Raw genomic sequence first — 144,179 nt, forward strand, 5'->3', positions numbered from 1 at the left:
TGGCAGTACTCGATAGCCATTTCTAGGCGCAAGTAAATGAAGAAAGGCAGCGCGTTTTTGCTATCAAGTAACGTCATCATCAATTACTTTAGTTTTAATGTAATCTTCGAGAAGTTGCTGATGTTTGATATTAACATGAAAAGGATTCCGCAGACAGGGAAAGAAACTGTTCTTGGGAAACTACTTCTATGATGACCAAAAGGCATGTGTTCCAGGAGCGGTATGATGAAAATGATAGTAACAATGACGGTAATAATCGAATTATCCGGCAACTTCACACTTCACAGTGGATTTTCTCGAACTAAGAAATTTGCTGAATTTGTGAAATTTTCAAAATGGCTAGCCTATGATGCCTAGAAGAGTTTATACATCTTGCTGACATGAGAATAGCATAATCTCCGCGTCAGAAGCTTGCTTCTACTTAACCATTAAATAGACTCGCATTTTTCCACCGTGACTAATTTTGTAAGCTAAGCACATCATCCGTTACAGCACACTCCTGGGGCTGGGAAATGTGGCCACAATGGTCTGGTGGAACGAATTGTCACAGGTGCAACGCGTGGGTTCAGGCATTTACTTTTAAGAGGCACAAACAGATTTGCTTTACCACTGGTAACCTCAAGAGAAACACGTTATAATCCAGAATCCGCATTAAACATCACGTTCCTTCATTACCAACTTGGCAGAGCCGGTTTACGTTGGGAAATGACTTAGCGGAAGTCATTGTAAACAGAAATACAGTCGCCAGTAAGCTTACTTGCATTAGAAAATTTTATTTTATTTGATGAACCGATAGCCATTTAAAGGAACAGGACTCTTATTTTACTGATGCTTGATTGAATTAGAGACGTTGAAAATTTGGTGCTGGACTGTGATTCGAATTCATATCTCCTCTTTAAAGGATATGAATCTCTCGGAACAGTATAGTTCAATCATTTCGTTCCTTTTCCCAAGACTGCAATCTTCTCTAGGTGTCCTCCAAAGGTAAGTATGTGGGTCCGAATACTGATCCAATACAAAAATACTCATAATATCATTTCAAGCCCTATCACGTGCTTACCGGCCTGCCAGTGAAAATTAACGTGCATTTTTAATGTCTGTTTATGTGTTGCCAACAATCGCATTAGGTGCAGTTATTTCTGGTCAAACAATCACACATCTTACTGTTGGTGAGTAAGCAGCTGATACTTAAGCTATATTCCTGGACGCACGGTAGGTGTGCAGTTCGATTGTCGCTTAGGCACGAAAGTTTGTATCCTTATTTTAGATTCAAGCACCTAGCAGCTGGTAGGAAAAACCTATACGCAACATTTGATTTTACTTAGTTAACAATCCGAATATGTGTTGGGTTCGTAACTCCGTCATAGAACTCCGCATCATGCACTTCATTTTTAAATGCATGCACATTTTGTTACTTCAGAACGGAAGTATATCAGACATCTTTCGTGGTTAGTTAACAGGGACGAAGGGTCTTGATAGGAGTCCCGGTTTATTACAAAAATTGTCGTCTTTTATTGTCAAGTTTAGATTTGGTTACTGGAATTGGAAAAAGTTTCGGTAATTCATGACTCTTCATTGCTATTTCTCAATATGATATGATTATATTAGATTACGACTAATTCTTGTTCCACAGATCATGACTACATTTTGTAATGATGTGGAACGTGTTATTTTAATGAAAGATTTCTATACATACCATGATTTAATTTCTTTACAACAATTTTTTACTCTCTCATCCTTTTTTATTTCTCTCTCTCTCTCTCTCTCTCTCTGTCACACACACACACACACACACACAAACACACACTATTTTTTTTATATGTTTAATGTGCTCGACTATCAGCGAGGCACGAAAATTTCTGTGAATGAGCTCTTAGTTTTGAGTACACTTACGAAAGAAATATAAAAACAACTATGAGAGTTATTGATTTATGATGCTTAGTTTGCAGTCAGTTCTGAGTATTATTAGTAACTACGCTCCAGTCCCTAAACCTAATTACAGAAATGCGAATCAGACGCATTACGTATTCCAGGCCTAAGCAGCCGCGAATTGAAGACGCCAGCTATGGTCACTTCCCAGCCCGCTGTAGGATCACATCGGTTCGTCTTCTTCCTGCTGGTACTATAACTGAGATTTGGCAACAAGGCAGGGTATGTTTGGCAACTCTGTGATCGACGAGTTACTTCCTGGTGTGCACGGAAATAAACCTCAAACTTCACTTGATTTTACCTGTCATTTCCACTGAATAATCTGAGTTATTATCGCATGAGGTGCAATAAAAGATCGAAAATTTACGGTTTTCAGCCCAGAAAAGTCTTTGCACTTGGAAATCGCAACTAATCTCGTCCTTTAAGTAGCGGTTTACGAGTTCTAGTAACCATTGGCCTCGACAGTCGAAGCTAAGGCACATACCTCTTCGCCAGCTCTTTGGTAACATGCAGACCTGTGAAAAAGCGTCCGTTATGGTTCGCATCTCCAGCCTCACTAACTGTAACGTTTTTATCCCTTCTGTGGAAGAGCTTCAAGCAGTCAGGTCAAACATCGATAAGGAAATTGCAATAAAATACTTTTGGCTAATAGTGCAATGGTGAAAAACTTACAATGCTGCACAACGGGTAACGCCTCTTTCCGCTGCTGGCAAGCAAATTTTGGGTTTTAGGAATATGTAACTATCTATGAAATGCCACATTTTACTGCCCCTTGAGTATGTTACAGCATACCAATTAAACACAGACCCAATCTAAATGAGTTGTATTTTGCTAATTCGTGTCCATAGAGGCACGCTTGTGTACAGATACTCAGTTATATTAAAACAGACTTTCGTCGTAAGGTTATCGTGGGTAGATTTATTTCATTTCTTATAATACAGTGCACAGTTTTCGTACGGTTTCTTTTAGTGCTGTTAAAACATTAGTTAACATGAGAGAGAAATTAATCATCACGATATATGCGAATTCTCTGATGTTATCTATAACAGTCTGACAATGCACATGCAGTTTATTGATTACATGCATGTAGAAAACGTGTTCTGAGTTTAAGCTGTCAAACAACGTTTGAAGAAGAATAAAATGCCACTACCACACGACAGCTAATGTAGAAAATACTTTTATGACGTATTTTGGCGCGATGCGCTCTCCCCATACATAATACAGAAGTTTCGAGATGCATCTGCTGCCTGGCTGTCTATTAAACCTGAAAAGAACAAAATGTCGCATAAGTTAGCTCCTTTTTGACATGCGACTATTTTGGGTTGAGAAGTGAAGGGAATTATGTTCAAAGTTCCATTAGATTGATAACTTTAGCAGACAGCAGAATTGCGTTTTAAAAAACGTAGCAGTGAATGTACTCGAACTCGCGAAATCTTATATACAGTGCGCGACACTTACCATGAACTCAACAATTCCTCCAGAACTTCTGCATTCCACTGTGCTGTGAGGTAATGCATTGGGTCGGGTCTAGACTTCTGAGAGACAAGGAGTTACAGCTTTTCTTTTGCACTGCACAACGTTTTCAACTAACAGAAAGCGCAATAGAGTAGCTCAAGTGGAAAGGAACACTTCCTATTTAAATTTCTGCATCCTACACTGTTGGCTGTTCTGTGAAGGTGGCACCTACGTGATTTGATTTCGGTGATTACAAAACAGAGTCGAATGTATGCACTGGGTAGCCGAGGCAGGTTGTTCATGGTGATTCGGTCAACCAAGTACATGAATTTACTGAACATACTGCAAATTACTACAGGGAGCCTGTGTGTAAGAATTCTCATCCACTGTGGCGCAACGGCGTTACCATAGAAAAATGAGTCACAGAGAAGAGGATTTGGTGGTCTGTTGGACTAATCATAGGTTCATATACCTACGGTCTGGGTTCGATTCCAACTCCTGTCAATGATTTTATATAGGAAGAGACAGATTCCTTTCTCTTCTGGCTACACCAAGTGAAGAAGATATAATGGCACTGTGGTCTGAAATTCACATTAAAAATGATATTCCTTCTCTACCGAATAGACGTTAGTCTGAACCACAATAAAGTCTGGAGTGGCGACATGTAGAAACTCTATCACCAGTAACCTTTCTTATACTAGTTATTTATTTCTAGTGACGAAACAAACGTTATGTAGGGTCACAGGACACTTATTCCATCTTTTATTTGAGCTTCTGTATGTCGATAAAATTGGTTCTGAACTGGGAATGCAACTCAGATCGCCCTTAACGCGGAATTTGATGCCTTCGTGACAGTACAGCTCGGGTGCAATTGGTTGTTTGTTCAAAACTGCAGATTCCTCAACATCTCCACATGTTGCGCGTGAATGGGGTCGAATCCTGGTCCGGCACTAAAGATTTCATTATGTATTATCAAGCTCTAGCATGAGTACACCTATCTGCTGGTGGATAATAATTTTGATGTTTAATGTATTTTCATTCGTTGTCAACACTAACGATATTTGACGTTTTTGACTCCCAGTGAGACACAGACATATTTGCGAGATCACTGAAAGTTCAAGATGTTATTCCGAGCTGCTGGTGGAGAAAAATTCGGTAGCTGACGTCTCTGTGTGTAGTCAACAACGATATGTGTGCGGCACTATTCCCAGTCAGCACTGAACTATTCGTCCTATTATTTCTAGTTCAAACATTCTCACATGTCGCTGCTGGTGCAACAAACCCATATTTAACGTTCGTTTTCTCTAGAATATAACAGCGATAGGTGCCGGGTTGGAGTCCTGGGAAGGAAAAAATTAATGTATCGTTTCGTCGTTTCAGTTAAAACATCTAGCTACTGCCGAGAAAATCCGATATGTCATAGTTGATTGTGCTTCGATATCAATCCGATTAGGTTCTGGATTCGAATCTCTGTCCAACACAAAGCTATACCTCACTGTATTTCAAGTAAGTTACTTGTGAAGATGCAAATTTTAACATCTCTCGTAGTTCGTTAACAGGGATAGTAGATGCTGGGTAGGAATTCGCGTCCGTTAAAAATGTCTGCGTTATGTAATTTAAAGTTGATATCTGTTAACTGATACTATCTAAAATCGGGGTATATCACTCTCTGTATGCCTAATCAGGAATGACTGTTAGTTTCCGTCAGTCACGAAATCTTTGCTTAGTCAGCATGACCTAGGTTTGAATCCATTTGCAGAACGAGATTGAATCTCTCGGAACAGTATAGTTCAATCATTTCGTTCCTTTTCCAAAGACTGCAATCTTCTCTAGGTCTCCTCCAAAGGTAAGTATGTGGGTTTTGAAGTTCATACATTTGAAGTTCATACATATTCTCAACTAGCTGCTCATGGATAACTTAAATTTTTAATGTCATTTTGTGTTAAATAATAAGTACGGTATGTTACTTCCAAGAGTAGATCATGAATACGACGAACTTACTACGAGAATTACCTATCTGACGTAATAATGAGAGTGGTAAAGTTTCTGGTATGTCATTTTTTGTAATAAATGTGAGCTTACAAGCCTTAAGGACAGTCTTATCTGTGATACGGTGTTCCCTGATATTTGTAGTATCGTGGTATTACTTTACATCTTGAGTTATTGCGATAGAGAGCAGTGTTTTCTAGTGGTGACTTGTTGGAACCATTTTCAATAGTCAAACGACTGTACCAAGGAGCGATTAGAGGACCTGCTAGACAGCTGCGTTATGCGGGTTGCATGCGAATCGGGCGAAATGCAATTCAGGTCGTTCGGATACTTTTGTGCACGACTGTACAAGCAGCACCTTCACGAATTCAGTGCCGTACTGAAACCAATTTATTTTTGATTGTCCAGTTCGTATACGCTCTGCGCTAGGTGAACCGATGAAAAATCTGGCTGAGTCAAAGTTTTGGAGCAAAAAACAGAGTGGTTGTACCAACACTTCTACTAATGTCGGTGTGGCGGTCCTCAACACGCTAGCAGAGAGAAGACCCTATTATCGAACTTAGTAGACTTCAGGTGGTGATTCGTCAACATCCAGCACTGCCCCAATGTCACCGTCCTACAGTAAAACCCTGAGGTCGCCAGCGAGATGCGGAACATCTCGTCCAACACACAGTCGATAGACCAACAACGGAAAACAAAAATATGCTGGCCCTGAAACGAATACATATCAGGGAGTGATAAGTGGGAGCACTGTCACAGTTGAAGGCATTGGAAACTCGTTTGTGCACTTGTTTTCTAAACCTAAATTGGCTCAGGGACAGAACATCGGTCTCTTCCGCCCACCACTCCAATCTACACTTAAATGTATATTCGTATATTTTCTATGTGGACGTTAACAACGTTATCGGTCTACAGGTTTCATCTTTACTTTCACCCTTTTCTTCTTTCTTAATTGTCACTGTTCTTGCTAGTTATATGGATGAATAACGATGCATTGTTCCAACATTGTATTCAGTATGTTATTTAGTTGCTATTTTCCTACTCGTGGGAGGTTCCAATGCATTTCGCATTTAATAATGGTCTATCTGTATCCGTTAGTTTGTAAGGCTGTACAAATTCTTGCGTTGCTTCCTCACTCCTGTGCGGCGTTGGGTCCACTATAGAGAGATAGTTTCTTCAGTATTTTCTATAAAACGTCGCCATGTGTAGAAGCCTCACATTTTTTAGTGTAAAACAAACGTGGTTTACGTTCATAAAAGGTTTTCGGTCATCACACAACTTTGTGGCGTACTTCGAATATCTGTAGTTCGAATTACTTGGGAATGAAAAAAAATTTCCGCTATCGAGATCCGATCCAGATAACTCGAACCTTTGATACTAAAATTATCCTCGCTCGGCTGCGGAGTCCTTGAACATTAGGGACCACGTAAAGTGTATAGGTACATTTAAAACTTTCAAACTCTCTTTTTTCGGAAACGATTGAGAGTTTCTTCTTCCTGTTTACATGTGTCGAAGTCCTAGACGTGCCCTACGCATACTGTCAATATGAATCAAATCGGTTTGGGAAAGATCATACGATTTCCTTGTAAATCAATTGTAAATCATCTCCTGTTGCACACATTGCTGATTAATGGCAACGTTTTCACGAAAATGACCAATGCTTTAGGGCCATTTTGTCATTGTATGAAGCGTTTTGTCATCTCCTGCCGATAACGCTACTTAAATTCCTTCGTAGCGAAAAATTTATGTAACTTGGGCCGAATAAATGGTGAACACGGTTTATCAACATTATTTAACATAATTCTCAGTAATTATCAATACTTGATTCCTCATCTAATGGACATTTCACAGCTTTCGTTCTAAGTATTATGTGCTATTTTTCAATTTCGAGAGTGTACATAGTTACTGTAGTACATTGGGCCCATGTTAATTTTTACTGCAGTTTCCTAATAATTAACACAAGCTCTACTTCGCCATTTTAGTTGCTGTTGAAATGTGCTCTTATAACAGCGTTGACACTTTCGAACACGAGTTGGGGTACCGCTTAAGAAATAAATAAGGACACTTGTTTCCTATTCTATTAAAGATATATATTTCAGATATAAAGCAAAAAAATAAAAAAATTCAAAAATTTCAAACATATTTGACGCATGGATTTTATAAGGGTGGATCAAAATCTTTCCGTTAGAAGTCCGTTAACTCCAGAGTCGGTATGCCAATTAGGGAAAAGTCGTCGAGACCATTGGGGCAATCATCCTACCGACGCACCAGGTTGAAGATACCCGATTGTTGGAACACTGTGTCCTGCCGCGTGTAGAAGTCCGTAAGTGCCTGCTGCACACCCACGACCGACCGGAATCGTCGACCCTTCAAGGCCTTCCTTAAGGGACCGAAAGCGTGATAATCGCATGGGGGAGGAATCAGGACTGTAGGGTGTGTGCTCGAGTCCCTCCAATTTGAGGTGGCGTAACTCCTGTATTGCAATATTTGCGACATGGGGACTTGTGTTATGACGAAGTAGCAGCACCCTTTTTTGCACCATTCCATGACGGTGATTTTCGATAGGCAAGCTGGCCCACACACATTCTTCATCGTCTGATAGATTCTGCCGATGTTTCTGCTTCGACAGCGACGGAAAGAATAACAGCACGTTGGTCCTTTTTAGAGACATCTGCTGATAACATTGCCTTAGTTCACGTTTCTGCCTTCATCGCACGCACGTTGGAAGACACGCATGCCAGACTAATGCCTTGCCTACATGTCGATACTTATATACCCACATTGCATATACGCTGCGGCAACGCCCTCAATCACAAGCTTTTTTTATCATCCCTTACACTTTGTAATTTTTGTCTCTTCTGCTTTCCATACAAATAGGACTTTGCTGTTCTTTCCTGCAGTCACCGTCAGTATAGGACCATTTACTTGTAGTTTGCAAATAATATCCCTTTAAGTACATATTTCCGCAATCGAGCTCATCTTCTGTAAGAGCTCACGTATCAGAAGATTCATACACTGTAACTTTTTTTTAAGTTACTGCTTTATCTGTTGCTCTGGATAAACTTTACTTTAAGCCGATTCTTCATGTTTTACAAATCCCTTAAATATTTACAGTTCAAATCACTTTCCTTCTTTAGTCTCGGTTCATATTGAAGATTCTCTATTTTATTTCCCTTAGATTTGCTCCTTGTCGCTGTGTCAGAAAAGCGCCAGACTTCTCATGATACCCTGCATTGGATTTAGTTGTGCTTACGTTCACTTGTACAGGTAATTTTAGTTTCAAGCCATGAACCAACTACAAAATGAAGTCTGTATATTATGTCTCCTTGGATATCATCCATTGGGATGTCTCGTTCATAACAGAAAATAAATTCTGCGATATTTGCTTTATTCAAAGTTCTTGGGAAGTTAGTATTTTCAAGTTTTCCTTGCGCCAAAAACCTGACGCTGTGAATTACAGTTTCCTTTTATGTAGTGTACATATCAACCAGGGTCGGCTCTAAGGGGGGGGGGAGGAGGCGTCAAACGAGGGTGGTAAGTTTTTGGGGACGGCAAAAACTTAACTATTAATATGATTCCAAACGAGTGAATTAAAAAAGGCAATATGTTTTGTATGAACAAGGGTGAGAGTAAGTTGTAAATACAAACTATTCATAGACGCTAATGTCTTACTGAAAACTGTCTAAGATATTGTAAGACAGGTGTCAAATGGAACACTGCAGTTGGTCACATTGGATGTGTCTTTCAAAATGATAAAGCTTGCTAGTGACAGTGTTGCTAACTCAGTTTACACTAAGCGCTCACACAACACGTGAAATGCACGTACGTCAGGTTGAAAGCCACTACAGAAACGAAGAATATAATAAATAAATAACGACAAATTCATCTTTAACACCTATAGTAGCACCGCTGAGAAAAACACATTGTAATCGATATATATTACAAAAATAAATGTACGCAAGTATTTCGTTGCTGCATAGGTTCGTAGCGTTTTTTCATGAGTTAAATCCACACAACAAACTCACATAACATACTCTCCTTCAATTCTTTACAAAAGTCTGCCAACGCTAGGGTAGCTTTTCGATTCCACGACTGCAAAAATCAAGTGGTTTTGAGACGAAGAACTCTTCGAATCATGTTCGGTGCGCATTATCATCCGGAAAGTAAGCTCTTTGAAGCTTATTCGGTGGAGAGGGGAAGAGGTGAAAATCTGAAGGCGCAGGATCAGATTAAGAAGGTGGGTACTGAGTGACTTCTCAACCCAACTCCGGTATAGCGCGTTTCGTCAGGTTAGGAGAATGTGGGCGACCGTCATCGTGGAGTAGCAACACTTCAGGCAGTCTACCTGGTCGTTGTTCTTTGACTGCATCTGCAAGACGTGTCAGTTGCTGACAGTAAATGTCAGCAAAGATAGCTACACCTCGGGGAAGCAATACGCAGAACTCCACACGGTCGCTGTTCCACCAAATGCCTAACATTATCTTTTGTAGATGAGCAAAGGCCATTTAATGTACGGGGAATTCCTGCTTTGTTTGGGCTCAATAATTCCTTTCTTTTACCTGTGTTAGCACAAAGACGCCGTCTCTCTTCACCAATAACGATACACGATGGGAATGGTCGGTGTTTCTCACGAGTCCATTGATGATGAGCATGCGGAAGTACATATAAGACTACTCACTGACTTTTGCGGTTTTGGATTAGAGCATGCGGTGCCCATACGCTCGAGTTCTGAACCATTGCCATTCCATTCCAATGTTGCATGATTGTGGAATGATCGCAGTTCATCACATTTGCCCGAGTGTACTGACATGCATAATTGTGGATGCGTTTAAGTGATCTGCTTCAAACCCCGAAGTCTTCTTGAACGTGGAAAGTCACTGACGTCAAAAAGGTTCTTCTTAAAAGGAGAAAACAATTAACTTGTCGTGTTCTGTCCAATGGCATAATCCCCATTTACGGCGAAAATGCCACTTGCTGCTTCCACTACTGTCACCCCTCTATCGAACTCAGAGGAACATGTCGGAAATGATTCGATTGTTTCACTTGGCACTGCATTTTCTAGCGTCCATAACTTCTCTCTTTATTTCCATATGACAAAATGACGATATGTAACCTTAAATACCAACATTGAAATACAAATAAAAAATAACAATCGTTAAATAAACCCATAGCAACCGGAGTACTAAATTAAGAAACAAAAATGCCACGAACTTATGCACCAACCTAATACACTGTATATGTATGCATGTCTGTATGTTGTACATCTCCTTATAAACCACTGGACAGTTTTTAACCAACCTTGGTACACGTATCACTTACAATCTGAAAAAAAAAACGCTGTGAGGGTCAGAATCACGTATCTATCAAAGGCGTGAGGGTGGTGGTGAAAAGTAGAGTATTTCATGGCGCATAGACAGCCAGACTACATTCATCCAGTATTTGAGAATGACAGCACTTAGTGACTTGCAACAAACTTTGCACATAATTTAAAACCTTTACAAAACACGTCCTTGCTGACAACCGCACAAAATTATGAAATGAAAAATGTTTATCGTTTACATCATTTTCGCAGTTGAAGCAATAAAACTGCTTCATCAGACATGACTTTGATATTTTACTTCTTTACTACTAATTCTAGTCATAACACATTTTGCAGACAGCATTCACATATACCAATAAGTGTATCTGAAAAATTATATAATTTTGTAACATACAGTGCAGGAGGTACGACGTCATAAACACTGAAAGCACGGAAAACCGCCGAATCACGCAAAACGTTTAAATTTATTTCTTCTTTGTTACTATATTCGCAACACACTACGAACTGAGCGTTTACATTAAACGCTAAATGTATGCGAAAAATATATCGCAGAACGATGTGTAGTTCAGGTGTTACGGCATCAAATTCTGAGTGCGTCAAAAACTGCTGCATCACTCATGACAATTCAATTTACTATTTCTCTACTACTAACCCTATTCGCAATGCATTTCGCAGACAATGTCCACGTATATCAATGGATGTGCCTGCAACATTAACCACACGAAGTTCAGGGGATATGACGTAATTAACAATGAGGTGCGTGAAAACCAAACCACAGGGCGAATTTCGTTACAGATACAGGTGAAATATACACTCCTGGAAATTGAAATAAGAACACCGTGAATTCATTGTCCCAGGAAGGGGAAACTTTATTGACACATTCCTGGGGTCAGATACATCACATGATCACACAGACAGAACCACAGGCACATAGACACAGGCAACAGAGCATGCACAATGTCGGCACTAGTACAGTGTATATCCACCTTTCGCAGCAATGCAGGCTGCTATTCTCCCATGGAGACGATCGTAGAGATGCTGGATGTAGTCCTGTGGAACGGCTTGCCATGCCATTTCCACCTGGCGCCTCAGTTGGACCAGCGTTCGTGCTGGACGTGCAGACCGCGTGAGACGACGCTTCATCCAGTCCCAAACATGCTCAATGGGGGACAGATCCGGAGATCTAGCTGGCCAGGGTAGTTGACTTACACCTTCTAGAGCACATTGGGCGGCACGGGATACATGCGGACGTGCATTGTCCTGTTGGAACAGCAAGTTCCCTTGCCGGTCTAGGAATGGTAGAACGATGGGTTCGATGACGGTTTGGATGTACCGTGCACTATTCAGTGTCCCCTCGACGATCACCAGTGGTGTACGGCCAGTGTAGGAGATCGCTCCCCACACCATGATGCCGGGTGTTGGCCCTGTGTGCCTCGGTCGTATGCAGTCCTGATTGTGGCGCTCACCTGCACGGCGCCAAACACGCATACGACCATCATTGGCACCAAGGCAGAAGCGACTCTCATCGCTGAAGACGACACGTCTCCATTCGTCCCTCCATTCACGCCTGTCGCGACACCACTGGAGGCGGGCTGCACGATGTTGGGGCGTGAGCGGAAGACGGCCTAACGGTGTGCGGGACCGTAGCCCAGCTTCATGGAGACGGTTGCGAATGGTCCTCGCCGATACCCCAGGAGCAACAATGTCCCTAATTTGCTGGGAAGTGGCGGTGCGGTCCCCTACGGCACTGCGTAGGATCCTACGGTCTTGGCGTGCATCCGTGCGTCGCTGCGGTCCGGTCCCAGGTCGACGGGCACGTGCACCTTCCGCCGACCCCTGGCGACAACATCGATGTACTGTGGAGACCTCACGCCCCACGTGTTGAGCAATTCGGCGGTACGTCCACCCGGCCTCCCGCATGCCCACTATACGCCCTCGCTCAAAGTCCGTCAACTGCACATACGGTTCACGTCCACGCTGTCGCGGCATGCTACCAGTGTTAAAGACTGCGATGGAGCTCCGTATGCCACGGCAAACTGGCTGACACTGACGGCGGCGGTGCACAAATGCTGCGCAGCTAGCGCCATTCGACGGCCAACACCGCGGTTCCTGGTGTGTCCGCTGTGCCGTGCGTGTGATCATTGCTTGTACAGCCCTCTCGCAGTGTCCGGAGCAAGTATGGTGGGTCTGACACACCGGTGTCAATGTGTTCTTTTTTCCATTTCCAGGAGTGTATGTAGGACTGTGTGAGTGAAATATGTTGGACATGTGCGAATGTGGACTAAGCCATAGGTAAAAAGCTCCTCCCAAACCCCTGGATCAGCCGGCCACTGTGGTCGAGCGGTTCTACGCGCTTCAGTCCAGAACCACGCGGCTGCTACGGACGCAGGTTCGGATCCTGCCTCGGTCATGGATGGGTGTGATGTCTTTAGGTTAGTTAGGTTTAAGTAGTTCTAGGTTCTAGGGGACTGATGACCTCAGATGTTAAGTCCCATATTGCTTAGAGCCATTTGAAACCCCTGATACATATATTATTTATTATATGGAAGGAAATCCTGCGGAGGTAGAAAGCAGCAACTTATAACTTGGGTGGGGGTGCTTAAGTTGGAGAGAGAATGAGGGAACAGGACATGGACTGATGCAGTGGAGGAAGAAGAAGGACTCAGATAGGAGGAGGAGACATACAGAGAGTAGGGGAGATGGATAGAGAGAGAATAAGCATGAGGAGAAGGCAGGGAGGGGTCAGGAGTAGATGGACAGAGAGAGAGGGAGAAGGAATAGTGGACAAAGAGAGAGGGGAGGAAGGGATTGACATATGGGAGCAGGAACATGGACAGAGGGGAAGGAGCAGATGGTCAGAACAGGGAGGAGCGTATTGATGGAGAAAAGGAAAGGAGGTGATGGAGTGGGTTGGAGGCAATGAACAGAGTGTGGGTGTTGAGATGGGTGAAGGGGGCCTAGAAGATGGACAGAGAAAGGTGGGAGGAGCAGAGGGACAGAGAGAGGGAAAAGAAGAGATAAACATAGAGAAATAGGAGGACATCGACAGAGGAGGAAGGGAAAGATGGACAGAGGGAGGGGCAGGAGAAGATGGACAGAGGGGCAGGAGCAGAATGACAGTGAGTGGGGGAGGTGGAAATGAACAGAGAGGGGGTGGAGGAGATGGAGATAGGGAGAGGAAGCCAGATATGGACTAACAGATGACTGGAATAAATATATACTCCGGGAGTGCCAGATACTCAGCTAGTAAATAAATAAAAAAAGTAAATTATGTACTGCCCATCACAAGCTGCAGTCTTTTGAATCTAGACATTGTAATGAATCGTCATTTACATGTAGAAATATGCATGACATCCTTTCGCAACTACCCCCCCCCCCCCCACCTTTGGATTTTCCGTTAATGTCATTTACCATTTACGTTCCTCTCCTTCTTGCAACCAGTTTATTTAGATTTTCACTTTAATAAATGGACTGCTTGTTCTCGGCCGTCAACCGTGGCCGTGGCATGTCAGAAAGCGCGTACTCTCGACATCCAATCATAGACGCTTTTCCTTTATGTACTACGAACACACTAAATACCCATTGGAGATTTAAACACTTTTTTAACAAATAAAACATTTATATGTAAATCACTCGCTGTTCTATGACCTTCCTCTTTATACAACGGAAGCGCTGACGGTTTCGCCTATAATGCAGCACTGAGATGAGCTGGTTGCTCCATGTGTCGCACTGCAGATGTCTCAGGTACTTCCACTCCGTCTCCTCCGAGATGTTGTGAATTCTCCTCCCGTAAAAATGTTGTTTTATTTTATTTGAACCGGATGATGAAAATACATCGCTGAACCAAAGTTGCAGCCGGCAAGGGTGGCCGAGCGGTTCTAGGCGCTTCGGTCTGGAACCACGCGACCGTTACGGTCGCAGGTTCGAATCCTACCTCGGGCATGGGTGTGTGTGATGTCCTTAAGTTAGTTTTAAGTAGTTCTAAGTTCTAGGGGACTGATGGCCTCAGATGATAAGTCCTATAGTGCTCAGACCCATCTGAAACCCTTTTGAACCAAAGTTGCAAATGCAATTTCTGACATGAAAAAAAAAAATGGTTCAAATGGCTCTGAGCACTATAGGACTTAACATCTGTGGTCATCAGTCCCCTAGAACTTAGAACTACTTAAACCTAACTAACCTAAGGACATCACACACATCCATGCCCGAGGCAGGATTCGAACCTGCGACCGTAGCAGTCGCGCGGTTCCGGACTGCTAGACCACCGCGGCCGGCTTTCTTATATGAAACTGAGGAATGAAACCAGGGAACTGCCATTATGGCAAGAGATTTTATAACAGTGGATAACGTAACCAACACTTAAAATTTTTAAAACATTAACATTTTTATTTATTTTGAGTTCGTTCTTTTTTACCTGAAAGATACACATGTTCCTTAGTTGGATCAGAAATCCGTCCCTACGCTGTTTTTGCATAGGGACGTATTCCTAAGCCACGTATCAACGATGCGTGGCAGATCACTTCGTCTGCATCGCTTCTGTGTTTTACGCATACTGCTTTCTTCCATGGTCACCTGCTGTTGCGTTTCTCTTGGACAGCTTGATTGGTACATGTACAGCAACTGTCGTCATTCTGGTGGTGCTCGTTCCTCTGCACTGAATACTCCCCTCCACTTTCGTTACATTATATTGCATCACATACACATCTGTAGCAAATACGTTGTTTTCTGCTTTCGTGGACTGTGTGGTTTCATCTTCCATCACTTGTAGTTTAATAAGCTTTTTTTTCATTTTGTTTTGGAACTTCACACCAAATTACCCAAGTCTTAACAAAAAAATCTGTTTTGCACCAATTATTACAATTGCTGCTATTAAGATTCAGGCATTGATACTTCATTTAGAAAACATGTTTTACGTTTTGTATATTAAAATGGTTCAAATGGCTCTGAGCACTATGGGACTTAACTTCTGAGGTCATCGGTCCCCTAGGACTTAGAACTACTTAAACGTAACTAACCTAGGGACATCACATACATCCATGCCCGAGGGAGGATTCGAACCTGCGACCGCAGCGGTCGCGCGATTCCAGACTGTAGCGCCTAGAACCGCTGGGCCACTCCGGCAGGCTTTGCGTAATACATTCATAATGTATTGGGGGGGAGGGGGGGGGGAAGAATTCTGATTTACCTCAACAAAGTTGTAGTGTTTGAAACAGCACGGAGGTTTGTCTTTGCACATCGCAAAGCCGTATTTATTGAATGGTAATCCTCTCATGAATGGCTTCCTCTCATGTTAAATCAGTGTCCGGAGGTAAAATAGTCCCCCATTCGGATCTCCGGGGGGGGGGGGGGGACAACTTGAAAGGAGGCAAAATATCAAAACGAGAATTGGTACCTGGAATGTCAGAACTCTGCTACAAGCAGGAAAACTAGAAAACCTTAAAAGAGAGATGGAAAAGAATTATATGGACCTCGTAGGAGTTGCTGAGGTAAGATGGAATGGACATGGAGAGTTGCAGTCAGATGAATATGTATTCTACTACTCAGGAGGAGAAGTAAAAGGAATTAATGGAGTAGGAATGATTATGACAAAGGAATTGGCTAAATGTGTGGAATATGTAGACTATGCAAATGACCGGGTTATTGGTGTAAGGCTGAAAGGAGCACAAAAAGATTTACTGATTGTCCAGGTGTATATGACAACTTCAGAACATGATGATCAAATTGTAGAAGAAACGTACAATGTAACAGAGAGAATAATGGACGAAAATAAAAAATGCTGCAAAATAGTAATGGGAGACTGGAACGCCATTGTGGGAGAAGGGAAAGAGGGAAACATAGTAGGCAGTCATGGTCTTGGAAAGAGAAATGACAGAGGTGAATGGTTAATTGACTTCTGCAGGGAAAGGCAGCTGATAGTGGCAAACACATGGTTCAAGAACCATAAGAGGAGGCTCTACACTTGGAAATCACCAGGGGATAAATGCAGAAACCAAATCGATTTTATACTGGTAGAAGAAAGATACAGGAATGGAATCAAGAAGGTGCACACATTACCAGGTGCAGATATTAATAGTGACCACAACTTACTTATGGCAGAAATAGAAATAAGAATGAAAAAAACTGAAAAAGGCGACAATGGTGAACAAGTGGGATCTAGAGAAGATAAGGTCCAACAAAGAAGAAATTACATAAATGCTGTCTCGGGACTTTCTAAACACATTACGAGACAAAAAAGCACCTGATAATGCCAACGAGTACTGGAATATGCTGAAAGAAGGAATCATTAAAGCAGGACAGCAAAATATAGGATATGTAAAAGGGAAAAGGTCAAAAAAACCATGGGTCACACAAGAAATGATTTCCAAGATGGAGGAGAGAAGAAAATTGAAAAACAAGAACACTGAAGATGCAAGAAAGATATATCGAAGGTTAAATAACGAACTGCGAAGAGAAACAGAGCAGGCTAGGAAAAAATGGCTAAAAGAGGAATGTGATGAAATTGAAGAACTGGACAGGAAGGGAAGATACGACTTACTATACAACAGAGTAAAGACTATGACATGGGAACAAAACAGAGCAGGAAGTGCTACTATGGAAATTTTGAGTAAAGACGAAGAGGTAGTGTACAAAGATCGTGACGATGTCCTCCAGAGATGGGAAGAATATATAAAAGAGCTATATGACACAAATAGCAAACCAGAAACTCTGGAACTTGAATCACACAACAGCGTAAGTGATGAAGAGAAAGGACCGACCATCATAATGGAAGAAGTAAAGTCTGCCATTGCTGCAATGAAAAATGGCAAAGCAGTAGGTACAGATACAATACCGGGAGAAATACTAAAATGCTTGAACCACAATGGAATAAGAGAAGTATTGAGGTTATGTAATAAAATATATGACAGTGGTGAATGGTCTGAGGACTTTTTGACAACAGTAATGATTCCATTACCGAAAAAACAAGGAACCAAGAAATGCAGCGAGCACAGCACAATCAGCCTCATTTCACATGCAGCCAAAGTGATGTTAAGAATAATTAATAAAAGACTTGAAAAAGTAATGGAGGAGAATCTCGGCGAGGAGCAGTTTGGCTTTAGACGGAATACGGGCACCAGAGATGCAATAGGGCTTCTACGAATCTTGGGAGAAAGGTTTATTGAAAAAGGAAGAGACCTATATAATTGTGCTTCATCGATTTAGAAAAGGCATTTGCCAATGTGGTTTGGGACAAGCTGGCGACTATTATGAGGGAAAAGAGAGTGGACTGGAAAACCAGAAGACTTATAAACTCATTATACCTTAATCAAAAAGTTTCAGTTAAAGTGAGAGGAGGAAGTACAAACTGGATCAGACTAGGAAAAGGAGTAAGACAAGGATGCTGTTTATCACCTACTCTTTTCGACCTGTACTTGGAAAATATGATTGACCAATGCTCATTAGATGACAAAGGAGTAGAAATTGGAGGAAGAAGAGTAGGGCGCTTGAGCTTTGCTGATGACATGGTCCTTCTAGCCACAGGGGAAAAAGAATTACAGGATTTGGTGGACACCATTGCAACTAACGGAAAAAATATGGAATGAAAATAAACACAAATAAAACAAAAGTATTGGCAATAGGAGGAAATAAGGAAATAAAAATTGTGCTGAATGGAGAAACACTAGAACAGGTGCAAAATTTTAAGTATCTTGGAAGCAGGATAGACACCGACTGGAAGTGCACCACAGAAATTAAAACAAGGATAGCAATGGCAAAAGAGGAGTTTTATAAGAAAAGGAGAATCTTCTGCAGCGGTCTGGACAGAGAAGTCAGAAAGAGACTCATAAAATGTCTTGTATGGAGTGTTCTTCTATATGGCGCTGAAACATGGACTATGAGGAAAAAAGACAGAGAAAGGCTGGAGGCTTTTGAGATCTGGACATGGCGGAAGATGGAAAGAATAAGTTGGATGGACAGAGTAAAACATGAAGAGGTACTGAGAAGAGTGGGAGAGAAAAGACAGTTACTAGATGCAATAAAGGGAAGAAAAAGAAATTGGATTGGGCATATATTAAGAAAGAATGACGGACTGATAAAAACAGTTTTAGAAGGTTATGTAGAATGGAAAAGGAAGCGAGGAAGGAAGAGATTCCAGATACTGGATGACATGATGGACGGTACAACATACAGCAGCCTTAAGAAGGAAGCAATGGATCGCAGAAAATGGAGAGGCAAAGGACCTGTTAATATAGCAGATAACTGATGATGATGATGATGAATCCTCTTATGGGTAAAAATGAAAGAGAATCCATTTTTACGCTCTTATCCGGTTGTAGAATTTGATTAGCTGTTAGCTAATTAAACCGAAATTCCACTGGTGAGAAATACAAACTGTTGAAGTGTCCCCTTATTTGAAGTACACCCCCTCTTGCCTAAGGAAAGTACAGCACGGCATAATAATTGTAGCTGTACTGAGACAACACGTCATCTTATTTCGGAAGAACAGTTTCGTTCCTAATGCATGTCATTTAGAATGCATACTCGTTGTGTCGCGTCCGATAGTCCTCATGGTTTTCACTTACGGTACTTTTACTGTTTTCAATTCATAAAAGACCCTCGAATAAACGCTGTCCCATAAATCCGAAAGAATATGCCAAAACAGTCTTGTTTGAGGCTTATCTTCCGTTTTTAAGTCCGCTTGTAGCCGTATTAATTTGCATTCAGATTAAGTATAGCTTTCCAATTGCCTTACACGTTATTAGGAAGGCCTTGAGGACGGTATCTACCACGACATTGAAGCATACGATAGTCGTGTTGACTCATTAGCGTCAAACACGCCCTAACGTAAATGTTCACTAATGAGCCTAGGATCTTTATTTTCGTGTTATCACCATAACTAGGACTAAGCAGACACTGTGCCCTCAAGCTCTTTAGATTCAGTGTAACACGAGCGGCGACAGGTACACGAATCCACTGCGCCGAGGCACCTACAGGATGGCTGACGCAGATGTACGAGTATGTTCTCATTTTACTATAAGCGCTGTAGTTATACTGTCTGTCTGTATCTCTCTGTGTTGTCTTCACAACTTCGTCTTTACACACTTCACGGGAATTAAAATGCGTAACCGAATACTTGTATGTTATAACGTCACCTTATTCAATCTCTTCGCGAAAAGTACTGGAATGATTCTACAGCAGTAGAGATGCCACAGTTCTATAAACTTGCGTCTAAGTACACTTGTAAATGTACGAGCATGAGTCGTGTAAGACTTAAGACCCCCTTTATTCCTGGGGCGATTGCACGTATCGACAAGCGGTTTTCGGCGAATCATGGCGGACTATGGGGTACATGCACAATAAACACAACGTTTATATTGACCGAGATGATGAGGCAAGTACATGTTTTTTAAGTGGGACGCTATACCATTTTACTTTTTTTACCATCATTCGAATGCTCTGGAAAAGACGCGTATAGTGATGTAACGCATGTTACTATTGTGATTCAAACTTTGCTTAAAAGAGGGCGGATGAGGATTTACCTACGTAGCGTAGGCCGTGCATGCTGCATAGAGCACGGCAACTCGGCCTGCGGGTCGCGCGAGGCGTGTTTACAGTCTGGAGCCACTTCCGACCGCCTCGACCTTCAATCGTACAATATTTACCAAGGTCTTTTAAGCGAAGTTTGAATCACATATAGCAACATGCGTTACATCACTATACCCGTCTTTTCCAGAGCGTTAGAATGATGGTAAAAAAAGTACAGCGTCCCATTTAAAAAACATGTACTTGTCTCATTATCTGGATCAATATAGGCCGGCCAGTGTGGCCGAGCGATTCTAGGCGCTACAGTCTGGAACCGCGCGACCGCTACGGTCGCAAGTTCGAATCCTGCCTCGGGCATGGATGTGTATGATGTCCTTAGATTAGTTAGGTTTAAGTAGTTCTAAGTTCTAGGGGACAGATGACCACAGATGTTAAGTCCCATAATGCTCAGAGCCATTTGAACCATTTTTTTCGGTCAATATAAACGTTGTGATTATTGTGCATGTACCAAAGTATGTGCCCTATAGTCGGCTATGATTCGCCAAACACCACTTGTCGATACGTGCAATCGCCCCCGGAATAAAGGGGGTGTTACATCTTACTCGACTCACCCTATACATATACACTCCTGGAGATTGAAATAAGAACACCGTGAATTCATTGTCCCAGGAAGGGGAAACTTTATTGACACATTCCTGGGGTCAGATACATCACATGATCACACTGACAGAACCACAGGCACATAGACACAGGCAACAGAGCATGCACAATGTCGGCACTAGTACAGTGTATATCCACCTTTCGCAGCAATGCAGGCTGCTATTCTCCCATGGAGACGATCGTAGAGATGCTGGATGTAGTCCTGTGGAACGGCTTGCCATGCCATTTCCACCTGGCGCCTCAGTTGAACCAGCGTTCGTGCTGGACGTGCAGACCGCGCGAGACGACGCTTCATCCAGTCCCAAACATGCTCAATGGGGGACAGATCCGGAGATCTTGCTGGCCAGGGTAGTTGACTTACACCTTCTAGAGCACATTGGGCGGCACGGGATACATGCGGACGTGCATTGTCCTGTTGGAACAGCAAGTTCCCTTGCCGGTCTAGGAATGGTAGAACGATGGGTTCGATGACGGTTTGGATGTACCGTGCACTATTCAGTGTCCCCTCGACGATCACCAGTGGTGTACGGCCAGTGTAGGAGATCGCTCCCCACACCATGATGCCGGGTGTTGGCCCTGTGTGCCTCGGTCGTATGCAGTCCTGATTGTGGCGCTCACCTGCACGGCGCCAAACACGCATACGACCATCATTGGCACCAAGGCAGAAGCGACTCTCATCGCTGAAGACGACACGTCTCCATTCGTCCCTCCATTCACGCCTGTCGCGACACCACTGGAGGCGGGCTGCACGATGTTGGGGCGTGAGCGGAAGACGGCCTAACGGTGTGCGGGACCGTAGCCCAGCTTCATGGAGACGGTTGCGAATGGTCCTCGCCGATACCCCAGGAGCAACAGTGTCCCTAATTTGCTGGGAAGTGGCGGTGCGGTCCCCTACGGCACTGCGTAAGATCCTACGGTCTTGGCGTGCATCCGTGCGTCGCTGCGGTCCGGTCCCAGGTCGACGGGCACGTGCACCTTCCGCCGACCACTGGCGACAATATCGATGTACTGTGGAGACCTCACGCCCCACGTGTTGAGCAATTCGGCGGTACGTCCACCCGGCCTCCCGCATGCCCACTATACGCCCTCGCTCAAAGTCCGTCAACTGCACATACGGTTCACGTCCACGCTGTCGCGGCATGCTACCAGTGTTAAAGACTGCGATGGAGCTCCGTATGCCACGGCAAACTGGCTGACACTGACGGCGGCGGTGCACAAATGCTGCGCAGCTAGCGCCATTCGACGGCCAACACCGCGGTTCCTGGTGTGTCCGCTGCGCCGTGCGTGTGATCATTGCTTGTACACCCGTCTCGCAGTGTCCGGGGCAAGTATGGTGGGTCTGACACACCGGTGTCAATGTGTTCTTTTTTCCATTTCCAGGAGTGTATATACATACATGTATGTATATATATATATATATATATATATATATATATATATGTGTGTGTGTGTGTGTGTGTGTGTGTGTGTGTGTGTATGTATGTATGTATATATATATGTATGTATACAGGGTCAGTCACCTAACGTTACCGCTGGGTATATTTCGTAAACCACATCAAATACTGACGAATCGATGGTGGCGGAAAAAGCGAAGAGCACGTCGCCGCTCACGTATTGCGTCACGGCACGCCTCGTTCCACCAAGGAACTGGGGGGCGTCGGGGCAATTCGGAGGTGCGTGGTATTGAACGTTCCGCAGCTGTAAGAATAATGTCGGTAATATGTGTGACCTCATCGTCGACGCTGGGAAAGTGACGGTCATCGAATGTCGCGAGAGACGAAAAAAGTGTCCAATCGGCTTGGGCAAACTTCCAGCGTCGCGGTCGCATATATGGCAGTTGAGGCTGCAGTCTAAGGACACATGGAAAGTGGTCACTCGAGTGTGTATCATCAAGGGCGAACCAGTCGAAGCGCCGAGCTAGCGGAACAGTACCGACCGAAAGGTCCAAATGAGAGAAATTTGTCGTGGAGGGAGACAAAAGTGTAGGGACCCCAGTGTTGAGGCAAACTAGATCCGCGTGGTGGAAGACGTCTAGCAATAGTGAGCCACGTGGACAAGGATGTGGAGATCCCCAAAGCGGGTGGTGGGCATTGAAGTCCCCATCCAGCAAATACGAGGGTGGAAGCTGACCAAGAAGATGAAGGAGATCAGCTCGTGCCATTGGTGTGGACGATGGAATGTATACAGTACAAAGAGAAAAGGTATATCCAGAAAGGGAAAGACGGACAGCGACAGCTTGGAAGGAAGTGTTTAAGGGGATTGGGTGATAATGGAGAGTATCATGGAGAAGAATCATGAGTCCTCCATGGTCTGGAGTGCCTTCAACAGAGGGAGATCAAATCGGACGGACCGAAAATGGAGGAGAACAAAGCGGTCATGGGGACGCAGCTTTGTTTCCTGAAGACAGAAGATGACCGGCGAGTAGGATCGTAAGAGGATCGACAATTCATCCCGATTGGCTCGAATGCCGCGGATATTCCAGTGGATAATGGACATAGGGTGAACAGAAAATGGAGGAATGTGACCAAGGTTGCCATCAACTCAACGACTGCTCAGAGCTTGCGACCGACAGCATGGAATAGCATTCAGCCGATGGCAAAAGATCCTGATCCATAAGTTGTTCAGGAGCAGCTCCTGCCACCAGCGATCGGCCGGTTGATCGGCCGCCAGCAGCGCGCCTCGGCGACACAGAAGACGGCCGAGGGCGATTTCCGCCAGTTGGTGCTGTAGATGGGACACGCCTTGGCGGAGAAGGAGATGAACTGGGTTTCTTAGTAGCCTTCTTGGAAATGTGATGTTTAGATGAAGGAGGAACCGATGGTTGTGAAGTTGGGGTATGTAAAAATTCTTCATGAGTATGCTCTTTTTTCGAAGTCTTGGTGTCTGACTTTTGGGCTCGAGATTTAGCAGAACCTGATGAAGGGTGAGCCATAGAGTGGGCGGGCGAAAGTGGTGAGGTTGAATGGGCGATCTTTGCGCTGGCCGATCGGACGACCGTGGCACTAAAGGTGAGTTCGCAAGTCTGCGTGGCCGCCTCTTTTGTTGGCCGAGGAGAAGCAAGGACAGTGCTGTATTTTCCTGTCTGAGGCACGGTGGGCTGTCGACTGGCGAATAATTTTCGAGCAGCAAAGGTCGACACCTTTTCCTTCACTCTGATTTCCTGGATGAGCTTTTCGTCTTTAAAAACAGGGCAATCTTGAGAGGAAGCAGCGTGGTCACCCATACAGTTGATGCAGCGAGGGGATGGAGGTGGACAAGCACCCTCATGGGCATCCTTGCCACACGTAACACATTTGGCCGGATTGGAACAGGACTGGCTGGTGTGATTGAACCGCTGACACCGATAGCAACGGGTATGGTTTGGGACGTAGGGGCGAACGGAAATTATCTCATAGCCTGCTTTGATTTTCGATGGGAGGTGAACTTTGTCAAATGTCAAGAAGACAGTGCGGGTTGGAATGATGTTCGTGTCAACCCTTTTCATAACTCTATGAACAGCCGTTACGCCCTGGTCAGACAGGTAGTGCTGAATTTCTTCGTCAGACAATCCATCGAGGGAGCGTGTATAAACGACTCCACACAAGGAATTTAAAGTGTGGTGTGCTTCAACCCGGACAGGGAAGGTGTGGAGCAGTGAAGTACGTAGCAATTTTTGTGCCTGGAGGGCACTGACTGTTTCTAACAACAAGGTGCCATTCCGCAATCTGGAACAAGACTTTACAGGACCTGCAATTGCGTCGACACCTTTCTGAATAATGAAAGAGTTGACCGTGGAGAAGTCATGACCTTCGTCAGACCGAGAAACAACAAGGAACTGTGGCAACGATGGAAGAACTGTCTGTGGCTGAGACTCAGTGAACTTACGCTTGTGAGCAGACATAGTGGAAGGCGAGGAAACCATTGCGGAAGAATCCCCCATGATTACCGGCGTCTTCGATGGCGCGCTCCTCCCTTGTGGGGGCCCTCTCTGAGGGCACTCCCACCTTAGGTGATTGTTCACACCTTAGGTCACACCTCCCGACAAACGGACAGAGGGACCAATCGGCACTTTCGGAAGGTATCAGCTCGGGTAATCACCCCTCCCTGGGCCTGGCCGTTACCAGGGGGTACGTACGTGTCCTACCTGTCTACCCGGGGCAGGGAATCATGCATTACCCCATCACCAGCTATGCACAAAATGCGTGGGCAGGCCTTCAGACACGCACAGGGAGAAAGAAAGAAAAAGGGAAGAAACAAAGAAAGGGAAAGGAAAGAAGAGAGGTCTCAAACGCCGCAGCAGAGAAAAGGGTAAAAGGAAGAGGTGAGGAAAAGAGAAGGACAAAGGAAGGATGAAGACATACAAGCAGAGAAGGCGAAGAATGCGTTACATTTACGAGCATCCGTCTCTGGACGCAGGCACAAACCATACTCCCAGAGGGGGAGAAAGGGAAGGAAAGAGCCAGAGGGGGGGGGGAGGGGGGTGAAGATGGGGGATAGGGAAGATGCGGAAAGGGAAGGTATGCAGCCCGGAAAGGAAGGAGGGCCACATTAGCTCGGGGTCCCGTGCTCGCTATGCACGTATCCACAAAAGGGTTGTGGACCCCCTTGGGGGGTGCATGTGTGTGTGTGCATGTATGTGTGCGCGTGTGTGTGCGCGTTTGTGTGTGCGCGCGCGTGTGTGTGCGCGTGTGCGTGTGTGCGCGTGTGCGTGTGCATGTGTGCGCATGTGTGTGTGTGTGTGTGTGTGTGTGTGTGTGTGTGTGTGTGCGTGTGCGATATACATTCTATCGACCTCCGTAGCTGACCCTGTCTAGCTGTAACGCGGATGACTTCGGTTCGGTTCCTGGGACTGCCATGGAGTTTTTGGTGGTGGGAGGACTGCAAAGGGCTGCAGTAAGCCTCGTAATGCCAGATTAGAAGCGACTTGAGTCAGAAACAGTGGCTACAGAGTCAAGAAAGGCAGCAACGGCAGGGAGAGCAGTTTGCCAAACCCACACCTCTTCATACTGCATCAAATGACACGATTGGCGTAGGATGACAAGGCGGCTTGTCTGATCCAGTTGACCCTTCAGAGCCAAAATGGGGAGCTTTATATATACATCCCGCCATGTGGAATTTTATATTTGGAATTCGGTGCAGAATAGATATAAATCAGTGTGGTCTAAACCAGCCATTCAGTAACATATGTGCGACCAATGAAACTGAAAAAGTAAACAAAGAACAATGTGCCAGTATGCAAGTATGAAGAAATAAACCATGTGACCCAAGGATAAGTATGACAGCTACTGCTTCTTACATACTCTGTTACTGTGGTAATTAACGAAATGGACGGAAAGCCAGGGGGATTTAAAATTGTTGAGAAGTATAAGCAGCCTAGTTATCACAGGGTTAACTGAAACCTGGAAGTCAAGGAAGGCAGGATTCGGTTACGATTGTGGACGGGTCCTTAATCAGTTACCACTGGTTCCCTTTTGCAATTACACACATTTATTTTAAAACGGTGTTTCCAGACTCAGCAATAAATGAAGATATCATACGTTATTAATGAAAGAATAAACAACTGCGTAATTAATACTGCTTACAGTGGTTACGATTTACCAAATGAGCATAAGATACAGAGACAGCAAATAATGTTTTAAAAACAAGCCAACGTGACCCCATTTAGAATTTTAAGGCAAGTAACCACAGTCATGGCTGAAGGCCTTTAACGCCAAGAACGGCAATTGCAAAAAAGTTTAACAAACACATTGTAAAACAGCAGTGCAATAGCAAAGGTTAATTTAAAAAGACAGGCAAATAATCACCAAACGAGTGAGACAAAATGATGGTAAACTTGGTAGCACAACCATTTAAACCTGCTGTAATGCCAAGAATGGCAATTATATAAAAATTAAAAAATACATACAGTGAAACAGTAAATACGACAGAAAAGGTTAATTCAAAAGGACAAGCAAAAGATCACCAAACAGGTGAGACAAAACGATGGTAAATTTGGTAGCTCAATCATTTAAACCTGCTGTAATGCCAACTACGGAAATTACATAAAATGTTTTAGAAACATACAATAAAACAGCAAATGCAATAATAAAACACAAGGGCCAGTCACAGACGGTGCACCAGGAATCGAGCTCTGAATATGTCCGGCAAAAACACATCTGCGAGCAATGAGATAGGCAGCCAAGAGTTGCATTCACTTCACAAGATGGTAACTCAGACTAGTGGCAGTCTAACGAATGACTAATGATAATCTTGCTGACGCTGCCTGACGTCCAATAAACCAAATACCAAAATGTAAAATTACGCCAAAGCCGGAACCGGCGGTCTGGTCGCAGTCCGCAGAATACTGTGCTTAGAGCGCTCGGAACGAGAAAGGAGTCACTACCACCAGAGTAGAAGAATCGTCAACCAACCTACAATCAAGAAAGCTGTCAAAACTACCCGCCTCACCGGACAGCAGCGGCAAGGCGAGGAAACGTTCACTGCCATTAGATATACTAGCTTCCAGGGCAGGTAACTGGGGCGTTAGCGGACACGAGGCAGGAAAAATACTTCTGACTGAACTTAACAAATAGTAACTAACTGAACGCAATAAATAGTAATTAGAAGTCGACGAAAGCTAATCAGATCCGCCTCCCCAAGCACTCCACTCACTACTCTTCGCCTAAGCAACACTGCAAGCAGCAACACGAACCAAAGTCACTGGAAAATCGCAAGATCTCGCAATGGTGGAGGTTTCTCTACTTGAATCCGAATGCACTCAACTTAAAGCTTGCCGGATCCGGTTTACGACGAGGTCAATCCACCAGTCCATGCGTGCTGCCAGCAGTCGCGGCCTGTTGTTGCACTGCGCGGACCTGGCTCCTCCTGAGTCCCCAACCGAACTGCCCACTAACATGACCCAAAAGAAGCACGACGTCGCCCCAAAGATAGGGCCACCGTTACTACATATCGATAACCGCCGCTGCTGCTACTAGCAGACAGGCAACGCTTGTAAAACGAAGTGGCGCCAGTCAACACGAGAAACAGACAAACAACCGCAATCATGTCAACTAAACGATACGGTCTGGTCTCCAACAGAGGAAAGAGAGCGCAATTATAGTAATGGGACTCAATAGAAACCAATGTAAGAGTTTTCAAGACTGACAGAAATACTTTAGAAGAACTACTGCACTCCAGATAGGAACATAGGCACAGCGTATGCTACTCTTCTAGCTGTATCGCTTGATGGACAAGCAGCGGTTTCTGTCCCACGAAAACGAGAGACTCACCTGTGCAATGAATGCAAAAACTTACGGACTAACTAACTCAGAAAATATACTATATGCTCAATATGTGACCGCTGAAGCAAACACACGCTGTGAATACAAATGCACATGTAGTAAATTGTAGACACCTACCTAGTGCAGCAAATATAGCGCAGTCTGATTCTGATGACGTACGTGTAGGACTGAAGATCTCGTCATTTGGAACAATTTATGTCCGAAACGATATGTTCGCTGATGCTGCACAGCAGTGGGAGACATCTTTTTGTATTGGTTATGGCCCTGAGAGGCGACACGACCTAGGCACATTGTGGTGTATTGATGTCTTGTGTATTGCTCACAGTCCAGGCATCTTCCCGAGACATGACAATGTGATGAGAACAAATTCCCAAGCTCTAGTTTAGTACTGATTTTAATATGTATGTAAATAACAGTAATCGCTGATTGAAGGAACAAATGGTGTTGCTGTATGAGAAATGGAACAGGTGTTATACCGATTTTAATCAAGAGGCGAGGATCAGAATTCCGCTCGAAGCTGGACATGAGGCGAACCAGCACGTGCCATGTGGTTGGTAATGCCGAATGGTTACGGAGTGAGCCGAGTCTGGGTCGGCCCGGGACATAGTGACTTGCACGGGAAAGGTGGTGGAGGAACACAGCGAAGAATTGGGCAAAAACTAAAATGCCATATCCATTCCACTTTGGGGAAGGTGAATTTGTCTGACCAGCGCCTTCTAGCAAAGACAGCATAGTTCAGTCGGTAAATAACTAAGGTTAAGCAGGAAGCATTTTAGCGTGAGACGAAAATATGAATACAGTAAGTAGATTCAGAAGGAGTAGATTGAATTAGTTACATTCAGAGAGAAAAAGTCTCTCGCAGGACAGAGTAGCGTGGAGATCTGCATCAAACCAGTCTTTGGGCTGAAGACCACTACAACAACATATACCATAAAAGCATGTAGCATAACGTACACTATAGCGTAAAATAATAAATTGCTAACACAGCTTAATGAAAAGGAGACACAAACTATGATAAAAACATAAATGTGAAGCTGTGTTAAACCCAACGTACAGGAAAAGTAAATATTAGCACCAAGTACGCTCAGTCAAAATCATCCTCCCATAAAGTGGTTTGCATATCATGTCACCTGTAAAATTAGGAAAAACATAAAGTCAACATAAACAGCAGTAATGATTAAATAATCATGAGATATTGTCAAAAGAGAAACTAAAATTATGTGGAACCTGCCAAAGTAAAAAGCGAAATATCTTAGGAACTACGCGTCTATGACTAACGACATACACTGCAACATACACTAAAAACTCTTCGAAATACGCCGGCCTAACGCCAATCAATAGAGGATTGTAAAGAGTGCAACGCCTAATTGTGACACAAAATTACAATTTCCATATGGTACAATCCTCTCCAATGAGAGAATGAAACAATGATTAGTGTCAGTTAAAATCGACGACACATGTCAACAAAGAGGAGGGGAGGCGAGGAAAGTGGAGAGGAGCGGAAGGGAGAGTAGGTTATGACCCAAGAGAGATTAATACAAAAAGTCCAATGATATTATAACAAAATGATGGTTTGGCAATGCACAGCCAAAAGGAAATAGTAGTGACAAATGAGAAATTAGGAGACGATGTAGACAAAATCAATACTTGCAGCGTCAGTTTGCATAAAGTATAAGAGATGGACGACATTTTACTATTTAGATCCGCTGTAACTCGATCGATTATTCGATGATGATTATATCATTTTATCGCACATTGTTAGTACATTTTATGAAGCTATATTTATAACAATTTTATGTTTTAAGGTTGGATGCACCACGTGATTTACGATGTATACATATTTGATTTCTTTTTTACTATTGTATGTCCTTGAATAAAAACGAGGCTAAAATTAAACAAAAACCAGTGCCTAAATTGTAAATTTGTATGTAACTACTTTATTCCGTGCCTATATGATAACTGTTTGTAGAAGTCGTAATATTTAACCATTTATTTACTGTAGATAGATTGTATATATTGCTATATCTACTTTCAGTCAGTACATTACATAATTCGCGTGGTTTTTTAATATTCCTTCCTGATTTCTTTTATGACTCTTAGGCTCATTAGTGCATGATCGATATATTCATTGTATACTTCCCGTTGCTTACGTTCTTCGACATGCAGCTGTTGTCTGTATAGTTACTAATACCGTCTGTTGACAGTTGTTTTCCTTACCACTATATTTCTCGATGAGTATACTAAATGAGTAATTTAGTACGTAAAAAGAGAAGAAAATCATGGGGGATTCGAATGGGGTTGTAGGGAAAGGAATAGAAGAAAAGGTTACGGGAGAATTTGGGCTTGGTACTAGGAATAAGAGACGAGAAAGGCTAACTGATTACTGCAGTAAACTTCAGCTAGTAACAGGGAATACTCCATTCAAGAATCACAGTAGGAGGAGGCATACTTGGAAAAGGCCGGGAGATACGGGAAGATGTCAGATTAAATCATGGTCAGCAGAGATTCCAAAATCAGATATTGTCTTATAAGGTGTATCCAGGAGCAGATATAGACTCAAATCACAATGTAGTAGTGATGAACACCAGGCTAAAGTTTAAGAGATTATTCAGGAAAATCAATGTCGAAAGAAGTGGAATGCGGAAATGCTAAGGAATGACGATATACTCCTGAAGTTCTCTTAGACTATAGATACTGTGATAAGGAATATCTCAGTAGGCAGTTTAGCTGAAGAGGAACAGACATTTCTAACAAAGGAATTGTCGAAATTTTGGAGAAAAACATAGGTACACAGAAGGTAACTGGTAGGAAGGGGACGGGGGTGGGGGTGGTAGAGAGTCGGCATTAATGAAGGTAGAGGGGATTATACGTTGGGACTAAGGACCCTTTTAATACCTTTAGAACACGAAAGGTTGGATACAGTGATCCTTGAGTGGCAAGCCACTGGACGATAGATTTACAGAAACATTTATTAACATCATTTAAGGAACATACATTGGTACTTAGAGCAGTCAACAGCATTACTTATATCGTGATTACAAGTCATGACTTGTTTTACTCAAATAAAAACAGTTATTATTATTGATGGGCGGCACTAAGCCACTTGGAACGTTCTTAACAAAACTAACAATATTTCTTTAATTACTTCGAGGCATTAACCATACGTAATAGAAAGAAAGTAATAACATACCATATATTGACCTAAAGCCAACGGATACAGCTCCAGGTTAGCAAAGTAGTCACCAGCTATTTTATCTTCAACCTAAGACAAAACCAGCAACTATTAATAGTTATATAAGAGCAAATAAGCCCTCGGTCACAAATATTAAGTCAAAATTGACCATGTTTCGACGCTACTATGAGCGTCGTCTTCAGAATTAGACTAACTGTTCTATGAGTAAAACCCTTGTTCACAGTACGAGCAGCCCTTAGCGGTTCGCCATCTCACTTACAACTATTCATGACGTCGCCTTTCCGGCTTACACCTTTTTTAATATGTGACTTGTAAGTACTGCATCTTTTTCCAGTCAGTACAAACTTTAATTTTATTAATGTATTATACACATAATATGTTTTAGAACAGTTAGTCTAATTCTGAAGACGACGCTCATAGTACGAGGTGCATTCAAGTTCTAAGGCCACCGATTTTTTTTTCTAATTAACTACTCATCCGAAATCGATGAAACTGGCGTTACTTCTCGAGGTAATCGTCCTGCAGACGTACACATTTTTCACAATGCTGACGCCATGATTCCATGGCAGTGGCGAAGGCTTCTTTAGGAGTCTGTTTTGACCACTGGAAAATCGCTGAGGCAATAGCAGCACGGCTGGTGAATGTGCGGCCATGGAGAGTGTCTTTCATTGTTGGAAAAAGCCAAAAGTCACTGGAGCCAGGTCAGGTGAGTAGGGAGCATGAGGAATCACTTCAAAGTTGTTATCACGAAGAAACTGTTGCGTAACGTTAGCTCGATGTGCGGGTGCGTTGTCTTGGTGAAACAGCTCACGCGCAGCCCTTCCCGGACGTTTTTGTTGCAGTGCAGGAAGGAATTTGTTCTTCAAAACATTTTCGTAGGATGCACCTGTTACCGTAGTGCCCTTTGGAACGCAATGGGTAAGGATTACGCCCTCGCTGTCCCAGAACATGGACACCATCATTTTTTCAGCACTGGCGGTTACCCGAAATTTTTTTGGTGGCGGTGAATCTGTGTGCTTCCATTGAGCTGACTGGCGCTTTGTTTCTGGATTGAAAAATGGCATCCACATCTCATCCATTGTCACAACCGACGAAAAGAAAGTCCCATTCATGCTGTCGCTGCGCGTCAACATTGCTTGGCAACATGCCACACAGGCAGCCATGTGGTCGTCCGTCAGCATTTGTGGCATCCACCTGGATGACACTTTTCGCATTTTCAGGCCGTCATGCAGGATTGTGTGCACAGAACCCACAGAAATGCCAACTCTGGAGGTGATCTGTTCAACAGTCATTCGGCGATCCCCCAAAACAATTCTCTCCACTATCTCGATCATGTCGTCAGACCGGCTTGTGCGAGCCCGAGGTTGTTTCGGTTTGTTGTCACACTATGTTCTGCCTTCATTAAGCTGTCGCACCCACGAACGCACTTTCGACACATCCATAACTCCACCACCACATGTCTCCTTCAACTGTCGATGAATTTCAATTGGTTTCACACCACGCAAATTCAGAAAACGAATAATTGCACACTGTTCAAGTAAGGAAAACGTCGCCATTTTAAGTATTTAAAACAGTTCTCATTCTCGCTGCTGGCGGTAAAATTCCATCTGCCGTATGGTGCTGCCATCTCTGGGGCACATTGACAATGAACGCGGCCTCATTTTAAAATAATGCGCATGTTTCTATCTTTTTCCAGTCCGGAGAAGAAAAAGTCGGAGGCCTTAGAACTTGAAACCTCGTAGCGTCGGAACCTGGTCTATTTTGACTTAATATTTGTGACCGAGGGCTTTTTTGTTCTAATATAATTCTGACACAGTCACTGAACCTTAGCAGATATGTTCAAAGTTTTTTTTTATTAGTAGTTAATATGTATGCACTATAATAGTTGCACCACGCCAAACAGTGGCCTCTTTAAAATTCATTATTAAACTGAGCAAAATCTGTGGACTACAAATCATGGGCACTAGCCCCTTAATCAATTCATGAGTAGTTTAAAGACAATTTTTTGATGACGAATAATATTATTACACAAAATTTGCATGAACATGGACGTAATTCTGGGGAATAAATGACCTAAAATTTAAATCTCAAATTTAGCAAGTTTTCCAAAATGACCTGGACCTAACAGTTTTAAAGTCACAAGACACATGACTAGTACTGAATCAAACAAATTACAATATACATTTTTAGATGCGGTCTGTAAATGACAAACTTCGGATACTAGCCACTTTTCCCCAAAGCAGCCCAAATCTATGGCACAATGTGGTTATTCAACGTGCGGTGCTAGCCAGTTCGAAAAACTCGTTAATACGCCAACTTCCCTTAAGCGCTACTACGTAAGTAACAAGTGTAAGGATATTTCAGTTTGAAGTCAACAACCACATTGAGCAACACGACAACTGTCGGTTCCCTTAAAATTTCACACTTAAATTGGTGCTTTGAGTTTTTGTCATTAAACAGAATGATTTTTCAGTTTGAGCTCAACAACTCAATTAACCAACACGAGAACTGTCTGTTCCTTTTAAAATTTAACCACTTGAGTTTGAGCTTTATGTATCTGTTATCCAAATGGGCAACTCACAACTTGACTCTTGGAAATGATGAAACAAGAATACGTGATCATTTACAGGACCTTGACCCGATAGCCATCTTTCCAGCACACGGCGATCAAAATTATGTTACTCATTCCGTTGTCGACGGTTTACCAGCGCATTTTGCTGTCAACATAGAAACCGGTAAGCACAACCAATCAGCTGATAACGTTAAGCAAGCACCACACTCAGGACGTTTCTTTACTTACATATAAACTAAATTACATATAAACGTTCTGCTTCTACAACATAACAGAAAGAAACGTTAACCCACACTTAAGCATCAAAGACAGCATCCACCACAATTCTCAAAGCAAGACCAATCAAAATTTTCCGACATCCAAGTAATGTGGTGAATCGAAGAAGAACACAGTAACACCCGCAATCGAAAACGGGCAGCTCACTGGCCCGCATTCGTCGCTCTGCGGTACATCAAGCCAACTGCCGAATACCGACTGCCAAGGTGCGACCGCGTTGCCGCACGAGATTCCGTCAAACCCCCTCACAGGAACTTCTCCCAGCTCACTGTTCAAGCACACGAGTAGAGGGCTTTTCCTATACTCGGTGCTCGAACGAGTACGACCTCTTCCTTCAGCCTCATCGATTCAATTACACTGCCAACAGTCAGGTCCAATCGATATGCACATTTCAGTAACTGCGAAGAGGCCATGGGTCACAGAACAAATACTTCCCTTGTTCAATTAAGTAGGGAAGTACAAAAAGTTCAGGGAAATTCAGGGATAGAGAAATAACAAGTCACTTAAGAATGAAATAAATAGAAAGTGAAGGGGAGCTAAGGCGAAATGGCTGTAGGAAAAATGCGAAGAAACAGAAAGAGAAATAACTGTCGGAAGGACTGACTCAGCATATAGGAGAGTCAGAAGAATCTTCGGTGAAATTAAGAACAATGATGACAACGTTAAGAGTGGAATGGGAACTACACTGGTAAATGCAGGGGAGAGAGAAGATAGGTGGAAAGAGTACATTAGGGTTAGTTAGGAGGAAAGACTTGTTTGATGATGCGGTAGAAGAAGAGGCACGAGTCAACATAGAAGAGATAGGAGATCCAGTATTACAATCAGAATTAAAAGAGCTTTGGAAGACTTACGACTGAATAAGGAGAAGGGATAAACAACATCTCATCAGAATTTCCGAAATCTTTGGCGGGAGGGGGGATTGCAACAAAACGACTATTCACGTTGGAGTGTAGAATGTGTTAGTGTGGCGATATAACATTTGTCTTTCGGAGAAACATCGTCCACATAATTCTGAAGATTGCAAGAGCCGACAGGTGTGAGAATTATGGGACAATCAGCTTAACAGCTTATGCATCCAAGTTGCTGACTAGGATAATATGCAGAGGAGTGGAAAAGAAGATTGTGGACGTGTTAGATGATTATCAGTTTGACATTAGGAAAGGTAATCGCACCAGAAAGACAATTCTGCCGTTGTGGTTGATAATGGAAGCTAGACTACAGAAAAATCAAGACACATTCATAGGATTTGTGACTTGAAAAAGGCGTTCGACAATGTAGAATGGTGCGAGATGTTCGAAATTCTGAGAAAAATAGGAGTGAACTATAAGGAAAGACGGGTGACATACAGTATATATAAGAACCAAGAGGGAACCATAAGAGCGGGGGTGAAGAACGAAGTACTCTGATTATAGAAGGTGTAAGACAGGGATGTAGTCTTTCGCCCCTATCGAAGAAGCAATTATAGATGCAAAAGAAAGGTTGAAGAATGGAAGTAAAATTCAAAGTGAAATTGTATAAATGGTAATATTGGCTGATGACATTGGTATTCTCTTTGGAAGTGAAGAAGAATTACAGGATCTGCTGAATGGAATGAACAATCTAATGATTACAGGATATGAACTGGGAGTAAATCGAAGAGAGATGAAAGTAATGAGAAGTAGCAGAAATGAAAATAGCGAGAAACAACATCAGGATTAGCGATCAGCAAGTAGATTATGTTAACGGATTCTGCTACCTAGGCAGCGAAATAACCCACGACGGTCGGAGCAGGGAAGACATCATCAAGAGCAGACTAGCACTTGCAAAACGGGCATTCCTTGACAAAAGAAATCTACCAGTACCAACTCAGAAATTTCTGATAACATACGTTTGAAGAGAATTTTCCATTTTAGATGGGTGTTACAGAAGAATGTTGAAAATTAGGTAGACTGATCAGGAAATGAATGAGGACGTTCTCTGGAGAATCGTCTAGGAAAGGAAAATGTGGAAAACACCGACAAGAATCAGGAACATTATGATCAGACATCTGTTAAGACAAACACTGAATAACTTCGATGGACTAGAGGAAGCTATTGAGAGTAAAAACTGTAGAAGAGGACAGAGACTGGAATACTCCCAGAAAACAGTTGAGGACGTATGTTGAAAGTGGTACTCTGAGATGGATAAGAAAAGGAAAAAAAGTTTTCGATGTATGATCAGTGTGGCACCTGACTCCACATATGTGAAAGCGATATTTTCAGTAGCATATATGCCCATTTTGTGTGTTTTGTTCTTGTCACTCATTGTGAGTACTGATGGAAACTGTTGTAAACTATTGCACTTATTTTACCTGAGGCATCTTTTATATTATATTTCTTTGATTTTACCACAGATGTGTCTGATGATGATGATGTATCTGAAGGTTGTGGGGTGAAGCGTGTGCTTGAGGACCTGTTGGAAACATTGTTGGTGGTTAAGAATGGTTTTATTGACTTCAATACATGATGTAGTGGGGCAACACACCTGTCTCATTTGTCCCTGGCCGGCGCTGACGTATGGGCGGTGGCTTCCGCCCTGGCTGCTGAGTCGGCGCCCTGCGTTGCTAATGGTCGGCCTGTGGTAAGAGGACAACTTTTAGTGGCCAGGGTCGTTGACATCATTGCGCGCTACTTTGTTCGCCGTGGTGGGGTCGGCAAAGCCCCTCCCTCTGCTCGCGTCACCGCGTTGATGCGTGAGGATGACTGTGCACGGGACACAGCTTACTGCCCTCTGGCAGCATTCGGATGGCGGCTGCCACTGGCCAAGTCCCACTGGAAAGTCAGCGTCGTGGCAGCAGGCACGGATGGCTATTCAGCTGACCTTACTGCTGGCGGCAGGTGCAGCCCAGTCTCGGCTCATGGCTACTGCTGGTGACGCCCAGTCGTCTTGCTGTCTGGCGTACCTCCGGCGTTGTGGTCGTGCTGCTGGTTTCTGATGCCATGAAGTGATCCCACGCCTTGAAACTAAGACTTATTTACATGCCAGTGTCATGCATTTGTTTCACTAAAACCCGGCACTTAGTCACGCCACCTAATACAGGAGATTTGGCCTCGTGTGGTGACGTCACCCTACTGGCTACACGGTTGCCACAGAGTGGTCGCTTTCTGCTGAGCTCGCCTGTCCTCACCCTGCAACCCACTTGCGTATCTCTTATCGTGACCCACATGCAGCCTCATTGGCGGCTACCGATACTTGGCTGTTACAACATTGCTCCACAGCTGCTCCTACACTACTTTTGCTAAAGACTTATAAATTTTGCTCAAAGGGAGGGCAGAAGCACTACACAGCCACTAGAACCCACCTCCTCCCCTCCCCCCTCGGCCCTCCATAGAGAAGCCCCATTCCCTTTGGTCTTGCCACAGCCCAATTCTCTACTGTAATTACTACCACCCTTACTCTGTAAAACAAATACATAATCAGCTATTATGGACTATTATGCAGCTACTACGTTTATCAGCACCTCCATAAACGTATTTCATCCTTTGCTCGTGCTGCTTAATCTCACATTTCTCAGGGGTTCCTTGCTCTGCTCATAACTCAAATACTACGAACATAATTCCTTGCCGGACCTGTTGCCATATTTATACAAAACCAACTTCTCACTCTCCACTCCACACCTACAAACTAACATGATTTTCTTTCTTTCTTAATAAATTACACTTTACGCATAAACTTAAACAAAACATGTTCTCGCTTCATTAAACTGTTATGCTTGGCGTCTGATCTGGTTTCTTTATTGTTTTGGAACAACTTTCGGAATTTTGTTCTCTTTATTGTTCCCAAAACAACGAAGAGAAAACGGACAGGAAATGGGCAATGTGGGTATTAATAAAGGAGGAAAAGGACAGAGAGGAGAGAAGTATATGGACAGTGGAATGAAAGAGGAGATGGACAGAGAGAGAGGGGGATGCGGAGATTGACAGAGAGATGGGGTGAATAAGAGTTGGTCAGAGGAAAGCGTGGAGGAGGAGATGGGTAAGAAGAGGGTGAGGGGCAGGAGATTGACTAAGAGGGGGGATGGTGAGATTGACAGAGCGCGAAGGAGGAGATGGTCAGAGGGAAGGCAAGCAGATAGAGAAAGAGGAGGGGACAGATAAAGAGGACGGGGGGGGGGGGCGAGCTGGACAGAAAAAGGGTGAAGAAAGAAATGTACTGATTAAAGATTGGAATAAATACGTGTCTGAGCAACACTGCATACTCAGTTAATAAGAAAACACATAGGAAGTGCGGGAAAGCCAGGACGAAATGGTCGCTGGTAAAACGTGAAGAAATGTAGAAAGAGATATTAAAAAAGAAAACCCTAACGTTTTGCCAATAACAAATTTAGAAATGTTATATTTTGCACAACAATAGGAATATTAATATTATTATCACGTTCTACGAAGCACGGGCTGAAAATTCAGTTAAGGTTTGTAAGGGGTTCATTACTATTCGCTAGCGCACTTGAGCAGATGTAATTTTGATGGATAGCTCACGCGCTGCCTGTGATATGGAATATCTATACTACAATAGAATCGCAGATCAGAGCAGTGTTGGCAGTAAGTCGAGTTTAGTAGCTCGCAGAGAGCACTCTTGTTTTGTAGCTCGTACAGAGCACTTGGAGTTTTGGAGTTCGGACAGGACAGTGCAGCGGTTGATTTGTGTTGGGCCAGTCGTGCAGAACGATGTCGGTGCCTGAGCGATGTGGTATAAGGTAAAAAAAAAAAAAAATATAGTTCTTTGTTGCCGCTCCCATATGTTAATTGCCATAACTGATTTAACCACAATTGTCGTGATAAAGTCCCATGTAATTCCTTGCAGAAATGTTTCAAAAACAACTTTTGTTCTGAAGAAAACTTTTGCCAGTTATTTATCTGAGTTTAAAGTTTTTACGAATTTTTCCTGTCCATACTCGTGTTGATTAAGCAAAAGAAAATCAGTTGTTTTCCTACAAATGAAAATCTAGTGGCCAGCATTGCAATGGGGTGTGCCAAAAAATTTTTATTGGGGAAGATACATAGATAGCGTTATCCGGCGACATCATTGTGAGGTAAGAATTTTTAGTTTATTCAGGATGATTTCACAGGGCCGTGACGCAGCGCTGCTGACGTCAAAACATATTAATCTCGATATGCACTCAGTTTTTAATGGAAGATCACATTAAAACTTGAAATTTTATTATTGGAAAGAAATTTTTCTATTGGGAACTTAAACGAGATTTTCTGTTGGGAGGTTACACTGAATGTGAATATTATAGTTAGTTTTCTGTTGGGAGGTTACAGGTTACAAAAACAAATGGTCGAGGTTATCCGAAAGAATGATTCAGCATAAGGATCAACACAGTCTTCAGTGAAACTAAAAGGTGGAAAGGTGTCAACGTCAAGAGTATATTGAGAATTTCATTGATAAACACAGAGGAGAGAACAGACAGATGATATAAAGAGTACATACGAGAGAAGTAGCAGTATAACCGCGTGAGAAAAGAAGAAATTGGAGTCTATATAAAATACATAGCGGATCCAATAGTGGCGTGACAGTTTAACAGAACTCTGGAAGACTTAAGATCAAATAGGGCAGAAGAGATAGATAACATCTTTTCAGTGACCCCGGAGTCCCATGCTCTGCCCTCGCTGGTACCACACCGCTTTTTGTACTCGTCCATCGCGGCGCTCGAGTTAACAGCACCAAGTTTCGACACCTGAAGATGGGCGTATAAGAGACCGAAACCGGTCGTGTTCTAAATAAAAGAACTTACAACTGTAGCGATATTTTCAGCCTGTGGTAAGTAGGTATAACTTGAAACATTATCTGCCACTTTGGCAACTGGAAAACACATGTTCTTTCCTAAGAGCAATGTAGGACGTTGTTATAATTATCCTGTACAAAATACATCCCGTCTAATATGCCAGAAGAACTTCATTCTTTGGAAACTACTGTTATAAAATATTTATTATTCATTTTTACTCGTATGTCAGTAAAGTTAAGGATTCATTAACTTCATTTTTCCGAAAGGGTTATTTCGTTGTACGTTTGTCCCCATGACTGCAGACGTAACCAATTGAAAATATAAAACGTGTTAAATAAAAAACAAGTGTTTTATAGAACGATGTCGTCACGAAAATCTTCGATTTCATTGTGTAAAAATATTCTCGTAGTATAATGTCGTCTTTACTAAATTTACAGGTTCCCACTGGACAATACTTCAACGAAAAGACCAAGTTCGAGGACATAATAGATAAAATCGGAAGTAATGGAAGGTTTCAAATACGTATGAACATCATCTTCAATTTTTTGGCGCTGACTCTCTCTGCGATGTCCACTTTTGCAACACTGATTGCCCTCACAGTTCCGCCACACTGGTGTCACGTCCCTGGAAGAGAAGCCGCAAATATGACCGTGGAAATGTGGAAGAGTCTGACTATACCACGGTAAGTCTCACTTCAATTTGGAAACTTCAACTGAAGAAAACCGCAACAGGTCAGTCAAAACTGTTTATTAATTACGACGACTTTTGTGACGTTCTAGACACACCTTCAGTTGATATTTCAACACAGAATGTCTTTAAATATCCATCAGAGGAATTTGGAAATATATAATAATAAATAAAAAATATTCGTTTAACGACAAGGAAACAGTAGCGGAAAAGTATGGGGTGTAGCCATATGTGGCTCGGAGAGGTGGATAGTAAGGAAGTCAGGGCGGAAAAGACATCAGGTTTCTGAGGCGTGGCGTTGAAGTACGGTACAAAAGATATCATGTGCAGCGAGGATGAGCAAAGGAGAAGTCTTCAACAAAGCAAAGGAGAAGTCTTCAGTAACTCAGAGAAGAGGACTATCAAAGAGGCAAGGGACCGATGGGTTAAACAAAATGATTCAAATGGCTCTGAGCACTATGCGACTTAACTTCTGAAGTCATCAGTCGCCTAGAACTTAGAACTAATCAAACCTAACTAACCTAAGGACATCACACACATCCATGCCCGAGGCAGGATTCGAACCTGCGACCGTAGCGGTCGCTCGGTTCCAGACTGTAGCGCCTAGAACCGCAAGGCCACTCCAGCCGGCGATGGGTTAAACACCTACACATGTATAGACCCTTCATTGTGATATTAGTAGAATAAAAAAATGCCATAAACAATGCACGAAGAAAACTAATTAAGGACATTGGACAAAAAAAACAAGATCTGTAATTGGCACTGTACTATGGCCTGAAGACGCTTCTGGAAGATAGTAAAAAAGGGCAAACATAATTTTTACCTAACAATCAACCGCGTGAAAAAGAAAGAAGACGATCATATTAATATCAAAAAGTTACATAGGAAGTTTAAACACAACTATACAGTATTTAAAATCTTGTGAAATTTTTTGTAGCATTCGTTTATATGATACACTGAAGCGCATGAAGTTGTTAGTAATACCCAGATACAAGTAAGACAGCTCTTCAGGCCAGAAATAAGGATACGAACGCAAAATCGCGCAACGATGGTTTACCCAGAAGAGTATTGTGACTCCCAGTCGTCACTAACTTGAAGCTGAACCTGTGGTGCAAATAGTCTCACAATCCGTGAACAACACAAGGACGGACCCTGAAGCAAATGGCCAACTCTGATCTAAATATACCTCCTACCTGCTGAGGACTCAACTTTACGGAATTAATTGCTTCCAGTTGCTGACCTGCTATATGGTAGCTAAATGATAGGGCACAGTGTAAAACGGGGCAAGATATTCGAAATTCTGACAAAAATAGGGGTAATACATAGGGAAAGACGGGGAAACATACAATGTGTACAAGAAACAAGAGGTAAAAGTAAGAGTGAAGGATCAAGAACTAAGCGCACCTATTAAAAATCGTTTAAGACAGGATGTAGTCTTTCGCCTGTACTGTTTAACTTTCCTACTAATTGAGGTCTTTAAAAACGGTAAAGGAAACAGAGAGGCAGTTCTGACGTTGCGCTTCATAATGGAAGCGAGACTGAAGAAAAATGGAGACACGTTCATAGTATTTGTCGACCGGGAAAAACGTGTTCGACATCTACATCTACATCCATACTCCGCAAGCCACCTGACGGTGTGTGGCGGAGGGTACATTGAGTACCTCTATCGGTTCTCCCTTCTATTCCAGTCTCGTATTGTTCGTGGAAAGAAGGATTGTCGGTATGCCTCTGTGTGGGCTCTAATCTCTCTGATTTTATCCTCATGGTCTCTTCACGAGATATACGCAGGAGGGAGCAATATACTGTTTGACCCCTCGGTGAAGGTATGTTCTCGAAACTTCAACAAAAGCCCGTACCGAGCTACTGAGCGTCTCTCCTGCCAGAGTCTTCCACTGGAGTTTATCTATCATCTCCGTAACGCTTTCAAGATTACTAAATGATCCTGTAACGAAGCGCGCTGCTCTCCGTTGGATCTTCTCTATCTCTTCTATCAACCCTATCTGGTACGGATCCCACACTGCTGAGCAGTATTCAAGCAGTGGGCGAACAAGCGTACTGTAACCTACTTCCTTTGTTTTCGGATTGCATTTCCTCAGGATTCTTCCAATGAATCTCAGTCTGGCATCTGCTTTACCGACAATCAACTTTATATGATCATTCCATTAAATCACTCCTAATGCGTACTCCCAGATAATTTATGGAATTTCCAGTTGCTGATCTGCTATATGGTAGCTAAATGATAAGGGACAGTGTAAAACGGGGCAAGATATTCCTGACGTTGCGGTTCAAATGGAAGCGAGACTGAAGAAAAATGGAGACACGTTCATAGGATTTGTCGACATAAAAAGCAACAAGAACTAGCAAAAAGGGCATACCTGATGAAAGAAGTCTTGTATTATCAAACACAGTCGTTTATTTGAGGAAGAAATTTCTGATAATATACGTCTGGAGTACAGCAGTGTATGGTAGTGAAACAAGGACAGTGGAAAAACCGGAACAGAAGAGAATCGAAGAATTTGAGATGTGGTGCTACAGACGAATGTTGAAAATTAGGTGGACGGATAAGGTAAGGAATGAGGAGGTTCTGCGCAGAATCGGAGAGGAAAGGAATATCTGGAAAACACAGATAAGGAGAAGGGGCAGGATGATAGGACATCTGTTAAGGCTCGAGGGAAAGCCTTCCGTGTTACTAGAGGGAGTTAAAGAGGATAAAAATAGTAGAGGAAGACAGTGCTTGGAGTATAGCCAGAAACAATTCCGGACCTAGATTGCAAGTGCTACTCTGAGATGAAGAGGATGGCACAGGAGAGGAATTCGTGGCGGGCCTTATCAGACCAGTCAGAATATCAATGATTCAAAAAAGAGGTCTAGAATAATTCTATAAATTGCCTGTCCCATCAAATTTCGTTCCCTCTGAGAGAGATAACTGCGTACCTACTCTCAAATGTGAAATCTGCTTACTGTAGTCTACAGATGAATGAAGCAGACGGCAATGCAATTGATTGCTTTGTGATAATTTCATTTAGAACTGCTAAACTTTCATCTTAGGTGGCTTATATTTTCTAGAGTTGTAGTTCTGCTTTCGATTTTCCTTTCGCAGTCGACGAGGTTGCTATGAAAATTGATTGCCACATACAATGAGGATCCAAAAGATTATGATCATAGACAGCCGCGAGTTTGAGCATCACCACGTAGTGTTTCGGGTGCATGGCGTCGTAAGAAATGTACGTATGTGGGAGAGGAAATTGCCCTGCAAGTCGAGGACACTGTCTCTAGGGATGAGACATCTGGGCAAAATCAGCCACTGGTGCACTGTCTGGAAGGCGAAAATCGATCCTAAAACCAAGCTCAAGCTTCCCAACCACCTACTGGTTACAGGTGACACGAAATTGAGTTAATGTGACACAGTCAAATTACTTGGATTTACCCAAAGCAAGAGACTGACTAGTGGATCGCGCATAACGAGTATGATCGACGAGAGTTATGGCCTAATTAATGGTAGCTCTCTGTGGCAGACTATTAGGCAACATAAAATTGACAGTTTGGTGCACCAGCTCACTTCCACCACCTTGTGTGTTTGAGAAGCGTGGCCGATGGCAGCCGACAAACACATGGGGCCTGAATCTTCAAAACAATCTTTTTGGCGGAATAACGGGCGACCCCCTCCAAACTATACTCTCAACTTTCAGACTAAGGAACATTTTGGGCAGTCATCCATCAACCAAATCATCCAGAGAAGATCAATAATATTTTATACAAAACGACCTTTTTACACGACATTCTCACTTATTCATTAGAACAAGAACACTGAAATTCGCTTCATAAAAAAGAAATTTACGTCTCGTACGACACTTTATCGACTGACACACGTATACGGACTACGTAAAACTCACTTTCCTAATCGTATACAGCGGAATCTGAAATCAGACGAGCACATTGTTCTGTGAAGGTTCTGTTTGGGGAACTGTTATAGAGTCGATGCAGGCCGCAAATAGGGAAATCCACTGACAGAAGCAACTCTGACAGAGGACAGATTCGGAAACGGCGAAGCTAACCGACCGTTCACGTGATACATTCATTAGCATCTGTGGACAGTGGTTGAAGAACTGTGAAATTTCAGGTAGTCGCAAGGTGTTGGGCGTCAACGCCTCATCACTGAATGTGGCAACAAACTGTGAGATTTTGAAAGACTGTAAGGCTACGGCAGCTGTGTTTCAGAGCACACCGTTGATCGACATTACTAAACATAGGGCTTCTCACCAGTCAACACTCAAGTGTTCCGCGTTGAACCACCCCTTTTTCCGGGTACACTGCTTTTTGTGTCCTCATTCCTTTGTCCGTCGTGGGTTATTTCCAAGGTGGTAGAATTCCTTGACTTAGTCCAGTTCGTGATAAACAATCTTGATGTTCAGTTTCTCGCTATCTTCATTTCTGCTGCTTTTCATTACTTTTGTCTTTCTTCAGTTTACTCTCAATCCATTAAACTGCTCGTGCTATTCAACATATCCCGTAAATGTTGTTCATATTCGCTAAGGATAGCAACGTCATCAATGAACATATAACTGATATCCCTCCACCCTGGATTTTGATCTCATTCTTGAACCTTTTTTAAAAATTTCTTTCTCAGTTTGAACAGTAGGGGGCAAAGATTACATGCCTGTCTTACACCCTTTCTTATCCGATTACTCTGTTCTTTAGCTTCTAGTCATATTATTTCTCTGGGTACGTACTCTATGTTACCTGCCTTTTCCAATAGCTTACTTCTATTTTTCTTAGTATCTGTAACATCTTGCTCCATTTTACAATCTCGAACTTCTTCTGTGTCAACAAATCCTATGAATGTTTCTTAACTTTAATTTTTTCGGTCTCGCTCCATCATCGAGCGCAACGGCAGGACGGCCTCTCTGGTGCCTCTACGTCAGATCATTCCAAACTGATGGACGTCCAACAGATGCTTGATTTTCTTTTCCGTTCTTCTGTACGTATATTCTCATTAGCAGCTAGGATGCTTGAGATGTTAAGCTGATTGTGCGATAGTTCTCGCACGTATCAGGTCTTGCTGTCTTCTGAATTGTGTGAATGATGTTTTTCGTAAGTCTGATGGAATGTCGCGAAACTCGTAGATTCTACACACCACCTTGAAAAGTCATTTGGCTGCCGCTTTCCATAAGTATGGATTTACCTAAATTTTATTGCGAACCACATACATCCTATCTTGCTTGATGTCTATCCAGACTGCCACGGTTTCTCTCATGTCAAAAGGCCCGAATCGAGCTGCAGTGGTTTGAGGATCATGATGTATTTGCTGCCAAATGCGCCTGGTCTGAACCCGAAGGAACCTATCTGGGACGCCATGCGACACCATCTCCGGACCCATAAACCACCGGCCAGCAATTAACGTGAACTGCGTTGACTTATACGTAGACATATGGTATCGTACACCTTTGCAACATACTAAGGATCCACGGCACGCAGAATAGCTGCAGTATCACGTTCGACAGGTGGACCGGCCGCGGTGGCCGAGCGGTTCTAGCGCTTCAGTCCGGAACCGTGTGACTGCTACGATCGCAGGTTTGAATCCTGCCTCGGGCATGGATGTGTGTGATGTCCTTAGGTTAGTTAGGTTTAAGTAGTTCCAAGTTCTAGGGGACTGATGACCTCAGATGTTAAGTCCCATAGTCCTCACAGCCATTTTTTCCACAGGTGAAATAACACGCTATTATGCAGTTAATGGTAATGTCTTGGATCATCAGAGTATATTAAAATGTTGAAGAGTAAGTGACGAAGGGTCTTTTGTTGTATTGGCTGTACATTAACAGTACAACTGTCATTCTGCTTGGATGCATATTTTTTATGTAATTAAACACACTCTGCCCGTAGACATCCTACTAAGAGGTGTTTTTGTATGTTGGTGACAAAATAACGTACGCAATGTGCAAATGGTGTTTTACTCGGTGTAAAATACGAGATTCTCCGTAACAAGGTCAGAAATAGTTGCAAGGAAGGAACGTATTAAAACAGCCTATACCACAAAAGGACAAACACAGCGTCTTCCTATGGAGACATATGTTTAATGTTTACATTCTATATTGCTCATAATGTAGTGCAGTTCTCTATCTATAAAAGTAGACTTGTACGATAATTAGAAATTGAGATACTAATAGACTTAATGAAGTCTAACAAACCCTAAGTGAGACAAACAAGCCAGAAGCAATTTTGGAGTTTCCTATTGAAACATTGCGCTTTATTTTTCATAATTAAAATGTTCTGAACGTTTTCCTCCTGGATTTTCAATGTATCAAAAGAAAAAGTCATTCACAAATACATACTCAAATAGTGAACTACAATAATATTAAGTCTTTGTAAAGTTAAAAGAAAGTGCGGTATGGTACGTGCATAATTTCGACGTGGTGTTTTGGTTTCTTGTTGGTTACACTATGGATAATTTTAAATAAAAAGTTATCCACAATGACTAGCGGTGCAGGAAGACCTCAGAAACGTGTTATATGGTTTAGAGATAAATGTTTTAATGATATAGTTTTATTTATTACTAAGCGAAATTCGATGGCCATAATGAGTGAGAGATAATTATGAACAATCTTGGTTTTATCTCGAAAATGCGTACCCATACTCATATTTAGCAGCTGCAGTGTGTCAGTTAGTTTGTTCCATGATTTGTCTGCCTTAGTATTGTCAATGTATTATGGAGAAACAGTGTATAAAATGGGCCTGGTTTATTTAAAACTCCAGCAATGATAGTTTATGAAAATTTATAAAGGATTGTCTTGAGAACTATTTCCTTACATAACAACAATAAACAACTTGTGCATATCGCTTAAGTTTGAAAACATGGGTACCAGAGGTTTCGGTAAAAAAAAAAAAAAGGAATATGATAAATAGGAACTTTGGGCCTGTTTGGTTGTGAACAGTTTTATTCATACTAGTCCAATTAATATCAGAAGAGTTCTGCATTCGTTTGTGTATTTTTAATTTTAAGATTGTTGGAAGAAGCACAATGATGTTGAATTGATTTTTGATGTTGGTTTTTCTTCTTTTCTGATTTACTGCCAAACTACTACAGAATGGGGGTTTAATTGTTCTCTTTTCCATCGGTACGAAGGCGCTCTTCTAGGGTGCGAAACAGTGAAAATGTAAAAATAACAAATAAAGGATCTGTATAATTTTCGAAAAGCCTGAGACAATTAAAATCGAACATTAACAACTGATTTGGCAGGAGCGATTTTTGGATAAAGTGAAGCTGACATCTAGTCACCAACAAATTACGCAATACATTGTGCACCAAGCTTCATCCACACATCTCATTTACGAACAAAATATGAAAGGCGTTGAAATACGTCAACGTACAGGTAACAGTAGGTGGCCGAAACTATATTTATTTTCCCTATTTTTCTATGTTTCTTCTGTATTTTCCGTGTTTTGTCAGAATTCAAAAGCAAATGACAGTGGAAAAATTTTATACGTCTACTACATAGTATTCCACATAATTAGTTAAGTCAATGGAAGTCGAAAATATGCACAGTGACTCAAGTGTAACCCTTTACGTAATGGTTGATATCTTTGTACACAAACCACACGTGGTGAAGTGACGCACAAAGAATTTTTTGCCTGTTGATTAAAATTATTTGTGTTTTTAGAGACGAAAGAGGATACAGCAAGTGCCTTATGAAGACGCCTGGAAATGAAAATGTGACAATGTCTTGTACCCACGAATGGGAATACGACGACACCTGGTTTAGCTCCACTGCCGCTTCACAGGCGAACTGGGTGTGCGACAAGAGGATGTACCCCAACAAGCTCTATTCTATCAGCCGATTTGCGTCGATACCGTTTGGAGTTTTGCTGTTCTACTGTGGTGACAGGTTAGTAACCGACTAATTCCGAATTTCTTATTTTTCTTTGCACTTTCTGAGTAACTTCATTATTATTTAGCATGTTTTATTCCGAATCCAAGCAGACGGAGTGGATCCTTAGACAAGTGCAATTCATTTGCAATGAAGTCTGCCGCTATCATTGGGGAAATGGCATTTCAAACTGGGAATATTTGGGAGGATGTTGTCAGTTCTGAGATTAGTCTGATACCCAGAGGTGCCTTCCAAAATTTTTTTGCTTGGAATCAATGGAACGGTGTTAGTTTGCACCACGGAGACAGCACTATACTTGGTAACCTTATGAAGAGGCACACTACTAGTCCATATATTTCAGCCAGGTACCAGGGAAGTGGTTTTAGCACAGGGCTCAGAAATAGGGAGTACTCTGGAGGTGATTTCCAGCAGTTCCTGAATTTGCCTTATAATGAAGGAATAATGCTCGAAAACCATCGTTAACACTTGTCTATTGGAACTGTTTCCAATTTATTGCTGTAACAAAAGTATTCCATTTAAATAAGACTGATATCTGGATACAATCGATTTTGTGTTTTTGAAAGTTGATAACTTAACATTTATTAATCCTCAAATCCAGCTCGATTTTCGGGGGATGTTGATGGCACCATTCAGTCTATTTAAAATTAGACAGTACGCTTACTTGGCGTGTTACTATCATTTGGACAACCGGTAGTGGGTCTTCTATCCATCGTCACAATTGGCTCTAATATGGCGTAACGTATATTTATTTGACATTCCCGTCATTTGGGATTGAGGTAACGTACATAGACGCACATTACCCTCTTTTTAATCACGTATCCACCTCAAGAAGTTTTTATAAGCTACAAAACCAATTGTGGTCCCATAAAGTATCTTACATACAGCTATTTGCGGTTTTTATTCCACTGGATTTATTTATCTGCTCCTGCCTTTACACCGACCACCCACTGAAATAATTTTTTCTTCCTTAGCAAAAGGAGACTAAAAACGGTGCTGCGAAAAAAAGTGAGTGGATTGGATTCTTGCTGGGTAAACCAAGGCTTCTCTTTTGTAACAACTGCTAGTTCATTACTGACAAAGTGGTGATCAATTTTCACAAGCATGTCGAATGGGATCTTCAATACCCCTCCCGAATATACGTCAACAATACTCTGATGAAGTGGATTAAACTAATTTAAGGTATCAACGACACAGGCTAGTCGCAGTAGCGGGTCGGCGATGTCAATCCCCTATTGATGAATACAACTCCAGAGCTCTAATAACATTCTCGCCTTCAGTCAAGGAGCTTCGTACTATTACATAATGGAGATAGCGTACGGGTTTCGAAACTCATCACTTCAACGTCACGTAGCAAAATTTACCACGTTGAAGTCAGTGATATGTGTACTTATTATAGCAACTAATAAAGAAAATTTCTCTTTGTGAAGCGGAATTATTAACTTAAAGATGTACTACTAGAGAAAAATCGAATGAATTGGATCCCTGCAATGAGCCATAAATTAGAAATGTATGTCGAGGATAGTAATGTTCTACCTCATATGTGGTGTAAACCATCACCTTTTCTTCTCACAAGCCCCAGAATAGATTTAAAGAGAACTAATTTTAATGTGAATCTCTCCGTAAACGATTTTTAGGATTTTTTGGTAGTATTTAAGTTGAAAGCCTCAGTTTTAAATCAGTGAATATCAAGGACTTGAAAAAGATAGATTCCCTTGACTGTCCAGCAGTTTCTCGTGTTCATGCTGCCTGGATAGTTTACCAGATGCGTCTACAGTGTACTACGCTGAATTATTCGTGATTCTGAAGCTGGTGGAGAAGATGAGGTAAGACCATTGGAGATGTTAATCAACTACAATTCGCTTGGTGCTCTTCTTTCAACACATACACCCACGGGAAAAATGGTATAGAGGCTTTAGGATACTCTCTCTTTGCTGCAGCAAACTGGAACAGAGGTTTTTTCTGATAGTCACTAAGGGTCATGGGAAAGAGTTGTTGTAGCCACCAAGGAGTTCTGTGGGAGTGACAGAAGAACAAACTTCCAGTTCACCGGTTATGCATTGGCTGGAGGAAAAACAGCTTGAGGTGAGGGAAAACGAACTTAGGCTGTGTTACCAACTTCTACGTAACGCCCCATCTTCCTGTCACCCGAACGATGTTAGGTCTCACCCACCCTCTTCGAATAGGCCCTTCTACACGTATTCCACATTTTTCTCTATGTACTGACTCTTTTGTAATGCCTGTGGTCTACTCATTTTGGTACTGCCTATTTTGCGGCAATGCCTTTTGTATTCTGACAAGAGGGCCAGTGTTAATTTTTGTGGGGATCTGTTTTGGCTGATGACGAGATGTTATTGCTGAAACTTTTAAAATTTTGTATTTTTGCTAGTATTTTCTAGACTCCTGCATAAGCTTTTAAGTTGTAGATTTGTGCTAGTGGTTGAACGTCTTTTAGTCCCTGGATCATCATGTTATTTTCGGATCACTGACCTTATCGTGAGGCAGCAAGTATAAGAGCAACACTAGAACAATCTCACATAAAAGAAGCTACCATACTATAATCAGAGAATCAAGTGCGAACAAAATGAATCCCATTCATCATACTGATCGAGTGTTCGAAGCTAGTAGGTGTGGAGTGTTTATGCTGCTGAGGAGAGGCTCTGCTCTATGACGTCATTCATAATGGACACTTCGTTTCTGCTCTTCTGGAACTGTCAGCAGTTTTCAGTTGCTTAGCGAATTTGTTACCACGTCTTCACTGCTTAGTCAAACTGCTGCTAGGTGTTGTTGTGTCCTGCATACTTCCCCTTATGTAATGCCTCGAGTGTAAGGAAGACAGGTCAGCCTGTGCTCTTCCAACTATTTTCTGCTGAACTGGCTCACAGCCGCACACTTGGGTGTCAAGGTTACTGTCTTCTTGGACAAGTAGCGATACTGAAATTTTTACGCTTCCTGGCTAGTAGCTTTTGATATTTCCACTTGACTATCCTAACTTAGTAAATTTTACTCTTCCACTTCCTTACTAGTTTGTCGAGTAACATGCCCCTGCATTTTAACAAAATTCGTTCCGAATTTTATCCTTTTCTCTCTGTTTGGTTAATTATCTTGCATATTTGCATCTACTCTCAACCTTTAGCTCGTTTATCCTAGCTCAACACTATTTTTCTAGCTTGCTTCTATTTACAATTTACTCTAAAATCTTTTACTTGCAGGTACGAAACCATACCGAAGAAATTTCATGGACGGTTGTCCCCTTTGCACGATTTATTCTCTTTCTGAGACCGCATGGAGAAAAGCTAATATCTCTATAACATTAGTGGTTGATACACAGACTGTAACGATATTTTGTTTACGCTTCTCTTGCTATCTCTGTACAGCCATTTGACCGACAGAAATTTGACCTCTTTGTGCAATGACTAATTAATTTATTGCCCGTGGTAGAGTGCGATCTAAAGCTTTATTCGTAAAGGTTACGTTTTGCATAGGTAACACACTAGAAGGTTTCTCCGGCCAATTCAACATTGGTCGAGTTCTCGTATTTATCGTAGTATCTGTAATCTTAGCAAGCAGATGAAACTTTTTTCCCGGACACATTACTCTTGGTTCCACATACTAATAGACTACTTTGTTTTACCTCTAATTTTTTCATCCTTATTACTGTAGTAATTTACTATTACTGTCTCTGGCGAAAACATCGAATATAACCTATGACTGCCAATCCTCAGAAAATATGGTTGCGGCATTGATACTACTTTGTTACACGCTGGAGCTTCCGTAATTCATAGGGACAACTGAATTTCAGTTTGAACCACCTGAACGGGAGAAATAGTGACTAACTTCTTGACACAACTGTAAGAGCTCCTATTAACATAACAACATGTGTATCTCTTTGTTCTGACAAGTTACACTTCATTACTCTGCACTTGTATCCACTTATCGATAATTTTCCATTTGACATACATATGGATTGTGAAACAATGGTAACCATAATTTTAACTTGAAACTGAAAACTGTATGTTAATTTACAGCCTTTCTCGATCTGAATAAACATGAACTGTAGAAACATGGAAGAAGAACGTTGTTTTACTTTTAACTAATGGTAAAACGTGTTGCATCCCCGTTAGAAATTCTTTTTCCTTTTGCTGCAATCCCAAAGAAACTACTGTCGTTTTAACTATGTTGTACTTATCTGTCTATGTGCGACGTAGAGTTTTGCTTCTTGTACCCTTTCAATTTACATCCTTGCACCCCCTAAGCTACTCGCTAGTTCGCATAGCAATCCGGCTTCTCGTCTAACGTCCATAACTGATTCAATATCTCTCTTAGGTCTATTCAATCTTGCGGTCGTTTCTCGTGTATGCTGTTGCAACTCTTGTTATTTTGTGCATACTTATCATTCTGCTTGACACTCCCTGTTCCATGTTTGTGTAATATGCCAACTAAAAGCGGTTTCTGTGTTCCTTGCCATTTCTTGTATTATCCCTATTGTACTATTTAAATCTGTGACGTCATTGTTATCTTCTGTCCCCAATATTGTTTTTAATAATTTCCTACCAGCATCTGACCGACGTCTTTTCTTTTGTAATAGTTTCTGGAATAATCTCTGTGATGAGCTGTAACTGAGCACAAAGTTTTTGATAGGAGAAATTCAGTTCCTGGTATCCGTTCTGTACATGTGTTAGCATTTCCCCTTTTACTGTTTCCATAGATATATTTGTGAACATACTCTGCAAACTCCGATTTTCCTCCCAGATTCCATTTTCCAACGGCTGGATTTCAATTACCTCTGCTTCACTCACAAAAAATGGCTCTGAGCACTATGGGACTTAACATCTTAGGTCATCAGTCCCCTAGAACTTAGAACTACTTAAATCTAGCTAACCTAAGGACATCACACATATCCATGCCCGAGGCAGGATTCGAACCCCGGACCGTAGCAGTCCCGCGGGTCCGGACTGTAGCGTCCAGAACCGCACGGCCACCGCGGCCGGCACTTCACTCACATAAAAGAACATTATAGCCATGATAATATACTGTGGCGTTATCTTCGACATCACGTAGGAGAAAGAAATTACCCAGAATCCCCTACTTACGAAAAATGTGTATCTCACTGAAAACTACTATAGAAAACTAAAAACATAATATCAATCGATGTAATCCAACACGAAATTAAACAGAATACACCGCTACTTTATCACTTATCCCTAGATCTAAGCTCATGAGGTACACTCTGAGATACTCTTGATCTTCCTGGTAATTTCTTTTTCTGCTGTAAAGGTGCAGCTATTTGCAATAATGAATCGACTATACCCTGGATTTTTTAGTTGTACACACTCAACAGGCATATTAAATAGACATCCCTGTCCAAAAGGTGACTATCACGTAGGGGATTAACATTTTCACAATGGTACTGTGGACTCGTCCCATACTATCATCAGCTTCTGGATGGAACGGACTAAAATACGATTTCGTTATTTTCAGTAAGCAACATAACTGTTTCGTCAGATTAGATATAAAACTAGTTCCTTGACTTGTTACTATAGTTTCTAGTACAAAAAACTTAATTATCCATTTGTCAACCATGGCTTGAAGTGCAATACTCACTTTTTGATCCGGTATTGCTATCATTACAAAGTATCTTGAAAAATGGTCGATGATCGTTAGTACATACTTATTACATGCTGAAACAGACCCAATATGTCAAGTCATACATTTTGAAAATGTTTTTTCGAGTCTGCTAATCTATGAAGCTGCACCTTTAGCTGACTCAAATCTGTTCGTTGAGGACATGGAATGCAATATCTTACATATTGCTCCACAACATCACATTGTGTTCTCCACCAAAATCTTTCTGCGTCTCGTCTTCAGCAGCTCCCCTGTCTCCATATCCTGATAGTATCGTCATGTGCTGGTCGTAAACCTCAGTTCATAGTGTTTCAGGAATGATGACGAGTGGTCTGCATTAGCCGACTTGCACAGTACCTCTTCTTGCTAAAGAAACTATGGTGGTTTACTGTACGCTTGGCATTCTCTATCCACTGCTTGTGTCCTTTTAAAATCTACTTAACTCAATACCGATGCTTGCAAGACAGCAAACTGAGCGTATCCACATTCGTGTGTTTGATACCAGGTTTGTGAAGTACTTCATACTGGAACTCACAAATATTTTAGGGCCAATCTTGTTGAACTATAATGACTTCACACTTACGGCCATATTGGTAGCAATGTAAATATGGAATATGATCATCAAAGCTAACATCCGCTTTTCTGTAGTAGGATAATTGCGCTCAGCTTTATTCAAGTGATGGGGCACACAAGCTACAGAATATTTTTGTACGTCTACGGTCTGACTGAAAATGATGCCCAAAGCTGTATCGCTTGCATCATTTAATAATGTTGTTGTTGTGGTCTTCAGTCCAAGGACTGGTTTGATGCCGCTCTCCATGCTACTCTATCCTCTGCAAGCTTCATCTCCCAGTACCTACTGCAACCTACATCCTTCTGAGTCTGTTTAGTGTATTCACCTCTTGGTCTCCCTCTACGATATTTACCCTCCGTGCTGCCCTCCAAAACTAAATTGGTGATCCCTTGATGCCTCAGAATCACACGATTTAATTCGACTACATTCCATTATCCTCGTTTTGCTTTTGTTGATGTTCATCTTATTTCCTCATTTCAAGACACTGTCGATTCCGTTCAGCTGCTCTTCCAGGTCCTTTGCTGTCTCTTATCGGCGAAGCTCAAAGTTTTCATTTCTTAATAATAATATAATGATATAAATTATTAAGTAAAACCAGGAATAATTAGTACAGGATCTGAAGTCAGTATCTCCTCCAAATTTCGGAACGATGCTTGACGTTCTGATGTCCACTGAAATGTAACTCCTGTTTCTAGTAATCTAGTCAATGGTTACGCAATTTCTGCAAAGCCTTTGACAAATTTTCGATAATAAGTCGCCTATTGTAATATCTCTTTATATTCGATGAATTTTTCTGATACAATTCTACCCTTGAATTACGTTTACTGATTTTCTATCTTCATACTCGCAGAATCCATGCGCAAAGTAATTTCATACAATAGCTATGCCAGGAGCGCATAATTATTCTTTGTAGTACTCTCTCTGGCGGTTGTTAAAAAAAATAAAAGCTTCCGAGATTGTCTTCGTGCCGATTATCCTGAGCTTTGAGTGAAGAATTGTAATCTGAATATTGCGATTTATGACAAAAGATAACTGATACGGAATTGTACGATTAAAAGGGATATATATATATATATATATATATATATATATATATATATATATATATATATATATTGCTCCTTCATACAATAGATGTGTAGAGCCTACCATTCTACATTATTTGACATTTGAGAATTAATGATATTCATCGATATACTGCGTAGTTGTTAATCAGAAGGGAACTTCCGAAAGACTGGATACGAACCTGCATCTAACGATCCAAGAGCTCCATTACTTCTTCGGAAGGTTAAACTTCATCAAAGCCAAATATCCGCTTGATCTGTGGTTTCCCGACTGATTGTACAACGCTCCCAAAATTACGAGGTATTTTATTCGTACAGCTTAGCAGACGCACGAGCCTGCACAGAAGAAGAATCATCGCCTGATTCCATTCTAACAAGTACAATTCTGAATCATTTTGAGTGACTGAGTTATGATTGGGTTTCCTATTATGAATGACTGATTGCTCGAACGAATTGAGAACTACATAATTACATAGATAGGAGGAAAAATTACACTATCCATTTGGTGGGAGGAGTGGGCATCATTTATACTGTACATTTTGCTCGCATTCTACATATACATCTGCGTGATTATTCCGCAATTCACAGTTAAGTGGCTGACGGGGATTGATTGAACCACTTTCACACTATTTCAATACCCTTACACTCCTAAATAACATAGCGCCAAAAAAACGAAAGCTTATTTGTGTGAGCTCTTATTTCTCTTATTTTATTACAGTCCCGTAGGTGGGTGTCAACAAAATGTTTTCGCATTTGGAGGACAACTTTGGAAGTCGAAATTTCGCGATGAGATCTTGATGCAAGGAAAAAGGCCTTTGTTTTAATGATTGACACTCCAATTCACGTAGCATGTTCGTGGCACTCTCTCCCGTATGTCACGTTAATACAAAACGAGCTGCCCTTCTTTCAACTTTTAGACGTCCTCTGTCAATCCTGTCTAGCAAGGATCCCATACAGCACAGCAGTACTCGAGTGGAGGACAGGCAAGTGTATTGTAGAGAGTCTCTTTGGTAGATCTGTTGCATCTTGTAAGAGTTCTGTCAATACAACGAAGTCATTTGCTTGCTTTCCCCACAACATTATCTAAATGTGCATTTCGATGTAATTGGTTCGTAATTCGAATTCTTAGGTGTACAGTTGAATTGCCAGCCTTTAGATTTGTATGACGCATTTTGTGACCGAAATGTAGCAGATTTCATTTAGTACTCATGCGGATGATCCCACACATTTCATTATTTATGGTCAACTGCCACTGTTCGTACCATAGGGGTGTCTTGTCTAAATCACTTTGTAAAATTGGGTTTTGATCATCTGATGACTTTACTAGTCGCTAAATGCCAGCATCATCTGCTACAATCTAACAGGTCTGCTCAGGTTGTCTTCCAAATCTTCTAAGTGATAGTGCTCCTGAACTAACTCTTAAAAATTATTTTCGAGGAAAGCATTTGGTACGATTTTGGATGAGGTTCTATGCCTATAACTGATATTAAACATGTATTTTCGCTAACATATCTAGGGCAGATTGAGATCAGCACCAAGTATAATTGTGCGAATGGGGTACGCATCTAAAACAAGATTCAAGTCGTCTTTGAACTGTATGGCAACTTTATCGCCAGAGATGAAATGTATGTAAGAGCAACCAAATATTAATTTATAGTAACCATACTAACTTACACGAACTATCTACTTTCGCTACAATATACATTACTTGTAACACCAAGAAAGAGGCCACCACCAGCTGTATTTAACCAATCCTTTTTGATCACCGTTACGCTGTTATGTAAAATTTTGGCTGTATCTATAACGATTTGTGCTTTTGTGATTTCTACACCATTATGCAGTGCCTGTGTTGTTCTAACGTTCTTTGCAAATGTCCGAAGGGACAGGCACTGCAGTGATAGACAGCCGTATGAAATACGAGAATCATATTCACATTTGCGAATGTTGCTAAACTTCGATTGCACTATTCATTGGTGATAATAGAAATACTTGCATAGACTGGGAATCGAATCCTGATCTTCGACTTTGTGCGAGCAGTCACCTTGACTGTCTCGACCACCCTAGCACGGTCCCAGAACAGATCCAAACTTCCATACGTCAACGCTAATAACTGTTCTTCGATTTTGATCATACGTCTTTATGTGCACAGGATTCACAGTATCTGTGCGAGTGTAAGTTGTAGACGGTAGCGGTGACATATGGAAGTTTGAGTCAGTCCAGAGAGCATGCTCTGGTGACCGAGGTGTTCAAGGCAACTGATCGTGTAAGGTGGAAGATCTGGGTTTGAGTCCTGGTCCATGCAATGATTTTCATTGTCACCAGTGCATAGTGTAGCCGAAGTATAGCAATATTCCCAAATGCGAATATAATTCTCTTACTACAGCGCTTTCTATTAGCGCCTGGAATCTGATTCCTTCCAATCACAGCTACGACTAAGACCTGTGGTTCCTAGGTCAATCCCTGTCCTGTGTTTGACTTGCAGTTGTACCAATATGAGCCGGCACCTGCCGTTTGTTGCTCCCTGTGCTCTTCATGTTCCACGTCTTGTATGACTCCTCCCGTGTATGCACACAGAGCGCACACTGGATTTCTTCCCCTCCTTGGTAGGCGTATCCCTGAGGGCCTCCATTACAAGATTAACGTTGGAGCTCTCAACTAGCAATAATCCTACACACTGTAACTACCTGCAACATGCAGCAGAGAGGCTTCTTCTAAAACAGGTCAAGTACCTGCATCTGACTCAGGTTCTTTATCAGTCACAGATAGCTCCTTAAACGTATTCATCGGAGGAATCAGGTCTTTTGATAGACTCCTCATAAAGTCCTTCATTGCCTGCATCACCTTAGGGTGGCGTCCCACTCATCCTCAGTGTGGGCGATAAACCGGGCATAAGCAGTAATGAACTGATTTGAGGGACACGTGGGGCGTGCCGGACGTCCTCGGCTCTCCACATCTGGTCACTCACAGCGTCAAACTATTTCACTGAAGCCAGCATTGTCTGGAGCAAAAGCTCACCAACGCAGCAGTCACAGTTACTATCCATATTAAAGATGGTGGAACTCTACATTACACAATTATTAAAACGTTAGACTGTGCCTGGTAAGTACACAAACACACAAGAAATTTCAGGATTAATCTAGTAACCACAGAGGTATGTCAAGAAAAAGGTCAACTCAGTTTGGAGGTCGTAAAAATAATTCACAAATGAACGCTGTACTTGCCTATGCTGCTGCAACAACCGAAGCATCCACCTTCACTGGCTGTCTGACCGGCACTGAACAGTTGAAACAAAAATAAAAGCCTCTGGCCATACTCTACACTACTGAGCCTAGTTTCTGCAGGATACGTAAGCAGTGCCTGGTGCATTGGACAGGCTGTTATATCCGGTGAAGCAGGAATTTAATCTCTCTTCAGGGCCTGAAAGAACCATGCTACAAAGGGGGCCAGACACTCGGGCGATCTGTCGCAGGATGATATTTGGCATCTTTGTAACTGCATGCAGGAAGGCAGGCCAAATTTATCGGCAGAGGAGGATATACTATATACTGTTGCGACTGTTGGGGCACACTTTGCTACTAACTGTGTGTGTCGTTGAGTTTGAGTTTATTTTAATTTTTAAAATTTTTTTTGAGTCGTCAGTATACTGACAAACTTGATGCAGCCCGCCACGAATTCCTGGGCTGTGCCAAACTCTTCATCTCATGGTGGCACTTGCAGCCTACGCTCTCAGCTGTTTGTGGGAAGTATTCCTATGACTGTCAGCTTTCAGCTCTACAGCGCCCTTAGCACCATGTACGTTATTCCTTGATGTCTTAACAAATCTCATATCATCCTGTCACCTCTTCTTGTTAGAGTTTTCCATGGATTTCTTTCCTCTTCGACTCTTCCCAGAACCTCCCCATTTCTAACATTATCAGTCCGCCTAATTTTCAGCACACGTCTGTAGCACCACATCCCAGACGCTTCGATTCTCTTCTGTTCTAGTTTTCATACAGTTGCTTAGAATTTTAATTCCACTCTTGAACCTGTCTTTTATTTTCATCATTCCTTCTTCGACGTATAGTCTGAACAGTAGGGGCAATATGCTATGTCCCTATCTCACACAATTTCTAATCCGAGCATTTCGTTCTTGGTCTTCCACTCTTATTATTCCCTCTTCGCTCTTTGTATACCTTGTATATTAACTGTCTCTCCCTATATCTTACCCTCATTTTCCTCAGAATTTCGAACATCCTCCCTCCTTTGACACTGTAGAATGGTTTTCACGGTCTACTAATCCCATGAACTTGTCTTGATTTTTCTTTAGATTTGCTTCCATTATCAATGGAAACATCAGAACGCCTCGCTGGTGCCTTTTCCTTTCCTAAAGTGAAACTGATCACCATCTAACTCAGCCTCGATTTTCTTTTTCATTCTTCTGTATATTATTCTTGTAAGCAACTAGAATGCATTAGCTGTTAAGCTGATTGTGGGATAATTACCACACTTGTTAGCCTTTGCAGTCATAGGGATGGCGTGGATGATATTTTTCCGAAATTCAAATGGTATATTGCCAGACTTACACAGTCTACACACCAATGTGAATAGTCGTTTCGTTGCCCCTACCTCCAATGATGTTAGAAATTCCGTTGGAAGATTATGTATCCCTTCTGCCTTATTTGACCTTAAGCTTTCCAAAACTTTTCTAAATTCTAATTCTAATATTCACTTTTATATCGACTGCTGTTTCTTCTTCTATCACATCAGACAAGTCTTCCTCCTCATATAGGCCTTCAACGCAGTTTTTTCACCCACCCGCTGTCTCCTATGCATTTAACAGTACGATTCCTTTTGCACTCATAATATTACCATCCTTGCTTTTAATTTCATTGAAGACTTTTTTGCCTTTTCTGTCCTGTTCCTTTTCGATTTCTTCACATTTTTCATGCAGCCATTTCGCCTTATCTTGCCTGCACTTCCTCTTTATTTCAATCCTCAATGACTTGTATTTCTGTATTCTAGCATTTCCCTGAACGTTTTTGTATTTCCATTTTTCATCTATCAACTGAAGTATTTCTTGTGTCATGCATGGTTCCTTCGCAGTTACATTCTTTGTACCTATGTTTTTCTTTACAACTTCTGTGATTTCTGTTCTTAGAGATACCCATTCCTCTTCAGCTGAACTGCCTACTGAGCTATTCCTTATCTCAGTATCTACAGCCTTAGAGAACTTCAAGCATATCTCCTCATTCCTTAGTACTTCCGTATCCCAGTTCTTTGCGTATTCATTCTTCCTGACCAATCTCTTAAACTTCAGCCTACTCTTCATCACTAGTACATCGTGATTTGAGTCTATATATGCTCCTGGATATTCCTTATAATCCAGTATCTGATTTCGAACTCTCTGACTGGCCATGATGTAATGTAATTGAAATCTTATCTTCCCCTATTTCCCGTCCTTTTCCAAGTATACGGCTCCTCTTGTGATTCTTGAACAGAGTATTCGCTGTTACTGGATGAAATTTGTGACAGAACTCAGTTAGCCTTTCATCTCTCATTCCTAGTACCAAGCCCATATTCTCTCGTAACCCTTTCTTCTACTCCTTCCCCAAGAACTGTATTTCCAGTCCCCCATGAGTACTAGACTTTCTTCTCCCTTTACGTACTGAATTAGCCGTTCAATATCCTCGCATATTTTCTCTATCTCTTCATTTCTGCTTGCTACATCGTCATGTATATCTGAACCATCGTTGTCGATGTTGGTTTGCTGTCGATTATGATAAGAACAACACTATCACTGAACTGTTCACAGTAAGACACTTTCTGCCACACCTTCCTATTCATAGCGAATCCTATTCCTATTATACCATTTTCTGCTGCTGTCGATGTTACCCTATACTCATCTAACGAGAATTCCCTGTCTTCTTTCCATTACATTTTACTGAACCCACTATATCTAGTTTTAGTCTTTGCATTTCTCTCTTCAGATTTTCTAGCTTCCCCACGACGTTCAAACTTCGGACGTTCCACGCCCTGCCTCCTAGAACGTTATCCTTCCTTTGGTTATTCAGTCTTTTTTAATGGTCACTTTCCCCTTTGCATTCCTCTCCCGGAGATCTGAACGTGGTACTGGTCAGGAATCTTTGAGACTGGTGAGGTCATGATGACACTTTCTAAATTATAGGCCACATATTCTGTGGATACACATTATGCACCTTCAGTGCAGTGGTTTCTATTGCCTTCTGCATCGTCAAGCCGTTGACCATTGCTGATTCTTCCACCTCTAGGTGCAGTTTCCCACCCCAAGGTCAAGAAGGTGCCCTGAATCTCTGTCCACTCCTCCGTCCTCTTTCAGAAGGCTGTTGTCAAAATGAGGGCGACTACCTATGCCAGAAGTCTTTGGCTGACAAAACTGATGATTTTGTTAGCGTATACTATATATTTCTAGAATGAAGAACTACTTGTCACATTATTTGAGGGGTTGGAAGTGCAAGCGGTACAAGTGGGGTTTCACAAAACAAATGATCTAAATAAACATTTGGCAAGCAAGCTAAAACGTGGATCCCTTCTGAGCAAAATCACTTCAATCGATTTCCCGTATAATGCCATATTCTGTGACGATCAAATTTAAGCTCCAAGCCAGTGCCTGGGCTGCATTTAGAATGCAACTAGTCCAGATGAAATGGCGAGCGGGAGGAGAATTCCTGATCCTTAATGAAGGTTCGGGTATTTAACTTTTTGAGAGTACAACGATAGTGAAATTTGTGTGCTTTCAAGAGTTCTTATAGTAATATTTAATTCATGTTTAAATAGGCCGTAATTTGAAATACCGCTTGTACATGTCGAGGCAAAATGAGCACACGCACATTATAGATCGTAAGGTCTCTGAATTTGGACATGCATATACGGAATGTGATAAAGATTTTGGCCTCTCTGAAAAGGCAAGGAAACACTTCAGACATGTGTTACTTCCCCAAGACAGAAAGCAAGTGGTGAAGAAGCTCAGTAGAACACGTTCGGTAGTGGAAACGAAGACAGAAACTTTCCTTTAATTAAAGCTATGGATGCCATAGAAGAGGATAAGGTTGCTAAAGACGCAGAAGGAAACAAAATACAAAGGAAAGTAAACCAGGTGGATATGAATCAGCAAAGATAGTCCTCTAACAGTGCAGTGAAAGCATTCATTATTCATAGAAGCGGACTTTACGAGGCCCAGGACTGGTCTGCCATCGATACCTCTTCTTGAGCCTATGCGTCAAGATAAGTTTGAAATAAAATTTGAGGACTGGAAAATTCTTGGGGAGATGAAGAACCACATCTCTCCACTTCACTTTGAGTTCTACAACAACATTATATGCTATTCCCAGACAGCAGTTACCATGGGTGTAAGAAGAAAGATTTGAAAAAGAAGAGGACGTGGCCAGAGAAGGGAACGAGGAAGACTGAAAATGCACAATGGTACAGCCACCCGAGTGTTTGCCAGCAAGGACATTCTTCAAGGGATACCGCAAAAGGAAATGATTACGGTTATATAGATGCTGACAGTGATGGGATTAGGGAGAGTGGCTATGAATAACCGCTCATTTATGTTGGAACCACGTCAGTAGGTTTTCGTTTTGTTTTTTTAACTTTATTTGCTGTTTACCCATTGTTTTTCCGCTTGTTGTATTAATTTAGTTTTAATTACTCACATATCCTCGTTTTATAGTGAAAAGTAGTGTACTATGTCTATTATACGTGTCTGCCTAAAAAGATTTTCAAAATATAGCGCAGTAAATAAAATGATTTCGCACTTCTACAGGTTTTACTCTAAAAAGATTTAAGATGCAAGAAGTATATTTATTACATTATATAAATAATGAAGGGGCACTACAATACCTAACCATACCGACAACTATACACAGGCCAGTTGACCATTAGGAAAAAATACTGATGTTTCGATAATAGCTCAAATAATTTATAAATTGTGATTTAACTTTGGCAGTCATTTACTGAGTTTGCTTCAGCAAACCCTTGTATCACTTGTACTCTTAGCCAATCAATAAAATGACCTTTCCCTTGAGCATGTTGCATTTTTTCCAGCAATGTACAAATCAACTACTACCACAAACTGATTTGACATGATATCTTCGAATAGAAAGACAGAAAGTTAGTTGGAATTTGTCAACTTGATTTGCGTATGATGTCATGGAACTCGCCTGGTGACTACTTGGCCAGATCAAATTAGGACTCTAATTACTAGATGGCAAAACCGAATAGTCAGTTGTTGTTACCTACAGTGTGCGCTGGACCAACGAAGACGACCATGGGGAAGTAACAAGCTGATAATTCTGCACTCGCAATATGCATTGATCGAAAGACCTCAAATGTTTGATAAATTAGTGTAAATCTGGAATGAGATAAGTTCCTTCACAAGTACGGATCAAAGTAAAGTTTTAAGAGAGATCTCTAACGTTGCTATGAGTTGCAGCACGTTAATCAGGTCACGGAGAAGGTTTCACATTTCTCATAGAAACTGAGCCGAATAAAAGATTTTAGCATCAAGTATAATAACAAAAATCACCTAACCTGAAACATATATAAATATTTTTGAAGACAGCAACATTTATCTGAGAACGACGGAACTTCATAGTTAGTTCTGCAGCAGAAGGTGAAACTATATGTTATTTTTATAAGAATTACATTTTATATAATTTGTAATGACCATCTACACTGAGTGATAAAATTAATAAATTTTTTCATGTAGAGTGAAAATGTCATTGTTTCCAGATTTGGCAGAAAAAAACAATTTCTGTTGAGCATATCCGTGATAGCAATATCCAGATCGCTGCTAACGGTTTCAGCGGGTGTGTACCCACTTTACGTCGCCCTTTCGGCCTTATCTGAAGCACCTGGCATGCCGTGCATTGAATCAACAACTGCTATAGGTGAGTACAGTAGCCAGTGTGATCTCTAATCAGAGAAAAATCTGTTTCACGCGTCATATCCCTCTTTATTATGTTACGCATCGCTGAAGGACTATATTACACCTCTAATGCATTCCTTCTTTCGCTGCTCACGTTTTACTTTCCTTTTTTCATGGACTATCCATTAAATGTTTGCAAACTTTTTGATATACTTTATTTTCATCCCTTGCACTTTAATTTTTTTTAACTGATCTGCAAAAACGTCTAAAATTCAGAATTAATGCCTGTCATCTACCCTTTTGTCAGTCCCATTCTCAACACGCCCCCTGTGTCACCATTGTACCGACGACTTCGTCTGCTCCACATATTTCATTTATACACTAAAGTGCGCGTCATATATCTTGGCGGCCGAGTTTAGGTTCGTTCTGCGCACCTGACGTCACAAAACACAGTCAGCCAATGAAAAGAGAACGACGTTGCCAGATCTCGACAGCAGTGCAGAGCATGGACGAGTGTCTTCAGTTTTAGAAACGTTCAGTCATAAATAAAGTAATAGAACAAAAGCAATGTCTTGATAGCAGACTTTCTTTTACAGAATGGAAAAAGCATTCTTTATACCAATTGCTTCATATTCTATTAATTAATTAAACCAAACAAGCAATAAGACTCCTAATTCAGGCGATAGCAAGGAAAGATGTTTGTTTCAATCTCACGAACTGCTTTTTCGCAATAAAGAACAGCGGTAATTGTTTATTTCCTATTGTACTTCTATGAAGCGTGAGTAATTCATAGTCATACCAACAGTGTTTATAAGTAGTTGCGTGAGATATTAGGCTCCTTACAGAATTACAATTTTCAATGAGGTGAGGTAGGGGAACGGTTAAGGTGTTGGGCTGCCAATTGAAAGGTTATGAGTTCAAACCTTGTGTGGTGTTTTATATTTTCTTTATTTAAAAACAATATTGGAGTGCCTTTCTTCACGAATTTTATTCGTTTGAATGAAATTTCTAGTGCTTTGCCTCTTCATTAACTTTTTCGCTGCTGCAGACATGTGCTCCCCGCATTCCGCGCTGTGCGCGATTTTGCCATCACTGCACTTCTCGCCTGTGCAGACACATGGTGTTCCCACTGCTTTGACACACTTATCATTCGATTTCACAAAAACTATTTGGGCAAAAAATTTGATTTTTACACGTCTTCTTGCCTGATACCTTCCCCCCATAAATGACTTAATTTTGTTTTGATGTGCAGCATTAAATGTAGTAAACCATTGCACGAAATTTTGAAGAGTTTGCAGAGGTAAAAGTCCATAGCGTATACTTTCCGTATGGTCGATTTTAGTTGCCACAATGTTGAGAATGAAATGTGGACAAGATACCTAAATTTCATATAATATTTACTGTATAACAATATCTCATTTAATTTAAGAACCACATAGGTGTCGTACATAATATTGAGAAATATTCCGTCTTTCGCGACTGTAATAAAAGTTTTATATACACACGGCGCGTTTGGATTTATTTTAAAGTACTTCCATCGGTGAAAGGTATGGCACATACACAATGGTATTCATGCTCTATTTCTTGTTTTTGTTCCACAGTCGCAGTTTTACCAATAGTATTGAAATATATCCCTCTTCTGCAACTGTAATAAGCGACGTATTTAGACCAGACGCGTTTCTCTCTTTTGAAGCATCATAAGAGGACTGTATTTTGTGTCATCCATTGCCAAGTAACCTTTCGTAGTTTTGTGCTGCGGTAGCACAATATTCAACGTTTGTGTTGGCTCATCAGTGTTTTAGCAAATAAATGCTGTTTGTGTGTGCCACACACAAAATTATATTTGACATAGCTCTGAGCACTTCACTGACAAACGGTATATTCAAGTCCTAATGTTTTTGTAAGTCCACAGTTTTGTTTAATGTATTTTGTCTACTTCCTTTGCATTGATTGAAGTGCTTTAAAATAAAGCCAAACGTGCCCAGTGTAAGTAAAACTTTTGTTACAGTTGCGAAAGGTGGAATATTTCTCAATATTACGTACGTCATTTATGTGGTACTTAAATTAAATGAAATATATAGGTATCTTGTCCACATTTCATTCTCAACATTGTGGCAACTAAAATCGACCATACGGAAAGTATACTCTATGGACTTTTACCGCTGCAAACTCTTCAAAATTTCGTGCAAAGGTTTACTATATTTAATGCTGCATAATAACTGCGTTGAACATCGAAACAAAATTAAGTCATTTATGGGGGGAAGGTATCAGTCAAGAAGATAGGTAGAAATCTAATTTTTGAGCCAAATAGTTTTTGTGGAATCGAATGATAAAGAGTGTCAAAGCAGTCGGAACACAATGTGTCTGCACAGGCGAGCAGTGCAGTGACAAAATCGCCCACAGCGCGGAATGCAGGGAACACGTCTTTGTAGCAGCGAAAGGGTTAATGCGGCCGTAGTGGCTTTGCTTCATGAACTGCGCGCTCCCCCCTACACGTAAGCTTGCGAACTATGCTATACTATGGCGCTGCTCCTATTGGCGCGTGCGTCGTGTGCAACTGGCAACGCAGCAATCTCCAGCGTCTGGGCGGGCATGCGCGAGCCGCCAAGATAAAAGAATTGAACTATAGTGGCCATTAAAATTGCTACACCACGAAAATGAAGTGCTACAGAAGCGAAATTTAACCGACAGGAAGAAGATGCTGTGATATGCAAATGATCAGCTTTTCAGATCATTCGCACAAGGTTGACGCCGGTGGCGACACCTACAACGTGCTGACATGAGGAAAGTTTCCAACCGATTTCTCGTACACAAACAGCAGTTGACTGGCGTTGCCTGGTGAAACGTTGTTGTGATGCCTCGTGTAAGGAGGAGAAATGCTTACCATCACGTTTCCGACTTTCATAAAGGTCGGATTGTAGCCTATCGCGATTGCGGTTTATCGTATCGCGACATTGCTGCTCGCGTTGGTCGAGATCCAATGACTGTTAGCATAATATGGAATCGGTGGGTTCAGGAGGGTAATGCGGAACACCGTGCTGGATCCCAACGTCCTCGTATCACTAGCATTCGAGATGACAGGCATCTTATCCGCATGGCTGTAACGGATCGTGCAGCCACGTCTCGATCCCTGAGTCAACAGATGGGGACGTTTGCAAGACAACAACCATCTGCACGAACAGTTCGACGACGTTTGCAGCAGCATGGACTATTAGTCGGAGACCATGGCTGCGGTTACCCTTGACGCTGCATCACAGACAGGAGCGCCTGCGATGGTGTACTCAACGACGAACCTGGTTGCACGAATAGCAAAACGTCATTTTTTCGGATGAATCCAGGTTCTGTTTACATCATCATGACGGTTGCATCTGTGTTTCATGACATCGCGGTGAACGCACATTGGAAGGGTGTATTCATCATCGCCATACTGGCGTATCACCCGGCGTGATGGTATGGGGTGCCATTGCTTACACGTCTCGGCCACCTCTTGTTCGCATTACATTTAAGATGTGTTACGACCCGTGGCTCTACCCTTCATTCGATCCCTGCGAAACCCTGCATTTCAGCAGTATAATGCACGACCGCATGTTGCAGGTCCTGTACTGGCCTTTCTGCATACAGAAAATGTTTGACTGCTGCCCTGGCCAGCACATTCTCCAGATCTCTCACCAATTGAAAACGTCTGGTCAATGGTGGCCGAGCAACTGGCTCGTCACAATACGCCAATCACTACTCTTGATGAACTGTGGTATCGTGTTGACGCTGCACGGGCAGCTGTGCCTGTATACGCCATCCATGCTCTGACTAATTGCCCAGACGTATCAAATGGTTCAAATGGCTCTGAGGACTATGGGACTTAACTGCTGTGGTCATCAGTCCCCTAGAACTTAGAACTACTTAAACCTAACTAACCTAAGGACATCACACACATCCATGCCCGAGGCAGGATTCGAACCTGCGACTGTAGCGGTCACACGGCTCTAGACTGTAGCGCCTAGAACCGCTCGGCCACTCCGGCCGGCCAAGACGTATCAAGGCCGTTATTACGGCCAGAAGTGGTTGTTCTGGGTACTGATTTCTCAGGATCTATGCACCCAAATTGCGTGAAAATGTAATCACATTCAGTTCTAGTATAATATATTTCTCCGATGAATACCCTTTTATCATCTGCATTTCTTCTTGGTGTAGCAATTTTTAATGGCCAGTAGTGTAATACAGCATGAAGTATAAATACACTTATCAGTTCTTAGGAACTGCATACAATTGGTCCCAAACTATATTCAAACTCAGATTTAACGAGATCTTGAGAAGATACGTCACAGCTTACAGAATACTAGTAGTTACCCCGGCCGCAGGACAGCAGGTCGTAGCACGGGTCCTCCGTGTGCCACAAAGTGTGATCTCAAGATTATGCCAACGATTCCAGCAGATAGGAAGCGTGTCCAGGCGCTGCAGTACGGGACGTCCAAAGTGTACAACACGATATCTCACCATCAATGCCGGCAGACGGCCACGGAGTACTGCAGGTAGCCTTGCTCGGCACCTTACTGCAGTCACTGGATCAGTTGTCTCCAGACACATAATCTACAGACGACTGAACAGACATGGTTTATTCGCCTGGAGACCTGCAAAGTGCATTCCACTGACCTTTGGTCACAGGAGAGCCCGTAAAGCCTGGTGTCAAGAACACAGTAACGGTCATTGGAACAGTGGTCCCAGGTTATGTTCACGGACGAATGCAGGTATAGTCTGAACTGTGATTATCGGCGGGTTTTCATCTAGCGTGAACCAGGAGCCAGATACCAACCCTTTAATATCCTTGAAAGGGACGTGTATGGAGGTCGTGGTTTGATGGTGTGGGGTGGGATTATGATTGGTGCACGTACACTCCTGCATGTCTTTGACAGAGGAACTGTAACAGGTCAGATGTATAGGGACGTCATTTTGCACCAGTATGTCCACCTCAGGGGTGCATTGGGTCCCACCTTCCTCCTGATGGATGATGACGCACGGCTCCACCGAGCTGCCATCGTGGAGGAGTACCTTGAACAGAAGATATCAGGCTAATGGAGTGGCTGCCTGTTCTCCAGACTTAAACCCCGTCGAGCACATCTGCGATGTTCTCGGTCGACGTATCGCTGCACGTCTTCAAACCCCTAGGACACTTCAGGAGCTCTGAGAGGCACTGGTGCAAGAATGGGAGGCTATACCCCAGCAGCTGCTCGACCACCTGATCCAGAGTATGCCAACCCGTTGTGCGGCCTGTGTACATGTGCATGGTGATCATATCCCATATTGATGTCGGGGTACATGCGCAGGAAATAGTGGCGTTTTGTAGAACATGTGTTTCGGGACGGTTTTCTCGACTTATCACCAATACCGTGGGCTTACAGATCTGTGTCGTGTGTGTTCCCTGTGTGCCTGTGCTATTAGCGCCAGTTTGTGAAGTGCCACATTGTGTAGCACCAGATTCTGCAATTATCTATAATTTATGAGCATGAGTGTAGTTTAATCGCAGACTTTGACCTATTCTGATAGAACGCCTTGCTGCCGAACACATAACAAACGCACACAAGTTAACGACCGTATGGTTCATATTAAAGGTCAACGTTTTAATTCACTGGGGCAAGATTCAGACAGCACTTCCGCAACAAGGCACAAACAGTCCACATCGTAAACAGGCCACTCGCATCTGGAAGGGGATGGCCCCAGATCTGGGTTTGACGTTCTCCCTCACCAGGTTACTGCCCTAGACGTATCCCGGCAGGCACAAACAGAGCACGTGGCTCAGGCACTGTCGCTTTACCGGCAGTTCGAAACACCAGCCTGCTCCAACAGGTTCACGGCTTCATTAACAAACAGCACAGCGCTCCATGCCCACTTGCTTCAGCCGTGGTCCTTTCTCCAATCTTTTACTGCGTGGAGCCCACGTTCCAACTACCAGGGTTCCGCTGTCGCGCCACGGATGCGCGCTCTGACATAGATGGCCACGCAACGGCACAACCGACAATCGAGGGATCAAAGATAGCCGCACGTCTCAACAACAGAAACTATATCCATTTGAACCGACTACTGTATTCATTCCTTGGCTCTCCTCTACTATTTTAACCCTTTACCTACCATCAAGCCTCAGAGGCCTGTCAGTGATATTTCTACGAGGGTGAGTCAAATGAAAACCTTAAATTTCGAATAACAAATCTAAATTTCGCGCCTTTATCCTGTAAGAAGGTAAGCGTGCTACAAACGGCTTGCAGAATGGCCTGTAGGTGGCAGTATAGTGCAGATGCACACACACCGTCGCAGTGTCAGTATAAAAATGGCCACCCCACTTGCGACTTGCACCAGGGAAGAACAGCGTTCTGTTATTCGGTTTTTGCGTAGTCAAGGTGTGAAACCTATTGAAATTCATCGACGAATGAAGGTTCAGTACGGTGATGCATGTTTGTCACAGCAAAAATTCTACGAATGGAGTTGGAAGTTCGTAAATGGTGTGACTTCAGTGGAAGGTGCTCCTCGTCCAGGTCAGGCACAACGAGTCGTGACTCCACAGAACATTGCAGCAGATGAAACCATAGTGAAGGAAAACCGCCGAGTGACACTGAATGACATTGCAGCATGTTTACAGATTAGTCATGGCTCAGCACACCATATCGTGCATGATGTGCTCCTGGTCCACAAAGTGTCTGCAAGATGGGTGCACGGCAGCTGACTCCTGAAATGACAGAACGACGTGTTGATGGTTGTATAGAACTTCTTCGGCGCTTTGAACGAGAAGGTGATGGCTTCCTTGCAAGAATCGTTACTGGGGATGAAACCTGGGTTCACTTCCACCAACCGGAAACGAAGAGAGCGAGCAAGGAATGGCGCCATTCCTCATCACCAAAACCAAAGAAGTTTCGAACAGAACCATCAGCAGGAAAGGTTATGATGACTCTCTTTTGGGACAAAAAGGCGTCATTTTGGAACATCACATGCCTAAGGGGACCACTGTCACCAGTGCATCATACACAGATCTCCTAAAAAATCATCTGCGGCCTGCAATCAAATCAAAGCGTCACGGATTGCTGTCAGCAGGTGTTCTTTTGCAAGATGACAATGCAAGGCCCCACACTGCCCGTGCAACAGTTGCAACAATCACAGACCTGCATTTTGAGTTCCTTCCTCATCCATCAAACTCACCAGACCTTGCCCCAAGTGATTTCAATATGTATGGACCACTCAAAAACGCAATGGGAGGAAAGCAGTTCCGTTCTGATGAAGAGGTAAGCCACGCGGTGCATGAGTGGTTGCGCGGACTACCAAAATAATTTTTTTTCTAAAGGAATTTATGCACTTTGTAAGCACTGGAGGACTTGCATTGAGCGTGGGGGAGATTATGTTGAAAAGTGATACAGCTTTGTACCACTTGTGCACAATAAATAATATTTAAAAAATATTTAAGATTTTCATTTGACTCACCCTCGTACTATTCCTAATATTTGTCATTTTTAGTAGAGCTTGATGGTCAGCAGTGTCAGTGGTCTTTGCCAGATCTAAAAATATACCTGTGATACGTTCATTGTTGTCTAATTAATGAACTATTACTTACTTGACCTCTGCCATAGCTACTGAGAAGTTATCCGCAATGGCTAGAGCTAACGTTCTTTATTACTAGGATACTATCACAATATGCGACAGTGAACCCTATATCGCTGCAATCGAAAGACTCCCTTCTTCCCTCATACTTAAGAGGATTGGCGGTTCTTTCCGTATGATGTAAGTCTGAAACCAGCTACAGGTACAATAATTAAAATTATGTCGAGAAATATCAGTATTCTGCTCAGCAGCGCCTAACTGACGGCGGTCATGGATCCAGATGGTCTTCCTGCGGCCTCTCAGCTTCGCTACTAATAAAACACTCTGAGATTTCAGTTACTCGATATCCCTCTTAAGCAAGTTTCACAGAAGTTGCTCCTACGGATTTGACACTCAGAATTTGTTTATTAGTGTTCAGCTACCATCCATTACAGCATTCCTTTTCCACTCTTTCTCTCAGACATTGTAGGCTACTGTAGATTTCGTTAAAATACAAACTTCTTACCGAGGTGTTATCATGCTTATATTAACTTAGGTCTAACAAAGTCGCATAAAAGAAATTTAATTTCTTAACCAGTTTCGGGCACTAGATCTCGAAATACATTTCCTGTTTATGGTTTACGTGTTTATGCATAACAACAGTGAATGAATCAAACGACTGTATGGAAATTTTTGTGTTACAGGTATCGAATTGGCTGGAATAAAACATCGCTCATATGTGAACTTTTTAGCAATTGCGTCTTACTGTATTGGAAGCATTGGTATGGGGTTAATAGCCTGGACTCTAAGAAACTGGGTACATTTCGTCCTTGCTGCCTCAGTTCCGTGCTTCATTCCTTTGCTACTTCACAGGTAATTGTAGTGTAAGAAAATGATCGGAGGAGGTCTTAGTCGATTTTACGAACGGAAGCTCTATATTGTCTATATATTAAGTACGATTTTAGAAGGAAACGCGACTGCAGCTCCATCTTGTTTTAAATTGAAAGGTATCTGTCGATGAAAGATCTGGTTGGGGATCGGTGCTCGTGATGAAGGTGTCCATAAAAATGAGTGTAAACGAAAGAAAAACCTTTGATGTTTACATGAACTGAGTTCCCGGATCTGCACATTTATGATAGTTAAATAAGAATTAAATAAATAACATGGCCATATTTATCTGTTGCAGAACGGATAGCAGTAGGACGTAAAATGGAAGTTTGCGAGGGAATACGTAAGCATGTGCTCTGGTAAAAATATCACGTTTATTCGAGAACAGTTGAACGAACTAATAAACTAAACAATTAATAAATGGATGATGATTGCTCTTCTTCATAAAACTCTCGTCTGAGTTACAAAATTACATTAAACGCGTCTTGGAGACCCCACAACGATTTATCATTAATCATTAATTATGGAAGGGTCAGAGGAATGGCGACATTAAAGTACATATACACATATAACAGATATTCAGGACAAATATAGGAATAAAGAAAAAACTTCACCACTATGCACATGGTTGGCAAACGGTCGTTCCCTTGGCTTGAGTGCACGAAGGAAATGAACAAGAATTCATCGATACGAATAAATGTTAACAGTTGTTCCATAGAAGAAATTCTGAAACTAATTTGGAAGTCTTACCCTGAGAATCAGTAACTGTGACATGTAACTATTCTCGCAATACATCAAGACGTGGTCGTCACAATCAAAAGTTCTGCACAAAATGAGTGGTAAAATTCAGAATGATGATGATGATGATGTGGTCCCATACACCGAGTAGCGTAGGGAGCGATGCGGGAGACATGCACTGCCGACTAGGCAAAGTCGTAGCATAGGTGCTTTGCCATTGCCTTCCTCCGACGGTAATGGCGATGAATGATGATGATAACACAACACCCAGTCATCTCGAGGCAGGGAAAATCCCTCACCCCGCCAGGAATCAAACCCGGGACCCCGTGCGCGGAAAGCGAGAACGCTACCGCAAGACCACGAGTTGCGGACTAGCTTACCACATTAGACTGGATATAGCACTGGCAGTCATGATCTGAGAACTTAAGGCTCTCAGATCCGTACTTAACACGTGAAGAGACAACAAAGGCATGTGGAAAATAGATTCCGAACTGAAATCGAAATTCGTGACGTTTCAGAAATCTGTTCAGGTGTACTATACTAGTGAGATCACCAACGAACTAAATCAGACTGAACTAAGAAGATACATCACGAGTCCATATGTCTGAACAGAAATGGATCGGAACAACGGCTTGCACAAGTGGCCAAACGAAACTGGTTACAACGTTCCGAAATTAACCAGAAAAATTCCATATACCGCTAAACGAGCAATGAACGATGATAGCTAGACGTATTTTTGGCTGCAACTGAAGTCTACACAAGTAAGACAATGAATTAACTGTGAATAGGTACACTCACACTTAATAGGTTTCACCCACCTCGCGTCTCCCAGAACCCTGAACACTGCCGATCGAACTGTTTTGGAACACACGTGTCCCGTTCCTTCAAAAGTGGCCAAAGAGCTCCCTATTGTGTGGTGTCAACCTGTACAAGAGCTTCGTCCAAGGCGAACAGAAACCTCTTTGCTACCTGGTACGTGCTTTAGTTCCACAGATCTAGACACTGAAATTTAAATTGTCCATACTGCACATAGATGTATTGAATAAGCGTGTGGGGCTCCGATAATTACCAAAATCTTATTAAATTTTGAGGCGAAGTAAAGGTAATATACTTTGTGATCACTATAGACACACTCAGCTACTCAGTCTTTTATAGTTTGCGCCCAGAATCGAGGTGCCAGAGGTGGGTACATTACACCCCAAAAATCGATGCGATAAGAGATATGAACAGAAATGTTAAGTCTAAACGACTGTAATCCTCAGGTTTTCACTCAGAAAGTTTTATAGATCAGTCTAAATAAATATATAAATAAGAAGCAACAACAAGAGTAGCGTTTCATATTTTCTACGCAGAAAGAAGATTATCCAAGCGACTAAATTAAAGAATATCCTTACGCTATAGGGTATATGTAATTTCAAGGTAAATTTGGTAGTTTTAAAATCATGACTGACGAATAGAAAACATTACTCTACGCCAGCCACAATCAAATCATTAGATTTTCTACCATCAACCTGATTCCATTTATTATTGCTAGAGTCATCCCTTCAATTTCTCCTCCTATATTTCCAAAACTGAACTAAGGGTTAAATTTAAAAGTTTTCCGCTTTGAAATAAATGAAAGTTATGGCGTGTGAGATTAAATGGTATTGTATTTTATAAGTTGTTGCCTTCTGCTGTCCACTACACACAGCATCGGCTGTCAGTGTCACGAAGGTGTCTTACATGGCAGGGCTTGCTACTGGATTTGCAGTTCGAGAGAAGAGGCGCTTACATCCCCATATCGTCATCCAGATTTAAATTTTTCATGGTTTCCCTGAATCACTCAAGAGATTAGAAGGGTTGCCCATCGCTCTCCAAGTACCCAACTCTGCTTAACATTACAGCCTTAAATTGCAGTCTTATGGCTGTTCGCGAAAGAATGACACGAATGACTGGTTTGACGTGCATAGCTACTTCCTTTCCTCGTGGCAACAGTACTAACCAGGATTGCAGCATTTGGAAGTCCACATGGAGGCTGGCGGTTATTGGTAACAGATTTAGATCATCAAAACTGTTTTTTTATTTTATTTATATTTTTCATAACGCCTCTTACTGCTTTGTTGAAAATTAAGTTTAGTGGTTGAAGCTACTTGGAGAAGGACTGGCAGTCTTTGTAATCACCTGAGTAATTTAGGGAAACTATAGAAGAACATAAATCTGGATGACCATACGGGGATGTGAACGCCTCTTTTCCCGAATGTGAATCCAATGGTAGCAAGCCCTGCATTGTGTGAGCTGACTCTGGAGTGCAATAAAAACCAGAATTAGGGTAGCAGGGTACTGAAATTGCGTCCAACTACTGCTTTGCCTAGTGTTACATTCTTTCGGGTATAACAAACTGTGATTAAACATTGACAGGGGGTGTTCTTGTTAGTGTGGATGCAAGTATAACTCACTATAGTGTGTAAACATCTGGAAGAAGTGCTGGGTGAGGTCGACAGACTGTTAGACCGCTGTCCTGATCTGCAGCAACGTTGGATGACCTGAAACGAATGCTGTGGCACCTGTGGAGCACATGGAGTCGCCTGCAATCACTGACGCAGTTGCGCCTTCTAATTCGTTTGCCCTGGAAGGTCGACGTTTACCTGACAGTGAATAGCAAACAGTGACGAAGTCGCAGATATCTGGACGTACTTAGAAAGTGGGTACTAAACGCAGAGCTGTCCCTTACACCTCAAAAACGGATTTGAAGTATTTCCCACTGCTAAAAGTACATCTGAGCCAGCACAGGACGCTTCATATGTTGAGATTGGGCAGATCTTCCTGAAAGGTCCAAAGCAGCGCTTGCCACTGGGAGCATCGTCGTTACACAGGTATTGATGCCCCTTGTGGAAGTTACAGGAGGGTTTGGGAAGAAAGGCTAGTGACCACCTTATCTGCTTGCCAGACGATCTCGTGCAAGATGTTATCGAGGCTCTGCCGGGAGCGATTGAGACCACTGTATACACTCACTTGCAAATCGAACGACGACTGCCGCCTAAGTTTATAGATCATTCCCATTTTCTACAGACAGCTCCCTACTTTGATGAAGACAGTCTTGACTGTGGGGTGGAAGCAGATTTAGCATTTTGCATCATTGTTCCCAAGAGCGATAGTGATCCTCTGGTATGGACCCATATGGAAGGCTTAAAGAAGTGTCAGGCGAGTGTGTTATGATCTTGGATGCGGATTTCTCGACCTCCTCTGTTGGTTGGAGAACTGTAGATCAGGTGTACACTATAGGCAAGAAGTGGCTCCTCGTGTGGCGTCCATACCTGGGTGATTTAGGATAGAGGAATTCATCCACAAGAGCAATAAGATAAATTCTGATATCTGACTGGGAAGAGTATCAGTCCCACTGAAACGAAAATAATACCCACACAGTGCTTGGGAGGGAAAGCTAGTTAAACCAACCGTCAAAAACAAACGCACCAGGGTGGAGGGGGGGGGGGGGGGGCAGGTGGTGTTGTCGGGATTGGTGAAGGTAGATGGAATTACTTGGGAACTGAGAGCAGGAATGCCTGGATACAGTTGTCCTTGAGTGTTAAGCCATTGGACAATAGATTTACAAAACATTTATTAACATCATTTAAGGAACATACATTGGTACTTAGACCATTCAGCAGAATTACTTATATTGTGATTCCAAGTCATAACTTGTTCTACTAAAATTTAAAAAAAAGTTAACATTTCTGATTGGCGGCACTAAGCCACATAACAGGTTCTCAACACAACTAGCAAAATTTCTTTAACTAGTTTGAGGCACTAGCCACACATTTTTTTAAAGAACGATGTAATAACAACGTACAATGACACCTTGACCTAAAGCCAATGGGTACAGCTTCAGATTTGCGAAGCAACAACCCAAGACAAAACCAACAGCCATTGGTGCATGTGACGAGATAACAAGTAGACACTACAATGGATGCACAACGGCAAACAGCAACCATTTTAAAATTTATAATTTAATTGAGCAACGTCTGTGGACTACAAAACATGGGCTCTAGTCACTACAGCAAAATATGCGAAGTTTAAAGATAATTTGCTTACGACAAATAAAATTCTTATCCTAAAATTCCATGAACACGAAAACTAGTCCTTGATAACTAAAGACCTAAAATTTAAATCTCAAATGTAGAAAGTTTCCAAAATGACCTGGGACCTAACCCTTTTAAAATTACAAGATACATCACCAATAGTGAACCACATTTTTAGATACGAACTGTAAATGACTTAAACTTTGGGCACTAGCCCTCCTTGAAATTTTCCCCAACGCAGCCCTAATCTATGGCACACTGTAGTTATTCAAAATACGGCAACAGCCAGTTTGAAGTACAAATTAATAGGCCAATTTTCCTTAAGTCCTATTACGTAGGTAACAAAGTAAAAGATGTTTGAAATCGGCAACCACATGGAGCAACACGAAAACTGTCGGTTTCCTTAAAGTTTAACACTTAATTTGGTGCTTTGAGTTTTTGTCTTTACGAAGAATGATTTTTCATTTTGAGCTCAACAACCCAATTAAGCAATACGACCACTCTTTGTTCCTTTTAAAATTTAACCAGTTACATTTGATCTTTAGGTACTTGTCATCCAAGAGAATAATCCATAACTTTACCGTTGGAAATGATGAAACAAGAATACGTGGTCACTTACAGTATCTTGACTCGACAGCTACCATTTCAGGACTCAGGAATCAAAATTATACTAGCTATTACGTTGCAGAAGGTTTACTAGCGCGTTTTGCTCTCATCATAGAAACAGGCAGTCAGTAAACAAAAGCCGTCAGCTGATAACGTTAAGCTACCACCATACTCAAGACGTTTCGTTGCTTACATATAAACTTCCTGCTTCTACAGCAAATAACAGAAAGAAACATTAATCCACACTGGAACATGAAAGACAGCAACCCACTACAATTCTCAAAGCGTGAGCAAAAAAGATTGTCAACATTCAGGTAATGTAGTGGATCTAAGTAGAACAGTAGTTCAAACAATAGCGGTGTCCTCGCAGTTGATCACAGGCACATCATTGGCCCACTTTCACCGTTCTTCGGTACGTCAAAACAACAGCCGAATACCGACTGCCAAGGAGCCGGCCGTTGTGGCCAAGCAGTTCTAGGCACTTCAGTCTGAAACTGCGCTGCTGCTAAGGTTGCTGGTTCGAATTCTGCCTCTGGTATGGATGTGTGTGATGTCCTTAGGTTAGTTAGGTTTAAGTAGTTCTAAGTCTAGGGGAATGATGACCTCAGATGTTAAGTCCCATAGTGGTCGGAGCCATTTGACTGCCAAGGCGCGGCCGTGCCCACTTCCCGAGATTCCGTCAAACCCCTCCCACTGACGGCCCACAGCTCACTCTTCGAGCGTACGGGCAGAGGGCTTTTCCTATGCTCGGAACGAGTACGACCTCTGACTTTAGCCGCATCGATGCAAATACACAGCCGATAGACAGGTCCAGTCGATTCACACGAATCAGAAATTTTAATTTCTGATTTGAATGTATATTGCAGAGAGCAATAGCGGTGTCCTCGCAGTTGATCACAGGCACATCATTGGCCCACTTTCACCGTTCTTCGGTACGTCAAAACAACAGCCGAATACCGACTGCCAAGGAGCCGGCCGTTGTGGCCAAGCAGTTCTAGGCACTTCAGTCTGAAACTGCGCTGCTGCTAAGGTTGCTGGTTCGAATTCTGCCTCTGGTATGGATGTGTGTGATGTCCTTAGGTTATTTAGGTTTAAGTAGTTCTAAGTCTAGGGGAATGATGACCTCAGATGTTAAGTCCCATAGTGGTCGGAGCCATTTGACTGCCAAGGCGCGGCCGTGCCCACTTCCCGAGATTCCGTCAAACCCCTCCCACTGACGGCCCACAGCTCACTCTTCGAGCGTACGGGCAGAGGGCTTTTCCTATGCTCGGAACGAGTACGACCTCTGACTTTAGCCGCATCGATGCAAATACACAGCCGATAGACAGGTCCAGTCGATTCACACGAATCAGAAATTTTAATTTCTGATTTGAATGTATATTGCAGAGAGAGACTGAACGTGTTTCTGTCAGTAAAATATGCATCAAAATCTAGTTATATTCTAGATGTGAAATTAATTTGGGCAAAGATAAGTGTTAAACGTGGGTCAAACATGGGCGTCACATACTGTCTGTAGAACAGTATCGGCGGCTCATGTGAGGGATAGCTTGGAGAACATTTTGCATAAATTTACTGGTCATGTTATAGTATTAGCTGGAAATTTCAACTTGGCTATTGACAGGGAGACTCAGATGAGTAATACATGTTGTAGGAATAGGGAAGCATGTGAAACTGTTCTAAATGCCTTATTCTAAAATCACTTTCAGTAGCTAATCATGAGCCAACTCGTGAAAATACCCTATTAGAGCTCCATGTCATCAAGAGGCCAGAACTAATCGACACAGTTAACTTAGACCAGGTATTCAGGGGTCAAGTAGCAATATAAATAAAGATAACAGGATGTTTCTGCTGAACAGGAGAACAATAAACAGATTGCAGACTAAGTGATAAACACAGAAATATCATACTCAGCTCCGACAACAGTACGCATCACTAGGCCAGATTCAAGAGTACTGTAGGGGCTAGGGGTCCTCTAATAGGTAGGTGACGTCAAATCCAGAGACTTCCGGCTTGGTAGCAGGTGACTCATTGTCGTATAATCAATCGTTTGTGGTATCCTCACTCAGTTCGCCCCATTAGCGGAGTGACTTTCTGTGGTAGATGTTCCCAGTCAGTGGAAGAACTGTTTCAGGTAGTGGTGCTGCCTCCAAGCACTTTTATGCCTCCACTTTTATGTCTATAGCAAGGCAGGCTCCACAACTCCGGAAAGTGAGGGAAGCGAAGACATATGGAGAATGAACCCCTGGCTGGTCACACCTGCTGATGGTGGATGTCAAGCGAATCCGCTGCTAGCCAACATCACTATATTCTTCCTCTCATAAAGAAATGGATCTTCCAATTTCCATGTTACAGTTGAACCTGTAACTATTTTATTTTTCACACAGTTCATACTGAACACATGTTTATCCTGTCTTTAGCCCTCTATTCACATTGATGTCTGCCTGCTTAACTGAGTGGTAACTTGTTTGCCTACCATGCAGTGGGCCCTAGTTAGATTCCTGGCCAGTTTGGAGATTTTCTCCGCTTGTGGTCTGGGTTTTATGTTGTCCTCCTCATCATTTCATCATCACCAATATGCAAGTCGCCCAGTGTGGCATCACCTGAAATAAGACTTGCAACCCAGCCGCCAATCTTCCCTAGACAGAGTCTCCCAGCCATCAATGCCACACGATCATTTTATACTCACATTGATCAAACTATAAAATATTCACAGAGTCACTTTTGGATTTTTCAGTTTTTATGCAGTTTCTCAGTGAGTGCTGACATATAGGTTGTTAGTAAAGGACTGTGTGTCTAAGGTTGACAGTGCTGTACACTTGCCTGTAACTTCTAAATTCATAGGAGCTAGTGTAATTGTTTCATCTGTTCAGATATAAAATTAGTATCCTAACTGATTGTCATGGTTCTTTGTGCCCCACACTTCAAGATCCATTGCTAAACCATTGTGTGTACTACTCCCTCTGCTTGTTGATTGATAAAGAACACAGCATGAAAAGTGGTCAAAAATGATTTAAACATACTTCTTACCTGCTGATATTCACATGAAGGGCCCAAGAATACCCATACCATTCATTCAGAACGGTTGTTGGCCTCTAGTAATCTCTAAAATGGTACCCACTGATGCCCAAGTTCTGTTCTTAGAGCGCAGAGCACACAATTCATTACATTCTGCCCTATATCCTGTTTGTATGTGCAACAACAGTAGTTCTCTGTGAAACATTATTCCATTGTTCATCGCTCTCCACAACTTACTAAGCTCATTACATTAACTTCCTGGTACATGATATGCTATCCGTACTTGGTTTACAAATACAATACCATTTGTTAATACACAACTCTGTTGCAAACTGCTTACAGTCTAGGTCTGTGCCCTACTCCATTCCTCTGGAAAAATGCCAACATGATCTATTGTGCACACTTTAAGGTCTTCAGTGTTGCCATGTGTTCTCCTGGGACAGTGTATCACATAAGCTGGTATATTAATTGAGTTAAGTGCTTGTCTCATCCTTCAGGCCCATAAGTCATTTTAATTCTGCATGATACAATGCAGCCAATGGCCTTGCCACAGTGGTAACACTGGTTCCCATTGGATCACCGAAGTTAAGCACTGTTGGGCTGGGCTAGCACTTGGATGAGTGACCATCTGGTCTGTCAAGTGCTGTTAGCAAATGGGGTGTACTCAGCCCTTGTGAGGCAAACTGAGGAGCTAATTACACTTGTTGATTGAGAAGTAGGGGTTCCGGTCTTGTAAACTGACATCAGGCCAGGAGAGTGGTGAGCTGACCATATGCCCCTCCATACCCGCATCCAGTGACGCCTGTGGGCTGAGGATGACACGATGGCCAGTCGGTATCATTGGGCTTTTTGAGGTCTGTTCGGAAGGAGTTTTAGTGATGCACACAGGTAACAACAGAAATATGTGGTATCATAAATCAGGCTGAGCATCATTCTTTCCACAGTGGAGTAATTATTCTCCATCTTATTTACATGACTGGTAACACAGATGGTCAGATACTCTCTTCCTCCTATTTCTTTGCTAACATTGCAGGACTATTTCAACTGCCTGTAAAAGGTTTGATGGGACAAGTTCAAATGGCTCTAAGCACTATGGGACTTAACAGCTGAGGTCATCAGGCCCCTAAACTTAGAACTACTTAAACCTAACTAACCTAAGGACATCACACACATCCATACCCGAGGCAGGATTCGAACCTGCAACCATAGCAGCTGCGTGGTTCTGGATAGGGGGGCCTAGAACTGCTCGGCCACTGTGGGTGGATGTTGGGACAAGTGTTAAGTAAGTTCTTCCACCACACAAAAGCTTGCTAGCAAATTGGTGTCCAATGAAACTTTATCCCCTTTTTCAAAAAAATGTATGCAGGGTCTCGCTGATTCTGCAGTTTCAGGCTCAAGTTCCCTGTAATAGTTTTCCAAACCTAGAAAGCGCTGTCATTCCTTTTCTGTACTGTGAATATGAAATTGCCATATGGCTTGTAAAAGCTGAAGCTCTGTTTGCACATCAATCTGGCGATGGTATGGCCAACTTATCAAATTTATTTTAAGATTAAACAGTATTTTCCAAACTTTCTGTTAGCTTGGCTGGTCAGAATCGACTAAACACATTCTTTACTTTGCAATGTTGTCTTGTATATCCATGAGAAACACTATAATACCATCCAAATAATCATACACTGCCTTTGCTTCAGGTTTCATAGCACAAAATATCAAAATATAACAGGTTTTGGAATGTCACCAGTGCTTTCTTCAATCTGAATGACACTTGCTGGTACCAGTAATGAGTGGATTGAACTCTGTAGGTGATGTTGGGTCGGTTCCTCATTGCTGCTTCCAACTCATAGTACACACTTAGCAAATCTAAAGTTGAAAAATTTGACTTTGCCCCAGGCTATCTAAAGTTTTCGTGATATTCGATACTGGTTATTTTTCTGTGACTGTCTGGTGATGAAAATACTGATAGTCACAATAAAACTGATATGCCTAACTCGTAGCATGCTCTTCTTGGTTACAATTACTGATGATTCTCTCCAAGAGCTGGTTCTTTCTTCTACAGTTTCAACATTGAGCTGCTGATTCATGACCTCCTCCATCACCCAGTATGGTTACTTATTTATTAGTAGTTTATTCCCAGTGGTAATCCTATTTTATATTACAGGAGTTACTGGCAGAGGTCGTTGAGATGAGGTGACTCTGTATATTCTTGTTACAGTCTTTCCATTTCCTCCATATCACTTCTCTGTTGATGTGACATTTTCTCCCAGAATATGACTAATTGACAGACTATCCCGATTTAGATTACTGTGCTTTCTACTCTCTATCCTACTCTTCCATCTCCAGTACATCATGATCCCTTAGAATCGACTTGCAAGGTAGAATAAAGCAAGGCACATCTGACACATAATGTAGGGGACTGGGATTTTATAGTGGGTAGGTGATGGTGATTCCTGACAGATTAAGTTTGGTAATAGGTGATTTACTTAGTTGGTTCAGTCTACAATAAAGACCCTGCTCCAACATCCAGCAGGAGGGGTGGGCATTCAACCCACAGTCCTCTGTGTTGACCCATTGTTGTATGGTCATCTCAGTGAGCATAGCTTAGAAGCGGAGCGACCTCGTTTGGTAGACATTCCTACTTGGCGGTGGGGTTCTCAGGTACTGGCACAATGGTCAGGCACTACTGCATTGATAGCAAATAGGCTAGAGACCTGCTCCAGATGTGGTAACTGACAAAAGGCATGACACCCGGAGAGCAAAACATGGTTTCGGCATCTGGCCAGCAGCGGTTGAGAATGGTGGACATGCTGTGGATCAGATGCTGGGAAGGTCTCAGGTTGGTCATCAACCCACCGGTGCTAAGGCTGGACCCTTATACAGGCAGTTCATGGAATGGCGAATGGGGACAGCTGCTCCTGCGGGTGGCAGGTGAAGAGTAGTGTCCCCTCAGCAACAGGCCGATTACTGACACGACAGCAGTCGCCAGTTTGGTTACTCTTGCTGACTGGACGGCCAGTATTTACACACATCTGTGTCATCAGCCATTTTGACAAACAGACGCACTGCTTTTTAAGTATCCTTGATTGCCACTGGTCACCATTCGAGTTGTCATGCTGGTCAGCTGAAGCAGCCATGATGGCACAATGCTATGCAAGAGGATTACTGCTAAAACTTGGTCTGGCCAGCACTGCTACATTAAGTTACACCTTTGATATGCATGTATCAAGCAAAGTTGTGAGGGTTGCAACACCTTCTGTAGTTCGACAACTGTGCTGAGAGACGTGCCAAAGTAATAAAGCGGTGGTGGCAAACCTGCCAAAGCTCTCCTTCCTCCTCCCCTGCCCCCTGACCTCACAAAACAACTTCCCTACAAATTGTTTCATGCAGATTTAGCATTTTTGATAATTTCTTAAGGGGATTAATAAACACTCAATCATAACGGAAAAAATATTATGAATTGACTGTGCTGATGGAAAAAGCTGCATACAACAAATTAAATGTTTCATTTGTATTCTAAGAAAATTGAATGTAAAACAAGGTCTGTAACTTGTTGTTTAGGCAGCAACTGTACATTAGTTGTATGATGTATAGTAAAGAAAAGATTTTATATGTTCCCCATAAATGATTGATACTACACAAATTACATATTCCCGCGATACTATCGGTGAAACAGCGACAAATACAGTGCTGCGACAGTACATGTTTGTGTCTACAGTCGCAGTTTATTTATTTTGCCTAATAATTACTGGTTTTGGCACACAGTACCATCCTCAGTCCATTTCCTGGCACGTAGCCGTCAGCTTATTTCGCAGTTACGTATTTGACACACCTACTTTGGAAATAAGTGTGACGACTGTGGGCCAGGGGATGGCCTGAGAACAGTACAGCGTACCGAATATGGTAACCCTTAGAAATAAATTGCGACTGTAGATACAAACATATGTTTTTACTACATAAATTACTAATTAAGTACAATCGTGTACGATACAGAAATATAAGAAAAAGGGCTGCAGTTGTCGAGGGAATATTCCGTTCTAGCAATTTTGTTTTTGTTATCATTTTTTTTGCATTACCTTGCTTGCAGCGAAAGAAATCCATTCATTTTGCCACTGAAATAAATTTTAACAGCAGTGTCGGGCTTTATCTGCAGGATAACTAATCTGACGGCCTGCCTATGCCTATGGTTGACCTTATGTAATTATTTTATCATCATTAAATTGCTAAATACGGCTTCACAAGATGAAGCCGTCACTGGACTTGTCTTACGAATCCTCAAAGCTGTTTCGATATAGTGATAAGCTTCTCTTAACTCTCACTCATACCCTCAAAATGTCCAAATGTGAAGCCAATTCAGTGCTCTTAACTAGATGTTTGACCTTAAACTTGAAAACAGGTAGTTCGTTGAGTAGCTCAATTGCATCAACATATTTACTTAATTTGGCATCAAGATCTGATATAAATTTTTCTAAGTAAAACAGAGGTTTCATTAAAGGCATTTCTTTAATCAGGAAATTACAGTAAGATGAATTGCTGTGATATATTTATGGTATCTCTTTCATATTTCACTTATTATTTTATCAAATATTGTGAACCTCTCGAGGTCAGCGAGCCTTCATGTAGTTTTCAGTAGACAGATATCGGAAGAAAAATTGGCAAAAAAATGTTCGAATAACGCATTTGTGTCACTACTCTCTTGCTCGTATTTGAGGTCCTATAACTTCGTAGCGAAGTAGCAGTAAGTGATCAATTACCGAAATTAAGCGAGCTGTGTAGGTGGGAACTATGTAAAGCACTCTAGTTGGACGAAATGAAACAGTGTCAACATTGTTGCAGGTCTAGGGAAATCATTTTTCTCTTAGACATAATGTAGGAACAAGGTTGGCATTAGAACCCACGAACTTCTTCCGGTTATTTCTTCAACCTTCTCTGTTGAGGTTTCTTCCAGTCAGCTTTTGCGCCAGCTTTGTTCCTGCTCCCTTGGTGGGGGCCTATCTCCTTACCCATTAGTATGACTGTGACCAAATTACAAAGCTGCTACGAAAGCAAAGAGAGTTTCATTGCAAATTTAAACGTTGCAAAAGCGCCACAGAGCAAAAAATCTCACAAAGCCTAAATTACCTTAAAGATGACCTCCTATGGAGCATTTAAGGAACTGGAAAGTAAAATTCTATCTACCGACTTGGGTTTATGTTAAATCTGTAAACGGATCGAAGCCATCTGTCCAGACACACTGTCGCCATAATGATATCGACATGAAGGGTGACACAAGGAACGCCAAAATACTGAAAGTTTTTTTCCAAAACTGTGTCACCCTGATAGATCCCACTCTAGGTCCGCCTTAAAATTGTCGTACGAACGTGAGAATGACAGGTATCGAAATAAGCGACCAAGGCATGGAACAGAAACTTAAAACTTTCAACAGATAGAAGGTCAAGCTATCTGACGGAATACCATTGGTTTGTATATGGATTAGGGGAAAGACCTAGCCCCTCTTATGGCAGCAGTGTACCGTATGTCTCTGGAGAAACGAAACGTTTCTAACGATTGGAAAAAGGTACAGGTCAATCCCGTTTTCAATAAGGGTCATCGAACAGGCGCTCAAAACTATTGGCCTATATCTGATGTGTGACTGTTGTACAATTTTGGGACATGTTGTATTTTCCATATTAGTGATTCACATTTTATATATTATATATTGTTAACACTAGAAGTACTGTGTGGGTCATTTTTGACCCACGATGGTTTTTCGAGGACCGTAGCCCCCTCCTGAATCATCACAGGATCAAACGCTCCCGTGACTTTTCATCATTTATGGGGTTGTACAATTCATCAAAATTTCATCCCCCTAGCTCACCTAGAAGCATGAAAAATTTACCTGTTATACCAGTAGTGCCATGTGGGTCATTTTAGACCCACACGCATTTTAACGCAATCTGATATCAGTAACACCGGCTTTCAGACACTAAATAGTTTCTGGGCGTGCCTAGACGTTATTCACGAGATGTTAGAGTATATTATGATACTTTGGGCCAAAAAGAACGTGAAATACGAAGTATTCACAAGTCGGCTGATGTTTTGTATCAGCGCGGCTTTCTGTTTCCTATGGAGTGGCGACGTGTAGACCTACGGAATGACACTGGGAAGCTACAGAATAACATATTATACAGTGGGGAATTCCCCCGTCCCCTTCTCCAATGCTGTCTGGGACACTGCTAACAGTTCTCTTGCACAACAGCAGATGTCAGGTGCGTAGCCCTTACGGGACGTCACGACTAACAGCTTCTTCACCTCCTGAAACTGGCAGATGAGCTGAAACAAAAAGGAACAAGTTTAGTTGGAGCTTTTCGGAGATTACTCAAGGAGGTCCTTCCTGCAGCGCGAAGTGGAGATGACACATTGTATGCAACACACTTACAAGTCAGGCGACAATCTACTCACAGCTTACCAGGGGAAAAAGAAAAAAAAGTACCCGTATTCTGAATAACAAGTATGCTGGATGTCAGACGAATGAGAATACTGGGAATAAACTTCCAGACACTGTGAAGTTTTATAATGGGACTAAGGATACAGTCGATGTAATTGACCAAATGGCTAGACACTGCAGTGTCCGAGCTGGCACCCACCGAAGGCCTGTGCGTGTCTTTTACAATATTCTTGACCTTGCCATGATAACGCTCACACAATTTTTAAATTACCTAGCTCTAAGAAGATTTCACGTCGGGACTTCATCCTCAGAGTAGCAGATGAGCTTGCTGCCCTCTAGAAACTGCAGACAGGAGCCTGTCTCCCCTTGCAGGCACTCGATACCGGCGCTGGCCAGTATGGAAAAGGCGCTGTCAAATTCAGGACTTTTATACACAGAGTCACAGAGAGCTTGCTGCCTCTTACAAACATCCGAGAGAGGTCAATTTCCCCTTTCAGGCACTCGATAGCGGCACTGGCCAATATGGAAGTGGATGGTCTTGTCAAATTCAGGTTTCCTCAAGCAACAAATCAACAAAGGGAAATAAAACATCAAGCGTATGCTTCAAGTGCAAGCATGGGTGCAAAAGCTGCCGAGCAAAAACTCTTGTCGAATGTCTGACTCCCAGCTGAGGCAATTCTGTCGAGTCCTTGTTCTTAAATATTTCCAAATATTTATTGTTATAGGCTGAAGTTATTTGTTCTTATGTTTTAGTTACTTGATTGCAATAACCAAGAAATCATGCAGAGCATTTTAGTCACCTGCTGCATTTTAGGATCTTCCACAAATATTTGATACTTACCTTATTTTTCTATAAAAGTAAAAATATTATTAATACTCATGTAGGCCGTGCGGTTCTAGGCGCTTCAGTCTGGAACCGCGCGACCGCTACGGTCGCAGGTTCGGATTCTGCCTCGGGAATGGATGTGTGTGATGTCCTTAGGTTAGTTAGGTTCAAGTACTTCTAAGTTCTAGAGGACTGACGACCTCTGATGTTAAGTCCCATAGTGCTCAGAGCCACTTGAACCAATACTCACGTAAACAATATATTTTGATTCTGTTTCAATCGTTTTATAAAGAAAAAAACATTATAATATTGTTTTACCTCCTTGTTTGAACGACGGTTGATTAATATTGTGGAATTCCTTCTCTAAAATTAAAATAAAACAATGCTTACTCTGAAAATTTATGTTTGACAGTGCACTATTCATTTAGAGACTTATTGCCAACATGAAGACACTCGGAACACCACCCAAATACGAATAAAACGTGGTTTTCTACTGTGAGTCAAAAATGACCCACATGGTACAACTAGGGGTACGGGGAAGTGTGGCACTTCTAGTGTTACTCCTTATTATTATTCAATAGACTGCTGCCATCTGGTGGTACTCCTCTGTATTACTTTGTTAACCCAAATGGCATCCGGCAGTATGCAGTTGGCTGTCAACTCAGACACATGTGTCACTTCGTGTTAGGCCATGAGGACACATATTTTCTAGTGTTTTACTCTCTTTTAACCATTAGGTAAAGTTAGTTTTGGTATGTATATATTTATATTTGCTGTAATAACTCATCTAAAAGTAATTTTGTTTTTTTATTTCAAATTCACAGTCCGTTACGCCGGTACAAAATAAACATACGGTTTGTCGCACAGCAGGATTTCATAACCTCTGCACGCAGATACGCCAAAAACAAATTTACGATTACGGCTACAACAGTGTAGTAGTTTCGTGATATTTGTAACCTTGCAAATCTGAAGATAGCAGCTTAGCCCTGCCGAAACTAATAATCCAGTGTATCTGCATGCGATAAAGGGCAGACTTCGTATCTGAAGCTTTCTTTACATTAGAAAGTCTCTTCGGGTTTTACTATTTCGTTTAATCAAAGCTACAGGTTTAGTGCGCAATGGAAACGTACCAAAGATCCTACAATTTTCTTTCAGCTGGGATTATTTATTACCTACGTTATTTATTTATTTGAAATGATCATCGGCATTTGCTTCAAATGTATTGGAAGAGAAAGTTGTTATTGTGTTTACTTGTTTATTTATTTACGTTTTTGTTCTTTAGGTATTTACCCGAGTCTCCAAGATGGCTACTAAGCAAAGGGCGTCCTGATGAGGCGCTGAAGATTCTCGAACGTGTGGCGGCAACAAATGGCAAGCCGTTACCTCCTGATACCACAATGAAGCTTAAATTTTTGTGTCATCAAAGAACTCCCAATATGGGAATAATAAACATCTTAACGAACAGGAATCTCTTCAAAAACACAATTCTGCTTGTGATTAGCAGGTAACAGCAATTAAATCATAGCATTTTACATTCAGTTTAAAGGACAGTAACTACTTTAAATTAGTATTAATTACATGTTACGTATTACTTCTTTCTGAAATGAAAACGAATAGAAGCAAATAAGCATTACTTAAACAGGGTTAAGGTAATTGCCATTGTTTTAAAAAGAACTGCTGCAGTAAGGAACTACGATTTCAGTGTAGTAGGTTATGAATTATTGTGTACACGTAAAGCATTTTTGATCACAGTGATAGAGTTAGTTGTTAAAGTTAATCTTACGTCTTTCGTCAAATTTCCTATGAACAATTGAAATATTTTAGACGTTAACTTCACATGTTTTGCTAGATAGTAAATTTGATGCAAGCCGGTATCAGACTACTCTCATTTCAGACAACAGCTCCGTATTTTATAGGATCCAGTTATAAAAGTGGTTGTGAAAGGAAGCAGGCTGCTAAGAAGCAGGTACATGATGATTTGGCAAGCTAAGTGGTTTCCACCCAACAAAGGACCGCGCTACACATCACACATTTCGTCCTTATTTATGGCATACGCAGAGATTGGCGAGATATCAGAGTGACAGAAGCGAGAGCTCCATAGGACCAAGAATTTAGAAAAAAAATAGCATTTTTGTGGTGGCTCGTGTGAGGCATCACCGGTTATTTTAATGTGGTCTCCGCAGCGGAGAGAAAGCAGTCTGGTAACTGGAGCGTCGTGGGGTCAAAACGCTATTTTAAATTTTTACGTTACTTACACTGCAATAATCAAAATGTGGGGAACTTAGCAACAGCTTATGATTTTTTTAGTGATATGATGAAGCCCTACATGGAGGACACAAATTTTTTCTTTTAATTGACTTGTGGGTGTGGCGGGGCTATCGAATGCACGTTTATGCTGCGAGATTTTTCAAGACGAAGAAGGATTGCCATCGTGCGGTATTAAAGTGATTCTGCCATCTCCTCTCCGCTAGCGCAACACTTCCCTGTCTGTTTTGATCATCAGGTAAAGAATATCATCAAAGAATTCACAAACTGCTCTTATCTCATAGAAGGAGAAAAAGAAATTGCGTCCCGAAAAAGGTGGATCAAAACAGAGTCCACAGAACATCACCAGCTATTTTCATTAGTATTTGGGGAAATGACGCGCTACACCTAGTTTGGTGGCAAACTGCGGGATGAGAGAGAACCTTTTATAAATGTAAATCACGTCTGTCTCTTTATAGAAAGTTTGAAACAACAATGTAATTGTAAAAATGCAGCGTTTGTATCACATACCGAGAAAGTTACTACTTCCCCTGTTTTTACAATGAATATTACCTCAGCAAGAGTAAATTATCAACTGCAAAACAATAAAAGTATCTAATTTTATATACGAAATTCTCGTGTACGCCTCACAAAATCTTCCTGGAAAATTTAAGTTCAAATCCCAAGTTTTTCTTTCTGTTTTCTTTTCCATGTCTTTTACGAAAATATTTTATAAAATGCATGACAGACAATTACTGACTTTATTTATATTTTATTCCGACTTATTTCGCTCATAAGTCACGTTCATCGTCGTCGAAAGATTAATGTGCAGCCGACATTACACATCAAAGCTAAAAGTATTGCTCATTCCGAACATTACAGGTATGCTATCTGTGTGAAGAGCAACTATTTGACCAACTCTGGTTGGTTCTCTTCAGTTAGTTGTTCTTCACATAGGTATCATCCTGTAATATTCGAAATGAATGGTACTTTCTGCTTTGATGTGTAATGTTGGCTGCAGATTAATCTTTCCAGTCCACGAAAATGGTTTATGAACGAAAAGAGATGTTTCATGAAAATATTAGTAAACATAACATAGTGAGCATTCAATAATGGTTCAAATGGCTCTGAGCACTATGGGACTTAACATCTATGGTCATCAGTCCCCTAGAACTTAGAACTACTTAAACCTAACTAACCTAAGGACATCACACAACACCCAGCCATCACGAGGTAGAGAAAATCCCTGACCCCGCCGGGAATCGAACCCGGGAACCCGGGCGTGGGAAGCGAGAACGCTACCGCACGACCACGAGATGCGGGCTAGTGAGCATTGTTTAGATTTATGTGCAGTGCAAGCAACGTAAAAATTGAAAAGAAAAAATAAAATAGGAAAAAGTTTCCGCATAAAGACAAAACCCACGATCCTCGGATTGTCGTAGTGCACTGTTTAAGCAGCACCAAACACTGCGAATAAACTACGCTAACTTAAGTGTCTCATGCATCGCCTGACCTGAGTCAAAAAATGCAATTTTTCCTAAACTCTCATATATTATAGCTTCCTCTTCATATCTGGTCAAGTCCTGAATATATCACAAATTTGGACGAAATTTGTTATGACGGTCCCCGTTTCAGTAAGGCTTGAGTCCCGACCTCGACAATATGTGGAAACAACGATTCATGCCGCGCAAGCTGAAGAACTGATGTAACGCCACAATGTCCCGGGCCGGGCACTTCGTCCATCGCCCCCACCCCGTTCCCCCGTTCACAAGCGTGCCATGACGGGGTACCTCGGGGCTGAGCTCACCTGCCGGAGGGACGTGCTACGGAACACTGCGTCCAGTGGAAGATAACAGTCGTCAGGGCCGCTTCAGGATACGGTCAGATTACTGAAATATCGCAGCATTTGGACCGGCGGTCGTCAAAACTGTGGCCCGAACCAAGCATGCGTGCAGCCCACGGTTCGCGGTCGTATTTTATAGCGCTATGCATCTAGACACTAACAGCTGAATCCAGTAACGTCAGCTAACATTGAGAACTTCTCAGGACAATAGTTTTCCTGCTCACAATCAGCAACAAATAAAACAAACTTACATAGAGAATAATATTTTAAGATGTTCCCTATTTTAATTCACGTTGGTGAAATCTGCTGCGAGTCAAGTAAAGTTGGCCGTTTACGTCAGGGGCAGGAGCGGTAAGCAGCTTCACTGTGTGGCTAGAGGATGTGAGTGGGGAATGTTTTGCTGTTTATCTCTCGTTGCTGACAACTCATGGGAGTGTGTGCCTCGTACCGATCAGACGCTATAGTATAAATTTCGAAGGGAAGTGAAATCCGATACTGCAGTGCGTGTGTTATTCTGAATTAAAATACAAAGATCCTCAGAACATGCACGCATGTCGGAAAGAACAGGAACTGCAGCGGCTATAGGCGATATGGAATACATTAATGCATGCACGTCCGAGGGAACACTGCATCGCACAGTAATTCGGAACAACGCAGGCACTGCAGTGTTGTATTTATCCGCCGACACGGAGCAAGCGACTGTCAAGTAAAATGCCTCCCCTGTACGGGAATCAACATAACGGCTGTACAGGTGCAGGTTGTAGACACATGGTTGACGACATGTGGCAGCTTGGGTCTGGCCTTGAGTCATGCTTGGGTAGCCAAATGCTAAGGCGACCGCCAGCAATAAGTGGGAAACCCGGGTTCGGGTCACGGTCCTTCACAAATTTCCATTATCGTCATTCCATTTTACAGCTGATTGCGAATATATTCTATGGAAGCAAAATGCAGTCGTCAGTGCGCATTATAGAGACGGCCATCTTAAGACGCAATACGTATCTGTGGCAAGGAATATGGAATTAATAAAGCTGTTGTAATGCAACGCAATGAGTAGAAGAAAAATTACATTCAAAGCATTTAGTAAATGTTTGTGATCGAGTTGCATATTCCATAACGCATTTAAATATAGGTACTATTAAGGTTACTAATTAATTAATAAACTGCTCACACAACACAGCAACAATTCGTCAGGCAATTACAGTGTCGCAACTTTGGGGGTTCTTGGTTGGCAGCATCCTGAAACAGAAGAGTCGACACGAAGTTTTCCGAATGATGCCGACTTCTACCGATCAGTACTTGGGGGCCAGCATCCCACTTTCTATAACTAGTCTGTTGGGGGCTCATAACACACTAATTCACGTAATTTACCATTCAGTAATGAGATCGGTACATATGCAGCCCGAGAGGCCGCTCCACAATGTCAGTGTTGGCTCTTGAATAGAAACATTTGACAACCACTGATTTAGACGATGCCTCCAGGCTGAATACACGAGGACACTCCAAACCTCTCTCATTTTGTAACAAAGAAATGTAAAATAATTACTTAATTATTCTAGCTACTTATCGAAACTACATCTTTCAATACTACGCAATATTTTAGTTTCCTCTTTTATCTTTAGATACATGTAGAAATTGGAAGAGTACTATTGTTGTGGTCTTCAGTTCAAAGACCGATCTTCTACAGCTCATGACCATGAAGTGGGTCTATCCTGTTCGAACCTGTTCGTCTCCGAATAACTGCTGCAACCTACTTACATTTCAACCTACTTCCTGTATTCATCTCTTGGTATCCCTCTACAGTTTTTACCTCCATAACGTCCCTTCAGTATTAAACTGATGATGCCGTGATGTATTAGAATGTGTCCTATCAAGCAACTTCTTGTTTCATTCAAACTACACCAGAAATTTCTTTTCTTGACAGCTCTATTTACTACTCACTCGTAAGTTACGTGATCTACACATCTGATGTTAGCATTCTTCTGCAGCACCACATTTCAAAACCTTACATTCCTTTCTCGTTTGAACTTCTTATAGTCCACATCCCACTTCAGCACAAAACTAAACTCCAAATACCTACAGACAACACTTCCTAACAGCCAGATCTATATTATATGTTAAGAAATTCCACTTTTTCAGAAATTTTTTTCATGCTATTGCCAATCTCTGCCTCAGCCATCATTAGTTATTTAAATGTTCAATTGGCGAAAGTCATCTACTGCCTTTAGTGTCTCATTTCCTAATCTAATTACTTTGCTTGATTTTCATATTTTCATCATGTAAATCTCTCTTCAAGACGATCTTATTCGTACTCGTCGGCTTTAATTCCGTTTCTGAATTTCTCTTTCATTTTCTTTTCCGCTTTATCAACGTATAGATTCAATAATATCAGTAGCAGGCTGCAAACCTGCCTCACTCTCTTCGTGACTGTTGCTCGTCTTTCATGTCGCTCGATGAGCCGCACCCCGGCTCGCGTTTGAGCCGTTGACAGTTTGGCGTCGTGTATTCGGATTGTGACCTCTCGTTTTCTTAGTGCGTTCACTGGCGCCACTACGTTTGCTCGTTTTGTCTGCCCGTGAGTGGCAGCAGCGGCGTTTATCGATAGCGAGTACTGTGGTACTATCTTTGGAGCGACCTCTAGTATTTCCGGTTCGTTGTGTGGGAGTTCAGTTGGGACGGAGCAGCAGAGAGGTCCGCACAGCGCCAGTACTCGCAGGGACAGCTGGCGATACATGCACTGCCCGATGGAAGAATGTGGTCGCGAGAATGCACGACCACGCCGAGGACCGGATTCAGCTAGTTTAAGTTGAATGTATTGTGTCGGTAGCTGGGCCGACACCGTGATGTTGATGGCTGAAAAGGAATGCTAGACTAACGCTGTGGCCGATAGGGCACGCAAGGCTAAAGCAGACGGGCGTGAAGTCTGGAACATGAGAACTTATAAATGAATAAGAAGAAAAGTAGGTAGATGCTTAGTACTTATCTTTTATTTAGGCCTTGGAATACATCTCTCTTGAATACTTGTAAGCTATAGGCACTGATACAACTGGCGCCTTGCTAGTTCGTAGCCATTAACTTAGCTGATGGCTATTCTGTCTCTCGGCTAATGAGAGAGAAAGGCTTCGTACAACTGGGCGGTAGCTAGGTTCTCGTACAACTGGGCGGTAGCTAGGTTCTCGTACAACTGGGGCGAGTGCTCTCTCATATCACGAGACCTGCCTTGGTGGTGGCGCTAGGTCTGCGATTACAGTGGCGACACGCGGGTCCGACCTGTACTACATGGACCGCGGCCGATTTAAGCTACCACCTAGCAAGTGTGGTGTCTGGCAGTGACACCACAGAATGGATCGTTAAATCCGAGTAGTGAAACCGCCACCATTGTGAGTGTGTCCGTCCGCCGAAGTGACCTCATGGTAACAAGCTGTTAGTTGGCGATTCATACTACGACGTTTGCCTTGCTTGACCGAGCGAGAGCGACCGTTGGTTGGTCGTTCGGTCGGTCGTCTCAACGGACGACGTGTATTTGGTCTTCCGACGGCTTCTGGGTTCTCTGTGTTTGTGTCGACTTGTAATTCGTCCTTGTTGCTCCACAGTGACTAGTTTTACTATTGTTTGAGTTGTTTGTGGAATTGTTTACGCGGATCTGTGTGCATCTTGTGTGGTTTGAATGAGCAGCCATTTTAATGCTGTCTGCGTACCGGATTCGTGGAGACAAATTGCTGTCATTACCTAGGATTATTCTTACGCTTGAACATGATCTCTTGTATAATATTTGTTGTTTACGATGTGAGGAGTGTAGTCCGCCCGTCTGCCTGGCATGGGTTATTCCATCGTTGTATTAGGCATCGGACGCTAGGCAGATTTTGCGAGAGTGTTGGTCTTGCGTTTAACTGTGACTAGTTTGAGTTGCCATCCTGTTAAGTGAGTATTACACTGGGCTGCCTGTCTCACCTTACTTACGTTTGAAGGACTTCCCCAGGTCGATCATTGGAGCACTGTCTGCGGATCACTCCCTTCTTTATTTCGTATGATTGTGTCGATTGTTAAAAAAATTGTTTAAATTATTCCAATTGATTGTTGAAGGACGACATCGTCGTTAGGGAAGAGATCAAGCATGAAGGGATGCGGGTGGTCCGCAGCTGACCTAATGTCTTCGATTAATACCAGAGGTCCCATGACGAATTACAAGTCGTCCTTGTGGCTCCACAGTTTTAGTATTGTTTGAGTTGTTTGTGGAATTGTTTTCGCGGATCCGTGTGTATGTAGTGTGGTTTTGAATGAGCAGTCATTTTAAAGCTGTCTGCGTACTGGATTCGTGGAGGCACATATTGGCCCAACGACATCGTCAATTACGACTATAGTGGGCTCGGGATCATCGATATTGGACCGTTTACCACTGGAAAAGCGCCGGTTCATCAGATAAATCACGTTTTTACTACAACAGGTCGATGGTCGTGTACAGAAATGCCGTCATCCAGGTGAACACGCAGGGGTCGTCTGCTGTTGAGCTCCTTGTTCAACAATGTCCGCTGAATGATCTATGAAACACATGTGCATCCACCGGCGTTGTGCTCTTTCGCCAAAGGTGCCACAGATCGCCATCTATGCTACTTTACACAGCAGACAAGCCTCCAAATCCAACGTTCTGTGAAGAGCCGTGGACGTCCAACTACTTGGTGCCTAGTGGTAGTTTCACTGCCTTTCTACCACTTTCCTTAGATGGTCACGACAGTAGCACGTGAATATTCGATTAGTTTCACTTTTTTAGGGATACTCGTTCACCACCTCTGTGTAATAAGAACCTATACGTTGGCAAACTGGCTTATCTCAGTGGATTTCTGCATTTGCTGCGTATATATTCGCTAGGGTATTCTCCCATCCGTCTCTGCTAGGTTTACATATATTTATTATTGCGTCACGTGTCCGTAACGCCACTATGAGGCATCCAAGCTTGCAATGGGCAGTGGTCATAATGAGTTGGCTTATCAGTGTATTTATTTCTTTAGATCTTCTTTGCGAAGCAACATTATGCTTATCTTCCTGTATCGATATATATTCGTAAGTCACGTGTCTTTGAAAAACAGTCTTTGTATAGCTATGAACTTTCACTGATGTGTGGACAATTTGTTTAGAATTACGTTTTCTGACGATGGCTCGAAAGCTGTAAGCCGGTTCATAACGAACTATTAAATATTACTCCAGAACATAAACGCTGTGTATAGTAGTATATCTGTTTTCCTCTAAATACCGACAAAATATTCCATAAACATTCTCAAAACTTCCTCTGGCTTTACACATGTTACAAACGAAGGTTTGCCTTTTATCCTACTATTTTTCAAGATAAGTCGTAAGCTCAGCATTGCCTCTGGGGTTTCCACCCAGATTGATCTTCCGCAAGGTTGGCTCCTATCACTTTCCTGTTTCATTGCTAAACAATTCGTATCGATACTTTGCAGCTATGAATTATTGAAGCAATGATTTCGGTAGTACTCACACCCGTTAGCACCTGCCTTCTTTTTAACTGCAATTATTCAATTCTTCCTAACTTATGACGGTATTTCTCCTACCTCGTGTGGGGTCATAATGTGGAATAGTTTTGTCATGTCTTGCTTCCCTAAGGATCTCAATAATTCTTACGGTATGTCGTCTCCAGGATTTTGTTTCCACTTAGGTATTTCAGTGATCTGTGGTATTGTTGCTGCTTTATCGTATCTCCTTTCTAATCTTTATCTGATTCATCTTTCCTTTCTATAATATCATCTTTAACTTAATTCCCTTGCAGAGCCTCTATAAATATTCCTTCCTCTATTCGGTTTTACCTTCTTTGCTTAGCGGTCTGAACCTCCAATTATTAAGTGGAGTATTCTCTACGTCCTGTTACATTTTTGCACGCTCTTACGGAAATACCATGTATAGCGTTCTAGCCACTCCAGCTTAGCCAGTTTGCTCTCTCTCTAAACCTCATTTCTTAGCCGTTCGTGTTCCATTTCACCAGCTTCTTTCGCTGCCTCTTTATATTGTCTCCTTTCATCAACTAAATTCGTTGTTGTTGTTGTGGTCTTCAGTCCATAAGCTGCAACACTCGTTCGCCTTTGGTGTTTCTGGAGGGGGCGCTAATCAGTGTTCGATGCGAGTAGAATATTGCTTGACTCGTTCTTTTGCCGTTCTTGCAGCAGGAAAGTGATGTGATGATCCAACAAGATAATAGTCGCCTACACGCTGTCCGTGAAACTTAACGTGCTGTGCAAGAGGTGTAGCAACTTCTCTGATCAGCACGACCTTCGGACTTGTCTTCAATCGAGCACTTGTGGGTTATGATGGGACAAGAAGTCACTCGTGCAACTCGTCAGCCAACAACTCTTACAGAAGTACGTGAACAACTCGAGCAACAGGGCATAACGTATCCCAGGACAAAAAATGGTTCAAATGGCTCTGAGCACTATGGGACTCAACTGCTGTGGTCATAAGTCCCCTAGAACTTAGAACTACTTAAACCTAACTAACCTAAGGACAGCACACAACACCCAGCCATCACGAGGCAGAGAAAATCCCTGGCCCCGCCGGGAATCGAACCCGGGAACCCGGGCGTGGGAAGCGAGAACGCAACCGCACGACCACGAGATGCGGGCTATCCCAGGACAGTATTCACCATCTGTACGACCGATTGGTTGCATAGTCAGCGCCTGAATTGATGCCCGTGGAGAGTACACTACGTACTAACGGATATTTCAGCATCGGTCGATACCTGGAATCTCAGCATTGTTTGTGCTATTGGTCTGTAAATGTAATCTTTTGGTGTACTCCATTTGCGCTGTTGCAACAATAAGTCTTGAATGAATTGGAAACGCCTAAAACGGTGTACTAATTTTTTGCTGGCAGTATATTTTGTATGAATTTCTTATGTAGAATGTTACACACTTGACAATATGTTATATAAATTTCACAGCTGTTGTTACCTGTAACAATTTCATTTCTTTTCTATTTCAGGTTTACCTTAGTGCATGTTAATACAAGTATATATGACCAATATCAGTAGTTAAATGATTAATGTAATCTAGGTAATCACAATTGTGCTTTTTGTTGGATAGGTACTTGTGGATGAGACAGTTTTTTCACAGTGTCAACAATGCTTACAACAGCTAAACACCAAAATACAATAACAATAATAGTAGTAATGAAACTGATCTTCAGTGGAATAAATAGTTTAAGTGTCCACAGACTGGTATAGACAGATGTCATTTAAACTATACACACAGATCTTTTTCTCTTCCTAGTTTAATTCCAAACTTTGTGTTACCAACTTTGGTCTTTACATTCCCTTCTAGCACCTTTCCATTATCCTCACATCTATCATTGCCATTCGCCATCGGAATGTGTTTCCAATCCACGTCTTAAGAAAACTGTTTTCCTATTTTAATAGGAAATTTGTTTTCAGTAGTTTTTTCACTTATATGAGTCACTAGCCAATTTCACCTCTCCTCTTCTTGTACAATCTTATATCTACCTTTCACATTTCCTGTTCAGTCCTCAGCGGGGATGATGTGTAACAGGTGGCTACACAGGGATCTGCTATCTATACTTCCTGTTGTCTTGCCAAAAAATCAGCCCTTGGTGTCATGCTGATTGTCCGTTTCGGTTAGACATTATACTAGGCCAACATCATACTTAAGCAACAGTAAAATCAGACTTGAATCTAGCAGACTTGTATTTCTGTCCCAAACTTTTAATTTTATTAACAGTTTTCCTCTTGTAGAAATAAGCTACACAACAGAGATGTTAAACAGCAATATTAATTAGTGTTCTTGTCAGTGACTCCAGTCTTACTTTATTTACCATATTTTTTCAAAATTTGTTGTTCGTAACTGATTTTTAAAGCGATGAATATACGCTGGCTAGTATCTACTGCTGCTCCATTTTCTATACGATTCTGAAGTTAATATTTCAGATACAGAGAACTTCAATGCATTCAAAATTGCCATGAGAGCATCTTTGTATTTCTTCATTTCTTCTTTAGTAACCAAGAGACGAAGACGGACATGTAGTTGCTCTCACGCTAAACCAGCCACAGTGCTTTACCTCATAAATATGTACTTCTAACAACCAAATGCGAGAGTGTAAAGGAATGCTTATACCCGTAATAAGATGAAAATTTCGTCTCAGTCAGTTTGCAATGCAAACATAAGGAGAAGTATATGAAATGAAGACATAAAATAAATAGTCGCAGTCACAGTCACAGTAACTACCTTTTCCCAGATAGCAATTGCTGTAGTGTTTGTTTTCGCGTGCTTATGTGAAGACGTGAATGGTATGTATGTTTTAAACTTTGATAAATAATGTCGGTTAAGTCATTTTAAGTGGCTGCGTAGTTTTCGTGCATTAGTGTTGCGTGGATTGACTTTTTAGTGTATTGATAAACAGACTCAGTTTACTAGCTGGCTATTGCTAAGCTTAGTGCTGTATTCCTTGTTGTATAGACGAACATAGATTAAAGACGGATAGGGGCTAAAGGGGCTAAACTTGTCCTACAATGTCCAGTCACACTAATGTGACTACTGCCTGTCTTCGACTGCAACGTGTAATAACCACTCACAGTCACAGGTGGCAGCACAAGCAGTGAAGTGTATATAAAGCGTGTTGGGGTGACGCGGAAAACAGTTCAGTCGTTGCCGGAAACCAAGCTATTTATCTGACATCAAAATGGGAATGATCATTGACTTTCAAGTCAAAGGTTGGAACCATTTCCGGAACGACTGAGTTTGTAAACTGTTCGCCTGTCGCCGTTCTTAAAGTATACCGTAGATTACAAAATTGTGCTATCCAAAACCAGCGCCAAGGCAAATGTGGGGCACCACAGTTGGCGGAGAAGTGTACGGGTGAACAGACGCGCAACTGTTGAGCAACCAACCTCCCAGAAGAACCAAGGGGCTGCCACAGTGACTGCCCAACTACCGTTCAATTAATGCTGCTGCGAATTGGTCTGCACAGCAAGAGTCTGGTTCATGTACTGGTTCAAATGGCTCTGAACGCTATAGGACTTAACATCTGAGGTCACCAGTCCCCTAGACCTTTGAACTACTTAAACCTAACTAACCTAAGGACATCAGACTCATCCATGCCCGAGGCAGGATTCGAACCTGCGACCGGAACGGTCGCGCGGTTCCAGACTGTGGCGCCTAGACCCACTCTGCCACACTGACCGGCTTCATGTACTTTTTATCGGCGAAGAAGGCTGCAATTTGTACTAAAATACCGCAACTGAACGCACCGAATGGCTACAGGTGACCTTCCAGGTATCAGGTCACCGTTGGCGTGTACGGCATTAAATGTCTGAAAGCCAAGAACGTGCAAGCATTATGTAGAGTTACGGTCTGGGGGATGTTTTCGTGGCGTTCCCTGGAAGGTACGATGCATCAACACGATTATTCATCTATGCTTGAGGCCATATCCACCCCCGCATGCAGTTTCTTTTTCCTCCGCACGATGGCATCTACCAGGAGGACAATACAACTTATCACGTACCTCACAATTTACGTTTCTGGTTCGAGGAGCACGCAGATGAGTTTGCTGTACTCCCCTGGACACCAACCTCCTCAGATTAAAACTCAATCCAGAATCTAAGAGAGCATGCTGATCGGGACAACCTCAATCGTAAAACCTAGCGCAGCTACTCACGGCACCGGAGTCGGCGTGACTCCGTATCCCAGTCGGTGACTTCCAGAGTCTCACTTAATTCTTTCCTTCACATCTCCCCATGGTCCGCGCTGCAAAACGTGGTTATTCAAGCTTTTAACAAGTGTTCAAATTAATGTAACCAGACAGTGTATGGGGATGCAGGGGAAGTTGGCCACTGTCCGGAAACAACTCGGATCAGTTTGGTCATGGCTTCAGGTCTGTACTGTTTATTTTTATTTAGCAACAGGAGTATTTGTTCATCACTCAAACAACCTCATTTATTTATCGTGCTGCGGTGGTGTTCGGGCATCCGTGACGAAGGTTTTGGCACATGTGGTGCCCACAGCGTCGCCTAGGATTCTAGATGCGGCAGTGCTCCCTCTCGCCTGCTGGTTCGCTCATTTTGGATTGTCGACACTCGTATGACAGTAAATGGCGAACAGAGGGTCCTGCCTAGGAGCAGGGTGAAAGGAGGTAACTGACTCTACGGTACTCCCCGTCCGTCTCTGAGGTATCGCCCATTGCTGAAAGAACATCTGAGTCGGCGTGGGTCACCTCTTTTCTTGAGGCTGAGGTCCTGAGAAATTCAGGGGATAGGTTCCCTGGTCATTGCGAGCTCCAGCGTTAGATGGATGTTAGAGCCCCTTAAGGAAACAGCGTACAGGCCAGGAATGAAGGTCAGTGGCCGTCTGCTTACCGGAGGGTCTCGTCAGAAAAGTGGAGGGGTCTCTGGCATCGGTTGACTGTTTCAGTGAAGATAGCTAACCTCACGCGAAGTAGAAGCAGCTTCGTTTCCAGAACCGGTCGCGGTCCGTTGGTTTGGAGCTGAGTATAAGGCCTAAATCAGAACCTAAGACGTTTCTGTGACGTTCTTAGATGCGAATTCCTAGACCTCTGCTACCGAGTGGAGTATTTTTATTGTATATGATGCTTTCTTAAAAATTATTATACGAGTTGCTTTCAGTAGGGATATTTCTTATTGTTTAGTGAAAGTATTAATAACAAATCTATTTCTGCTTACAGGTCTGCGAGTTCCCTCGTTATTTTCACCTTGCTTATGAACAGCAGAAGTTTTGGAGAGAACCCTTTCATTGTTTACATTGCGCAAGGAATTTTGAAGTTCTTTGCAGGGTATGCTGTTCACATAATAGGAAACAGGATCGGGAGACGAATAACACACTGTTTCATATTACTGACGGCTGCTGCCGTGTGTGTCGTACTTGTTTTCCTGACTGCAAGTAAGTAGAAAGTCTCTTTTTTCTACTGATGATTCTACCAAAAAATTGTTTGTTGTTACTTAAAGTAAGAAACAACTGAAACTGTACTGTCATTTGCTACATTTTGAGACGGATGTTTTCTTTTGTTCAGATTCATTTCCTCAGTGGATGTTAACGACTGCGTCTCTGGTGCTACAGTTCTGTGCCAGCTCCTCGCTGTCGCTAACAAACCTGCAGAGTATTGAAATACACCCAACATGTATACGGCAGATAGCCATCGCCATCGAATACGTCGTTGTTCAGTGCGTCATGTGTTCGCCCCCTTACCTTGCTTATATGGTACGTATACACTTGATTTATAGGTAATGATTAGATACTACACTGTTTCACAGCAGTTATGTTATAGCGATCATGACCGCAACCATTAATTTACCATAAATGCGTTCTCGTTAATTTCTCCACGCATTAATAAGAAGCTCGTGGCTCCTGCGTCTTTTCTGAACCCGACCACCTAGCTTCCATTATTTAGCTGTCGTCTCCTTCTTCTTTGAAAATTATTTTTCATACTGACCAACAAAGAACTTCATCAGTCTCCCGACAATTTTTGTCTTTCTTATGTCATCTACTCGTACTATTTCATAATATGCATGTGTCCAATTCTCAGTGAGCCATTTTCATGTTTTAACCGTTTTCTTATTAATAGTCTGTGCCTCATCTAAACAAGTCAAAATTTTCGGTGCTAGTTGTGTGTGAACTTTCCATTTCAGACATGTGAGAGACTCATTTAAGATACTCTATTCGGTTTAGCAAACGATCTCAAATTTCACTTGCGATTTTCTTTTCGAGATGTTAATTATACACTACTTTCATGTTACTATATTTCATTTGTCAGCCATACGTATCAACACTCACTAGTGTGTCGTTTTTGGTTGAAGTTTATCCGTGCTGAAGGTAACCCTACGACTGATTTCATCATCAAAGTGAAGATGGTTTTTATAGTATATAAATTACGTTCTGTGAATATGCATTGCTTCTGCTTAGAATTTTGAAAACTGTAGAGTAGCTAGGAATAGCAGTAGTGTAGGGTGAACCAATATTGTTTCTCAACTGCTTTTTGGGCAGATATTGTGGAAATAATGCGGAATGTTTTCTCAAGGTAAAATGTTAATTTATTGCTATTCATTTCCCATTTTAGAACATCTTTGAAGTGTTGATAGTGACCCATTATGCTGTTTTCACTTCTAAACCCAGTTTGTTCATATTCATGTTTAAAATCTAATGTTCCTCCTCATTGTCAATAGTTTTAATGAAATTCTTCAATAATGTGTAGAGGAGGCTAATTGCTCTACAACTTATGATTATTTTCTGTCTCATTTCTTTTCTCAGTTACATCTCTTACAAAGGTATCACTGTACTCTCTCTCACACCCTCGAGGTCATTTTGGAACTGATTTGTTTAATTGAGTTCTGTATAACTGCTCCCGTTCATTTCCTTGAAATTCCCTTTTTCTCCACAACAGCTGCCATGTTTCATATGAGATTTTCTTTCCCTTCGATTTCATGGTACACCCAACACCCTTCCCTCTCTCTGAGTACCTTAGCTAAACAGTTCCTTCTTTCTTCAATATCAGTATACTCTTCGTAGTCTAAGATACTGAACTTGTTCTTTAATTTAATCCTATTCTAAAATAAATAAAAGTAATCAACATTTATGGCCTCTATCCTACTGGTATAGTTTCATTACAGTTTTATGCACACTTCTACTGTGCATATTAAAGCGCTACGATAACCAACAATTCGAATGCGGTTTATGACCCTCACATCCCGTATAAGTTCCCTCTTTTTTGTTAAGTAGGGTATATTTCGATTTGAATTTCATTTTGTGATCGCGAAGTCCATTTTCTATTTGTTAGCTTCTGGAAGAAGAGTTGACTGAAGAGTTTTTCTGTAGTTTTTGTTCTACTTTTGTATTAAAAACACTAATTAGTATCTTGCACCGATCTTTAGGTCATTTATCATCGGAGCATGACCACAGTGGTGCATGAACCTAAATGCTTTTTCATGTAATATTTTTTATTTACTTTATAATGTTTTCTCTTATTCTGCCTGAGATTCCTTCCATATCTGTAACATTGTGTTTCTTTTTATTTTCTTCTCGCCAATAATCCCTACACTTGAATTTTTCCCTAGCTCTGTTTCTCTGTAGTAATGCATATATTTCATTTTAATAATATTTTATATCAATTTTTCGTCATTTTTGCCTTCCTACCATTTTCTCTCAATCGATATTGTGTATAAAACCATTCCATTCAAAACGTTCTGTAATGCTTATTTATTTTCAATAAGAATAGTAATATCATCAGCGTATCTTAACATTGATATCTTTCGTTTCAATTGAAACTTTATTTCCGTCATTAGATCTTCGATGCACACATTGAAAAGTAGGGGTGAAAGACTGCATCCCTCTGTTAAAACTATTTTAATCAGAGCACCTAGTTTTTCGTCTTAAAATCTTATAATTCGCTCCTGATTCTTGCTGTATTTTATCCATCTTTCTCTGTAACGTACTCCTATTTCCTTCTGAAGTCTTATCTATCATGTACGTATGTTTGTCTGTACAACTTCTGTGATTTAGAGACGTCCAATCCTCTTCATTTCAGCTGCTTACCGTGACATTCACTATTGCAGTGCTTATAGCATTAGCGAATTTCACATGCATATCATCATTCTTTGTACTTCGGCTTATAAACCACTTCCTTCCACACTGATTCTTCCAGACGATTCTCTTACATTGTAAAGTGTCATGTCAGAAGCGCCTCTCTGGTGCCTTTATCTTTTCTAAAGCCAAAACAGAGGTCGTCTAAACAGTTATTTTCCGTTCCTCTGTATATTATTTTTGTCAACAACTTGGATGCAAGAACTGATTATGTCATGGTTCTCACTCTTATTTGCTATCTTCAGAATTTCGTGGATGATATTTTCCCTAAAGTCTGACGGTATGTCTCCATTGTCAGATTCTGCAAACCAAATTAAACTGTCGTTTGGTTTCTGCTTGCGCCAACGATTTCGAAAATTCCGAAGGAATGCTATCCATCCGTTCCGACTTATTCGATCTCTAGTTCTTCAGCGCTTTGTTAAAGCCAGCTTCTAAAACTAGATCCCCGATATCTTCCATATATTCTTCATTTATCACGTTATCAGACAGGCCCTTTCCCTCGTACACGTCTTCAGTGTACTCTTTGCACGTATTCGCTCTCTCTTCTGCGTGTAATAATAAATTCACATTGCGCCATTAATATTTCCACCTTTCTTTTTAATTTAATCGGAGGCTGTGTTGTCTTTTTATATGCTGAATTAGTTTCTTCCGACGTCCATTTCTTTTTCAGTTTCCTCACATTTTTCCTGCAACCATTTTTCCTTGGCTTCGCTGCCGTATCTATTTACTTCGTTCCTAAGTGACTTACGTTGCTGTAATCATCTCTTTGCCAAAGATTTTTGTACTTTCCTCTTTATTTGATCATCTTCATTATTTTTTCTGTTGCAAAAGGTTCCTTTGCCGTTACCTGCCTTGTAGACGTATGTTTGTCTGTACAACTTCTGCGATTTAGAGACGTCCAATCCTCTTCTGTTCAATTGCGTACCATGAAATTCACTGTCGCAGTACTTATAGCATTAGCGAATTTCGCATGCATATCATCATTCCTCGTGCTTCAGCTCATAGATCACTTCCTTCCACGCTGACTCTTCCAGACAATTCTCTTACGTTTCAATCCTCTCTTCATCATTACTACATTGTTATTCAAATCTGTCTCTGTTTGTGGGTACGGCTTTCTACCCAATACTTAACTTCGGAGTATCTTTCTGATCGTGATATTATCCAACTAGAATCTTCCAGGTGTACCTCCTGTTGTGAGTTTTGAATAGTGTACTTACTATTACTTGATGAAATTTATTGCAGAAGCAGTCTTCTCCTTTGAGACCTTTGCTTGTAACTCATTGCTAAAAGCTCGTATTATTCCGTAACTCTTTCTCATGTTCCTTCCTACTACCATGTTCCAGTATCTCAATGTCATTAGACTGTCGTCTCAGTTTACAGCATTACCTGTTCAATATCCCCATGCATACTTTCTTTATGTCTTACTCTGCTTGTGATGTCGGTATGTGTACGTGATCAGTTGCTGTTGGCGTTGATTTCCTGTCGATCCTGATGAGAGTAATTCTGGTCAATAAAATTCTTCTGGGTTTCGGACCGCATTGTCAGCTGTGAAATTCGGACGTTTCGGCGACTATTGCAAAACGCCTTTCTTAGGGTTTATTGCTGAGTCAGCAACAAACCCTGAGGAAGGCGTCTTGCAATGGCCGACGAAAGGTCAGAATTTGACAGTTGACAAAGCAGTTCCAATCCAGAAGAATTTTATTGACTGTGACAACGGCCGCGGAAGCCTACGCTTACAAGAATAATTCTGAACTATCAAAGAAACTCACTCCCTGCCCTACCTTCCTATTCATAACGAACCCTACTCCAGTTATACCAATTTTCAGCTATTCTAGATTTGATCCTTATTATAAATCTTCATCATCTTTCCATTTTACTTCACTGAGTCCCGCTATATCTAGACTGGCTCTTTGCATTACTCTCTTTAGATTTTCTAGGTACTCCCGCACGTTCAGTTTTCTGACATCCCACACTCCGATTGGTAGACTTGTTCTTTCGGTGATCATTCATTCTTTTCCTCGAGGCTGTCTTCCCCTTGGTAGCACTAATCCAGAACCTTGTCAATTTAAAACATCGACATGACAATGTTTCAGGTCACGCGTCCTGTGTATGCAATGTGTGTGCTTTTAAAGCAGTGGTTTCCACTGACTTTTGCATCCCCATGCCGTTAATCATTGCTGATTCTCCCGTCCTCTAGGAAGTTTCCGAACTGAAAGAAAACAGACTGCTTTGAAAGTACCTCCTCTCCTTCGCCCGCCTTAATAGGACTGTTGGCATAATGTGGGTGACTCGTTATACCCGAAGTCTTCGGTCGACATTGCCGATGGTTTTTATTCAGAATTCAAGCATTTGGTGGGATAGAACACGGGACCCAGGTTGTTTTGATTATTAGAGGCGTCGTGCTTCAACATGCGTTAAAAAGTGCACGTGTCTTTTCATTTCATTTGACGGCTACGTTAACGAAGAAGCAGAAGCCTTTAAATTATTAACAGCGATAGCAGGAAATGTAACGGAACTCTTTTTCTGTGAACAGGGAGCAACGTCTGGCCTGTACTACATGTTCGGCGTATTGGCAGTGGTGACGCTGGTGACATCTATTTTGATGTCATTCCTGCCTGAATCACTGAATGAAAAACTTCCGGAAACTCTGAAGGACGCTTCCACATATGGGTGTGACCAAAAGTTCTGGAGCCTTCCGATAAGAAGGCCCAGCATATCAGAAAGAGATACATTGTACAAATATGACTTCGAAAAATGATTTCGAAAAATGATTGTCTGGAAATGATCTGATATTATTCTTCCAGAAGAAAACTAATTGGACAGCAGACCCGGACAGTCCTCCTGCCGTAGTGTGGCTACGAGACAGTCAACAGTACCATCACTAAACGAAAATATGAAGAAGTCATGGTCGACTGTGTGCCTTTTGCTTCATGCAACAGTAATACAATATGATAAAGTACGGCGATACACAGACAGACATACAGCGTACGCAAAATTTGAAAGAGTTGTTCACTTTTGCTAGTAAAATGTTTCGCAACATTATGCGAAATAATCATTTTGATATGGTGAGGTATGTTTGAACGATATTTATTTCGTTGATAGTTTTCATCACCATGGTATTGTTAATATACTGGCAATAGCAGTCTTCCGATTTTCTTAGTAAATAAGAAAATGGTGTACAACAGTAATTATCCTTTGTTTCTGTGAAGCTGGGCAAAATGTACCCTACAATTTCAAATATGTGTATACATAATACTTCTTTATGAGAAAACTATGTGCAAATTTGTGACTTCGATTCTCAAAAATTCTCAAACAATCTTTCTCCTTGCATTTATGCAATAGTACACAGACATGATGATATCAATCTCATGCGTAAAGTATCATTTCTAAGATATATATTTCTATATGTTTTATTTACATCACTGGTTCAGAATATACAAGTATGGGAAAGGAAACCGACTACGTGCAGTCGATAAGAGTTCGCTTGGAGCGATTCAGGGAAGAGAGAGAAAACTCTATCCCGGGTAGAACGGCGTCTCTGAATCCATAGCATCTGGTGCAGAAAGTCCGTGTATAACCTCTGTATCACTTTCCTCGGTAGTTATTATACCACATAACGCTGAACTAAACTCAGGTATACCTTTAAAAATATATTCTGCTGGCTGTGTTCAACAGTGTTTACGAGTATATGAATAGGAAATAACGCATTGTCGATTGCAACGTCTGCTAAGATATATATACACTGAAAAACAATTTGATAAAATGTATAGGGCAGAAAGGCACCATAAAAAAAAAAAGAATTTGAGTAACGATCAAGGGGTTGCAGTGGCATATTTTGGGTTCTACAGGAACATAGCTGAAAACTGAGAAATGGACATCCTTACTCAAAATGAAATATAATTAATAGGAAACGTATATGCAAACAAAATGTTTGGATTAACCAGTAGCCGAATGAGAACGAGAAAAACATACACACGTATCGTACTTACCTGATGTGTCATACAGAACTTCTTTAGAAATGAAAAAAATCACATTCGTGTTTCATGCTTCAGTATGTCCTAAAGAGATCAAAGAAAATGGAAAATGAGTATTCTATTGTACACAGACTTGCCACCACTTAATAATGTATGTCGTAGGAAATGCTCAAACTGACCACCGTTTTCACGCTGGCATAGTGCCGTAAATAGATAGTTCCTATACTCAAATTCCTTTGTTTCATGCTGTTTCTTAAGCCCTTTTGATAAAATAGTTTTTCCTTATTCTATATTTGTGTGTGTAAGCTGCTTCTTTTCTTTAGGAAGGATTTACTACAGAATATGAGTGTGTTAAAATCAGGTGGAATTCATGTGTGGCACAGTATGTTGAAAGTAAGAATAGACAACTGAGGATAAAAAGTGGAAATTTAAGGATGCTTACAAGCAGATAATCTTGATATGCAAGGAGACTAGATATATTTGTTTAGACTTTTATCACAGTCGTAATTTGAACTGTTAATCAAGAACTCAAACAGAGTAGGCAACGATCAAGAGCTTATTATTGTAAACACATGAACAATTGACCGTCTAATACACCGCAATAAACCCTAATACACATCACCAAAATAACTCGGCAGACAGTCATCAAACTACAAACGTTGATGACGAACTGTATCATTTCAGTAAATAATGGTGAACTTAACTGGACTCGAGTTTTCTAATGAAGAACAAAATCTTAACAATGGTCTTAAATATAATACTAAATTATTTTTAAATAAAACTGAAACTGAACAGTTTTTAACACAAGCTAAAACGTGATAAAATTAACTCACATGAATTAATAGCAACAAATGAACACCAGTATTAAAGTAAAAAATGCAGTAATTAATTGTAGAATGATCATGTTATACGAATTTGTTGTGTCTGTTCTTTCGGACATATTTGACAGAATACTTACCACGCATTCATATAGCTAACTGATTCGCCTCAGTGAGCACTTAATCCATCACTTTCAGTGTGGGTGCACAATTATGGTCGACCTCCGGGGGCAGGAATGTCAAAGTAGCGAGCATGGAGAAAACGGACGAGGAGTGCGGATTGGTGGCGGTAGGGGGGAATGGCGGTCGGCCGAGAGACTCAGCGCAACTGCGATAAACACCGTGTCTGTGTCGCGCAGTGGCTAACTCTGCTGAGCAGTAGGCAGGAGATCACAGGTTCCAGTCCCGGTCCACAACATATTTCCGCTTATTTCTGCTGATGCTGCATGAAGTCTTGACGCTGCTGACATCAGTAGTCCCTTCCCTTTCATTTCCTTTCTGCCCGTCCACCTTCAATTTCCACAATTATGATTATGTCATGGGAGTAAAGGGCTGGGTATTAATTATGACGATGTATATTTCATTATGATTTATTAATTTAAGGCTAGGGCATAAATGACTGGAGGTCACCCCCTGTCGCTCCGCATGTGGAAAGCGTCTTCACCAGGATAGCTGCAGCGGATCGCGTATGGCAGAAACTCCGGTGTACTGCCCCCGGAAGTCTAAAACTATCACCATAAGTAACTACCACAGTCTTGGCGAGAGGTTAGTCCACACCGTGACACCCCTCGCCGTAACAACAGCAACACCACAAATGGCAATTTTGCAAGCTCGGGACGATTAACAAAATCATTGCCTGACGCAAGGCAGTGAGTTCCTCTTTCTAATGAGACTGTTAAGCGCCTTTATGGCTAAAAAGGTTAAAATAGTTGTCTCCAGGAATTCAAAAGCATCTGACCTTCATAAAGAATTTTAATAAAACCAGTCAGACAAATGAAGGCAGCAACACTAGCTTTTTCTACAAATTGTGAAGAAACAACTTAGCTAGTAATAATGAAATAATTTATAAAATACCCACGGCAGCCTTGGCTACTTAACAAGTCGTAAATGAAACGTCCGAGAAGACGATAAGAAAGGCCACATTCTCAAAATACGACCACTAGGTCCGCAGAAAATACCAAAAATATCAGAACAGTAATGTGATTTTTTAAAGTAGTGCTTCAAGTCTGGGCCGCACAGAACAACACCGTTTACACATCACATTGGCAAGGCAGTACAGTCAAATTCAGAAGCACAAGTTCGCTTAGAATAACAGATAGCCCTCGACGTCTTAAATAACTACACTTCATGTCGGATAACGCTCTCAAGTCTTCGCTGCAGGGGAAATATTTCGATCTATGGCTATATAAAAAAAATAGAAGGCGGTTGGAAAAATGGAAATGAAAAAAATCTAAATAAAACGAAAACAATTAAAAAGTTGAATGAAAAGCATCGGGAGAATAATGTAATTACAACGAGACCAGAAGAGGGAAATATGTGAGTCGTCATTCATGAAAATGGTATTAATAAAACACTAATATTCTTTGACGATCACAAAATCAGAGGAAACATAAGAAGAACACGCTTAATAAATTTCAACGCAATGATCGGATGAAGAAATATATAATAGTAAGTTTCGTAAGAGGCGTAACGCATGCATATTGTACCTATGGTAATATTACGATAGCAAGCAGCTTCATATAGACAATGAGTCACGGCTATCTCCTGGCAGATGGGTATTCTAAGCCAGCAGCAACTAGTAACGGCTGTGCCTGAACGAGGACGCTATCATACAGACCATGATATCTTAAGTAGTGAAAAACAATATTTTTTGGAAACTGTTTCTTCTGAGAATATTATGGGTGGTATTAATGAATGATTATTTAAAATGTTTCGTTGTTGTGAGAATGAAGCTGTGAGTCCGAAGTAATATGATAAATGATATACCATTAGCAGAACTGAAATTCGCGCTCGCTTCAAATTATGGCGGTCGCGATAGAATTTTTTTTATTGCTGCTAATTTGGTAGTCTCTGCGCTTGCGATCGGGCAATAATAATCGATCGTGAGCGCGAAGTGGCTTATTACGAAGCGAAGAGATAAATTGTGTAGCTGTGGTTGCCGTTTGAATAACCTTTCCCAAATCACAAGCAAGCACACATGCATCTGATATTAATTTGTGTGTCCCGGCTATTTTGAGCATATCTTTGGCAGTGGCTGATATAAACATTCACGCTCATTAATTTGCATTTGATATTAATAACTTTTACGCAATGAATGGAAATGCGACCGTAGGCCGCCAAGAAAGTTAATCTTTTCCAGTAACTTTGTGCAATGCTGTAGTTTTCTCTCTCTGAACAAAAAAATGCTTTTAATTGCGTACAATTTAATCTTGCAAATATAAATAATATTTATATTCAGCTGGCCTTGTTATTACGGCTTGTAACATTAATTTATATTTACTGTTACTTCAAAGGTGTCTAACCGCCATTGACTAAGCAATACTGCAAGCAAACGGCCAATCCGATAGTCAATTGATATGTTGGTATGGGGAAACGGAAAATGACTTTTTGCATAACTGAAAGGTAACACATAAATTTTAGAATCTATATTCCGCAGAGTTACACTTACATTCTCAGACGAGAGCAGAGAGGCAGCGTTTTTACAGATTTCGTCACCAATGGCGGTGATTGAGACCTACCTCCATGATATGAGAGAAATAAAAGTGTCCTTCTTCATCAAATGAACAAGAACAATGATAATAATTTTACACTGTCAGTGATTTTATTTCGATTATGTATAAACACGCTGGTTCTTTTAATGACGTAGTGTTTTCACCACACTTTTATTTCAATGTTTGTTTGTCATTATTGTTGAAAGATTACCGTCAAACCTCCTTGCCTAGGGACGCCAGATGAAAGTTGATGTCGTCAAGCCCTGAATCAAAATTGTGCAACGGATAACTGGGGAGAGGAGCTTGAGAGCGCTACCTAGAGAGCGTGCCTTTCTGTACGATACTAGGCAAGGGGCTGGAGGGCTCACACGCTGATGTGTGGGTCCCTGCATTCTATATCTTTTATTTTAAATGAATTCCTTTAACCCGTCTCCTTTGTGATTTTTAGGGTATGTTAAAGATTGATGACAATTGATTACCTATTTATTTTCAACAGTATCACTCGACTTTACAGCAATTGCAGCAAGACTTGGCCACGCTTTATGGAAAGGTGTGAGGAGGATTAGGAAAGTTTATGTGCAGATTCATATTCACGTACAACAAATGCATAATACACATCACGTATAAATATGTATTATGAAGCTTGACACATTTCTTTCCACCCGTCCACATGGGTCCTGTTGCACCCACGGCCGGCCGCGTCGTGCAATAGAATTGCCCAGTGCGAGCGAGCAGTTTTTTTTTTCATTTATTGAATTTCAATTCCCCCCGAAGGGGGCGGGCTGGCAGCAGCTTAGTACGCCGCTCTTCAGCCGACAGATTTTGTGACAAAGAGCAAGAGAACAAATAAAAAACAGGCGATAAAATCGGAGACTTAGAGAGTAGCAAGGCGAAAAGAAATCGTGGAACTTAAAACAACAACACAGGGATGATGACGCTAATAAAAATACATACGAAGTAGACAGGGAAAACAATAGACAATTAAAAAACACGGCGACAGTCTGGATTATGTTCGCAAAGGAAATAAAATTCACACCGAGCGACAGCATGGTTTCTGTTCGCAACACGAGAAGGACAAACAACACTGAATAGTCACTGGAACACTGCACTAAAAAGTTGGCAAATGTGACACCACAGTCGAGAGCAGTCAAGGGGGAAACTGGACAGAAGATGGGAAAACGAAAAAGGGGGGGAAAGGAGAGTAAAAGCGAAGGGGGGAGCCGGGAAAGGAGCCGAAGGAGGATGAGGACCCATAAGAGGGGTGGGGGGCAGACACGACAGGGATTGGGGTAGGCAGAGGAGGGGAACACAAAAGGACTGGGGGGGAGAAGGGAGGTAGGGAGAGGTTTAGTGGGGAGAAAAACAGGACAGAAGGGGGGGGGGGGAGAGGGAGCCCAGGGAAAGGACAGAGGAAAGGAGGGGGATGGAGGATCAGAGTTGATAGGAAGGATAAATGGAGGGAGAGAGGGCATCATCCGGGAGGGGGAGGTGACGGAAGCCACCTTGGGAAAGGAGATGGAGGGTGTAGAGATGGAGGGTAGGGGGGACACAATGGTGAAGACGTGGCAGGGGGCGGGGACGGGAGAGGAGAGGAGCAACCAGGGGGTGAGGGGGTTCAAGACGGCGGGAGGTGTAGAGGATGCGGATATGTTCGAGGAATAGGAGCAGATGGGGGAAAGGAATGAGATCATAGAGGATCCGTGTGGGGGACGGGAGGCGGATACGGAAGGCGAGGCGGAGTGCATGACGCTCAAGGATCTGGAGGGACTGATAGAATTTGGGGGGGGGGGGCAGATATCCAGGCAGGACTGGCATAACAGAGGATGGGACGGATGAAGGATTTGTAGGTGTGGAGGATGGTAGAGGGGTGCAACCCCCATGTCCGGCCAGAGAGGAGTTTGAGGAGTCGGAGGCGGTTGTGGGCTTTGGATTGGATGGAGCGGAGATGAGGTATCCAGGTGAGGTGACGGTCAATGGTGAGGCCAAGGTAGGTGAGGGTGGGGGTGAGGCGAACAGGACGTGCGCAGACAGTAAGGGAGAAATCCAGGAGGCGGAAGGAGCGAGTGGTACGACCTACGATGATTGCCTGGGTCTTGGAAGGATTGAGTTTCAGGAGCCATTGGTTACACCATGCAGCAAAAAGGTCAAGGTGATTCTGGAGAAGGCGTTGGGACCGTTGGAGGGTAGGAGCGAGGGCGAGGAATGCAGTGTCATCAGCATATTGCAAGAGGTGTACTGGAGGGGGGGTTGGGGCATATCTGCCGTGTACAGGAGGTAGAGGGTGCGAGCAGCGAAGTCTGCTGCTTATGTAGCGGAAACTACCGTAACGTTTCACTGTCTTTGACAGTCTCTTCGACTTATTTTCTGTCTTTATTCCGTCACTTATGAAAAAAGTTTGTGGCAGGGATGGCACAATGAATAGTGTTGTGTCTTTTAACGTAGTATATGTTGACACGTGAATTGCAGCTAGAGAAAACTGATTCATACACTGAGGGGACAGAAGTGGTGGGATAGCGATATGCACGTAGACAGGTGGCGATAGTATCGCGTACACAAAATATGAAAGGGCAGTGCATTGGTGGAGCGATGTTGAAAGATGTCCGATCTGATTATTGCCGCACGGTGCGAATCAACAGACTGAATGCGAAGTGATAGTTGGAGACAGACGCATGGGACATTCCAATTCGTAAATCCTTAGACAATTCAATGCTCCGAGATCCACAAGTGTCAAAAGAATGTACCGAGAACGCCGAATTTCAGGCATTACCTCTCACCACGGACAACGCAGTGGGTGATGGCCTACACTTTTCGACCCAGAGCAGAATTGTCAGTGGTAACAGACATGCAACCGCAGGAATCAATGTGGGACATACGACTGACGTATCCGTTACGACAGTGTGGCGAAATATGGCGATAATGGGCTATGGCAGCAGACGACCAACCCGAGTGTCCTTGCTAGCAGCACGACATCGCCTGTAGCGCCTCTGGTCGGGCTGTTACCATACCGGTTACACCCCCGGTGACTAGAAACCCGTGGCCTGGTCACATGAGTCCACACTACAGTTGGTATTGGCTGAATGTAGGTTTCGAGTGTGGCACAGACCGCACAAAGCGAGGGACCCAAGTGGGCAACCAGGCACTAAAGTGGCTCCATAATGGGATGGCCTGGGTCCTCTTGGTTATGTTCGGCTACTTGGAGATCATGTGCCACCACTCATGGGCGTTATGTTCACAACAACAATGGAATTTTTATGGATGACACTATGTTTTTTCACCGGACCACAGTTGTTCGTTATTGGTCTGAAGAACACTGTGAATATTTCGAACGAATGATTTGGCCACCCACACGCCCCCTTAAATATCATCGAAAACTTATGGCAAATAATGGAGAGGTCAGCTCGTGCACGAATTCCTGCATCAATAATACTTTCACAGCTATGGACGGCTGTAGAGGGAGCATGGCTCAGTGTTTCTACAGGGGACTTTCAACAACTTGGGAAGTTCATGCAGTATGCAGTTGCTGCACTAGGCCCAGCAAGAGGAGTCTGACACGATATTATGGAGTATCGCATGACTTATGTCTCCTCACTCTACGCTCAGGGGAAATTTGTAAAGTGCATTTCGCTATTCTATGGTACTGGGGAAACAAGACACATTTTAAAGCAATTTAGTCACTTAAAAGATAAGAGTAGTTTGTTTTTAATGAGTTTTATAAAATTGTTTATTTAGTAAATGGCTGTGAAAAGTTATTATGATATGATTGCTTCGTGGTAAAAGACGTGGAATAGTGCGGTACAGTACTGGCAGATCATTGGCTATGACATTTCACATTCAGTGAGAAGAGAGATGATTAGTGCGTATGTTGTGGGCTAGACGAATTGCTAGGCGAAGTCTGAGCTGAATTCGGAGCTCAGCCACAAAGACGATATGGTAAGTGTACTAGTAGCTTTTATGTGATGTAATAATTTTTTAGAATTATGAGTTACATTAGATCGTCGAGTGTTGCAAAGTAATCGTGGACAAATGATAAAGACGAACACGAGGGGTTCAGAAAGTTATGTGTGAATTGTGACTTTCTGTATAACTAAAAACCACGTTCTATGTTATAGAAGTCATGATCGAGAACCAAACGTTTGGAGAGAGTGGTTTGGATTATGAGCATTCTTTCGCAGATAATCTGTTTTGTAAACTCTCCGGTAGCAGGCTCGGTAAAATACCATACGCTGGCTAAATAAGAGTGACTGACGGAGTGTGAGTGTCGAAAATGTAACTTCAGATTAGCATGGACTTCATGTTTACTTTGTAACAAAAATGTGAGAATACTGTTTAATTTTCGTTAAAAAACTTTACTTCCACTAACTAGCTCAGTAAATTTGGAACTAGTCAAATTTTAGAGCAACCTTTACATACAGCTGGTGCGACTACTACAGTTCATCCAATCGAGAAACATCAATAGGTTTTCTAACAGGTGAGATCTGAACGCTGAAGAAGCAAAATTCACGCCAAGCTGACTGGACATTTTCTGAACGCAAGCTGCCCCATGTTCACAGACGAAGACAAATTCAAATACAAGGCTATGAAGCAACAAATTCCAGACCTTAGATGACAAGTCAAATTAGATGAAGCAGGAAAACCATTACATCATATTTTAAATAATATCAGGTGCCCTAGCTATAAGCTAAATTAGATAACAAACAAGAAACTCATGAAATCGTATAAATGCGAACAATCACACAATATTAAAAACAACGTGTTTTGAGATGATATATTATCGCAAGAGGCCACTTCATTACATATCTTTTGACAATCGTTCCAGAGTGACCTTTGAGACCTTTGAGATCAATAATATAACCGTAACGGGGTATGGAAAATTAAGCATCTAGATTTCAGTTATTTCAAATTTCAGGACACAATACATCGACAATCTGGTAAAACATGCTGATATACTCGTAATTATAAATGGCTTGGAATGCAGATTCTTTGACAAATTCCCACAAATAACCGAAAAAAATTATGTCTACTGCAGACAGTATGCCGACGGCTTTATCTTTATATTGGAAGGGGCTGAAACTGATCTAAACAATTTGATTGGGAAATTAAATTCAGTGCCCCCAAAGATACCATTCACGGATGAGATAGAAACAAACGATAGTCAATTTCTTAGATTTGACTGTAAACAGTATTAAAGGCTAAAAGGAAATATCAATTTTTATTAAGCCTCTGACCACTGATGTCATTATTAATGCACAGTCCTAACATCCACAACAACACAGAAATGCATACATTAACGTCATGATTGCTAGAATACTGAAGCTGTCATTAATAGTGAATGAAATAATTAAGGAACCTAATACCCCAAAACACATAGCAATCGACAGTGGGTATGGAAATAATCATGTGAAATTACTATACAAGAAAAGAAAAGAAAAACTGCAACATGTAGCGAACAACACCAAAGGTAAACGGAGGAAACTATGAACTAAGGATGAAAAAGTTATTTATGTGCCAAAGACTTATTAAGGATGGCATGCAATGAGGTGACAGAAATGAAGGAATATCTCTTAAAATCGTTTCGAACCTCTTTTTGCCCAGCGTAGTGTAGCAACTCGACATAGCGTGGACTCAATGGGTCTTTGGAAGTCTCCCGCAGAAATATTGAGCCATGCTGCCTCTTTGGCCGTCCGTAATCAGGAAAGAGCTGCCGGTGCAGAATTTACTGCACGAACTGACCTCTCGATTATGTCCCATAAATGTTCGATGGGTTTCATGTCGGGAGATCTGGGCGACCAAGTCATTTGCTCAAATTTTCTATAATGTTCCTCAAACCAACTATGAACAACTCTGAGTGGTGACATGGCGCATTGTCATCCATAAAAATCCCATCGTTATTTGGGAACGTGAAGTCTATACGAATGGCTGTAAGTGGTCTCCACACAGTCGAGCATAACTATTTCCGGTCAGTGAGGTTCCACTGGACCAGACGACTCAGTACATTCCATATAAACACAGCCCACACAGTTATGGAGTCACCATCAACTTGCACAGTGCCTTACTGACAACTGGGGTTCATGGCTTCGTAGGGTCTGCATCATACTCGAACAAGAACATTACCAACTGAAATCGGAGCTCATCCGGCCAATCCACTGTTCTTCAGTCGTCTAGTGCCCAGCTGATGTGGTCACGAGCCCAGGAGAGGCGCTGCAGGCGACATCGTGCTGCTAGCAAAGGCACTCGCACCGTCATCTGCTGGCATAGCCCATTAACGCCTAATTTCGCCACAATGGTCTAACGGATACGTTCGTCGTACGTCCATGATTGCTGCGGTTACGTCACGTAGTGCTGCAAACACCGCTGCTCTCGATCGTTAAGTGAATGCCATCGGCCACTTTGTTGTCCATGGTGAGAGGTAATGCCTGAAACGTGGATCTTGGAATATTCGATTCTCTAACGAATTCCGAGACAGAATGTCCGATATGTCTAGCTCCAACTACCAGACAGCTTTCGAAGTCTGTTAATTCCCGCCCAGTCTCCATAATCACATCGGAAACTTTTGAACATGAATCACGTGAGTACAATGAAAGCTCCGCCAACGCACTACCATCTTATACCTTGTCCACATGATACTTCCGCCATCTGTGTATGTGCATAATGTCTTCCCATGACTTTTGTCACTTCAGTGTATGTGACAATGACTTATTATGACCTAATGTTCCACAAGATTTCAACATATTTTCAGAACTGCGACGCTATCGTATGTTTCTGGGCAGAAAAAGTTCTTAAAATATAACTCCAAGCAACACTGATAATAACGAGAATCTGTTTTCATGTTGGTGAATGTACCAATCAAGTGTAATTCTTCTGAAAAGATGTGCATGGAGCAGATGGGACGGGATTGTGAGACTAGACTTAAGGAACCGCCACATATACATAGCAATAAGATATCTATCGGTATACACTTTGTCGAATGTAAGTACACTGCTGAAAGCGACAAAGAAAACTTGAAATTTTACATATATCAGGTAAGGAGTGGACACTAATATATTGGGAGAACTTGGAAATAACATGCACCCCACATGTTGGACCGAGTAATGTGCCGAAGAATCACAATGGTTCCTTCCGGAATGCTTTTTTCAGCGTTTACGACGAGCTGATCTAGCGAAATGTACAAGGACAGACTTGGAAAGAAGTGATACCTGACGGGCGAAGCCACTATGTAAGAAGATGCGACCACGCCGAGTCTACCACTCGCTACCTCGAACATGGAAATATACACTCCTGGAAATGGAAAAAAGAACACATTGACACCGGTGAGTCAGACCCACCATACTTGCTCCGGACACTGCGAGAGGGCTGTACAAGCAATGATCACACGCACGGCACAGCGGACACACCAGGAGCCGCGGTGTTGGCCGTCGAATGGCGCTAGCTGCGCAGCATTTGTGCACCGCCGCCGTCAGTGTCAGCCAGTTTGCCGTGGCATACGGAGCTCCATCGCAGTCTTTAACACTGGTAGTATGCCGCGACAACGTGGACGTGAACCGTATGTGCAGTTGACGGACTTTGAGCGAGGGCGTGTAGTGGGCATGCGGGAGGCCGGGTGGACGTACCGCCGAATTGCTCAACACGTGGGGCGTGAGGTCTCCACAGTACATCGATGTTGTCGGCGGAAGGTGCACGTGCCCGTCGACCTGGGACCGGACCGCAGCGACGCATGGATGCACGCCAAGACCGTAGCATCCTACGCAGTGCCGTAGGGGACCGCACCGCCACTTCCCAGCAAATTAGGGACACTGTTGCTCCTGGGGTATCGGCGAGGACCATTCGCAACCGTCTCCATGAAGCTGGGCTACGGTCCCGCACACCGTTAGGCCGTCTTCCGCTCACGCCCCAACATCGTGCAGCCCGCCTCCAGTGGTGTCGCGACAGGCGTGAATGGAGGGCGAATGGAGACGTGTCGTCTTCAGGGAATAGAGTCGCTTCTGCCTTGGTGCCAATGATGGTCGTATGGGTGTTTGCCGCCGTGCATGTGATCGCCACAATCAGGACTGCATACGACCGAGGCACACAGGGCCAACACCCGGCATCATGGTGTGGGGAGCGATCTCCTACACTGGCTGTACACCACTGGTGATCGTCGAGGGGACACTGAATAGTGCACGGTACATCTAAACCGTCATCGAACCCATCGTTCTACCATTCCTAGACCGGCAAGGGAACTTGCTGTTCCAACAGGACAATGCACGTCCGCATGTATCCCGTGCCACCCAACGTGCTCTAGAAGGTGTAAGTCAACTACCCTGGCCAGCAAGATCTCCGGATCTGTCCCCCATTGAGCATGTTTGGGACTGGATGAAGCGTCGTCTCACGTGGTCTGCACGTCCAGCACGAACGCTGGTCCAACTGAGGCGCCAGGTGGAAATGGCATGGCAAGCCGTTCCACAGGACTACATCCAGCATCTCTACGATCGTCTCCATGGGAGAATAGCAGCCTGCATTGCTGCGAAAGGTGGATATACACTGTACTAATGCCGACATTGTGCATGTTCTGTTGCCTGTGTCTATGTGCCTGTGGTTCTGTCAGTGTGATCATGTGATGTATCTGACCCCAGGAATGTGTCAATAAAGTTTCCCCTTCCTGGGACAATGAATTCACGGTGTTCTTATTTCAATTTCCAGGAGTGTATATGGCATCAGCAGTTTAACACTACTGAACATCCCATTGTAATGTCATTTTATTTTACTGTAATTTCATTTTAACAGTTCTTACTGATAGTTGCTTGCACTCTTTTTATCGCAGAGATAACATTTTCAATTTCTTAATAATGACTCTTTCATGCTTACTTCTTTCACTACTGACATAATTCTTACAAACTATACCTCTACATGGTTGTGTCAATCACTCGTTTATTCACTTGTAAGTGTGGTCCAATGAAAGCATGCTCGACTACTAATCAAAACGAGTTAAATGTCGCATACAAATCATCAGCAATGGTGGCCAAAAATTTCTGCCATAAGAGGTCACTCTCGTTCCGCTAACAGTCTTCTGAAAGAGCGTGTAAGACCAGATAGGGATTCAGCCCACCCGCCTACCCTTGGGCTGAGAAACTACCCATAAAAGGCAGAAGAACCAGGAATGACCAACGGTAGATGGCAATGGAAGCCACTGCATTAAAGACACATAGTGTGTGTTTGCAGGACATTGGGCCTCCATTGGCAAAAGATTGCCGATTAACCCCCCATTCCGATATCGGGGAGCGGACTACCCAGAGGGAGATGATCGTGAGAAAAAGATGAGTTAACAATCGATGGATAATATACTACGTGACAGATCATGGATTGTCAGAAGTAATACGAAAGCTATAAAACCTAAAATGGGAAATGCAAAGTAAGCGAAATGGAAAGAAGATGATGATTTCTGATCAGACGAATGTAGGGTAATATCAACAGCAGCATAAAATGAAACAACGGAAGTAGGATTCACTCTGAGTAGGAAATTAGGGCAGAGAGTGAGCTACTATGAACAGCTGAGTGATAGGACTGTTCTCATAAACGCTGAAAATGAAAGTTCAGCTATGCGTGCCTAAGTAGAAGCGATACGGAAAGTGTATGAGGATATTGAACAGCTACTTCAATATGAAAAGGAAGATGAAAATCTGATAATGATGGGGCACTGGAAAGCGGTTATAGGGAAATGGATAGAGGAAAGGATTATGGGTGATATGAGTTCTGTAATAAACTTCAGATTGCAATTGCGAATAGCACGTTCGGCCATCACAAGAGGAGGAGGTATACTTGGAAATATTGTAAGGTGTCAGGCAAATCCAACACCTTCCATGAAAACCCTGACATGATAACCAATTTCAGTAGTATGTCACATAGCTCCGAAGAAATCGTGACATGAAATTAACCAAAGTAATACGAGTAATGAGTGAGCAAATGGAATACCACAGACTAACACAAGAATGCCTAAATGCATGTCATACCTTCCCACCGTGAGACAGACGCAGTTCCGAGGGGAGAAACGAGAATAGAAGCCGAGAGCAGACCCATGTTAAGCTAGAAGGCCCTACGATAAGGGACGGACACCCACGTCGCCAGCTAACTGCTAGGACCACTCCTAGCCCATGTTAAAATCTAGAGCCCTCCAAAAGAACAGTATAGATCTTACGATAACAGAAAAAGGGTCACACCAGCCGCAAGTTAGCGTGAGACTTTTTCGCGTCTCTATTACGTTGCAAACGTTAAAAACATTGCCCCACCACGAAAAGTAGCCGACAGGACCACTCCCCAGCCCATGTTAAAAGGTAGAGCTCTCCAGAAGAACAGTATAGATCTAACGATAACACTAAAAGGGCCACACCAGCTGCAAGTTTTAGCGTGAGACTTTTTCGCATCTCTATTACGTTGCAAACGTTAAAAACATTGCCCCACCACGAAAAGTATAACGTTTCTCATTGGACAGAAAGAATTTTTGTAGGCGGAGCTTAAGGTTAACATTGAGACCCTGATTGGTCAGATGAAAACAAAGCCAGATAGTTTTTTTTTAAACCAACTTCGGTAAATTGTAGTAACGAGAAGTTAGGAGGGAGTTGCTTCGGAGAAGGCGAGCTGGATGGAGCTGCGCCGGCCGCCGCCCCCCGACGAACACCGACAAGGTAATGAACGCACGTGATGCCGCATTTTTGAGCGCATAAGGCTTCACCCATAACTGCAGAAGTCTCATCTGTTACATCCCCTTTTTACGTAATACTAGTGTCGATCGTCAATTGTAGCTCATGGTATTCACATTTGCTACGTAAGTTAAAATCCGAAACGCGATGATTTTTCTGTTATATAATTACTGAGAAGCCACTGTAATTTACGACAAGTTAGATAAGTAATTAAAGATAATTGAGGGTCACTGTAGACCATTTTGAGAGTATTCTCTTTTGTGAAACTTAATTTAAACCTTGATTATAGATGTGATATGGCATAGGTCATCCTTCGATCCATTGTAGAACTTGGAAACCCATTCAGGGAATATTCGTTCACATTTTTGTTGAACGCAGCTGGTTTTTATCATGCTGTATTAAAACATTTCCTTTTATCAATAGTGCAATTTATAAACAATGTTTTGTGAGTGAAATAAAATTTCCAATGGTAAACTTAACGACTTTTTTGACGTTATTTTACCAGCTAACTAAAAATAGGAAAGCCTTGAACCCCTTCCACTAAATTTAGTTAGTATTAAGATTCTTTTACAGGGAGTGCAGTGGAGCTGACGCTGAAATCATTAAGTATTTGGTTATATCATCGCCAGTCTCACTGAAATCTTCTGAACTCTACATGTCATGTGTGGTCTGGCGTCTCCTTACCTGTAACAGGTCCCAAGTTCAAACTAGTCAATTCCCTAAAAAACACGTTCAGAGCATCGTTGCGCGAAAGTGGTAGGGAGACACGACTTAGAACAAACAGACACCATGCAGAATGTTAGAATATCTCAGAGATACAAAAATGTTCCAACTCGACAACATCATGGTGAGACAATGATTTCGAAAACAGAAATGGGGCTGTAACGCGAACCAAGATGTAGACCTAGATTTAGATATCAATTTAGTAATGATGAAGATTGGAGTGAACTTTAAGTGAATCGTCCGAAATAATCTATGTGGATGAAGTGGAATATTGGGGTACTCTGGAATGGTGAGATGAGATTCGTTTGAATTTCGCTAAGGATGTGAATCCTCCGATAACGAGCCCCGTATTAGGTGGTTCAGATGAATAGGTCATTCGCAGTTGGAAGAACGTAGGTAAAAGGTAGCTCACAGCGAAGAAATCTTGCGTAACAGATGAAATTATTCAACTGACTGACAAAAGAAGAAAGAAAAAAAATGTTCAGGTAAAGACCGGAATGCATAAATACACTCCTGGAAATTGAAATAAGAACACCGTGAATTCATTGTCCCAGGAAGGGGAAACTTTATTGACACATTCCTGGGGTCAGATACATCACATGATCACACTGACAGAACCACAGGCACATAGACACAGGCAACAGAGCATGCACAATGTCGGCACTAGTACAGTGTATATCCACCTTTCGCAGCAATGCAGGCTGCTATTGTCCCATGGAGACGATCGTAGAGATGTTGGATGTAGTCCTGTGGAACAGCTTGCCATGCCATTTCCACCTGGCGCCTCAGTTGGACCAGCGTTCGTGCTGGACGTGCAGACCGCGTGAGACGACGCTTCATCCAGTCCCAAACATGCTCAATGGGGGACAGATCCGGAGATCTTGCTGGCCAGGGTAGTTGACTTACACCTTCTAGAGCACGTTGGGTGGCACGGGATACATGCGGACGTGCATTGTCCTGTTGGAACAGCAAGTTCCCTTGCCGGTCTAGGAATGGTAGAACGATGGGTTCGATGACGGTTTGGATGTACCGTGCACTATTCAGTGTCCCCTCGACGATCACCAGTGGTGTACAGCCAGTGTAGGAGATCGCTCCCCACACCATGATGCCGGGTGTTGGCCCTGTGTGCCTCGGTCGTATGCAGTCCTGATTGTGGCGATCACATGCACGGCGCCAAACACCCATACGACCATCATTGGCACCAAGGCAGAAGCGACTCTATTCCCTGAAGACGACACGTCTCCATTCGTCCCTCCATTCACGCCTGTCGCGACACCACTGGAGGCGGGCTGCACGATGTTGGGGCGTGAGCGGAAGACGGCCTAACGGTGTGCGGGACCGTAGCTTCATGGAGACGGTTGCGAATGGTCCTCGCCGATACCCCAGGAGCAACAGTGTCCCTAATTTGCTGGGAAGTGGCGGTGCGGTCCCCTACGGCACTGCGTAGGATGCTACGGTCTTGGCGTGCATCCGTGCGTCGCTGCGGTCCGGTCCCAGGTCGACGGGCACGTGCACCTTCCGCCGACAACATCGATGTACTGTGGAGACCTCACGCCCCACGTGTTGAGCAATTCGGCGGTACGTCCACCCGGCCTCCCGCATGCCCACTATATGCCCTCGCTCAAAGTCCGTCAACTGCACATACGGTTCACGTCCACGCTGTCGCGGCATGCTACCAGTGTTAAAGACTGCGATGGAGCTCCGGATGCCACGGCAAACTGGCTGACACTGACGGCGGCGGTGCACAAATGCTGCGCAGCTAGCGCCATTCGACGGCCAACACCGCGGTTCCTGGTGTGTCCGCTGTGCCGTGCGTGTGATCATTGCTTGTACAGCCCTCTCGCAGTGTCCGGAGCAAGTATGGTGGGTCTGACACGCCGGTGTCAATGTGTTCTTTTTTCCATTTCCAGGAGTGTTTAACCCGCTTAGGAAATAAATAAACAAGAAATTCTGGTTAGACAGGGTGAAATGGCTAAACGATAAACGTGAAGAAATCGAAAAAGAAATGATCGTCGGGAGGACTGATTCAGTATCCAGAAAAATCACAAAATATCTTCGGTGAAACTAAGAGCAACGATGGCAACAATAAGAGTTCAACTGCAGCTCCACATTTAAGGGCGAAAGAGAGAGCAGATATGTGGAAAGAGTACACTGAAGGGATATATTGTCCGATGACGAGACAGAAGAACAAATTAGAATCGACACAGATGACACAGGGGATCCACTATTACAATTAGAATTTAAAAGAGCTCTGGTAGACTTGAGATCAAATAAGGCAGAAGGTGTAAAAGTCATTACACTGGAATTTCTGAAGTCACTGGAGAGTGGCACCAAAACAACGATTCAGTTTGATGTCCAGAATCTATGGGACGAACGACTTACCATCAGACTTCCGAAAAAATATCATATCCACAATTCAGAAGATAACAAGGGGAGATCCGTGCGAAAACCATCTCGCAATCAGATTAACAGCTCACATACCCGAGTTGCTGATAAGGATAATTTACAGAACAATGGAAAACAAATGTTGAGGATTAGTTAAAAAACTATCAGTTTGGCTTTATGAAAGTTAAAGACACCAGAGAGGCAATTCTCGCTTTGCGTCTGATAATAGAAGCAAGGCTGAAAATAAATAAAGACACGGCATAGGACATACAAAAAGCTTTCCACGGTGTAAAATTGTGCTAGATGGTCGAAATTCTGAGAAAAATAAGAATAAATTTTAAGGGAAGACGAATAATATACAGTAAGTACTAGAACCAAGAGGGAAAAATGTGATTCAAAGACCCAGAACCAAGTGCTCGGATCAAATAGGATATAAAACAGAGATGTTGTTGCATCTGTACGTAGAAGAAGCAATGAAGAAAACAAAAGAACTGTATAAGCTGAGATTGACATCAATAGAGAAAGGATATGAAATATAGATTCGTTGATGGTATTACTATCGTCACTTAATGTGAAGAAGAATTACAGGTTCTGTTGGATGCATAGAAAGCAGTCTAGCAGAGGCAAAGAGTTCTTTGCTGGCCAAAAGAATTCTACTGGTATCAACTATAGTCCTTAATTTGATGGAGAATTACTGAGAATGTGCCCTTGGGGAACAGTACTGTATGGCAGTGAATCATGGACAAGGGGAAAACTGGAACAAAAGAGAATCGAAGCGTTTGAGATGTGGTGCTACAGAAGAAAGTTGAGAATTTGATGGTTTAATAAGGTAAGGAATTAGGAGAACCGACAAGAAAGGGAACATACGGAAAACAGCGACAAGAGGAAGACAGAGTAATGGTGGGATATGTGTCACGACATTACAGTGCTAGAGGTACATGGTACTACAGGGAAGTGTAGAGGGTAAAACTCAAGGGGAAGACCGAGACTGGAGTACATCCAACATATTACTGAAAAAGTAGGGTACAACTAACCATAAAAACGTCTATGTAAGTTTTATAATTTGAAGATACGACCGCCGCTGAAATGTGCATGGGGTTGATATCCTAATTTCAGTATTTATATCGTGCGCCGGCATGGTGCACATTCCTTGAAAAATGTTAAATGATCTATATTTGTTTGTACATATGTGGGAAGCTTTTTAGTGGATGAAGAACATATGAAGATGGCAGTTACTTGCCGATATCGATAATGTGCATATTTTTTATGTATCCAAGCAATCATGACACAATCAATTACTATACAAAACAACAGACAGTTGTTTAGTTACTTCTTCCATAGATATAATTCGTAATGCTGTGGAAGGTGTCAACACAACAGACACAGAATACTTAGATACAACTACATTTAAAATAACAATGTTTATGTGGGTGAATCTGTTAATGACGAATTATTTGTACTTAATGATTCTTATGATGTATAGAAGGAGTTTTTGAAGAGGAAGCTCTTAATCAAAGAGTTTTATAGCTGCATATTTCACTCCTTTCTGTGATAAAGTTGTATTCAATAAAGGGCAGTACATATCATTTTTGCATCTAGTGCTGTACTTCTGAATATCATGATTACTGTTAAATTTGAATGGATTGCTGATAAAAAATTACATAAGTGAATATATAATGTGAGACTGTGGTTAGTCCTTGCAGATGGTTAAATGATCCTTGCGTGGTATACATTTGTGAACTCCATATGTAATTATAATTACTTTCTTTTCCAATGAAAAATTATTGCTTAAGAGAGGGTTAGCAACGTATTATAATCTTATAAGAAATAATACCAGCAAGGAGGCATTTCGAAACCACATTACAGGAAATAAATGCTAAAGAAATACAGATGATACTTGCAAGAAGACTGTAGAATGGTCCTTTCTCTGTCATTCATGTTGCTCCAAAACAAAAATATCTTTTTGATGAATACAAAACAAAAGATATTTAGCTGAAGACCAGTATGTGATCAAAACTATACTTGGAATTCAAAAACTGATTTCAGTGACGACTATATTATATCACACAATAAAATATACATAGGCACAAATACTTTATTGACATTATTAACAAAGTAGAGTAAAATTGAATACTTGGTGTGTATACTGAAGTCAGTATTGAAAATGATAAGGAAACAGTTAATAATACAATACTGATTTAGAAAATTATGATTTAAACACAAGTACTGGAAGATCTAGTTCAGGTAATTCATGAAACCAATTTGGAAAGAGACAAAAAAAGATGAAACATTCATAGGAACAGTCTTTATTAAAAAAGACAATAATAAACCTGATGAATATATTTGTTTAAATGGAGGTTGATGTAACATATATATGCTATCAAATCAATTCAATGATTTCTTTATCAACATTTACTATAATTTACCACATACACTTTGGAGGATAGGAAAATATGGAAAAGGAACAGTAGACACCTTAATGAGAAAGGTGCAATTTCAAATGTATCTACAGGGAATTCAGACTGAAAACCCAGTATCATGTTAGAGAAAGATTTGTATCAGGAGATAAAGGTATCAGCTCAGTAGATCATCGGTGTAAAAGACATGATAGTACACACAGAGTTTTCGAGGAGGAACATGAAACAGATGAAGAACTGCTTAAATTGGTAAAAGAAAGTATGTCTAGTAATCGTGAACCATTTGGTGAAATAGAGGTATAATGTGTAGAAAGCGAAACCTAGGTATGAGAGTTGAATTTCATGACAATAGATGAACAATGTAGCATTTTTAATGAATAAATGAATAACGTTAGGACTGATTAAAATGTGCTGCTTATGATAAGCCTATAGATAAGCAATTAATCTTAAACTCAATAAGAATGAATTACGTGGCATGAATGATTATTTAACTGATGCTCAAAACAGAAAGGGAGATAAGAAGAATGGCAAAAGCTTAGTCACATCATTAGTCAGACCTGTTGTGAAAACGACTATCAAATATTTCGTGAATAAGAAGGAAAGTAATGGACTAACAGAACAAAAAAGGTGGATTTTTGCTATTATTTTTACATGCATTTAGTTCATCATGTTCATTAACTGGTTGAGCTGGTGCAGTAACAAGTGTGCTTCATAAGCAATGAGGAGAAGATGTTAAGTTGCCAAAGCAACAGAGACATAATCTAGCATTTGGAAAGAAGGGTACAGGATTTTTAAAAAAAGTTGCGAGATCAATCAATAAAAACCATAATAAATAATTTTGATTTACAACGACTAGCTAAGAAATTAAACATTAAAAACTTCTGTGATGCTTACATCAATGATGAACTACCTGTTCATCCTAGCGAAGATGAATTTGGAACTGGTAATTTGTACACTTCAATTCATAATGACATATACATGATTTGTTAATATAAAGCACATAAAACAAAAATTATATTTGAGTTATTTGGTGGAACTGTATGAAAACATCTAGTTAACTCGTTAGGGCAATGTGAAACAATACAATCTTTTGTTGAAGCCAGATGTGCTCATCTGTGTATATTTGTCCTAAAAATAGTGTGAGATGGTTACAAATTCACTAATAGTCTGGAAACATGATACAAGCAAATATAAAAAAGGAATTAATTTCAGCTAAATAGTTGTAAATAATGAAAACGGGAGTTATGTGCAGACATGAAATTACTCTACAAAACTTATTGTTTTTAAATCTCACTATTTGAAATTCGAGTTTTTCCACAATATTGCTTTGGCACACAACTTACTATTTTGAATCACAGAGCCTACGGTGTTACCATCTAAAATTTGATCGGTATAGATACATCACTGAAATGTAATGAAACTTAATAGTAGTAGCTATTTAATTTAATCAACGAAAGAGAAAACTGTATGAAATCTGGCTTCATAAAGTTATGAAAGTCACTTATTTGTTTCTTTTCCTCAAGAGTATATGCACATCAAGTCATAAATTAAACCTGAGCATGTATATTAGAAACAAACATAAATATTTACCTAAATTATGTCATGGAACGACCATTATTTCTCAGTCTACATTCAGTCATGGGATAGGGTTGTGCACACATCCAGATGGCGGTAGTATCGCGTACACGAGGTATAAAAGGACAGTGCATTAGCACAGCTGTTATTGGTACTCAGATGATCCATTTGAAAAGGTTTCCAACATGATTATGGCATCACGACGGAAGTTAACCGACAGGACATTCTGTTTCGGAAATCGTTAGGGAATTCATTATTCCCAGATCCACAGAGTCAAGAGTGCGCCGAGAATACCATATTTCAGGCATTACCTCTCACCATGGACGGCCTTCACTTAACGATCGAGAGCAGCGGCGTTTGCATAGAGTTGTTAGTGCTAACAGACAACAAAAACTGCTTGAAATAACTGTAGAAATCAATGTGGGGCGTACAACGAACATACCCGTTAGCACAGTGTGGCGAAAGGTGACGTTAATGAGCTATGCCAGTAGACACTGACGCGAGTTCCTTTGCTAACAGCACGACATCGAACGCAGCGCCTCTCCAGGGCTCAAGACCATATCAGTCGGATCATAGAGGACCGGAAACCCGTGAGCCGGTTTGATGAGTCCCGATTTCAGTTGGTAAGTACTGAAGGTAGCTTTCGAGTGTGGTGAAGATCCCACGAAGTCATGGACCCAAGTTTGCCAGCAAGGCACTGTGCAAGTTGATCGTGACTCTGCAAGAGCGTTGGCTGTAATTACATGGAATGTGCTGGGTTCTCTGGTCCATCTGAACCGATTATTGATTGCAAATGGCCACGTTCGGTTACACCGAGACCGTTTGCAGCAAACAACGATGGAATTTTATGGATAACAATGCGCCATGTCACCGGGCCAAAACTGTTCACATTTGGTTTGAAGGACATTCTGTACAACTCGAGTGAATTCAACAAGAATCTCATGGTACATTTGTAAGACATAATCGAGAGTTCAATTCGTGCACAAAATAGTGAACCGGTAACATTTTCGCAATTACGGATGGCCATAGAGGCACTATAACTTAGCATTTCTGCAGAGGACTTCCAATGACTTGTTGAGACCAAACCACGTCGAGTTGCTGCACTGTGCCGGGCAAAAGGAGGTCCGACTTAACGTTAGTAGGTATCCCATGATTTTTATCAACTCAGTGTACACGTATCAGCATCAGTAACGATAATAATTATAATGATAATAATAACTATTGCATCCGTTCCCAAATAGTGAGTATAGTCGCCCATCACTGAGGGGGAGGAGGAGGAGGAGACTAGTGTTTAACGTCCCGTCGACAACGAGGTCATTAGAGACGGAGTGCAAGCTCGGGTGAGGGAAGGATGGGGAAGGAAATCGGCCGTGCCCTATCAAACGAACCATCCCGGCATTTGCCTGAAGCGATTTAGGGAAATCACGGAAAACCTATATCAGGATGGCCGGAGACGGGATTGAACCGTCGTCCTCCCGAATGCGAGTCCAGTGTGCTAACCACTGCGCCACCTCGCTCGGTCCCCATCACTGAGGAAAAATTCCAAAATGAGACTATATGTTCTAGGAAGAAAATTAATAGAGAGAAAGGGTATCTGCCTAGCTTTTGCATATGACTCTGCATGCCATTAGGGTTATGGGAGATGTAAACACAAACTCTTCTCTAGCCAATAGCCAACATAAGAGGAGGTAGGAACTGAAACAAGCCTCCCAAAGCACACATGAAAACAGAAATAGGCAAAAGAGGAAAAGTTGGAATTAGGAGGTAAGTTAACCATAAAAATAGATGATTTCCGATGGTTACAAAGTCTACATAGAGAAGTCCACATAGAAAGCGACTTGTTATGAAACAATGGTTAGACTGTTTAAATTCATTTGAATGGTTCTAATGGCTCTGAGCACTATGCGACTTAACTTCTGAGGTCAACAGTCGCCTAGAACTTAGAACTAATTAAACCTAACTAACCTAAGGACATCACACACATCCATGCCCGAGGCAGGATTCGAACCTGCGACCGTAGCGGTCGCTCGGTTCCAGACTGTAGCGCCTAGAACCGCACGGCCACTCCGGCCGGCTCCATGTGAATACTTGACAGTAAATTATATGCTATCGAAACTGATTGTTGGCATTAAGTGAAGATTATAACAAAACTGATAGCTTCATTAAAAACAAAAAACAGTGGAGATTTACAAATAATGAAGAACATGAGGAAATATTTGAGAACCACTCTGATGAAATACCGATTCTGTCTTAAAACCTGTTAATAAAACGACGGTTCACCAAAGGACAAACTTGTCAGAGGATAAAAAACACCAAATTTTTATGCGGGCTGAACCCTTTCTGAAGTACAGGGTGACTCATTAATAGTCTTCCGATTTTACCGAACTAGACTTGTACACTATTGGAGATAGAAATTTGGGCTGAATGTAAACTTACGCCTAGAAATAAAAAATGTGGCTGGACGCCAGTTGGAAGTTATGGGTTTATGCGGTTTCCGGTAAGAATTCTCGAATGTGTCTAGTTCGATCTTTCACACGCTCGCTCATTACCCAATATAGTCGAGTCTAGGCGGCGATGACATACCAGTAAAAGACGCTATTAGATCTCTGTCGCAACAGGTGCAGTTCGGTTACAACTGTGAGGCATCAGTTTCATCTAGATATGGCACAGCATGTCCCACAGGCGTAAGTATCACACACTACACCATTGATCTTCAGTGTTGTACAATTTCACAGCAAGCGATTTTCTGAAGGGGTTGTGAAAAAACTATTTGTTCCCCTTCCAAGAACTTTGTGGCAGCTGCGACGCCACACAGGAACGACAGTGAATGCCATAGGTCTAGACATGCTTGCAAAAGTAAGTGACGAGATTGACTATTGTGTGGATGTCTTCACACATAATTATAATAACGACAAATAGTTGTATGCAGATTTGTGTTACAGATATACCACTGTAAAATGAGATGGCTGTTTTGGAAACGAAAATATTGTGATCCTCTGCCTAAGGTAAAATTAACCCCCACATTTCCATTCATGTAGAGGATACAGTCTCACGAAATCTGATATGCTTTTGAAATATCCTGTATTTCAGTAATAAGAGCCAACTTTTGAAGTCACTGTAAGCATTTTCATATGCAGACAAAACCTGATGTCTGTTGGAATTCACTAAGTACAGGATAGTAGAGGTATAAGTGCAGACGTTGTGATCATTAGTACCTTAATATGTGCTCACTTCAGTGTGTTGGTTGTTTTTTCTCTGTGTGAAAAAGTCTTTCCACAACCACGCCACATAATTTATCAACTGATGTTTCCTTCACGGTCGGAACAGCACCATCAAGTGGATGACGCTTATGTTTTGTATCCACATATTCACACTTCGCCACCTGACCTGCCATCCAGGAGCAGATAAGCATTAATGGCTTGCTCTTGTCACACCCACTTGGAGGTACTGACCAACTAACATTGATGCACCAAAGAAACTGGTATAGGCATACATATTCAATTACACAGATGTGTAAACAGGCAGAATAAGGTACTGTGTGTAGGCAACGCCTGTATAACATGACAAGTGTCTGGAGTAGTTGTTAGATCGGCTGTTGCTGCTGCAGTGGCGAGTTATCAAGATTTAAGTGAGTTTGAACTTGGTGTTATAGTCGGCGCACGAGCGATGGGACAGAGCATCTCCAAGGTAGCGACGAAGTGGGGTTATCACGAGTATACGGTGAATATCAGGAATCCGGTTAAACATCAAATCTCCGACATAGTTGCGGCCGGAAAGAGATTCTGCAAAAACGGGACAAACGACGACTGAAGAGAATCGTTCAACGTGACAGAAGTGCAACCCTTCTGCATAGTGCTGCAGATTTCAGTGCTGGGCCATCAACAAGTGTCAGCATGCTAACCATTCAACGAAAAATCATCGATTTGGGCTTTCGTAGACGAAGGCCCACTCGTGTGCCCTTGATGACCGCACGACACAAAGCTTTGCTCGTCCCCTGGGCCCGTCAACACCGACATTGGACTGTTGATGACTGGAAACATGATGCCTGGTCGGACGAGTCACGTTTAAAATTGTATCGAGCTGGTATGGAAACAACCCCATGAATCCATGGACCCTGCATGTCGTCAGGGGACTGTTCAAGCTAGTGGAGGCTCTGTAACAGTGTGGAGCTTGTGAAGCTGGAGTGATGTGGGACCCCTGATACGTCCAGATACGACTCTGAGAGATTGCACATACGTAAGCATCCTGTCTGATCACCTGCATCCATTCATGTCCACTGTGCATTCCAGAGGACTTGGGCAATTCCAGCAGGACAATGTGATACCCCATACGTCCAGAATTGCTAGAGAGTGGCTGCAGTAACACTCTTCTGAGTTTAAAAATCTTCACTGACCATAAAACTCCCCAGACATGAACATTATCGATCATACCTGGAATGCCTTGCAAAGTGCTGTTTAGAAGAAATTCCCCTCCCCCCCCCCCCCTCCTCATACTGTTACGGATTTATGGACAGGCCTGCAGAATTCATGGTGTCAGTTCCCTCCAGCACTACTTCATATATTAGTCGAGTCCATGCCACGTCGTTTTGCAGCACTTCTACAAGCTCGTGGAGGCCCTACACAGCATTGGAGATGCTGGTCTATCAGTTTCTTTGGTTCATCAGTGTAAAAATATAATAGTCCAAGTAGCTATAATTATTAATCTGAAAATGAAGTAAATGATAACCACAGGCCTCAAAAATGAACATGAGGTTCTGCAGTTCTCATTCAGATGTTCTTCATCGCTAGTCCTCTAGGTTCTCTTGGTATAAGTGTGCAGGGCGGATTTCGTCTTCGTAGGGTGATGGTTATAGGAGGCATGTAGATACCTGTCCGTGCTGATGGGTTTTCTATTTACTCTGTAGTCAAGTTTACGCTCAGGCTTTCGTTAAAGTTCCATGTCGAGGATAGGCAGCACCCTATTCTTTTGTATCTCCATGGTCAATTAGTTTTTGCTGTGTTGCTGATTCTGGTTCAAATGGTTCAAATGTCTCTGAGCACTATGGGACTTAACATCTGTGGTCATCAGTCCCCTAGAACTTAGAACTACTTAAACCTAACTAACCTAAGGACATCACACACATCCATGCCCGAGGCAGGATTCGAACCTGCGACCGTAGCGGTCACGCGGTTCCAGACTGAAGCACCTAGAACCGCACGGCGCTGATTCTGGGATTGGGGGAAGTTCTGTATCTCTTCTTCATCATATGGCCAGACAACGAAGTTGCCATGGTGCAAACTGGAGAGCTGTTTCTTCGATTGCTTCCATAAAGATGTCTGCTGCGATAGACGAGAGACGGGAAGCCATAGCTATACCGTCTGGGATAGCATGGAGATGACAGATGGTACATAAAACTAAGGCGTTAAAGGTTGAAAGCAATAGGAAAGTGCAGAAGGAACCACAAAACATCACCCTGCTGGCATCCTTTCAAGGCGTCACTGAACGTGTGTGCAAAATTATCCGCCGAGCAGGTATCAAGCCGATTTTTCGAAGTAACAACAGAATAAAAGAAGTTCTTGGCTCACGAAAGATGCATTTGATAAGCTATACGCTGCTGGAGTTTACAAAATCGGTTGCGATTGTGGAGTAGTGTATATAGGCGTGAAGGGTCGACCGATCAGCACACGGATATCTTTATACGAAAGATATATCCGACTAAGACAACACATCAAGTCAGCGGTTGCAGAACACCAGGACGAGTCTGGCAAACGCATAAAATTTCTAAATGCCCACGCATTTCAAAACAGCCTCTTACTTTCAGTAGTAAGATTAGGGAGTAGATAGAGATAGCCAGCCAGTCGATCCGCCAACATCAACGCAGAGGACGTTTACCGACTTCCAGGTCTTGGCCACCAGCAGCAAAAGCGCTACGGAAAGGCAACTGCTGTGAAGCAATACACATAGGCGCCTCAGGCTGCACCGGACAGCAAGTAAACGGTGCTGTCACAACTGCTGACCATTTCTCATTTCCATTACTTGATGGAGAAATATATTCATTGTAGAGGCAGACGACCATTCAGATTTGTCACGGTTCTGTAATATGGAAAGGTCTTGATCGAAAAATTCTTTATTAAGCTGTACGCCTTTCAAAATTTCATCATCAGACTTTAGGTGGGGAATGAAGTGTACAAGGAAATTAACGATGGCAAATATATACGTAATAACATTGGAAAGCATTTAAGTATTCCACTACAAAGAAATTGTAGTTAGTATCGTACTTACACTAAAATCTTAGTGTAAACTAAGACTAAACTAAGACTAAAACTTTAGTACAAAGCCTCACGAAACAGAGCACATGGACTGAATACAGTACAGATCTCATCTCACGTAGGATTATTTGACAGTGCCGTTGTGTATTCGAATAGAACCAGTGCCAAACTGAGTGTGGCGATTAAGCTACCAAGGAATTAAACGAAGTGCCAGCAGGTGGCACTAGTATTATCCATAAAAAGTAAGTCGAAGAGTAAATTCACAAATTTCTATGCATTGCGATTAAGTACGTCAGAACCTCGTGAGTAATTTGACAATATTTTTGCTTTTACATTTTTTAATATTAAAAAGAAAATATTGTAATATTTTATTTCAGATTGTTGTCACTCATCTAGACTTACGTAAATGGTTGCACTGTACGTCATCCATTGTTTGTTCGACTAGAGTAATGATTACATTTGGTCATACTCATGTAACATTTCTTTTTGTGATTGTTCTAAACTGATAGCAGCTTGACAGTTATACAGTTTAGCGCTAAGAGAAAAAAATTAAGAAATTGCCTTTTATTGCATAGTAGTTCTTTTTAATTTCAAGTCGTTGCCACTCATCTGGTCTCATCTAAACGATTCTATTACATTATTTATTACAAGTTCGTCTATTGCTGTATGACTATACTTGGTTATATCTACGCAGCATTTTATTTAGTAATGGCTGTAAACTTATTCCTTCACAACTTACAATTATTTATTAAATATATCGGTTTCATGTTTATACTGTACGACACCAATTATATGTTGCAAATGTCTTCTGTTCTGATTACTGACTAAGACTATCTCTGCAAATTTGTTCACGATGTTATCTAATGACGCTCATTTCATGCTGTTAGTATCGAGTTTCTCTTCCATGAAAGTAGCTTAAATGTACTTTTGTCAAATTATTCACGAGGTTCTGGCATGTACTTAATGGCCATGCATAAAAGTTTGTAAAGTTATTCTTTAACTAGCTTTCCATGGTTAATGCTGGCGCCACCTAATGGCCTTCGTTTAGTTCTTTGATAGCTTAATCGCCACACTTGGAAGTAACACTACGGACGTTCCACTCGCCGATTCCGATACACTTCCAATATGTTGCAGTCTAGGTCAGTGTATGAGACATGAATTTTTTTATACGTGCCCATACGGGTGTTGAAGTAGTGAAAACCATCCCGAAGAAAACGAGGTTGTTATTTTTCTGAGCACATATCGTCGAAAAGGGAGGAGATGCAACAAAGGTGCTGAAACATAGTTTTCATGGTTGCTACTGTACTTTACAACTGTGCAGTCGCATCTTTAAACGTTCTGTTGTAACTCGAAATTCTCCCCTCACCTCAGAAGTTTTGAAACGGTAAAAAGTTTATTTGTAGCAAATTTAATATTATATTTAACAACAAATTCAGCCACGTATGATAAAGTTACATCCACAAGCCGCAGTAATCAGATATAAGTTGGAACTATGCCTATATGTTTCTATACACCCGCTGTGTCCGCCGTATCGCGCTTGTGATAACAAGGTTACAATGTTGTTTGCAATTCCACAATGCAACCATTTAAGACGGACTCCTGAAGCATTCAAAAGAAACAGTAAGGTCTCGCTCTCTGTCGAGTCCGGGACTCACCAACGTGGAGGTGGCGAAGGACTGTTCTCGTTTCCTTTTTTTTTTAATGCTCTTTGTTTTATTTGTTTGTTGTTTGTTTTGTTTCGCTTCTTTGGTTGTTTGGCTTTGGACATTACATTTGACGTCCACTTTGTTATTTTACAGTATTTAGGTTGATAGTCAGCGCAATAATGAGCGGACGTTGTATTATTTATTGCAAAGAAGTGCTGCATACACATACACATTGTACTCCACGCACATCTGAATATGGGAATATTATTGCATAACTTACAGCACGCATCACAATTTTTAAAGCAATAATTAACAGGAGGTTCACATTTATCAGATTTTCTATGATGTATCCGCTCTTGAACCACGAATACCTAAACAATGTCTCAAATAGAGGGGATGAAAATTGATTGTGAATCAAAGATATGATTTTCTAGATATTATTCGTCAGGTGCAAATTTACAGCTTATCAGTATAGTAGGATTACATCAGAGACCTATTTTAGAAAATTCTTCCACGGTCTGAATGTGTAAACATCAAGTGGCTGAATTTTGTCGGTTGTTCCAGCAGGAATCTTGGTAATTTACCGTATGTTGAAGCAACGCAACAATATTATCGTCTTTGTACATAGTTTATCGATCAATGGGTCCAAACTGGCCACATGATTCCTGCAAGATTATGAGAAAGGCGGTTGTATAACACCCCTTGCATATAGGATTGGCTGTATTGTGTAGTCACGGGTTAACGAAATCAACGACTGAGCGAGACATTCAATTTTTATTATCTGTGGTACGTATTGCATGTGTCTCCAAATTAAATCCAGATTGGTCCGAATTTTGAACACTGTCCTCTCCTAATGATGCAATATTTGATTCTACGTTTGCCATGAATGGATTAGCTTGTTCTAGTAATTGTTCTTTACTGGTTAACTGTTATTGAGTTAAAAATTCATTAATATTTCTGGAAGTAATTCCATGCCTTACTTTAAAATGGTGAACCCACTTCGTAGATGCTGGGAAATAGTTGACACGACAAATTAACTTCATCTTTTGCCCTCAAAGCCCATCGTTTCTGGTCCAAGTCATGAATAGGTAATGATTTATCGCATACCTTCTGGAATTGTTCCAATACATATTTGGAAATGTGTAACAATTGACCGCCACGTGTCCTACTTTCAGTGACTTGGGTTTCCCTTCTATGTAGTGATTTTAGATCCTTAATCTTTCTGAAATTATGTTGGACTGTTTTTAAACTATTAGTGTTCTTCTTACCACGCCAAAACGTAACTGCCTTTTTTTGTATTCTAAATCTGTTATCATTTTACTCTTCTCATTGTCTTCCACAACATCGTCGTAAGCCTTTGAAAACACCTCTTCCACTGTGACAGCCTCAGGAAATACACTTTCGTCATAGCAGGACAGAGTACTATAACTGTCTACAAATACGTTAGTGTTAATTGACTATTTAATCACATTCGTTAAATGTAATGCGAACGATGTTTCTTCGTCGGTAATGAGGGAGTCGATATCGTATTGAGGATGATCGAAGCTTTTGTGTAATAGATGTAACACACTCTTTGAATTCATCGTGCTATAAGCTCAGTCTGTAACTCTCTGTACACCCCATTCGATTTCAACCCGACCTTCGGACTGCAAATGCAGACCACCTACTTATGGGAGCGGTGATCACTAAATGACAATACGTGCACCTGTACGCATGCAGTTGAAGTGCGTGCATATATTAGTACATGGCCGTCCTACTGTCCGACCATCCAACACTTCCTCATCATCCCGTTCGAACCGAGCGATTCGCTGTCCATACCCGCCCTGCCGCATGACGTGTATTGGTATAGACACGAAGCGGCCATGCGAGTGTGATGAGATTTTGGGTAGACCGAAGGCGTCGTGCTCTTGTCGCCGACCTTCTCCTTGAGTACACGGTCGCAGTACAGGTCGCAATAGGCGTCTGACCAAAATAAGTTCATTTTAATGCTTCCTTCATGCTCATAGTTACCGCTGCCATTGTAATAATTTATAGCGCACATTGGTCTTTCCCGTACACACTCTTCTTGCAATCTATAGCAAAGAAAATAACACAATGTATGACGATTCTGGCTGGTACTGTCGGAATACCCGCGCGAGGTAGCCGAGAGGTCTCATGCGCCTTGCAATGGTTCGCGCACCTCTCCCCGTCGGAGGTTCGAGTCCTCCTTCGGGCATGGGATGCGAGTGTAGTCCTTAGCATAAGTTAGTTTAAGTTATGTTAAGTCCCAAAGGAACTTACCACAACCGGCATAGTCAAGTCACTTGATGTTTACATATTCAGACAGTGGGAGAATTTTCTAAAACACTTCTCTGATGTAATCCTCCTATACGGCTATAATGTAAAGTCGCACCTGACGAATAATATCCAGAAAATTCAATCTCTGACTCATAATCAATTTTCATCCCGTCGATTTGTGAACACGTTTAGATATGCATGGTTCAAAGGCGGATACATCACAGAAAAACCCTGATAAATTTGAACCTCCTGTTAATTATTCTTTTAAAAATTGTGATGCTGTCAGTTGTCCAATAATATTGCAATATTCAGATGTGCGTGGTGTACAATGTGTATGTGTATGCAGCACTTCTTTGCAATGGATAATACAACGCCCCCTCATTATGGTACTAACTATCAACCTAAATACTGTAAAATAACAAAGCAGATGTCAAATGTAATATCCAAAACCAAACAACCAAAGAAGCGAAACAAAAGAAACAACAAGCAAATAAAACAAAGACAGTGAAAAAAAAAACGATAACAGCCTTACGCCACCTCCACGTTGGTTGTTCCCGGACTCGACAGAGAGCGAGACCTTACTGTTTCAGTTAAATCCTTCAACAGCCCGTCTTTTATGGTTGCACTGTGAAATTTCAAATAACACTATCGCCATGTATGACAAGCGTCATACAGCGCACAGAGCGCGCGTGTAGCGTTATACTCGTATAGGGGTATCTTACCACTGCGACTTCGCGATGTAAGCTTGTCATATATGGCTGAATTTGTTTTCAAATATACCATTAGTTTACTACGCATAAACTTTTACCATTTCAAAAATTGTGAGGTGAGAGGAGGATTTCGAAATACATCAAAACGTTTAAAGATGTGATTGCGCGGTTGTACAGTACAGCAGCAACTATGGAAGTCATGTCTGAACATTTTTCTTATATCTCCTACTACTTCGACGGTATGTGTTCACGAAGATAACAACCGAGTTTTCTTCGGAAGGGTTTCCACCACTTCAGCGGCCGTATGGGCACGTATAAAATAATACGTGTCTGGTATATTCACCTAAACTACAAAATATTCGAAGTGAATCGAAATCGGCCAGTTGCACTTGGGTAGTGTTGCTTGTCAGTTTGGCATTAGTTCTGTTCGGATAGAGAACGGCACTGTGAAATATGCCAACATGAGATGAGATCTGTATTGTATTACGTGCATGTGCTCACTTACGTGAGTTTTTTTTACTGAAGTTTGATTTTAATGTAAGTTAGATGCTAATTTAAATTTCTGTACTGTGGAATACTTAGATGCATACTTATGTTATTACGTATATATTTGCCATCGTTAATTTTCTTCTCCCCCATGAACCATGGACCTTGCCGTTGGTGGGGAGGCTTGCGTGCCTCAGCGATACAGATAGCCGTACCGTAGGTGCAACCACAACGGAGGGGTATCTGTTGAGAGGTCAGACAAACGTGTGGTTCCTGAAGAGGGGCAGCAGCCTTTTCAGTAGTTGCAAGGGCAACAGTCTGGATGACTGACTGATCTGACCTTGTAACAATAACCAAAACGGCCTTGCTGTGCTGGTACTGCGAACGGCTGAAAGCAAGGGGAAACTACAGCCGTAATTTTTCCCGAGGGCATGCAGCTTTACTGTATGATTACATGATGATGGCGACCTCTTGGGTAAAATATTCCGGAGGTAAAATAGTCCCCCATTCGGATCTCCGGGCGGGGAATACTCAAGAGGATGTCGTTATCAGGAGAAAGAAAACTGGCGTTCTACGGATCGGAGCGTGGAATGTCCGATCCCTTAATCGGGCAGGTAGGTTAGAAAATTTAAAAAGGGAAATGGATAGGTTGAAGTTAGATATAGTGGGAATTAGTGAAGTTCGGTGGCAGGAGGAACAAGACTTCTGGTCAGGTGACTACAGGGTTATAAACACAAAATCAAATAGGGGTAATGCAGGAGTAGGTTTAATAATGAATAGGAAAATAGGAATGCGGGTAAGCTACTACAAACAGCATAGTGAACGCATTATTGTGGCCAAGATAGATACGAAGCCCACACCTACTACAGTAGTACAAGTTTATATGCCAACTAGCTCTGCAGATGACGAAGAAATTGAAGAAATGTATGATGAAATAAAAGAAATTATTCAGATTGTGAAGGGAGACGAAAATTTAATAGTCATGGGTGATTGGAATTCGAGTGTAGGAAAAGGGAGAGAAGGAAACATAGTAGGTGAATATGGATTGGGGGACAGAAATGAAAGAGGAAGCCGCCTGGCAGAATTTTGCACAGAGCACAACATAATCATAACTAACAC

The 144,179-nt window shown here is 42.0% G+C and overlaps 1 protein-coding gene and 1 pseudogene across 2 annotated transcripts; both read left to right on the plus strand.

Annotated features, from left to right (window-relative positions):
• Window positions 1-19,559: 19,559 nt before the first annotated feature.
• Window positions 19,560-109,784, plus strand: LOC124789400 (solute carrier family 22 member 7-like). Of its 2 annotated transcripts, none has more exons than XM_047256739.1 (9): window positions 19,560-19,684; window positions 40,353-40,597; window positions 48,258-48,482; window positions 64,494-64,651; window positions 72,888-73,056; window positions 90,015-90,236; window positions 103,512-103,726; window positions 103,857-104,044; window positions 108,954-109,784. In XM_047256739.1, exons 1-9 carry the CDS (start codon window positions 19,664-19,666, stop codon window positions 109,176-109,178), a joined length of 1,668 nt encoding a protein of 555 aa, XP_047112695.1. In that variant the 5' UTR covers window positions 19,560-19,663; the 3' UTR covers window positions 109,179-109,784. The 2 variants fall into 2 exon arrangements, with proteins under 2 accessions (XP_047112695.1, XP_047112696.1); XM_047256740.1 differs by having other exon boundaries at window positions 19,565-19,678.
• LOC124790863 lies at window positions 82,020-82,137 on the plus strand (annotated as a pseudogene).
• Window positions 109,785-144,179: the final 34,395 nt, after the last annotated feature.

Source organism: Schistocerca piceifrons, chromosome 3 (assembly GCF_021461385.2).
Source record: "Schistocerca piceifrons isolate TAMUIC-IGC-003096 chromosome 3, iqSchPice1.1, whole genome shotgun sequence".
Lineage (NCBI taxonomy): Eukaryota > Metazoa > Arthropoda > Insecta > Orthoptera > Acrididae > Schistocerca > Schistocerca piceifrons.

Excerpts from the sequence above, each read along its gene's own strand:
- LOC124789400 (XM_047256739.1), top strand. The coding sequence starts at position 19,664 with ATGGCTGACGCAGATGTACGA. Across the intron at positions 40,598-48,257 it reads AAGAGTCTGACTATACCACG|AGACGAAAGAGGATACAGCA; the intron begins GTAAGTCTCACT and ends TTGTGTTTTTAG. Across the intron at positions 103,727-103,856 it reads ACTTGTTTTCCTGACTGCAA|ATTCATTTCCTCAGTGGATG; the intron begins GTAAGTAGAAAG and ends TCTTTTGTTCAG.